Below are 121896 nucleotides of genomic sequence, written 5' to 3'. Positions count from 1 at the left end.
CCAGTGATCTTTTCTTCTTCTCATATAAATCCTGGGACAACAGCAACATTTAACAAAGGTAACGGCGCATAATTCGACTCCATTACAACTCACAAGGTTCACTGACAAAACAACTGTCTTATACTAAACATGTTTTCCCCACAAATACAACATGCTAATGTTAATAGCACAAGCCTATGGCATGTTACATTGTATAAATTAGCCTAGCGATAAGTGGAGATTTCCTCTGCTCATATGAAGCCAGGATAAATTACACACAAGACTTAAAATGCTATTTTTGTGGAGGCTTTATTGTCTTCACAATTTATTGTTCTGTCTGTGGAATCATGCTTCATAAAGTTCAAAAGTCCTTCAAATATCTAGGTATAGTGGTTTAAGCGGCACTGGTAGCGGCGTTGTATGAAGTTGCAATTAGCACCAGCCATGCCTGTGTTGTCTCGCTTTCCCAGGTGCCATAAATCCTCAGGTGCTGCTGTAAAATGAGCGCAGATAACTAAAGCTTGAGTGAATGATGCTCACATTCAAGTTTATAAGTTGCAAACTGATGTGTTCAGCTCACCGTTCACCAAAAATACTGCATGAGCATGTTCATTGAATGCACTCTTTTTGCACATTCACTGTTCCCCTGTATGTTTACACATTATTTCCCATCAAGTTCAGAGTACCAAGCAGACTATGCATAACGGCTCCTCTATATACACCAAACAAACCAGAATGTCTGTGGTGAAATTATATCATCTGACCCCATGAATACATATCAAGAAACAATGATAGAAACTAAAATAATTAAGGCCTTCAAACTGGATTTTTAAGACAGCATGTCAAACAAGACAAGGCCAAACCATAAGGAAATAGATACTGCAACTGATATTGTAATTTAGAGGTGCAAATTCTAAAAATGTAGGAATTATTCACATTTTTCCATCTCCAGTTTGCCACAGGGTGTCTGAGGCCGTGGGATAGTTGCCCTCTTGGCTCGGTTGGTAATAGAGCCTCGCTAGCTAAATGCACCAATTGAACGGTTTAAACTGTTCCAGCCTAACAGGTGCAGCAACACTGAATCTTTCATGGTCTATGAACACACAGACACTGCACTGACAAAAAGGTCTAATCAGCCATAAGTGAAAACCGCTGTGGGTGTACACTGTATGAACACAAAGCATGCACGGTCTTCTACAGAGGTGAAGATGGTGTGTCTGGTAGGCTATGTATACATAAGTTGCCTCAGACTTTTCTTGATTAATCCCTCTGAAAGCTAGTGCTCACTACTAATTTAATCCAGTTTCACATATGCATGCAGTGTCAGACAAATCCTGTTCTCTCTAAATAAAAGAAAACCTAAATCTTAAAATGTATAAAGATTTTTAATACAATGAAAGTTTAATTGTATAAAGCAGACCACAGAGGTTGACCTCAAGAGTAAACATTTTTCTTAAATACTTCCAACAATGTTGAACACAGCTCCTCATTATGCATCACATTTCTTCATCTTTCAGAGATACTGTTCATGCAATATAAAAAAAGCTTTATTTCCCATATCTGTAAGGACAACAAAATACACATTGATAGAGCAATGACACTTAAATGCAAGGATTTTTCAGAATGTTTGAATATCGTATAAAGTACAAGTATTTTTTGCAAACAACGTTAAGTTATAATGTTAACGGACAAACAAGTGGCTGTAAGGCCGTATGGCAAAAACACTTTTTAGCTCATAAAAATACACATAACATCAATACTGCATTTTAATGAAAGAAGGTTAAATATATAGTTTTCTTGATAAATAACATAGTTATAGCAAATCTCTTGATTAGGAGGAGCAGCGTAAATAAAATGCAGCCTACTTTAAAATAGAGAACCTGGCAAGAACAGGCGTGCAAAATCAGGATACAGCATAAATGTATCAATGTTATTAATGTTGTGTATGGTTGGCATGGATCAAGTCTTACATTTTGTTGTTAATTGCCAAACTTGACATCTACCATATGTAAAGATTTCTTGAGCTAACAAATTCGAACATTTTTCATCTTAACTAGGGTGTACTTTCAGTAGATCCGGTGGATCTGGGGTCACTGAACTACCTTACAATGTGCAAAAAAATGTAGAATTAAAAAAAAAAAAAAAAAAACACAATAATTTGTAGGACACATTTCTGTAAGGTGTCTGATCAGCGAGAAACCTCCTTCATGGATAACAAGCTTTAAAAGAGTGAGACATCTGTGAATCCTGTTTGAGCTGCACTGAAGTCATCACATAAAATATATATATTTCCTTTGTTTCTACAAAAATATGAGCTGCTTGCTAAGTAATAAAACTATATGAAGGAATAAACAATATAATATTATCTGTACGATACTGTGGGCAATAGTAAACAACATTTAAAAAATAATAATATAGTGATGTTGATTTTATGCAACAACCAGCAGCGAGCTTAGTCCCAATAAACTTCACAATAAAGAAAGAAATTGAGAGAATGTAATATAAAGAAAGGAAGAAAAGAAAGTGCATGTGCAGACGTTATGACTACTTTAACCCTTTGCACAGCAGGGACAATCCCTGTATGCTCAGACAGAGGACCAAAGGGAGAACTCTCGCTCCATTTCTTGTCTCCCTCCACAGCCTGTCGCCGTCCCTCCTCAGAGTCACATTCGTAGAGCTGAGCAGCCGTTCTGCCAGCTGGAAGGCCTGGTTGTCCTGCAGCAGGACCGGAAGACACTGGATGGAGACAGGGTTGCAGCTCTTCTGCAACCTGCACATCTGGTGAGATGTATATATATATAGATGTAAGTTTAAAGGGCTTAAATCTTATTTTCCTTTAAGGAATAGTCCAATATTTGGGGAATTTACGTATTCACTTTCTTTCCAAGAGAAAGATGGGAAGATTAATGCTTCTCTCATGTCTGTATGATAAATACGAAGCTACAACCAGCAGCCTGTTAGCTAGCCACGGTCCTGTTGTTGATGATTTTATCTTGTGGTGTGAAAATGCATTCCTACAACTTAACGTCACAAAAACAAAAGATATGTGCATAGATTTTAGACGATCCCCCCCTGCTCCCCAGAACAGTGTTGTCAAGGGTGAGGCTGTGGAGATTGTATCTAATTACAAATATCTAGGCACTGTGATTGACAATAATCTGAAATTTAACTGTAATACCGAAGCGCTGTGCAAGAAAGGCCAGCAGCGTCTTTTCTGTTTAAGGAAACTCGCCAGATTTCAAATTGATAAGTCCCTGATGTCGCTGTTTTACTCTGCTTTTATTGAATCTGTTCTATCCTTTTCTATTATTTGTTGGTACGGCAACCTGGGGACCAGAGAGAAAAACGCCCTTGACAGGATTGTTAAGGTGGCAAGTAAGATTGTAGGAGTGCAGTTCACCAGTCTGAATCATATTTTTACCAGGCAGGCTCTTAAAAAAGCTGTGTCCATTCAGTCCCATAGTGACCATCCTCTCAGCTCAGAATATCACCTGTTACCTTCTGGCCAACGGCTGCGAGTTCCAACTGCCACAAAAAACAGATATAAAAACTCCTTCATCACAGTTTCCATCAGAGCTTTAAACGACTCCTGTAGGAGGTAACTGCAAAGGCGTGTCTGTGAATTTAATCAAACAAATTGGATTTGGATCGTGTGTATGATTGTATGTATTGTATGTGTATTATTGTATATTTACTCTGTGGGGTGGGAGTGTTGGCTCTGACTGACAAAATGTGGAACTGACTTGATGCAGACTTTATTTACAAAGGACAGATATTGTCTAAATCTCTCATAGTTAATTACCTGTGTGGTAAATGGATTATCCATTCTGGTCTGGAAGACTGTGAAATGGATTGACAGATACTGATCACGCCTGATCTCGTTAGATCTCGGAGAGACCTAGCCTGATCCACGGGTTCTTTCTAACTGGTATGCAAATCGCACATAGCACTTTAAATCGCACTTTATGAACTCTGTCCCCCATCCCCACCCCCATGCAAAAATACTTGTCTGACTGACGTATGCTCTTAGGTTTTTATTTTATTTATCTGTGTGTTTTGTTTCTCATGCAAATGTACTTTTTGCAAAGGTACTTTCTGCAATTTGTTTATAATGCCTGTGCCTGCTGCAACCCAATTTGCCCATATTGGGACATAATAAAGTTGAAGTGAAGTGAAGTGAAGTGTTAGCTGCATTGACAAGACATCAAATAAGCGTATTTCCCAAAATGTCAAACTGTCCCTTTAAACTATTTTTGACAATGCAAAATCAAATAGTTTTGATAATTTTCTAAAATAAGTGACACTTTTTGCACTGACTCAAATTAATAACTTATACTATATTATAATATATTGTATCGTCATTCTACGGTTTGTATGATATCTTATGAAAATGCATGTACAAAAGTTTGTGCAATATCTAACGAATTAAAAACCCACAACTGGCATCGTCATGCCACAAAGGTTTTAGAAAAATGGTTGGGCTTCATCTTGTTACGTGCTTGACGTAAAGTTACTGTGCTAAGGCTTCGGAAAGTAAAGTTCCATAGGTTAGGTTTGCAAAAGAAATGTGGCGACGACGTTCCTTAAAATAACTCACAATTCACATGAATTCACACAAGACACAATCACTGGTCTCCTGGGGTAAAGTCCTGTTTGTTTGACCCATACGCCTCCCCATCCTGACTCCTGTCTTATACTAAACACTTTTCCCAAACAAATTCAACATGCTAATGTTATTAGCATAAGCCTATGGTTTTTCACATTGTATAAATTAGCTTAGCGGCCAGCAATCTTTTCCTGTTCACATATAAAACAAAGAAATACAACATGCTAACGTTATTAGCACCAGCCTATGGCATTTTACATTGTATAAATTAGCCTAAGGATGAGCTGAGATTTCCTCTGCTCGTATGAAGCCAGGATAAATCACACACAAGACTTAAAATGCTATTTTTGTGGAGGCTTTATTGTCTTCATAATTTATTGTTTATTGTTCAAAAATAGACAGGTCTGCGTCGCTGTGAGGTGTAGTTACATTTCTGGGGAGGTGCACGTCAAGCTACGGCAAGGCTCGATGTCGACGCAGAGCCTACACCATAGCTACGGCGTCGATTCAACACTGAAGTATAAATTCCGCATTATGCAGAGATTCGCTCTTAATACTGTTTCCTTCTTTACTCCCATCAGCACACTGGTCAAAGTATTGCAACCTTCTCGATTATGTGGGTAATTCATGAATTACTGGCTCATGATTATTTGGGTTTTATAAGAATTCTGGTGCATTACTTGTCGTACTGTAGGTATGTGTATGAACAGTTCCTCAGAACAGCCTGTATTACAAAATATTAATAAACATAGAGTTTCAGTTTCAGGGTGTGTGGGTTTTAGAATTGGGTCAAAATAACATGTTTGGGTTTGATTGGTGGTCTCAGTGGTTTAGGGTCGGTGCTTGACTGACTCAATACTGGGTACTACAGTTGACCCAGATTGGGTAGAAATTGACCCAGTATTTTTTTTTGTGTGTGTGTAACACTTTCAATATTTTCAATAGTGTAATGGTGTGCAGTAAATGAAACGAGCTTACTAACCAGTGTGTCGAGGGCCTCCAGAAAATCAGGTTGGCTCTCACTCAAGAGGTTCAGAGTTTCATCAGGCAGCTCTACAGAAACAACAGATATAAAACACAAACATGTTAAACTGTCGCAAACAACTTCTTGAGCACGACCTCGTTTTGCTCAAAGCACTGTTGGGGAAATGTTTACTGCCCTCCTTAGTCTAGAGTTCGCCCTCACCTTCCATGGCACTGACCAACAGGTGAGCTGCATTTAGGTGGGGAGGGATACCACTCTGGCTGTTCTCCGCCAATTGGCCCAGTATGGCTGCCAATGATTCTCTCTGACTTTCCGACAGCTCCTCCATATCGATTGTTTCACCACTGCACAAGTCCTCCAGCTAACAGAGAGGAACAGAAAAGAATGGAAAACGAAAATGTAAATGTGATTTTTTTACCTTAATATACTGTATTTAAATAAAATAAACTGGTTATGGGAGACTGTGTCCGTTTGGGAAAGTTATTTGTTACACAGTTATCCATGTGTCCCCTGTAGAGATAAGCCCAAATGGACACAAGACCACCACAAACATGTAGTGTATTAGTGTTGGGGTCATTTCAGTATGTCACTCACCAAACACTCCATATATGACAGAGCAGTTCTGTCCCGCATTATTTCTTGGAGTCTCTTGAACAAGGTATATCGAGTTGACTGGGGCAGCTCTGACAGAGGAGAGAGGTCCATCTCCTGTGATCCTGCAAGAGAACCGGAGATACTGCGTCAGATTCAAAAGTGAACCTAAAGCAGGCAACCACCAACTGAAGTCCAAATCATTTATCATCCATCAGGATGAGAACGGTCAGAAGTCTGAAGCGCTGTCATTCAATGAAGGCAGAAAAACCACAAAGATGCTGGAAAAAAAAAACCCTAAGGGATCTATGTTTGAGCACCCAGGGAACCCACTGTGTCCTGTTGCTTCGTTGAATAGATCCCTGTCGTTTGTGCTGCCCAATTCACCTGCCTTTTATCTCCATCCAGAGCGGTCATACTACATCAATGATCTATGGTAAGCTAACGATATAACTTTAGCTAGCTAGCATGTTTTTATTTGTTTTCCATAGCTACGCTGCGAATTGCTAGAGATATTATTTTTGTTGCATTGCAATTTGAATACTTACAGGTAACCTGCCTACTGGCAAGTGACAACAACTCAGAGACAGCTAGCATAATAGTTGCCAACGGTACATCATGGGATTATTTAATGAGAACTTGTTTTTCTTTCTTGAAACAATAGGCCTTGACTGAATCACACTATTTGTTTACAAAACCTTCCAGGTCATGTACATAAAATGAAACAACATCCAAATATAGCATACACTTCAACTGATTTTTGTAGGTGACTAAAATACATTTTGCTGTGGCCCCTGTCCACAGCAGTATACACCGATCAGTCAAAACATTAAAACCACTGACAGGTGAAGTGAACAACATTGATCATCTTGTTACAGTGCAATGTTCTGTTGGGAAACCCCTTGGGTCTGACATTCATGTGCATGCCACCAGACACTCTCCACCCACTTAAACACCAGTGCAGACCAGTAAACCCCCCTCATGGCAACGGCACTCCCCAGTAGCAGTGGTCCCCAAACAGGACAATGCACAATGCCACACCACAAAAACGGCTCAGGAATGGCCCGAGGAATGAAACAAAGAACTTAAGGCATCGACCTGGCCTCCAAATTCCTTGGATCCCGATCTGATCAAACATCTGTAAGATGTGCTGGTACCCCACCTCACAACCCACTGGACTCAGAAGATCTGAAGGTAACGCCCTGATGCCAGACACCAAAGGACACCCTCCAGAGGTCCTGTGTTCATTGCCTTTACAGATCAGAGCCAAGTTCTGTCCAGGGAGGACCCACCATGGATCGGGGTACCTTTGGGGTAACAGCACATTCCTCAGATGTTTAACAGGTTGGGATCTGGGGTATTTGGAGGTCAAGTCAATGCCTTGAGCTCCTTGTCCTGTCCTGGGGTTTTCTTGGTCTGCAACGGTGTTCGGGTGGGTGAAGCACGTCAAGTAGCATCCACAAGAATACCAGGACCCAAGGTTTCCCAATGGAATATTGCACTGTAACAAGATGATCAATGTTATTCGCTTCACCCACCAGTGGTTTTAATGTTTTGGCTGATCAGTGTATTGCTTAGCTTTTGTTTTCTGGTAGATTTGGTTCATCAAGGAAGCTGGCAAATCAACACAGTAGCCTACATAAAATAAGCACAGCAGAACCATCAGATGGGTAAGACCACTGGGTTTAACTGTTTATACAAAGGGATCAATTTATAAGATTAATAAGAAGTTTGAAACGGTCTACACTAGAGTCCGTATCGGTGAACTTTGGCTCTGTGTTGCCAAAGATGCATAAAACAGCCGACCCTGTCCACTGCGACTGTTCTATAAAAAGCAGTGAGTCATGACAGGCTGTGGTTTACAGTCATTTTAGAACAGCTATTGGCGTTGTTGCTCATTGATTAAATATAACCATTTGGGTTTTTTCTTTTGTCATATCTCAGTTTTCCTACCGTTAGCGAGTTCTTGTAGGCTCAACCTATTACCATAATTCTTCTTATGCATTTACAGCTACATTGTGATGATACCATTGAAATTTCTAAGTTTTAAGTTTCTATGAATGACACATTTAAACGGACCTTACTGACGTCATGACTCTGACTCACTTGAAAATTTCCACAATTTTACTCCTGTAAAAAGCCCTACTTTCCCCCCGAATCTTCTTATTCTCCAAAAGTCTGCATGATTATATTTATCACCATGTTTCTGATGCTGATCCAAATCCAGGCGCAGATTAACTGACTTCTAAACATTTTAAAATTGCACATTTAAAGGATTATGTAACCTTGGAAGGGGTGTGCCCTCTTTGACTTTGTTCCTGTTCTCACCTTCAGCTGGGATCAACTGATATGGTAGTTTACAGCTTTCTGAGAGCAGAAAGCTGACAGACGTTGGCAAAATTATAAAAGCATAAAATGGTGTACATTACTACAACTGAGATATTAATAAATCCCACTGAGCAGTATACTGAAGTACTGTTGCAGTAATTCCACGTTCATAATTATTCTAAATAGTTAACTTCTAGTTTGTGCTGCTGAGGCTGTTCAGCCCAAACATATTTCAGATCAAACAACCTGTGCAAACAAGTCATTGAATCCACAGTGCCACCTGAGGAAGAAAAGGGAACCTACTTCATTTTCATTTCACTGATGTGTTTAACTTCCTCACAGAACACAAAGAAACAGGCAGTGTCAATGATAGTTCAGTAACCGTCATGGTATTTCCCAGTGTATGAATGAATGGACACAAACCATTTTGCAGAGAACCATTGCCCATGCTGTCCACCACATCTGAGGAATCTTGAGATGTCCAGGACATGGGTGAGTCTTGCTCAATGCCTCCTATTGTGCCAGGCTGTAGACATATATCTGAAAATGTACACAATATTATAGATAATATAGTTACAGTAGAATGGACCCACAGGTGCACAAGCATATTAGTACAGACACAATCAAACCACATCAGCCTAAAAGAAGTATTTCACTGCTGGGAAGATGGCCGTTTCATAAAACCAGGCTGTTTATGCAGTAGAGAGATGCAAATACTTGGAGCTACGTGACCTGAGAAAACTGAAGAAAAGGGCTGTGGCATTTGCTTTTGCTCAAGAGGTAGAGAGTCAACAACTACCAGAATGTACTGCGCCGCACCAGACAAATAAATGCTCCCTACTGGTGGTGACATAATGCGAGTGTGAGCTGTGGCTAGTTTTGAGGCTCATGTAACCACTGTTCATACCGTGGATAGTTTTAATAGTAAACTGAAACTATAAAATGAAGCATGTTTTGCTGCCTCTTGCAGCAGCTGGAGTCAGAGAAAAACTTTATTCACTGGGCCGACTGCCGACAACTTTTAAGGTGGAATGTTTACTCGTAATGTTACTGAGTGTATGAGTTGATGATATGAATCCATCAGCGCACCTTAAATTTCACTGTGGCAACTTTGACCATTCCATTAACTTTTATATGACATACACTTTTAATCCTCACTTGCAGAAAAAAAGCATCATGGAGTGTTGTTCCTGTGGGCCCCGACACACTAAACCCCGAGCTTGCCTGAGAAGGACTAAATGCACAAAGTCGCTATTTTTAAATATCCCATGGAGAGAGACTCTCACTGCAGCCTGTTTCATTTTGTTCTGAAAATGTGCAGCCTCGTTGTGTGGACGATAAACAAGGTGCAGACTTCCATCTGTGTCACTGGTAATGAGGAAATATAGTGAGTGCTGGACGGAGCAGTGAGTGACAACAACCCCGCCCACATTTAAGAGGACTGTTTGCAATGGAAATACTAGAGTCTAGGTACCATGTCTGAAGGGTTATTTTTGGTCCCAAAGGTACCATACCGCAAGTGTTTGTTGTAAACGGGGCTCAAGAGGCTAAAAAGAGCGCACCCAAAGAGCACCTGAGCTGAATCCATCCCTTCTTACTAGTGCCATCCAGTTACACTGCACACGTGTCATACCCCATAGCTCCCATGGCGTCAAAGAACAGGGAAATGAGCAGGGAGATCTGGGCACTGGTGAGATGGAGGGAACTTTACTATACCAAGTATTCCTTTAATTGCTTACTTGTAATTGAGGATGTCTGCCTAACCGTCTGCTCTGCTTCCATTTTCCATTAAATATTTATGGTAGACATGGTGTCATTTGCTGCGTCCGCAGTAAAATCCACAGTTTGCACAATAATTAAGATGCAAGGCTACAACACATCAGTGTTTCTAGGATTTGGCTGCATTGGAGAGAATGGAGAAGTGACATTCTGATACACACATTCCTTCCTAGAAATTTGTTTTTACAACCGGTTTCAGTTTGCCTGTCTGTAACAAACAACACACACACACACACACACACACACACACACACAGAGAGAAACTCACTATAGTGTCCATTTTTTTTAATCTCCAGCTCCAGGATGCTGTATGCAACGACTGTACCGGAGGGGATCTCCAAGGAAACATCACTGTCTGACTCAATGTCGTTGTTGGTCTTCGCGCACACCTGAGAATACACACACATACACACAGGTGTAATTTCAAATCTGGTGATTTAAAGTCAGACAGACATATTTTTGCAATTACAAATCTGATATTTAAATTGCTGAACACCAAACAATAAAGAAATATAAAATCTTTCCCCCAGAATATGACACTGTTAACAATGTTAATAAAAATAACTGATTTATTTTACTAGAAATTGTCATGACACTGAAAGTGAAGCAAACTACTTAGTATGTTTTATTAAATTCCTTCATACACACACACACACACACACACACACACACACACACACACACACACACCTTAGCAGGGGTCCCAAGCATGGCCACCAGCCTGAGCATCCCCTGAAAGAGGCACTGCTCCTTTTTGGTCTGGGTGATAGAGCAGGTCTTGGTGGTGAGGATCCTCTCCTTCACCACTGCCAGCACGTCAGCTCTCTTCTCCAGCTGCCGCACCAACGGGTTCTGCATGTCCACCAGCCTGATGCGGAGAGAGAAACTTTTTTTAATCTACAATGACAACATAGTGTAAGTGTTTAGCGTTTAAGTGTGAACAGTGCAGTATATTTAAGCAACATGACACTACTGATCTGCTGCCGTTTGCACGTCACTGCTCTGAGGTGTCAGATGTCTAATGTCTTACTACATTTATAGTGCTCATCTCATCAGTAATGAATCATCATGTCATCATCCTGTCATCGTCACAATGTGCAAATAATAGAGGAATTATTTAACACCTGCTGCTGGAGTCCCGTATCAGCTTCTTCACATCGAGTTCCTCTTTCTTCAGCTTGCCAAAACATGACTGGAGCTTGGATGAGCCCTTTCCTTCCACTGCGAGGCTGACAGAGCCAGCCTCAGCGTCCAGCTTCCCAGAGAGTGTGTCTCTAAACGTCCCCTCGTAGGTCAAGAATTCTGTCTCAGACACCACTGACGACACATGTGATGTTAGCATTATGTATGAATGTGTGTGTGTGTGTGTGTATGTGTCTTACGAAAAAAGTAGCTGGCACAGAAATAAAATATTACATGTGTAATACTTGAGCAACTTCTCTCCACTACAAACAGAACGTACCGGCACGCCTACTTACCAGGACTGAGCACCTCGTCGCCTTGCAACAAGTCACTGAGAGTGAAATCTGTTGGTTGGTATTTGGGGCTCTGCCAGAACCACATGCGGTTGCGTTTGACAACCACTGCCATGGGAACCAGTTTCTTTGAGTTATTTACTCGGGACACATGGATGAGGCTTCCTTCGGGGTCAATCTGACGGATAAAGTTGGCAGTGGCTTTGGAAAACATGGCTTCAGCGGACGAGGACTGCAGACAGCTGGAAGACGAGAAGAGAGACTTTTAAAGCTTCAATTTGAGCTTATTTTGTCCACTGGAACGCAGTGAGAGCAAAGACAAGAGTACTGCTGTGCTCTTACCCAGCTACTTAACCACTAAGGGTGATTTCCAGTTGGTATTCTCCCCAGCTTTCCCCTCTAGATCGTTTATGCAAGTTTGAGGAGTCTCAGTGAAGCTAAGCAGACCCTGTGTGGGTGTTTACGAATACCATGCATGAACCCCACACAACTCTGTAATTAACAGTTGGCGGTGATGTACAAGGCAAAAAGGAAGTCCCCTGGATGTTGTTAACATATTAGTGTGACCACAAACACATGCATGTAAATAAACACACACACACCCCGGATCGCTAATTCTGCTGGCTCAGCTTTCACAGCTTAAATATTTAAAGTAATCAGGCGTGAGTGGGATTTGTGCTGTCAGGAAAGAGAGGGGAAAAGAACACAAGAAAGTCTGAGCCGTGTCCCTGTTGGTTTGAGAAATGTTACACAAGAGACTGCACCACTGGCTGGAGGACAGAAGAAGGGGCCGGTCAGGGAAATAAATATGAAACAGGGGAGTGAATCAAGAACACCACCACCTTCTCCTGCATAAGAGCAACAAAAAATCCCCTTATCACGTTTTCCCACTTCTAAGTCATTTGCTCTGAATTACTGAACCCTTGTTTAAATGTCAGTGGGGACTTTTACCTTTACCCAAACTCAAAATTTAAAGCTCAGCTATGCTTTCTCTAAATATTTTATGTTTCTTTTGTTTAGTTTGATCTGGACCAGGGAGACAAGAGGGGAAAAAGACATTAAATGTAAGATTTAAACATAGTTCACAAGGTTAAGGTGGCGAGTCACCAAGACTGGGCAATGCAGTAATGGAAAATATAACGGCTCCTTTGGCTAATCACCATAAAGCAAACAAGCAGTATCCTTTTTTTGTTAAGGAAGGTAGGCTTTTATCCACCTTTAAGCTCATGTGACGTCACACTCTTGGTCCATAGCAAGAAAAAGATTTTAAAAAATAATAATAAAAGGCAGTACAGTTTATAATAAAAACATAAACAGTTGGTAAAGCTCAGTGGTCAGTGGCCTCACAACATTCTTTCCGTTTGTTACACACAACCACACAGACACACACACACTTGACACGTGCGCCAGCGCGCGTGTGTATTTCCCGGCAGTCCACTTTTTCTCTAATGTAACCAGGCTGCAGTAGCTGAGAGGCGTGCGTGCTTGCACAGTGAGATCAGATGCGCGCGAGCCTTACGCACGCATGACTTGGATTATGACTATGAAAAAGAAATAAAGTGGGGAAAAATCACAACAAACAGACATCACTGGTTATCTCCAGTAGCCTGGACTGGGACAAAAACACAGACAAATGACTACTTATTAATAAAGGTGTCACTTACCTCAAATAGCTTCTAAACAACTCTATAAATACGGATTAAGGGTCGCACGTTTAGAGCACCGGTCCGCTCAGTTGTCACTCCTAGAACGTCACCGATGTTGCCATGCGTAAAAGCACACCAAGTTGTCCAAACGCGGATCAGAAATCCTCCTGATGTAACAGTGTCACTTTCCACAGTGTAAGGTCCCTTATAAAACCAATATAAACCGCAGGTAGGGCGGACAGCAGCAGTGTTCGGTCAGAGCTGTGGCTGAATGGTGGGAGAGAGACTGAGTACAGTTATCCACTTCACAGAGGAGGGCTTCCTCCGCCCACTCTCACTGGAGAGTTAATTATGATCACATGCACTCCGGTATGTGTGTGTGTGTGTGTGTGTGTGTGTGTGTGTGTGTGTGTGTGTGTGTGTGTTTCAGAACATGAGCAGACTTGCCCTGTTTTTAAAGTAAATTTAGTGCAGATCTGCCTCATTGATTCAGTCATACCATTTTGCATTTTGCTGCTAATGTGGTTTTTTGAAAGTAGGCCAGCAGAGGGCCTCCAACTACACCACATCCTTTCAGGAGTCACACCTTTGTAGCTTAGTGAAAGCTTTTTTTTCAGTGGCAGGTGTTGACATTTCAGTGTTAAATCTCAATTAAATGGTCAAATCTCTTTAAAAAGGAACCATGTCTGTATAAGCGTTGTTAATGGCCACAAATAATATGTGGGGGTTCAGATTTAAAGTGAAATGATGTAAGGTATGGGGTTAGAAGAACGTGTGTATGTGTGAGTGGGTGGGTGTATTTTTGGAATATGACCAGTGGTGATAAGTAGTAACTTTGTAAAAGCTGACAGGGAGTTGTCACTCAGATGTAGAGATAATGGCCCTCTGTTACCCCGAGGTATGGATGGACCCACATGCACAAACACTATAGTCACAGCCGGTTCAAGACTACTGTAACACACTGCTGAGGGTGCCGTAGCCAACGCCAATAGTGGTGGAGGAAGTATCCATAAGTTTTACTCAAGATAAAACTTTATCAGCAAAGTGTACATTAGTATCAAAAGTAATTAGCCTATGTACTTAATATTTATATTGCTGTATTATTATTAGGCTACTTGTTTATTTAAGCGGATGCTCAGGCTGTTTGCTCCGGTTGTATGTATGGGGCACCAGTGTGCAAAAAGTTTTCAAGCATGTAGGGCAGTTTATGTGGCACTGAACCATGTGTTCTGCATTTAAAAAGCACCAGATAGTGTATTGAATCATGATTTTTCTTCATTAGAACAGCACTGCATCATGTTATAGCTACCATAGGGGACTACGTACAGTACAGTTGAAATAGCATTAGTTAGCTAACACTGATGAGTAAACATTGAAATAATAGGCTAAAAGTAACTAAGAAACAGTTGAAATAGCATCAGTTAGTGAAAAGTCATTAATAAACTTTGAAATAATTGGCTGAAAGTAAATGATAAACAGTTGAAATAGCATTAGTTAGCTAAAATTGTTACTGAAGTGAGTAGTTGCAGCTGGTGGTAAATTTCACACATTATGATGCAATTACAGTCATTGTCACCTATAAGCCCCCCAGTATCAGTATGTTTTCTTATTCCAGCTCACTGATCTGATTAAATCAGTTGAAACAAAGGAGATTGTTACACTGGGTGATATCAACCTGGACTGTAATGACAGCTCATCAAAATCATTGAAAGCAACTGCAATAAAGCTTGGTCTCTATCAATTAATCAAGGAGCCTACCAGAATCATTAACACTCGCAGTTCAGTCTTTGACCTTATATTCACCAATCAATCCTCTAAAGACACAATGGCAGGAGTAATACACACCCCAATATCAGTTCACTCTCTTGATTACACTGTAACGAAAACTGATGAAGCCACATTCGCCACTTCATCTCAAAAATACCAAATTCTTAACTGTCACAAGTTAATGCTGAAATGAGAGACATTGATTGGAGCAATGAATTATCATCCAAAAACCCAGAACAAATCCTGATTTATCACAAAGTGGAATCCACTGGCAAAACATATACCTCTGCTTACAGTATGCACTCCCAACAGTCCAAACTACCATGGTTACATTATGAAATTCTGCAACTACTAAAACGGAAGACTCTCTCCCTCAATTTATATCGAACCTCAAAAACTTTAGAAAGTAAAACACAATTCAACAAATGCAGTACTGAACTGCGCAAAGCCAAGGCTGCCTACTTCAAAACACAAATCATCCAAACTGCTTCAAAATCTAAAACACTATGACAGACCCTCAAAGTCATCACTGGTGAATATGAAAAGGATAAAAATGACAACATTCAAATTTCTGTACAAGGCACCATTAATACTGAAACTGAAAAGATTACAAATGCTTTCAATGATTATTTTGTGACATCTGTTAAAGAACTAGCATCTCACTTTGATTCTTCATGATATACTACACCTGTTTCTCCTTCTACAACCCCCAGTTCTCCTTCTCTGAGGTTACACAGCATGGGATGTTTAACATTTTGAACTCCTTGAAAACCTCTTGTGCTTGTGATATTTATGGTTTTAACATGGATTTTTTAAAGATTCATGCCGACAGCCTTATGCCTCTTCTCCAACATCTGACTAATCACTGTATCAGGCTCTCTATCTTTCCCTCCAACTGGAAAACAGCTCAAATCACCCCAGTTAAGGATCCAACCCTGGATTCAAATTATAGGCCAATATCCATTCTTCCACTATTATCAAATTTAGTGGAAAAAATCCTTGACAACCAACTTAGCACTCACCTTGAAAGCAATAACCTCCTCAGTGACTTCCAGTATGGTTTCCATTCCACCTAATCAACTACCTGTCTGCTCTATTGATATTTACTGAACAAATAAAACTCACTCAACAAAGGTCATGTCACTGGAGCCATTTTTGTTGATTTCAGCAAAGCCTTTGATACATTGAATCATCAGATTCTGCTGAATAAATTTAGCTAATTTAGCTAATAAAAAAAATCCTTTCTTCTTATCTATCTAACAGGTCTCAAGTTGTTAGAATCGATAAGGTAACATCTCCCCCTCTAACTTGTAATATGGGAGTTCCACAAGGCAGCATCTTGGGCCCCTTACTTTTCCTCCTTTACATAAATGACTTTCCTAACGTGTATAAATATTCTAATTGTTGTCAGTAGACGGGGGACAGAGTGCAGGATGAATGACTGATACTGATGTTTGTCTTCATGCTGAGATAACATTACTTTCTTCACTCAGTATTGTGATGTCAGGAGGAATATTTATTTTATTGACATGTTAGATTTGTTTCCAGTAAGATATTATTGAGTGTATATAGTAACCTTGTTGTTGCAAACATGGCTGTTGCTGCCATGGACTATATAAAACTATATTCTGTGAATCTGACCAAAAAGGAAAATGTCAGAAGGTGAGGTCAATCAATCAATCAATTTCATTTATAAAGCCCAATATCACAAATCACAATTTGCCTCACAGGGCTTTACAGCATACGACATCCCTCTGTCCTTAGGACCTTTGCAGCAGATAAGGAAAAACTCCACCAAAAAAAAACTTTTTGGCCATGTGTGTGTGGAGGAGAGATGGGACAGGCAGAGAAAAAGAGAATTTGTTGAGGAGGGCCATATATTTTTATATCTATACATAGATACACACACACACACACACATATATATATATGTTTATATACAGTACAGGCCAAAAGTTTGGACACACCTTCTCATTCAATGCGTTTTCTTTATTTTCATGACTATTTACATTGTAGATTCTCACTGAAGGCATCAAAACTATGAATGAACACGTGGAGTTATGTACTTAACAAAAAAAGGTGAAATAACTGAAAACATGTTTTATATTCTAGTTTCTTCAAAATAGCCACCCTTTGCTCTGATTACTGCTTTGCACACTCTTGGCATTCTCTCCATGAGCTTCAAGAGGTAGTCACCTGAAATGGTTTTCCAACAGTCTTGAAGGAGTTCCCAGAGGTGTTTAGCACTTGTTGGCCCCTTTGCCTTCACTCTGCGGTCCAGCTCACCCCAAACCATCTCGATTGGGTTCAGGTGACTGTGGAGGCCAGGTCATCTGCCGCAGCACTCCATCACTCTCTTCTTGGTCAAATAGCCCTTACACAGCCTGGAGGTGTGTTTGGGGTCATTGTCCTGTTGAAAATAAATGATCGCCCAACTAAACGCAAACTGGATGGGATGGCATGTCGCTGCAGGATGCTGTGGTAGCCATGCTGGTTCAGTGTGCCTTCAATTTTGAATAAATCCCCAACAGTGTCACCAGCAAAACCCCACACCATCACACCTCCTCCTCCATGCTTCACAGTGGGAACCAGGCATGTGGAATCCATCCGCTCACCTTTTCTGCGCCTCACAAAGACACGGCGGTTGGAACCAAAGATCTCAAATTTGGACTCATCAGACCAAAGCACAGATTTCCACTGGTCTAATGTCCATTCCTTGTGTTTCTTGGCCCAAACAAATCTCTTCTGCTTGTTGCCTCTCCTTAGCAGTGGTTTCCTAGCAGCTATTTGACCATGAAGGCCTGATTCGCGCAGTCTCCTCTTAACAGTTGTTCTAGAGATGGGTCTGCTGCTAGAACTCTGTGTGGCATTCATCTGGTCTCTGATCTGAGCTGCTGTTAACTTGCGATTTCTGAGGCTGGTGACTCGGATGAACTTATCCTCAGAAGCAGAGGTGACTCTTGGTCTTCCTTTCCTGGGTCGGTCCTCATGTGTGCCAGTTTCCTTGTAGCGCTTGATGGTTTTTGCGACTCCACTTGGGGACACATTTAAAGTTTTTGCAATTTTCCGGACTGACTGACCTTCATTTCTTAAAGTAATGATGGCCACTCATTTTTCTTTAGTTAGCTGATTGGTTCTTGCCATAATATGAATTTTAACAGTTGTCCAATAGGGCTGTCGGCTGTGTATTAACCTGACTTCTGCACAACACAACTGATGGTCCCAACCCCATTGATAAAGCAAGAAATTCCACTAATTAACCCTGATAAGGCACACCTGTGAAGTGGAAACCATTTCAGGTGACTACCTCTTGAAGCTCATGGAGAGAATGCCAAGAGTGTGCAAAGCAGTAATCAGAGCAAAGGGTGGCTATTTTGAAGAAACTAGAATATAAAACATGTTTTCAGTTATTTCACCTTTTTTTGTTAAGTACATAACTCCACATGTGTTCATTCATAGTTTTGATGCCTTCAGTGAGAATCTACAATGTAAATAGTCATGAAAATAAAGAAAACTCATTGAATGAGAAGGTGTGTCCAAACTTTTGGCCTGTACTGTATGTAAGTAGTACAATATATGGATAATGCTTGAAACTGTTATAGACAAAACAACAAACATGTTATTTAATTTGAGGATACAGATGCGCACATATTTTCCATTCAGGCAACTTACATGACCTCATTCAAACATTCCAACAGCTTGTTGACAGATATTCAACAATTCCTGTGGACCTAGTCATTCAGTTATGATTCATATGCAGGGTGAGCAGAGTGGCTGAACCATAAGGTCAACTGCCTGACTGGCCAATGCCTCCAGTGGATCCTGATAAAAGCATGAGGAAAATTGGAAATGTTGCATGGGGAAGACAGAGAATAGATAAATTATTAAATGTGTGCCCAGACTAAACATGGACTAAACATGGGTCTGAAATCCAGGACCAACCAGACGCTGGATGAAGAGGATCCCTTACTGACAGCCAGTGACAGAAGCCCCAGCCCAGACTCCTCCCTCAGCTCTGTGGACACACATACTCCCACTGAGCTGAGGGACATTTCATATATAGAATATTTCACCCCCACTCCATCTCCTACAGCAGCACCCAGGAGAACGTCACGTCTCCTGGTGATGTCAGTTAGAGTTGGTGCAGCAGGTATGTTGATACTGTTGAATGATCACTTTTTGTTATGGAAAATGTGATTACATTGAACAAATGGAATAGTGAGTGACAGTTGGATCATGACTATTTTTGCTGCAAATCTGAACAGTCAAAGAGGTAGCTGATGGATACAAGCTCCAGTCAGCGCAAACCAAGATGGAGGAACTCACTAAGACGCTGCAGAAGTTCCAGCTTATCCATCATCAACCCAAACCACCAGCAGCCCCCAGAAGGACCCAAGCGATGGCACCTAAGGTTTCAGCGCCTCAACCAACAGCTAACAGAAGAAGACTTTGTTGTGGGACCTTGGCCGAAGCACCAAAGGTTCCAGCACCTCCATTAACATCTGCCCCACACAATAAAAAAGGAACCACATCGTGGGACAAAACTCAACAACAGAAGTGTAGAGAGAGATTTTAAAAGCATAGCTGGCAAGGACACAAGAGTCTGTTGTTCCTAAAGCAATGATTAACAAAGTTCATTCATTTTTCTCATCTAAACATAGGGAGAAGAAAATGGATGGATGTAAATCTGTCCGAGCTCTGGCACAACACCATCCAGAGATACTGCAGACCAAACTGCGTCAGGTCGCCTGGTTCTCAGGGGTATTGAAGACATTTTCCTCTTTGTTTCTGTGTCCATGTGTTGCATGTAGTTCTCATTTGTCCACTTGTGTTTGTACCTGTACTGTATACGCAGAAGTATTGACTAATGTTTTGATATATTGTCTAGGTGAATAGCCCGCGCTCTGCTGTGGCCTGTGCCGCTATAGACACACTAGCAGCGCTCCATGTTCACCTGGGAGGGCCATGGACCTCGAGGCGGAGACAACAGGCCGCGCCCTGCTGCTCCAGCTGGCACAGAAGAGCAGCGCCTTCATCCATCACCAGGGTAACCTTGTGCTGGATGCGCTGCAGCCCTAAAAGAGTAATAAGTGCTCTCCTCAACACAGGGCTCAGGTAAGAGGAGAGTTTTTGAACAGAATTTAGTAGGAAACATAAATTAAATAAAACATGGTGGTCATTCTCCACATTTTGTCCCTCTTCAGCCACCGTTGTGCTGCAGTGAGGGGGAGCACAGCACCTCCACCACCTAGCCGACATCATTGGAGAGGAACATCTGAAAAGGCCTTTGCAGAGAGTTTCAGTACTGCTGTCAGTAAGATGGCGGTGGATGCTGCTCCAGAAGTCAGGTGGGTTGCCAAGTCTTGCCTGATCGTATGGTTTGTAGGTTCTGTGAATAATGCTGTCTGCTTGTTCAATCTTGCTTAGACACTAAATTGCTTATGTGAATGTATTTCTGTACAGGTACCACAGAGAACAGATGCTCCAGGGACTTGCCCACCAGAAGGAGCTCCTGGTCCTCTGGGATAGACTCATCCCAGTGAAAGACAGACGCCCCTTGCAGAAGATCTTGCAGAAGATGAGGCCGTAGAAGATAAAGAGGACATCACATTTTGGACTGGCATGGTGGTGCAGGGGTTAGCCCTGTCACCTCACAGAAAAAAACAGTTTTGGGTAAGAACCTGCCAAAACATTTGGGCCTTTTTGTGTGGAGTTTGCATGTCCTCTCTGTGCCAATATGGGTTTTCCCGGGATGCTCTGGTTTTCCTCCCACAGTCCGAAAGATATGCCTGCTCTACCCACTGAGCCACTGGGCGCCCCATTATGACACTTGTACTTATTATTGATGTTGCTGTGCCTATCTCTCTGTCCCTCTCTGTCCCCAACCCAACCGGCAGAGGCAGATGGCCGCCCACCATAGAGTCGTGGTTCTGCTCGTGGTTTCTTCCCATTAAAGGGAAGTTTCTCCTCAGCACTGTCACACAACAGGGAAAAATAGGTGCTTGCTCTTGGTGGGAATTTGTTTGAATTGTTGGGTCTGTGTAAATTGAAAGAGTACGGTCTTGACCTGATCTATTGTCCTGAGATCAGTTTTATGATTTTGTGCTGTATAAATAAAATCGTCTCAATAAAGGGAACACTTTTTGATAATCCTTACTTTAGGAGAGAAACAAGCAAACTAAATTTGGACTTATTCTTACACATACTGAAACAAAGTGTGACACACCATATGTCTTCCAGCTATTGAACAGTTTATTATCTTCTTTGAACATGGAATATTATTGCTGTTTACCTCATTGATAAACATTTTCCACAGTCCTACGACAGTCATGACTCATAACAAGGCAGCGTACTCATTTATAACGAGAACCTCTGATCAGCTTCTGGTTTGAGTCACGAAAAAATCCTTGGGTCATGATGCTGACTGGATGGAGTCACACTTGAACAGGTTTTGACCTTTTGAAGAAGTTCACTTCCAACCCTGATCCCTTCCTCTTTTTACAGTCTGAATAAAAGTGTTTTTGCATTTGATTGTGTGAGGCACTGCAAGACAAGGCACTTTGGTGAATACTGAGATGCAACAGAACAAGAGGATATGAATCTTTAGTCTACACTGACAGTGTGTGAGAAGAAAATGTTCCCTTCAGGAGAAATGTAATGAACAACAGAAACCAAACCAGCAGAAGTTCGACAGACTCTGCTCAGTCCTGAAAGAGGAAGCAGGAAGTCCAAATAGGTTTGGGTTACCATGACATGAAGCAATTTATGTTAACCAGGTCAGGACACATGGAGGCTGCTCTCATTTCAGTTTTAAACTTCTCTCTTTATGAAAAGTTGTAGTGGAAAGGTTTGGTCAAATCCGGAGGTTACCACAACACAGGAAAGTCCATTTTACTGAAGCCAGGGTCTCTGCGTAGCTCCCAGTAGGTGTTGTTGCTCACCCATGTGTCGTTGTTAGACTTCCTGCCAACACAACACAAACACGACACAACACAAACACAACACGATGATGAGTGATACATCTTGAATGATTATCAAATTTAAATTAAGTGATGCCTGTCAAATATTCAACAACTTAAATTACTTCAAAACTTCCCAGAATAATGTTTGATATCAATATTAACTTAAATCATTCAGCAACTGTGTCATGAAAGTTGTTGTTGTTTTATTTCTATGCATTTGGCTTTTTATTTATAAGAGGAACACCGTGTTATTTCTTCTCTTTAAAGTTACATGTGCCATGTTCAGAGGATCAGCAGTGTATAAGTGTACCCATGAGAAGAAAAGATGTGTGTGGTCTGAAACTGCAATGCTGGAACATAAAAGTACTTGTTGTTATGTTTTGTGGCCACTTGAGGGCAGCAGAAGAGCAGGTCAGTGTGGGGACGCTCTTCTCTTTGCTCTGGTATCAGATGCTGTGATGGACAGGAAACCAACAGGAGGGTGTATTTAGTGTTTTATCATCTGTTGTCATGACTGTGTAAAGTTAGTTTATTTTGCTCTGTGTAAATGCAGTGGAACTCCAAAATGAAGATGTAAATGTGAAAGTTAATGTGTGTACAGAGGTCATTTAATCAACAATCATTTTGCTAATGTTGAGCATTCACAGAGGGAACTTTGTCATATTTAATAAGAATAATACTTACACGTAGAAATGTTTGTCCCACAAGTTTCCATCATCATTTCAACACTAAGCTGAGATCATAATGAATCCAGGGGACAGGGGAGAACTGTGATTTAAAGCATCTTTGATTTCTTACATGACAGACGATGTCAAAGAGGATCTCAAAGTGTTGTTACAAACAGAATGTCAGTGTTATGAGCAGCTTAGTCCTTGTGTTTGCATTAAAAAGTCTCTTTCAAAGACAGACTCTGATCACTTATCAACACTTTCTGGGGATAGTTACAGAAAAGAAACATTCTTGTGGCACTCATAAAGCATTATCAATAAAAAGCTTCCTTTAGTCTGTTTGAAAAAAAAACCTCAGTCTGTCTTTACTGGGGAGGAAGTTAAACACAAACCTTAAAAAGTTATTTGAATGAATTATCGACTTCTATGTGACATGTCCAGATGCTGGTGGTGTTTTTTTGCTCATGTTGAGTTACTGTGTGGTTGTGTACAGCTGAAAGTGTTTGCCAAGTTCAGTTGACCAATAATACTGTGCCAACAGTGCAGACACCCTCTCTGAAGCATGTAAAAGAAAGCAACGTGTCACCTCTGTCCTTCAGGGTCTTGATCCCATCCAACGGTGCAGATCAACTCCAGCCAACATACGACCCCTCGTCCCGCTCCTGTGACACAGAGACACCAACATGTTCTCGCTCTTCTTGTTGTTTGGTCTGGCTCTGGGTGCTGTGTCGTGAAGCTACAGCGTAGCAACTGTCCCATGTTCTGGTTCAACTTCAAGGGCCGCTGCTACAAGTACATCGCCACAGACATGACCTGGGTGATGCAGAGCTCCACTGTGTGTCAGAGGGAGCCAACCTGGTGTCCATCCACACTCAAGATGAAGACAGTTTTGTCAGATCCCTGATCAAGAACTTTGACCCCGCACAGGGGTATTCCTGGATTGGACTGAGTGACATTCATAAAGAAGGCAGATGGATGTGGTCTGATGGGTCTGCAGTGGACTTTGTCTTTTGGACCACAGGGGAGCCAAACAACACTAGCGGAGCTGAACACTGTGTTATAAACAACTTTGGTACAGGTCTGAAATGGAATGACCATCACTGTTCTGTTATTCATGCCTCTGTTTGTACATTTTGCATAAACTGTCCATAGCAGCTGAGACAGTAACATACGTCTGACTGAGCCTGATCACTGTTCACCTGTTGCTCTGTTGACATGAATTAGGCCTCTACAAAAAAGACAAAAATGTACACTGTTATGTGTTTACAGAAGTCACTTCATTTCTCTGCCAGAAAATTTTGAGCGTCAATCACAGATTTCTGCATTTTCTGCATCAATTTTCTACATGAATGTCTTTAGTTCTGTCAAAATAAAAGCCCTCTAGTAGTTTCAGGTTTTTAGTAGGTGGGGACAAATGCCCATGTTCTAAATATTGAGAGGGGCACAAGTCTCCTGCTCCCCCCCTCGAAATCTACGCCTATGTGTCTGTGTGTTAAATTTAGGACAACACAGGTTTAGCAGTTTGACATAATCACAAGGACACATTATTTCTTATTTTGTACATTCTCAGAGTAGATTTCCCCTTTAAAGTGAGACTATGTAACCTCTGCTGATCAGCAGCCACTGCAGTGTCTGTAGGCAGTTATGGGATAATGCTGAATACCAAACGACCATTTAGCTGTTAAGCATTCAGCTGAATAATAATTTAGCATTTAACTAAAAGGCTAAGCTACTGTAACAGTAGCACAATTAAAGAAGAGTTATAAATACAGCGAAATGACTGTTATAAAGCCACCATGAACTACTGGTCATAGACTGTTGTAGCTGCAAGACTCCTGAGTGTTGAAATGAGCAACACTTTGTTTTATTTCTACGAATTTGGCTTTGGAACACCGTGTTATTTCTTCTCTTTAAAGTTACATGTGCCATGTTCAGAGGATCAGCAGTGTATAAGTGTACCCATGAGAAGTAAAGATGTGTGTGGTCTGAAACTGCAATGCTGGAACATAAAAGTACTTGTTGTTATGTTTTGTGGCCACTTGAGGGCAGCAGAAGAGCAGGTCAGTGTGGGGACGCTCTTCTCTTTGCTCGAATGCTGTGAAAGTCCAAAATGAAGATGTAAATGTGAAAGTGTTGGGCATTCACTAAGGGAACTTTGTTATATCTAATAAGAATAATACTTGTCTTTTCCCTTCATTCTGCAATTTAATAATAACATTACAAGTATTTTTCCATGTCTGCTCCAGCCTGTGTGTATTAGATAAATATGGGAACAGTACAGGTGTACCAGCTGTTGCAGCCTCCAGTACATTGCCTATCAGCATGTGAATATTTTATTAACCACAGGTTCTGAGAGTAAAATGCAGGAAAAAACGTTTGTCCCACAAGTTTCCATCATCATTTCAACACTAAGCTGAGATCATAATGAATCCAGGGGACAGGGGAGAACTGTGATTTAAAGCATCTTTGATTTCATATATGACAGACGATGTCAAAGAGGATCTCAAAGTGTTCTTACAAACAGAATGTCAGTGTTATGAGCAGCTTAGTCCTTGTGTTTGCATTAAAAAGACTCTTTCAAAGACAGACTCTGGTCACTTATCAACACTTTCTGGGGATAGTTACAGAAAAGAAACATTCTTGTGGCACTCATAAAGCATTATCAATAAAAAGCTTCCTTTAGTTTGTTTGAAAAAACAAACAAACCTCAGTCTGTCTTTACTGGGGAGGAAGTTAAACACAAACCTTCAAAAGTTATTTGAATGAATTATTGACTTCTATGTGACATGTCCAGGTGCTGGTGGTCCTTTTTTGCTCATGTTGAGTTACTGTGTGGTTGTGTACAGCTGAAAGTGTTTGCCACGTTCAGTTGACCAATAATATTGTGCCAACAGTGCAGACACCCTCTCTGAAGCATATAAAAGAAAGCAGCGTGTCACCTCTGTCCTTCAGGGTCTTGATCCCATCCAGCGGTGCAGATCAACTCCAGCCAACATACGACCCCTCATCCCGCTCCTGTGACACAGAGACGCCAACATGCTCTCGCTCCTCTTGTTGTTTGGTCTGGCTCTGGGTGCTGTGTCTTCTCCAGATGTGAAGCTACAGCGTGGCAACTGTCCCATGTTCTGGTTCAGCTTCAACGGCCGCTGTTACAAGTACATCTCCACACGTTTCACCTGGGCTGATGCAGAGCTCCACTGTGTGTCAGAGGGAGCCAACCTGGTGTCCATCCACAGTCTGGATGAAGAGAATTTTGTCAGATCGCTGGTTTCGAACTTTGACCCTGTTCAGGGAGCAACCTGGATCGGACTCAGTGACACCCAGAGTGAAGGCAGATGGATGTGGTCTGATGGGACTGCAGTTGACTTTACCTTTTGGTATTCAGACCAGCCAAATGGTGGAGACAGCCAAAACTGTGTTCACAACAACTATGCCACACAGTGGAATGACTCTCAGTGTTCCTATGGTTTTCCCTCTGTTTGTGCAACTCGCATAAACTGTCCATAGCAACTGAGACAGTAACATATGTCTGACTGAGCCTGATCACTGTTCACCTGTTGCTCTGTTGACATGAATTAGGCCTCTACAATAAAGACACAAATGTACACTGTTATGAGTGTGCAAGTCATTTCATTAATCTTTATTTTCATGAATGTTGGACATTCACACCAGTGGCTCCAGTGGTTAGTCAAACAGAATATTTCCACACTTTTTTAATACCCTCAAAATGAACTTTAATAGTAAATATAATAACACAATATGGGCGTATTCAAACATGATGACGTTTCAGTCCACACATTTCTTTACCCTACGTCTTTGTAGATTTGCATTCCTTTCACTGTTTGGTCTGTACGTGTATGTGTGTGTGTGTGTGTGTGTGTGTGTGTGTTAAATGTGGGAACAACAGCAGTTTAGTGGTTCGATATAATCCCGAGGATACTTATCCGGTAGGATGATTATGGACATGAACGAACACCTTAAAATGTATGACAAAATAGTTTTAATTTCTGATACATCTGACCCTGCTGTGGGTTAGAGCAGCACAAAGACTTCCTGGTTCATTTCAACACCAGAAGAAATGTTTCAGCTCATCTCTCAGTTCATATTGTCGACATGAGCACTAATAATAATGTGATAAATGATTACAGCACGGAGCTTCTGTTTGTTATAAGAGAGACCACAGAAAGGCCCCTAAACTATAAAATAATACTAATAATTTAAAAAGTAAATCTACTTGCACACATCCTCTAATGACTGATCTGTAGATAAAAAGTGAAAAACTCTTTAGGTACACCTTTCCAGTTTAATTTGATTTAAGAGTTTGGGGAATTAATGCAGACTGTATCACACTGAACCAAAAGAGACTCAAATGCAGACTCAAGGACGGAATAAAGTTCAAAACAAAGTCCTTTAACTTCAGGCTAGGATCGGTACACAGATGTCAGTCACTCAAGCAAAGGTATCCAAAAACGACAGGCAAAGACAAAATCCAGAAATCCAAAAAGAGGGTCAATATCACAAGGCAAACAAACTAACAAAGAAACGGCTGAAACGCTGACTCAAAGTACAAGATGAACTGGCACAGACAAAGGGAAACACAGAGACTAAATAGGGGAGACAACAAGACACAGGTGTGACACATTAGGACAGGTAGGTAAACAAACAGGTGAGAAACACAGGACAGCAGGAAGTGAAGAGACCTGAAACGAGACAAGGTGTGAGTTTCAAAATAAAACAGGAAACACAAGACAAGAAACATGAGAATGTGACAGACTGATCACAACAGTATTACAAAGTTTAAATAACATATCCCTGAAATTACCCGAAACGAGAGGAGCAGCTTCAACGGTTACAAGTATGTCGCCACACCTTTGACCTGTGGGCTGATGCAGAGCTGGGACAGACTCACACTCAAAACACTGACGGTCATGAAAACAGTGTTCACAACTATAATAAAGATTTGAAATGGGATGACCAGCCATGTTCTCAGACATAAACGTTTGTCTGTGCATCTCGTGCAGTCTGTCTTCAGGCTCTGAGTTAGTTATGTCAGACTGTACCTTGTAACTTGCCACCTGTTGCTCCGTGTACATGCAGTGAAACTCCAAAATAAAAAAGTGTGTGAGGTGCATACAGAGGTCATTTTATTCACATTCATTTATGCGAATGTTGGGGACTCACTGCAGCAACGTGGTGGCTCAAAGGAAATGTTTTCGCATATTTTAATAACTCATTGTGCAAAGTAGAAATGTAATATTAACATAATTAACATGACAGGTTAACAGTAATGACGTGTCAGCATTTTACTTTTCACCTGTTTATATTGATTTCAGTTATTAAAGTGTTTTTCCATGTCTGCTCCAGTCTCTGTGTATTAGATAAATATGGGAACAGCACAGGTGTAACAGCTGTTGCAGCCACCAGTACACCGCCTATTCAGCATGTGAATATTTAATCATGCACATAAAACTCAACATTTACTACATGCTCACTTATGAGAATGAAATCACACTGCTGTGAGTTCAAGCAGCATAAAGTGTATATTAAGTGTATGTAACAGAGGCAGCAGGCAGGAGTGGAGCAGCAAACACTCAGATACCCTTTTAAATATTTGTCTCATTGCGGCTCTTAAGTGCAATAAGGCAGAAATGTTTGATCACATTAAAAACCTTTCTTTAGTCTGGTTCAGAAAAACCTCAGTCTGTCTTTACTGGGGAGGAAATTAAACACAAAAACCTTAAAAAGTTATTTGAATGAATTATCGACTTCTGTGTGACATGTCCAGGTGCTGGTGGTCTTGTTTTTGGCTCATGTTGAGTTACTGTGTGGTTGTGTACAGCTGAAAGTGTTTGCCAAGTTCAGTTGACCAATAATATTGTGCCAACAGTGCAGACACCCTCTCTGAAGCATGTAAAAGAAAGCAGTGTGTCACCTCTGTCCTTCAGGGTCTTGATCCCATCCAGCGGTGCAGATCAACTCCAACCAACATACGACCCCTCGTCCTGCTCCTGTGACACAGAGACGCCAACATGCTCTCGCTCCTCTTGTTGTTTGGTCTGGCTCTGGGTGCTGTGTCTTCTCCTGATGTGAAGCTACAGCGTGGCAACTGTCCCATGTTCTGGTACAGCTTCAACAGCCGCTGCTATAAGTACGTCGCCACAGACATGACCTGGGCTGATGCAGAGATCTTCTGTATGTCAGAGGGAGCCCACCTGGTGTCCATCCACAATCAAGATGAACAGAATTTTGTCAGATCCCTGATCCAGAACTTTGACCATGCTGAGGGACCAACCTGGATTGGAATCAGTGACGCCCACAAAGAAGGCACATGGATGTGGTCTGATGGGTCTGCAGTCAAGTATACCTATTGGTATACAGGCACGCCAGACAGTGGACAAACCCAAAACTGTGCTTACACCAACTGTGTCACACAATGGAATGACTATGAGTGTTCTACCTATTTTCCCTCTGTTTGTGCATTTCCTTTAACCTGTCCTTGCAACTGAGACAGTAACATACATCTGATTGAACCTGGTCACTGTTCACCTGTTTCTTTGTTGACATGCATGTGGCCTCCACAATAAAGACACAAATGTACACTATACGTGTGTGTGTGTGTGTGTGTGTGTGTGTGTGTGTGTCTGTACAGAAGTCATTTCATCTTCATGAATGTTGGACATTCACACTGGTAACTCCAGTTGCTGATCAAAAGGAATATTTCCACACCTTTATAATAATGTCAAACTAATAATTATAATAAATATAATAATAAATTAATTAGTTGATACAGTAAATATTATGACACTTGAATACACAGATTTCTATGCCCTGCAAGTTTGTGTTTGCAGTTTGTTGTGTCCACGTCTGCTCTGACTGTCCATCATCCACTGCCTGTGTGCGTGTGTGTGCGTGTGTGTGTGTGTGTGTGTGTGTTACATCTGGGAACAACACAGGCTTAATGTGTAGAAAACTACTTATCCGTAGGATTATTATATATTCATATGGACATTTATAAACTAATTTTTGATAAACGTCACTCTGCTGTGAGTGAGACCAGTAGAAGGACTTCAAAATATATTTTGATGCAAAAATCCATCAAAATATCATAAATATTATGAAACACTAATAATAAAAAAAATTAATGATTGTAGTAGCATGGAGCTGCCGAGTGGCCAAAGAAAGAATTCCCTCAAAAAACATAAAATCAATAAGCAAATAAATTAATTAATTAATACTAATACGACTAATAATAATAATAATGATGACTTTTAAGAAATACTTGAAAACATTCTCTCATGGCAGATCAATTTAAAAAAAACAACAACAAACAAACAAACAAATAAAACAAATTTAAAAAAATTTAGGTACACCTTTCCAGTTACATTTAATTCAGGAGTTTAGGGAATTTTCTCAGTAAATGATGAAAGCAAACTGCACATAATCCTCCTCTGTTACTAACTAATGCAGACTGATCACAACAGTATTACAAAGTTTAAATAATATATCGCTGAAATGACCCAAAACAAGAGGAGTAGCTTCAACGGCTACAAGTATGTTGCCACACCTTTGACCTGTGTGCTGATGCAGAGCTGGGTCAGACTGGTGGAATGCAGGAGAGCCAAGAAAACATTGACGGTCATGAAAACAGTGTTCACAACTATAATAAAGATTTGAAATGGGGTGACCAGCCATGTTCTCAGACATAAACGTTTGTCTGTGCATCTCGTGCAGTCTGTCTTCAGGCTCTGAGTTAGTTATGTCAGACTGTACCTTGTAACTTTCCACCTGTTGCTCCGTGTACATGCAGTGAAACTCTAAAATAAAAAAGTGTGTGAGGTGCATACAGAGGTCATTTTATTCACATTCATTTATGCAAATGTTGGGGACTCACTGCAGCAACGTGGTGGCTCAAAGGAAATGTTTTCGCATGTTTTAATAATTCAGTGTGCAAAGTAGAAATGTAATATTAACATAATTAACATGACAGGTTAACAGTAATGACGTGTCAGCATTTTACTTTTCACCTGTTTATATTGATTTCAGTTATTAAAGTGTTTTTCCATGTCTGCTCCAGTCTCTGTGTATTAGATAAATATGGGAACAGCACAGGCGTAACAGCTGTTGCAGCCACCAGTACACCGCCTATTCAGCATGTGAATATTTAATCATGCACATAAAACTCAACATTTACTACATGCTCACTTATGAGAGTGAAATCACACTGCTGTGAGTTCAAGCAGCATAAAGTGTATATTAAGTGTATGTAACAGAGGCAGCAGGCAGGAGTGGAGCAGCAAACACTCAGATACCCTTTTAAATATTTGTCTCATCGCGGCTCTTAAGTGCAATAAGGCAGAAATGTTTGATCAAATTAAAAACCTTTCTTTAGTCTGGTTCAAAAAAACATCAGTTTGTCTTTACTGGGGAGGAAATTAAACACAAAAACCTTTAAAAGTTATTTGAATGAATTATCAACTTCTATGTGACATGTCCAGGTGCTGGAGGTCTTGTTTTTGGCTCATGTTGAGTTACTGTGTGGTTGTGTACAGCTGAAAGTGTTTGCCAAGTTCAATTGACCAATAATATTGTGCCAACAGTGCAGACACCCTCTCTGAAGCATATAAAAGAAAGCAGCGTGTCACCTCTGTCCTTCAGGGTCTTGATCCCATCCAACGGTGCAGATCAACTCCAGCCAACATACGACCCCTCGTCCTGCTCCTGTGACACAGAGACACCAACATGCTCTCGCTCTTCTTGTTGTTTGGTCTGGCTCTGGGTGCTGTGTCTTCTCCTGATGTGAAGCTACAGCGTGGCAACTGTCCCATGTTCTGGTACAGCTTCAATGGCCGCTGCTACAAGTACATCGCCACAGACATGACCTGGGCTGATGCAGAGCTCCACTGTTTGTCAGAGAGAGCCAACCTGGTGTCCATCCACAGTCTGGATGAACATAACTTTGTCAGATCCCTGATCCAGAACTTTGACCCTTCACAGGGAAGAACCTGGTATGGCCTCAGTGACATTCACAAAGAAGGCAACTGGATGTGGTCTGACGGTTGCCCAGTGGGCTTTGTCTTTTGGTATTCGGGACAGCCAGATGGTGCATCAGGTCAAAACTGTGTTCAAACCAACGTTTTTGGATCAGCATGGAATGACATTGAATGTTCTCTCGCCTCTCCCTTTGTTTGTGCAACACGTATAAACTGCCCTTAGCAACTGAGGTGTTACATGTGAGACTGAACCTGGTCACTGTGACATGCATGAAGCCTTCACAATAAAGATGGAAATGTACACCTATATATGTGTGTATAGGAATCATTTCACTAACTTTGATTTTCAGGAATGTTGCATTCACACAGGTAAATTCAGCTGCTGAACAAAGAGAATATTTCCACTGTTTTTAATCATTTCATAATTGATATTACTAATAAATACAATTAAATCATCAGCGTACAAGCAGATTGTAAGCATTTGAATGCTTGTTTCTTTTTTAATCAGCAAGAAGCAAAACTCCTATCCATAGTGGTCATCATTACTGTATATGCTGATGCTCCTCTGACGTTATAAATCTACTTTCAGAAACATTCGATGTGGCTTATGACCTGTGAAAACGTGTTTCACATGACTATTTTGTTTTAGATCTTTAATGCATCTATTAATTTATGCACAAATCGTGCTACTTTGTGTAAAGCAGTGGCGAAAATCCCATTTCATAGTTGTGGGGGGGGATAAACAGTAAAATTTTAGAGAATAATTCCAGGGGGGGGACGAGGAAAAAAAGTTGTAGCCTGTCTTTTATACAGCATCTTTTACCGCAATTTGACACTTTAATCTTCTCTCTATCTCTCCAACGGGCAGAGTGAATGTCTATACTTATGAGAAATGGCTTAACAACTAAACATTTCCTGCAATTAAACTGGTAACTGGTTTTTAAACAGTGTGCTGTGAGATCTGCTGCTGCACACCTCACAACCGTGCGTAATAGTCGCGCATAATGACCGCTCCTCATCCGTTAGACTGCATGTCTTTCATGTTTGTCTCACTGACAGGTGGAGAGCCTACAGACAGGTACCCATTAGCTACGCTCTGTCACAACCGTGTGTAATAGTCGCGCGTAATGACCGCTCCTCGTAGGTTAAATTGCACGTTTTTCATGTTTGTCTCACTGACAGGTGGAGAGCCTACAGACAGGTAGCCATTAGCTACGAGCTGCTCCGCCACTGACTGCTCTTGTCCTGTCCTCTCCCTCTTCTTTCTCTCCTGTCCTCTCTGACTATCACTAAACTCTGAGCTTAATCATTAGCTTTTAGCTTAGCAGCACTCGTAATTGAGTAGGCTTTTGAACAATGCAGGAGAAATGTTTATATTATCAGCCTGGGCCTGGGGCTTGTTGTAACAGTAAATGGGATGTGTTGTAACTTGTGTAAGTTAAACTGTGTCTATGTGAGTGAACATCTTACCCTGCGATGCGCGATGTGGGCAGCGGGTCCAGCCACACACTGCTACTGCTGCCAAGTAGCCCCGCCCGTTGGAAAGAGTGTGGGATATACCACTACTAGGAATGGGAGGGGGGGACTAAATCTTTTAAGATTTAAATAGCACATTATTGCGCGATTATAATGAGCACCGCTTACATTGTGCTTTCAATAAATACTACTGCACTGTTCAAAAATGATTAATTGTGTCTCACATTATTCTAGGGGGGGACAGCTTTACTGAAGGGGGAGTCATGTCCCCCCTGTCCCCCCCGGGATTTCCGCCCCTGGTGTAAAGTGTCAAAAGTTATCCTGGAAAATGCAAAGATTCAGACTCCCTGCAGGAGGCAAAAGGGGGATTTGAACTCTTGATCTTGGCATTAAAAGACAACCACCTTATCACCTCTGAGAAAATCAGTTTGTCATTGCAGGTCACAGTAGGTTTTGACATGATGAATTATGAATTAAGTTAATTTAACTTATTGCATATTTGAGATTTGTCACAGGTGACTGGAAATTTTAGTTTGCAAATTAATAAAGTGGCAGAGGATACGACATGTCAACTTTTAAACTACAAGAGCTACCTAGGTATCTAGCTACCTCAGGCTCCTCCAAAGGGACAGTGTCTGCCTTATTACATGTATCTCTGGAAATAATCATCAGGATGTCACCAAATTTGTACTAGATGTTTACAGACAGCCACTGCATACAATAAAGCAAATAATTCATCAATACCATTGTCCATCTTTGAAATGTATACACATAAACACACATGAATTTCAGCCGAAAATTGAATTAATGGCTTAGGGTTATTAAAAAGCTATGTTCTACATATGCCCGCCATTATTAGTTTAAGTAAGGAGACCAATCACCAAAAAATGACATTTTTATATACTAAAGACTGTTATCTCCTCACAAAGGTTGGTTATTGACTATTCACATTACCCTTTGATGTCATCAGCCCCCAACAGGAAGTGAAGCCAGCCCTTCAAATTGACACATGCAGTGGGGGCCTGTCGGTGTAAATGTGTCAAGAGATGGACACAAACCCAAGAAAGGGCCCAAAAAACAGATCTACTATACTTTATATTATAATATATATGATAATGATCATTTCTTCATCATTCTAAAAACATTCGTTGATGATGTTGTATGTTATCTTTGAATAAAATGTTACAGTGAGTCAAATGAGTTTAACATGGTTTGAAAACTTTGACAGAATGAATTGGAAAAATCAAATATTAATCATAAATAAATAATGAATTATCTAGACATTTATATAGCCTATTGTTGTTTTTCCATTTCCACTGCTAGCAAGATGACATTTAGCCTTCTATTTATTATTCTTACTTTCGAGATTTACCTTTCTCTTTAAGATACAATTACAAAAGTAGTATTCTCCATACTATCCTAATGATATGCTTCATTGATACTTATCAGGGACACATCAGGAATTTAACAGCTAAATGTTTGATTGGTTAATTCAGTAGCATCTTTTGTTTCTATTAATGTTAGTGATGGCGAAGTGTTGTTGCTCTAACACAGCTCTAACTCACAGTCACGATGCATGATGTTGAACCACATAGGATTATAGACAGTAATGTTCATGTACACTCCAAGACTGAAGAATAATATGCAATCAGTAATAAGCAATGTAGTACCTGCACTACATGTAACACCTTTTCTAAAGGTTAATTTATAGAAGCAAAGTGGAAAAACTACTTGCAGTGGGTAGATGTTTCCAGTTTTATTGGATTGAAGAGTTACTGGGAATGAACTCAGCCTGTGATGAGAGCAACCTTCATTCCCTGGATGACACAGTGTAAATTATATATCCCTGAAATGACCCAAAACATGAGCATCAGCTTCAGTCATGGGACCAAATGTGTTTCAATGTGTTGGATATGTTACTGTGAGAGAGAGACAGAACAAAATGGGAGCAGTGAGAGGGAAGGAGAGAAGGAAGTAGAGATGCACAAGAGGCCATTTCAGTTTGAAAGACTAATTGTGGTCTTACGCAAAGCCAAACGGTTTGTGGTGGCAGTGGAGGCAGAACAGTTTTGCAGTGTGTAAACAGCTGCATTTGTCTCATCTCAGCTGATTCCAGCTGGCATGAGCTGTGACGAGAAGCGGTAAACACTCCCAGCCATGTGCTGTGTTTGTGTGTGTGGAGGAGAGGTCTGGTCAGTGGTGGTTTAGACCCGCGGTGCAGCAGTATGGTTTCCTGACGCTGCTAACCCCTATCATTTTGCAGTCATCCTGACGGGTACTTTACCCAGCAGGCCTCTGACAACTAAACAACAGTGGAGGATGAAGTAATAATGAGGGAGGTGAGACAATGACAACAGACACACTTGGTGTGATGCAGGTGGTGTGTAGTTGTCAATCTGGCATAGTGCCCTTAGAAATAGATACAATAGGTTTTCGCCAGGCTTTTGAAAATACTCATTTCAAATACCATGTGCTTGACTAAATGTTGGCTCTGAGAAGTTGCTAGGCAACCTGTGAAGACTCCTGAGCCTGGCCAAGAAGAAATATGGCACAAGGAAGCTTCAGGAACATAACTAGGAATTGTTAATATACTACTTGATGGGGTAATGGGTAAAGTGGGACACTTAAGCTTCATCTTTTTTATCTTCACATCTAGGCCTATATACTTGCATGAGTAAAAATTAACACTGAGCTCATCATAAACAAGTACCTCAAGATAGAAAAAGGTTCTGTGGCTATTAGGGGTAGATGATACCACAAAATTTGGTTTCAGTCTGATACCAAGTAATACAGGGGCAGAACACTTTCTTTTTTGTTGCAGGGAAACGCATTGTGTCATGATTTATGAGGTGAATAATCAGTCTGCTACAGCTAATGATGTCCAAGTACAGTTTAAAAATGTAACATTAACCAATGTTGAAGATCTGATTCGACTCAACCTGGATATTTCTTGCCTACTGTAAATGTCTCTGAACAGATTCTGCCAGTGAACTTTGTCTCTGCGTCAGGGGTCTGGATGCTGAAACATTTACTTCCTCTTCCTGTCTTTTCGGTTGCAGCTCCAAGTTCTCTTTCACATGTGTTTTTTTCCTCTTTCATTAAGCCGTCACTGCTGTTATGTGTCGGATTAAACCAGTCAGGGTGCACACCCTTGAGCAGACAACACAAAGCAGTGGAGAAGCAAACAGTACATGCATTAGATGTATTCACGACAACGGAACGTTGTTCTCACAGTTTTACTCTAAATAGGTACGACATAGAAGAGTGAAACAAATCTCTTTTTTGATATTAATCCTATTGATGCTAGGATTGAGCTTCAAAATGAAAATGTAGTATCTGTAGAGTTTATATTTTGGTATTGATCCACCCACCCTGACATCACTTCCAGGGGCATGGCACATCTTATTCAACAACTTTGCTGTGAACCATGATGGAAAGTAAAATGACTTGTGTTCTGGGGTGAATGTTATGGTCTTAGAAAATGATGGCTAGTTTGTAATTAATCATTTGTTATGGTATGTAATAGTGAATTAGAGTTTCTTCTAAAAAAAATTGGTTCATATTAATTTTCTTTTTTTTTTTGTGACTTTGACATTTTCACAGTTTGCCAGTATGCTGTTGTGAGCATTTATACTTGTGCGGTGGTGTGCCTCTGTCACTCTGCAGTTACACCTCCAAAACACTAGTTGGCGGCGGAGGTTTCTGTGAAGTGCTGTAAAATTTTGTTTAATAGAGACAATTTCAAACACAAGTACACAAATCGGCTTCACTATAACTCGCAGCATTCACAGACAAACACTTGTCTTTATCTGGACACATTTTCCCCACAAATACAACATGCTAACATTATTAGCACAAGCATATGGCATTTTACATTGTATAGATTAGCCTAGCAGCTAGCGGAGATTTCCTCTTCTCATATGAAACCAAGGACAACAGCAACATTTAACAAAGGTTATGTTACAATATTTGGCTCCATTACAACTCACAAGGTTCACCGACAAAACAATTGTCTCGTACTGAACACGTTTTCCAAACAAATATAACATGCTAACATTATTAGCACAAGCCTATGGCATTTTACATTGTATAAATTAGCCTAGTGACGAGCAGAGATTTCCTCTGCTCATATGAAGTCAGGATAAATCACGCAAATCACAAATGCTATTTTTGTGGAGGCTTTATTGTCTTCACAATTTATTGTTTTGTATCTGTGAAATTAAAGTAAATAAAAGTTTCCACTGAGGGAAATCAGCTTCCTGAAATAGACAGGAGGTCTGCGTCACTGCGACATGTACTGTACATTTCTGGGGAGGTGCACATCGGGCTATGGCGTAGGTTACAGCGTAGCTATGGCATCAATTCAATGCAGAAATATAAATTCCACCTTACCGGTGTTACTGGTAAAGTGGGACAGCCATTCAAGTCATTATAATGGGGAAATTGAGTTTCCTAGATTTTGGTCCTGCATAAATTAAGCTAGCTAGATATTTCAACAAGGATTTACATACTTAACCAGTGATGAACATTTTTCATACATTGCCTATAAAAAGCCCTTTTGAAGAGCCAGATGTGGTGATGACAATGTTCCTAAGAAGACTGAGAACTGGATCATGTGTATTATTGTGAGGACTGATTCCATGAGACATGTGGTGAGGAGAATGGCCTCACTGAAGACGGTCATATTTATGTGTAGACCAGTAAGCTCCCTTAGATACCTTTCCACTCTGAGCGGAATATTACAGTTTGCTGAAATAACAATAAGTAGGCTACTTTCTATGGTCACATATGGTCACAAGATATTGAACATTGTGCAAAAATATTGTAAATAACCAAATAACTGCTGAGGCACTGACAAAACTTCAGATTGCCAGGCAGGGGATGACTTAACCTGCTTCTTCAATAGCTTCTACTTTGTGGAAAATTAAGAAAAAAGTCACATGAAAGTAATGAAAGTGGGTAGCAGACGTAGAAAAACTAAGACACACACTTTTTCTTTCTTCTTTGTTTGATAACTGGATTTACGTTTTCAGAGGGAAAGAAAAATTTGAAAGGGTTGACATTTACAGGTTATTATGCAGTCGTTTCACTGGTCAGGCCCACTTGAGATCAAATCGTGCTGTATGTGGCCGCTGAACTAAAAAGGATTTGACACCTCTGGTGTAGACTAACCTACCGTACCAAAAGCAGAAATAAAATCCAGCCTGTGAAATAGTTATAAGAAGAGATGTTCATGAAGGATCATCCTTTCTAAATCTAAATCTATATGGAATAGATGAAACTCATCACAGAATACTGTGATGTGATGTTTATTGTTGTTGTTTGTATTACTATTGTGTGTTTATTTCATTAGGCCTACACTTAAATAACAATAAAATGTGTTTTAAGTGTCCCACTTTGCCAATTAAGGTGTACCACTTTGACAGTAGACTCTAGAAAAATGTGTTTTGGGGTCGATGTGTGTTTGAGGAAGAAGCATTCATCATGTCTTTAATGTTTCTTTCTTTTTTTCCGTTGTATACTATAGGGGAGCTCTTTACTTATTCAGAATAGTATCACATGAAAGGCTAAGACATTTGGATCGTAATTAAAAATGATGCAGAAGGTAAATAATCAATAAGTGTCCCACTTTACCAGTATTCATCCCATTATCTTGCTGTGGACCCTCATGAGTTGTGTCCTTAATAAAGCCTGAATTGAACTGAAGGTAGTCTACTTGAAGTAGTATCTGTAGAAATATTCATCACGCAGCAGAATAACTTTATTGATATAATGATATAATGTTGCTGACGCATTATTGTGACATTTCATAGACTAAATTATTAATTGAGAAAATCCTTAGCAGAGTAGAACTACTTTGACTACTGAGTGGATCAACACATTATGTTTTTAAAAATGTGATCACAGCCTATGTAAAATTTGTATCTGCAAAGTAACTAATAACATGTGCAATGGTGTTAGAAGTACAATAACTGCCTCTGAAATTTTGAGGAGACGGTAAAAGCACAAAATGGAATAACCTGAAGAAAGTAAAAGTACCTTAAAATTGTAATTGAGCCCTACACATGTGTTAAAAGTCTGTTGAAACTGTAAATAACACACAAACATTGTGCTATCACTCACTGTAGTGTTGCAGGGGCAGGTTCTCCTGCAGTGCCACGCCCCTGTGCCGTTTTCGCGCGAAAGATCGGACTGCACCATTGTGAGTGTGAGGGGGGCGTAGAAGAGAAACTACTCCTGAACACAGAGAGATACATCTGTACCGTAAAATATAATTGATAAAATACTTTAAAACGATTAAGTATTTAGTGGTTTATCAAAACTACAGTTACAAGACTTTATTACGGACTAATGTATAAGCCCAACAACAACAACTCCCCTACTTTTCCAACGACCGGACTTCTCCAGCGGTTAATTTTTAAACCCCCTCCTCTCAGTCCATTCATTGGTTTTCATTTTAAAATACAAAACTTTCTTTTGGACGGGGTTTTTCAGCAAAACGGAGATAAAATGACTCTCAAGTCAAAGGTAAGCGACAGAGCAGCGCGTCTAAATGTACATTTACTTTACACGTTGTGGTTTTGTGGTGAGGAAAAGTCATAACGAGTCAACATGTAACGTTACACCATTGTTACTAGCTAACGTTGTTGGCTTGTTCGGCCTGGGTCTGTTTCATTGTGGAGATGTATTCATAGCTTCCCACGAATAAGGTGATGTTAGTCCAGTTCTTTAATCCAGACATGCACAATGTTATGTCTTTAACTGAATTTGCCTTTTCGTGTCTTTGTTTTGACCTTGTTAACTAACTAGCTTAACGTTACACGTGATCTGATTCATATCAGTGATCGTGATCATCAACAGTTAAGGTGGTGCTCATAGTAAAGGAGTGCATGTTCAGTGTTTTTGGGTCCAATATGTGTCGCCCTCCTTTATGAAGGTCAGAGGTCAACACCCCTGGGGCCGGAGGGGATGGTTCAGCAGAAATCAACAAATGGGACCTGGGACATCAACTGCATTGATCCTGTTTTACACATTAGAAATGACATTCTCACTTGCATATATTTGTCAAAGATTCTGGTCCAATAATTCAGTCTTTCTCCTAAATAAAGGCAAGTACGCTGCTGTCATAAAAGGCCATGAAAGAAAAACATGCAAACACTTAACTCCAATATTATCCTTGCAGTCCTGCAGACCCCAGGCCCTGTTAACCAGATTGAGAAACATACTTTACATTGTTTTGTCAGACTGATACATCTCGACTTTCTCTTATTTTATGAGCTGCTTATAAAGATGATTTTGAACAAATGACAAGTTTCCTGATCTTAGCCCCCTGCTGTAAAATCTGGTTAAATGCAATGGATGTTATATGGTCAGTGTTTGTGATGGAGATGGTGTGGACAGTACTCTTCACACTACAACCCCCCACCTAAATCCCAAATAAATAGTCATATTTTCAAGCATAGGACACATAACACAGGTACAGTGTTTCATTATTTTGTGATATACCTACGCTGTGATGTCATTACAGACGTAACCTTTAGTAAGAAACCTGTGCTCTCATTTTAAAGCTACTCTTATTATACCTTTCACATCCACAATTCCCGCCTCCCTCCAAAGTCCCATACCCCTCCTCCTGCAACTCCACCTCCCTCCAAAGGCCTACTCCCTCCTCCTCCATTACGTCCTCATTACGTTTATGATAGGCGTAGGTGTTGGCAAGGTAATGTTAGATACACGGAAGAGTACAGCGAGTGTAATGTTACAACCAAGACAGTCAAATGCAACCCTGGAGTTTTAAAACTCAACCGGAGTCAGTTGATGAGTTTTAGAATAAGGTTACAGTGCTAACGTTAGATAGTAATGTTAACGTTACTAGTAAGTGGAAATGCACAAGGAAGATAATGTTAATGTTTCAGGGGGGGATGTTGTGTTGTGTCAGTCAGAGGCCTCCACGTGGGACAGGACGGCCAATTGGTCAGAGTTTTCTTAGAACCATATGGGAATGGTACAATTATGAGTTTTCATCTCTGGTGGAATTCACTTACATTTTAGTGTGCCATCAGCTTATTACTAGCATTTTAAACTAAACAAAGAAAAGTGAAAAATGTCCAGAAAGGTAAATGTTGCTTTAATTCGTTAACAAAAGCTGCATTTTATCAATTACGCAACATAGCTAAGGTACAACCTCTACTGATGCTGAGAGGCTTGTCCATGCTTTTGTTTCCAGTCGTCTTGACTATTGTAATTCTCTACACACTAGCCTGCCCAAAACTGCCATTGCAAAACTACAGACAATTCAGAATGCTGCTGCCAGGGTTTTAATAAAAACTAAAAAGAGACACCATATAACTCCTGTTCTGCATAACTTGCACTGGCTTCCGGTATCTTTTAGAATTGATTTTAAAATCTTTCTTTTGATTCGCTATCACCATACGTCCTTCCACGAACCTTGACATCCTCCGCAGCTGCCTTTTTATCTGTCTCTAAAGTCACTACAAAAACCTTTGCTTCTTTTAGCTGCTACACCCCAAAAATTTGGAACACCCTGCCTTTAAATATTAGACCTACTGGCTCAGTGGACAGTTTTAAACGATGACACAAACATATCTTTTTAACATAGCCTATAACTGGCAGCTATCTGTTTTTATATTCTTAATATGTTTGTATATACGTGTTTTTATTACTTGATTAATTAGTGATTGATAAAGGTATTTATTCTTCTCTTTTCTCCTTCAGTGAGAATGTTGTATAATTTTATAGTTTTATTTCTTTGCTGTTTGTCTCCGCCAACACTTTGTGCTGCATTTTGTGCATGAAAGGTGCATTCATTCATTCATTACACACCCAAATAGTGGAGGGTTACCATTTCAAAACACTTTCTACGTATTTGATTTTAAGTAGGTCAGAAGAAAAGAAAACATTGTCAAGGAAAAATGGTTTAGTGATTATTTATTTAACACACATACAGAATTGGCATCTGTCGGACCCCCAAAATGAGGAAATAAGTTCAGTGCCACTGTGAAGTGTTTGTTCCTTTTCCACTTCACTTTGTCGCTGGCCCTACCCTGCCATGACTCAGAGGTCACACAGGCCTGTAGTGATAAGGCTGTCCTTGGGTTTAGTTTGGTATCTATTGGCATAAATTCAAGAAGATAGATTTACTTCATTAAAAGCAGCCAGTCACAGCACTGGGTATCCTGGCAAGCTGCAGAGTGACACAGCTGAACTAAATTAATTTCTCCCACAGCATTCACTCAGTGAGAGTTTCCACTGATGGAAAGGTGCTCCCTCTGGTGTAAAGAATGAAAATTGATCCAGCAAATTGTCCTGTAGAGTTTTCATGGAAAAAGAGGTTCTGGTTACAGTCAGTGTTCTTTATCGAAACACATTGTGTGCATCCTTGAGCTTTAGCAAATGTTTTAAGTGCAGCATATCTTGCCATGCTTCCGCCACCTGTTGATTTGTCAAGTGGTGTGACACCAGTGGTAGGACTGTGTCACCTGTGTTCATGTGCACAAGATAAACAAAATCGAAATCCTCTCATAGAAAATGGCTTCATAGAGCTTCTAGAGGTGTCTTGTGTGATGCTGGATGTGTCTGCCAACAGGTTCCATGTTTCAAATCCAAGTTTATCACTGCTGAGCTGGCTCGCCTCTTCAGCCAGTCGGACAGTGAGGAGGAGTTTGAAGGTTTCAGCGAGGACGAGGAAGACGAGGACAGAGGATCTTTTAACAAACGTCCAAAGACCATGGTATGAAACGTTTATTGTTGGCTGTATTATCTGATGAAAATGTGCGCGTTACAGCAGCCAAGGCACCAGACTAACTGCTTTTGTCTTTCTGGTGTTCTCCAGATGGTGGACTCAGAGGAGGACAGTGACGTGGACACAGGCTTCTACTCTGATGGCGAGGAGGCTCCCCCACCAAAGAGGAAGAGTCTTTTAGTTGCCCTGAGGTGTGTGTGTGTGTGTGTATGTATATGTCATTCAATAGGTAAATATGTAAGTCTCATATATATATATATATATATATATATCTATATCTATATCTATCTATCTATCTATCTATCTATCTATATATATATATATATATATATATATATAGATATATAGATATATATATATATATATATATAGATATATCTATATCTATCTATATAGATAGATATAGATATATATATAGATATATATATATATATATATATATATATATCTATAGATATATCTATAGATATAGAGATATATATATATATATATATATATATATATAGATAGATAGATATAAATGTGAAAATGTGAATTCATAGTTGTTGCCCTTGTTTTTAACCTAGAGATGATCGCTGTTTGTCATAGGGCTGACCCGAATCCTTTGGTGCTAAGATCGTTGCCATGATAATCAATGTCCAAATCAGTATTCAAATGCTCTGTTTTTGCAAACCATAAGACATCTCAAAGAACACCACAAATTAAGAGACAAAAATCCAACAAAATTCATTGTGCGTCACCATTAATTATTAGTTATTCCTAGACAAGGACACGTAAACTTAGCGACAGGCCCAATCTACAACGAGCTCGGCAAATCACCTTAAAGCTGTAACAGCTCAGCCGTCCTGCAAAGTGTTCTGTTTTCTAATTACCATGGCTAATGTTACTGCAACCTGCATGCTAACAAAGTGGCTAAAGCCTAGTTCACATTACAAGATTTTCACCGTGATTTAGACGCTGCAGAGGATCTTGAGAGCCACCTTGGGTCGGAGGTGAGTCGGCAGATAGTCTGCCACGATGAGTCCTCATATGTGAACAAGCCTTCGAGCAAGTCGCCCCCTTGTCTGTGACTGGGACTGGATATCTGGCATGCTAGAAAACTGGAGAGGTCTGACACGACTGACAAAGAGCATCAGCCAATGAGAGGGGCGATACGTCCCACATCAGCACGCAGGAGGACGTAAGAAATGTGAGGATTCGCTTCTTTTGGGCTTGTTTCCATCGGCCCATAGCCGTTTCTCTCCCAAGATCTGGCAACACTGACAAGCCGGCAAGCAACAACAACAACGGCGACGTCCACAGGATCCCGGCGAGCGCGCTGTGTTTGGACCCAGGCCCTGGAGGCAGATCTGATTCAACACTGGGAAGAATATCCCAAGTTAAAAAACATAGTTTGGAGATGTCACTGCGTTCTCTGGGGCTCTGTTGGCGAGGGCTCGGTGGAGAAATCTTGTGGTGTGCACACAGGTTGTAACGCAGTTGAGGAGACTCCAGATGACAGAAACAGGTATGAACACTCAAAAGGTTACGATAGTCTCTGCTACGCAAAATCGGGGTAAAAAATCGTGTGAACTAGCCTTAAGTGTCACGTTATTTTAGATGTCACTGAAAGAACAACGGAAAACTTCTGTTTCAAAAAACTTCTTGTCTCTAATCCCTTCCGCTCTCAGAGCTTTGATAGATCGCCAGTATTTCTCAGTGAAGCTTCAGTACCCTAAAACTGGTATTCAGAGATGGCCCCAATATGTTTGAACACATAGATCCATGTGTGGAAGTCTGCTCTGTGTGAAGTGTGAAGCCTTTAATGCAACATGAACCTACATGATCTATCTTGAACAGGCAAAGGCTGTGAATGAATAATGACTGACGCTTCATATTGTCGCTGCCTCTTCAGCTACTCATGAGTTTAAATGGTCATGTCACATTCGATGGCTTGAAGTTAGTTGGACATAGATTCAACTTGTTGCTTTTTCCCACTATATTCATCCTGTTTGCCACATATACAAGGGTCCGGTGGAAACACAGGCCTGTTTCATGACAACTGTGTTGATTCTCTCGTGACTGAGCAGTGATCTTATTTTAATCTTGCTCTTCAGGTTCCCCGTCAAAAGACTGTCGACCCCCAAACAGGAGACGCAAGAGAAAAAGATCAAAAAGCCAGTCGAAGAAAGGCCTCCTTCACAGAGAACCAGAGGAAGGCAGAGCATGAAGCAGCAGGAGTGGGATAAGGAAGAGGAGCAGCAGGAGGAGGAAGAAGACAAAGAGGAAGTCGTATCTCTGAGCCTACGGAAGCGAGACAAGAACATCCAGGAAAACAAGGCCATGGTAATCAACCCTTAAAACCCTTTGTGTTTGCTCCATATTCTAACTGTTTGATCTGTATAGTCAAATTATATGAGTGCCTCCTCTGGAGCGTGACTCTGATCTCCTCTGCTGTCATCTTTCAGCTGGCTAAGCTTTTTGCTGATTTGAGCACCACGGCTGAACTCACTCCACCCAACACCCCTCAGGTGAGTAACTGCAGTGAGTAAAGTCATCCAAACTTCACAGGAACAAGAGTCGGATGTCATCCAGAATTCAAAGTAATAATCTGAAAAATAATAATCAAGAAAGACCACCACCTTTGGTTGCCATGTATTTAAGAAAGGCACGGTTGTCAAGGTCAGTGTGACCTTGCAACATGTTTTTGGCCATATCTCAAGAGCTTGTGCAGTTATTATGACAACATTTCACACAAATGTCTAATAGGAGACATTTTCTATCTTAAAGGTCAGAGGCCAGCTTCACTGTGACCTCATAATGTTCTGCAAAAACACTCTCTGGCCATTATTTAACACCGTAACTCAAGAACAGAAAGGGAAACATTTGGTTAGATGCTGAATTGATGACACTGATCTTGGATGTCCATCTTCAAATTGTGCTGATTGTATAGATCTTGCTGGAGGGTTGAAGATGTGTGTGATCCATTCATGTTGCAGCAATACACGAGTCTGGACATACATGGATGTAACCTGTACCTGCAACATGACTGGTTGAAATAAGCTTTGCTGTTGTGTTTCATAGAGACTGAATTTCTTTTTTACTGACATGTAAACACTGTCTTTGTTTTACTTCTGCAGAAGAAGAAGCGGACACCACAGAGAGCAATGCCACGCAAGCGCAAGTTCGAACCGGAGATGGGGTCAGAAAGGAGGAACCCGTCCCGCAAGGCTCGTCCTCGTGAAAACTTTGCAGTGGAGGAAAAGAGTGAGCCAGTCGCCCGCAGAGGCCCCAGGACTGTAGACATCAGGAGGCTGATCGAGGTAGAAGAAGTGTTTTATTAATCCCACTCGGAAATGAAATGTTTTCACTCTGCTGTTGCACACACAGGACCTATAGGCAGACAGTGTTGTTGTGGAAACATGTCAGAGTGACTGAATTGTAGATATGATTTGCAACATGCAATTCACGCTGTGTTCTGAAATGGCATGCCCTGGGTCAATAACTGTGAGCTAAAAATGACGCCTTCATGTATTTTGTGTAAAGCCTGAAGGCTCCAGGAGTTGTCACTCGCCATCTGAAACCTGCCCCATATTACTTAACTATTGTGATTGGCTCCAAAGCGGCCAGGTGGGGTGGAAATCTGTTTGAACAGGAAGGGGACCCGACATGTCTGCCAGAGCAAATAAACACGAGCTTGCAGATTTGTCTGGCTCCCAGACTGAGTAATCTGTGCACTCAGATGCCTCCAAAAACAAATTATGCATAGAAGAAAGTGCCATTATTATTATTATTATTATTATTATTATTATTATTACTAATCTGTAATCCATCTGTTGTGATTGTGCAGGTGGACGAGGAAGTCACTGAGAGCAAGACGAGGAAGAGGAGCCGCAGTAAGATCCAGTATGACGTGAGGACAGTTGATGAGATCACCAAAGAAGACCTGGACAACATAGCGTACCGCAGCAAGGACAAGATCTGGGACAAAGAGAATGTGAGTCACAGCAGGACTTCACCTGCTTCATGGTCATGGTACTGTGATGTCAGCTTTTCTGGGTTAGTGTGTTTGTTCACTATTTATTTGTGTGTGTGTGTGTGTGTGTGTGTGTGTGTGTGTGTGTGTGTGTGTGTGTGTGTGTCTTCAGGGCAGCTCGTGTCACCAGTGCAGACAGAAGACTCTGGACACCAAGACGGTGTGTCGCAGTGGTTTTTGTGTGGGGGTCAAAGGTCAGTTCTGTGGGCCGTGCCTGAAGAACCGCTACGGAGAGGACGTGCGTGATGTGCTGCTCAACCCGGTCAGTAAACATTTTATTCTTTATTTCTCTCACTTAACATAAATGCAGCGTCTGAAAAGACACCATGAGAAAAAACAAAATTCGTCGACCTTGAAGTGGCTGAACTTTAATGTCTCGAAACAATTCAACAATGCACATATAATTATACAAGGTACGACTCCATTGAAATGTGATGTCATCAACTCCTTTAACTTGTGCACTCCTGACAGTTAAGTCCTTTTTGTGTCTTACATCGTTGGCTGCTGCTTTATAATTGTCCATGTTTCTGGATGGTTCTGGTAATCCATTGTTTCTGGTCGTGGAGTGATCTAACTGTGCACACATCCCGACCACAACAAGACGGCCGCATGGTCACTCCTCCTGAACAGGGACAGCACCAGTCTGCAGCACCACTCTGTGGCCACCTCTGATTGGAAAGGCAGTGCAAAGCACCTAATAAGTGACGGCTTCTCAGCAAAGATCCTTCCTGATGAAGAATCAGAAAAATCTCAAACATGAATGTTTGTACAAATTTTAGCATAACTCAATTTCTAAAAGCAACCAAGGCAGGTGATTTGACGTATGCTTTAAGACTAAAGAGTGGAAGGACATAAAGCCTCAACATGGAACTGCATGTGTATTATTAGAGTAACAACACAGTTGGTCACCCACATTAAATTTGGGTCTTTTTTTCGTAGACATGGTCGTGCCCCATCTGCCGAGGGGTGTGTAACTGCAGCCTGTGTCGTAAGAAGGAGGGCCGCTGCGCTACTGGCATCCTGGTGGGACTGGCCCGCTACAACGGCCACGACAATGTCCATGAGTATCTGGAGAGGTAAGCCACCTCATTCTCACCGTACAGTCTAATGATACAGACCTGGATTGGACCTCCATCATTGTCAAGAAATCCAAAGCTTTTCAATTTATTATCACGAATGAGAAAGAAACACATTATTCTGACATTTAAAAAACGTTTGGCTTCTTACGCTTAAATATTACTTATACAAAATAGTTGCCTGTTCAGTTTTTGATTGACGACTAATCAATTAATCTACAAAGAAACAGAGCTCACGTTTTGTTTTGTCTCCACTGCAGCATTCAGAAGGATCTCGAGTGAAGTCCAGAGAGAAGACCAGAGAGGAAAACCTGCTCGCACAGCTAGAACCCGGAGCAGGCTCTCATCCTGCACAATACCGTAGAACTCTTTTTAACGCACATTTAGATGTCGATCAACCTTTTCTCTAACTAGAGAAACAAAAGCAAAAATTTGTTTTTTTTAAACTCTCCTCTAAACACAAGGCACATACACTGTTAATATGTTTTATATATCCTGATTTAAGGCTGCATGACATGCAGGGATGATTTTGTTTTTTAAAGTCAGTACTCAGTTTTGAGTTGTATATTTCCATTTGAATATCTCTACTGTCGATGTTCACTAAAACAAATATAAGGTTTGGTTATTTTCTGTGTTACAAATGCAAAAGGAGCCCTTTTTATATACCAACTGCTTTTTTATAAGTGAGTAATTTTTACGGCGTTGTTGGCAATCCACTGTAATTTTAATAAAGCACGGGGCATTATCTAAACAATTGGCCATGTTTTTATGTTTACATATGTATTTGTGTAGGTTATATTTGTTGGTTGTGCCACACACTACACCACAGTGTCATCTTTACCGCACATTTAGGGGAGGTGCACACATCTTTTATGCTGCGCCATAGTTGTCTATTGTATGCGTGTAGGGTGTCATTTCTCCAGGTGAGTTGGGTCAGGTCCAGGTCAGCTCATGTACTCGACCAGGCCAGTCAGCTGATCTCGTGTAATGACCAGGTGCCATTGCTGTAGGGCAGGGGGTCACAACACAGTCAGAGGTCATCCTGAGGAATCATTGGCAATGTGAGTGACAAATAGAAATACATTTTATCTCATCACCGTTGTCGTCATTATCCAGCTGTAGTTTCAGTTTTAGCGCACACACTCATGTTTGACGTGAGCATGCGTTTGACGTCGTATGACTGGTGTTTTTACGTTTTGGGGTTGATTAGGTGTTCAGATTAACACTCTAAGTGATGAAAAAATAATACAAATATCCGTCCTTGTTCTGGTACTTTCAGAGTTCATTACATTAAACTCTGTTTTTACCCTCAAAATTCCACAAAAAACGCCTGAGGGTGCAGAGGTATTGTAGATTTAGGTGTTTTTGAAGTGCTTCAAAGGAGTGACATGTCAAAGGTATGCGTAAGCTGCCTGCTACGTGATGCTTTTTGTAAACTGGCAGTCAGTGACCTGCTGGTGAACTCCCACAAGTCACACTTTGATCGTAGCTGAGTTACACTTGGAGTGTTTTGTAGAACGTGTTTTCCGAGGCACAGAGTTTATTGGCTCATTATAAAAAAGTAATCAGTCAAGGCCAGCGATGTGTTTGATCTGGTAACGCAGTCCTTTTCCTTAAGGGACCCTCTCTCTATCATTGAGTAAACTAATGACCCCTAAGTGACATAGTTTGTTCAGTTCATAACAATAGCAGAACAACTGATAAAACTGTTCAGTTAACCCGAGTAGTGAACGCAATAGCTGCAGGAATTATGTGTCAAACACAATTTGGATGACTTTTAAGCAGATTGTGAACGAGACTTCCTGATATTTTTAGGAACTTTTATACGACTCTCTGCCTGCATTATGTATTTTTATTTTCATCAATCATACATAATTAATAGGCATCTTTGCTGACACACTATTTTCCTCTTCCTGATGCTCGGCTGAAGTTTGCATCCTGGATAATAATCTAAACTCTAAAAATAACACTTTTATTATGTTTCCTTCGCAGGAATAAATGAAATGCTGAGATATAGATATATATTTTAAGTTTTCACCCCTAAAATCAAGAGCTCCTTGAGAAGCTTCTGCGACTCCGAGTGAGGATCGGTATCCCCAGACTAGGAAGTAGTGCTGTAACTGAGTGGTCACTGGTTCGATCCTTGGAGCATCAATTTGGAGTCCATTGTGATAATAATATTAATATTATATTGCGCTTTTCAAGGCACTCAAAGACATTTCACATATTCAGGGACTAAACTAAAAAACAGACAAGCAAAAGAACAAATAACAGATGAGGAGAAGAAACTGTCAGTGACTGAAAACAGCGTTGGTGAGTCTTGAGTGATTTGGGGGAAGACTTGGATGGGTTTGGGGAGTGAGTGTGATGATGGAGGAGCTCATACAGGAAGGATTTTGAAGTGGATTCTCTGGGGGATGGGGAGCCAGTGTGGATGTGGTCACGGGTGCCAGAGTGGGTGAGTGGCCGAGCAGCAGAGTTCTGGGTATACTGGAGCTTATTGAGGGTTTTTGAAGATGAGCCATAGACTGTTGCAGTCGTCCAGACGGGAGGTGATGAAGGCGTGGACGAGGGCAGAAATGGTAACTGAGAACTGTAATTGTTCCCAAATGAAGCACAGATACTCCATCACTGCTGTCACAACACAGCTGAGAGATTACCCAGTAATAAGGGGGTGGGAGGAGTCATAGGAGCTGTGTGGAGCTGTACATGTGTGTTGGAGTTTAAGTGTACCGTGTGTAGATATTGTTCAGGCTCCACTGTGTTTTCAATTTCCATCTGATTGATGCACACAAATACCAGAGCATCAGGGTGGAATTTAAGACAGTTTTAATCACTTTATTGTCAAGTGTTATGCAGGCAAAGCATCTTTTCTGCTTGAAGTTGTCCTTTTTTCTTTGTTTTTTTTAATCGACATAACACGTTTGTACAAACCAGTTTTAAAAATATCAATAAACTGGGGCCTTTGAGGCTAACCTGGCAAAAAACCCATTATCAAATGTCATGGAGACGAACAAACATCTTTTTAGAAAAAGATTTTACAAATGAGATGTCACTACAAAATATCAAAGAAAAAAAAAGTTGGTTGTCACACAAAATATTACCAAAAACATCTAAATTTGTTTGGTATCAACCTTTTTCAACTTTAAACAATAATAACTTTTTTTTTTTTTTTTTTTTTTTGCTTTCTTCTTCTTGTGTTATTTATTTTTCTCCAAAAAACACGTTATGGCGCAAAGAGAAGAAATGAACAGCAATGGTCGGACGTAGAAAAAAGAAAAAACAAGCACAAAGAGTAAAGAAGAGAGAAGCGGCACTACAGCGAAAAACTCAAACATGCTGTACACAACCTCAGAATCAACGCACACAAATACAAGTCCAGCAAAAGGCAAATAGTACAACTCAAGGATAAATAATAAATTAGCCGTACACAGCGGGGTCCTGTGTGTTAACATACTGGGAGGGGACTTTTTTAAAACAACCGATAAACTCTGTAGAATAAAATTATCTTTCAATTTAAAAAAAAAAATGTACGCACTGAACTAACACAGAGCAACACCACCAGAAAACATCTCATAATATCCACATAGCTAAATAGCCCGACCCACTCCCACCCACAGCTCCTCTCACCCACAGCTCCTCTCACTCTGTCTCACTTCACCTCTCTGTGCTGTCGTGTGCTCCTCATGTCGCCTCTCGTAATGCAGGAGAACTCCCCTCTTTCTCCACCCTGCTAACTCTGACGTCTGTACAACAGCTTGTGTTAAGGCAATTGCGGTACGTCGGTCACGTCGCACAGTTAGAGTCGGAGAGGGGTCTTCACCAGAGCACAGAGGGCAAAAAGCAACACCAGTGACGGTGCCACTGTCCAATGAAACTTGCCGTTACATCTACCAGGTGCCGTGTGGTGGTAACTGAGCGTATAAAAATTACAAGCCAACACTGGATAGACTGCAGCTATGATGTTGAAGCCACCCTGTGGTATCTGCAAAGTAACAGGCTTTGTTCAGACAACAGTGCCGCTTTCAGATGTTGTCACTAATCTTAGAGCGAACTGGCTTGTTTTATTAACAGAGAAAACTTCCCCTGACAATGTAAACATGGTTTCACTAGGATTGTCATTATAGTATTGCTTTCACTACACAAACAAAGTTGTAGAAAGCTAGATTGTTTTTCTCTATAGAAACCTTTTTTTTTTCTTCTAATGGCCACTGCGCCTCAATAGGAATGCATTATTTATAAATCTTTTTATATGTGCTTTTTTCTATTCTTTTTTTCTTTTATTTTTTTTTTAGAATTATCCCCTCTCTTCTTCAATAACAGTTTATCCGTTGACTGGTCTCGAAGGAAGCAACACCTGAATCTGATCTGAGGACTAAACCTGAACCATGAATAAAACTCAAATTAGGTAGATCCTCTCGGTGACAGTGTGGGAATACAAACACACACTCATTCATACAGGTCACATACACACACATACACACGCCATCCCAAGACTGCCCCTGCTCTATTATCACTCTGCAACAGCCCTGTACCGTGGCTGACCCTCAACACTGTCTGACAGGTATGAAACAGGAACACAACTTTGTGCATAGAGTTAGATTCTGTTGCGATTAAGAAAATGTCTCTCGATGTCACATGATTTTAGATTCAGCAGGTCCACCTGTCTTGTGCTAATCTAGTCACTACTTACATTCCTTTCCCCACTGAATGGAATTATTATAGATTCATTTCATAAATGCCAAACTAATCTTTCATATGTTTACGCTAAATTTTTGTTATTATATGTGTTAGTTATTTTTAGATTGTGATGTTTATATTTGTCCGTCTCCGTTCAACGCATGAACCCGTCTCTTTTGAGTCCCTTATCGTGAGCGAACATTTGTAAAATTATGCAAAATTAAAAGTAAAAAAAAAAAAAGAAAAGAAAAAGTAGCCACCTCTTACAGTCCCTGCAAAGACTCCCAAGAAAACAGGAAGTCAGCCTTCGGCAAAAGAAACAGGCCTATTCAAACTCCTCCTCTTCCTCCTCTTCTTCCTCCAGGTGATTAGAGGTGGTGGGCGTGGCGGGGTCAGAGTCACGTGAGAGGGTCGCCACGGCAACAATCTGAGGGGAGGCACCCAGGCCTTCGGGGGCGTCTTCCTCCATGTCATCAGTGGTGATGATTGCCACAGCCGCTCCGCCTTTCTTGTTCTGATGCGTCTTGATGTGCTTGGAAAGGTGGTCGCTGCGCATGAAGCGCTTGGAGCATTCGGGACACTCAAAACGCTTTTCTCCTGGAGGGGAGGAGACGGAGAATTAGAGATAAATAAATCAAGAAAGGACCCCGAGACCAACACAGAAAACCTTCTTTGGTTGGTGCATTCTTGGAGTCCCCTTTATGTTCAAAAATAAACACCAGCATCACTGCCCTCATACTTCAATGTCCCTTATGTTTGCATACATACAGCCAGTAGATGGCACTGGAGGGCAGAGTCAAAAGTTTCACAACAATAAACAAGGACACTGTGGAGGAGGTCGTAACAATGTACCTTTAAACGGAGGCGGTGGTCTGTGTGGACATTCTTTAAATCTTGACATGTGGACGAAGAATTCTTTTCTTCTCATTACCAATCCATTCTGTTCTGCCATTATTTACATTTCTTCATCGTCTCCTACGGTCGCATCTCTCTTGAACTACGCTACGCTGCCTCCACCATCTCTGGTGGTACTGCTCCATTACGTCTGTATCCATAAGCTTTCAGAAACATGCACAAATACGGATGACATGCACGCAGAGGACGGACAGAAAGCTCTGCCATCTTGGGCTTTGGGAAGCTGCATTTTTCACTGTTTTTTTTTTTTTTTTTTTTTTTTTAATTTATTTTATGCACTAAGATTAAAGGAGTAGTTCAGATTTTTTGTAGTGATGTTGAATGAGGTAGCCTCTTTATCCATAGTCAATGATTACCTTCAGTAGATGGCAGTTGGCACACCCCCAGTTTGGAGAAACAGGAAGGAGTACTGACATGGAAGCTGAGCAAAGTAGCTGTTCAAAAGAGTGCTCATGATGGGGGCAGCAGCAAATCGTATTTCAGCCATCTAAAGAAATCAACAACTTGAAAGTGTATACTATATTTAGAATATTTGTTAACACTTTACATGAAGGTATCTACATAAGGGTGACATGACACTGTCATGAACTTGTCATAAACATTATGTACATGTCATAAATGTTTATGACTGCTGTCAATTAGAGTCATTCGGTTTTTGTCATGACAAGATGACATTGCTTGGGTTATCTTGATTATGACAAGTTGACATTAACCAGGATGACATTACCAGAAGATGTCTCTGTATCAATCATTATGTCAACTTGTCATAAACACAAAAGAGGTGCATTTGTTGTTAATGTCAAATTGTTATGACAAAGACAACTTCTGGTAATGTCACTTTGATTAATGTCAAGTTGTCATAATCAAGACAACCCAAACAATGTCAACTTGTCATTCCAAAAACCAAATGACACTTAATGACAGCAGTCATAAACGTTTATGACATGTACATAATGTTTATGACAGGTTCATGACCGTGTCATGTCATAGTTATGACAGTGTCATGTCACTCTTATGTAGATACCTTCAAGTAAAGTGTTTCCGAATATTTTCACTGCTCTACCTAGCTATGGAGACATGAACTGAAACGTATCTATGCTCTCTTCAAAGCTACCAGACTCCACTGACAAAAACAGTAACTTTAGCTCACAGAACACAGGAGCTGCTGGTCTGCTGCTTCACCGATTGATTAGTTTGTGTTATTGTGTGACTTTGGAGCTTTTAAGGATTCACCAGTAAACAATGACAATGGTTGAATGCTGAATGATTCACGGGTCAAACAATAACACAAACAAAGTAACCAATCGAGGCAGTGGTAGATCAGCAACTCCAGTGCTCTGCATGCTTTGATGTGAGTTATGATAAATTTCAGTCCAGTTCCCCGTCAGAAAGGCCCGTCTGATGGCAGGTGTAGTGTACACTTAAACTAAAACTGATTTTTTCAGGTGGCTAAAATATGTTTTGCTGCTGCACCTGTCTGCTTCTCTAAACTCAGGGTATGCCGACCGCCCTCTACTATAGGTGATGCGCTAACTAGTACCTAATACAACCCCAAAATAGCCAGACTATCCCTTTAATTGGTTATAGCCCTACCTTGCATTCAGTACTGAATTAAAATTTGCGTAAATGCTATGACCTCCAACGTAACCACGGTGACCCACATCACCAATCTACATCTCTGTGTGCGTCTCTACCTACCTGTGTGTGTTCTCCGGTGTCTCTGCAGCTCGTCGCTCCTGGTAAACCTCTTGCCGCAGAAGATCCAGTTACAGACGAACGGCCTCTCACCGGTGTGCCAGCGCAGGTGGGCCCTCAGGTGGGACGTCTTGCCGTACACCTTCCCACAGCCCTCCATGTGGCAGATGTGCTGCTTCTTCTTCGTGGGGTCCCCACTGTTCCTACAGCACACACACGAGTTAGGAGTGAGCTCATGGTGGTGTGTGTGTTTCGTAAAAGCGTTCAGGGCTTTAAACAAATTGGATCACAGCTGGTCCGCACTGTGTCAAGAAGGGTTGTACAGTAAGCAAACTCTGTTTTATACATTTCTCTGAGTGAACCAGACTCTTAACAAAGGGACTCACTGATTATTCTGCAAAGCTGAATAAATTTGATTGTTCTCTGAATATTTCAGTGCATGTTCTCGGTGCCAGCTCCTCATTACAAAGTGAAGTGCTGGGTGGCGAGAGGTCGGATCTCTCACTTTGGGATACGAGCTACACTGAGTTCTGACCATCTGTCAAACCAGTTGTCCCACCATGACATGGCAGTTATCAAAAATGTTTGAATAATGATAAAAATGTAAACATGAGTTTGTAAGTCATGAACTTGGGCACACAATGAGAACTGTGAGTGGGGTGAAAACATGAAGAATCTGATGTTGTGAAGTGCTGAATGCAACATTATGTGTTTCTAATGCATTCATACCTTCCCTCTCCATCCCTGCAGTTTGGACAAGAGCAGGCGACACGACGAAGCCTCTTGCTCGGTGGTCCCTCCTGGTCCGAGGAACTTTGCACGGAGCCCAGCTGGTCTGGACTCATCGATGAGCCTGATGCCACGTTGCCAACAGTGACCGTCACTGGAGACGACTGAACTTTGACCCCATCCTGACCCTGTGGTTGACCTGAAAGGTGATTGAAAATGACAAAATGTGTGAACATATTCATCCAAAACAAGTCTGTGGGGTAGTCTAAGGAAAATATGACGATAGAGAACGAAAATCCAAAACGGTCTGGAGTACAGTGAGATGCACTATTTGATTGGGCCAGCAGGACATCCTGGTATAGTCCAATTTTAAATGGTTAATATATCAAGCAGTGTACCACTCAGCCCAGAGACTGAAAGTTTGAGACAGGAAATTTATTAGAGCTTCATATTTTCTCAGTAACTAACGCCTGCACACTTTGCTTTCACCACATTTTAGTTTATATTAATGAATAGATCAGTGAAGCATTAGTCACTACACATTCACACAGTTAGTCTCAGCGCAGCCTTACCCTGTAGACCAGTAATGGTGAGAGGAACACCCTGCACCTGAACCCCAGCAGTGCCCAGCCCTGCGATGCTGACCGTCTGTACCCCAGATCCCGGGTTGATCTGAGCTGCGCTGAGTGTCAGGGGAGCTCCACTCAGGGACACCAGCCCCCCGCTCCCCACTGTTGTCCCACCAGCCACCGGGGCCAGTGTCAGCTGCTGTGGCACAGCCGTCCCAAGGCCGCCCTGCAGGGAGACCCCGCCAGGCAGCTGCAGTGTCTGCCAGGTGATCTGCCCAGAGGGGGACAGGGTCGGGGTACGGATAAGGACCTGGGCTGGGTTCTGGAAGGCCTGAATGGGCTGCAGGGTTTGTCCAGGGGCCAGCTGGAGGGTCTGAATGTGCTGAGGTTGCTGCTGCCCCTGGGTTTGACCCTGACTCTGTGCCTGAGGCTGCAGCTGGATCTGCTGCACCAACTGGTGCCCCACCTGACCCACAATCACCTGCTGAATGGTTCCCGCTGTATCGGTCTGGTTCTGCAGCCCATTGGCCTGGTTCTGGCTTTGAGAGTCCGCCTCGCTGCTCTGTACTTGGGTGTCAGCTGCTCCACCCTCTGATCCAGCAGAAACCACTTGTGTCACATCAGACACGCTGTCACCTTCGGCCACTACCGTTGCGCCAGTTGATGCTGTCGCATGAGCTGCCCCAGACACTGCTGTTGTCACCAGCTGGTTGCCATTGGCAACAGAGAATGTGCCATCTGCTGATTGGATAAGCTGCACGGCCCCGCCCCCTCCAACATTATTTATCACAGGCAAAGCCAGGGTCATGCCACCGAGGTTTATGGGTACTGTGGTCATAACAGGAGTCTGGGAACCCTGCAGAGTTTGCAGCTGCAGCGGGAAAGACTGTGCGGGGCGGATCTGCAGCGGGACCGTCTGATTGGCTGTACTTGTTAGGATGGCTTGCTGGTTGGCTGGCTGGAGGATAGCCTGGGTCTGGCCTGGACTCTGTGTCTGGATGAGCTGGACCTGCTCCGGCAGAGCCCCGATGGAGGCTGTCTGAGCCGGGCTGATATGGATCTGCTGCCCATCTGCAGTCTGCAGGTGAGGGATGACCTGATACTGGACCCCGCCCCCGGCATTGGGCAGGTTCTGAACCTGGATGATCTGGAACTGCTGTTGTTGCTGATTGCCTGTAACACTATTGGTCCCACCAACTGGCTTCACCTGCCCAACAGGAAAGGAACAGTGATACAGTCAGGAGCACAAACATTGGCAGTCAACAAAAAGCATTTGCTCACACCCACTGGTTTCCCCACCTCCTTCACCTTGCGTCCCCCCGGTGAGCTGTCATTAGCCAAGGTGGTGGCCACTGTCACAGCAACAGGCTGATTGGTGTTCTCTTTGGCCATAGTAGGCGCTGCTGTGATGATCTGCCAGCCGTTCCCCGTGAACTGAGCCGGGACCAGTTCCAGCTGCTGGGGCACCAGGGCCTGACCTCCAGCGGTGTCCACCACTATCTGACCCTGAAGTTGACCCGCCTGCAGCTGAATCTGACCTGCCTGGACCTGGATCTGCTGGGCCCCCACCTGGGCCTGGGCCCCCTCCGCTCCCCCCTGTCCTCCGATCTTACTGCAGGTGGCCGCTAGCAGAGCCAACGGAGAGGGCTGCGAGGAATCCTGGAGGGTAGGAGAAAGGGCGGAGGGGTGGATGGAAGGGAGGGACAGAGAGAGGAACGGTTAAACAGGAGTGGCGAGGAAGGGAGGAGAAGCCTGTCGGGGGTTAGAGACAGATGAAAACACACAGAGAGCTCATGTACTGTACACACACAAACAAGAGAAGCACAACACCTAAGTCAATGAGCAGGTATCATTATGAACTCACACGAAAAAACAATTTGAAACAACGATGAGAAAGAGTAGAGGATCGAGGGGTGGGGAAAATATGGTGCAGAAAAAAGAAACACAAAAAGCTGAGAGAAAGAGAGAGAGCTGTCAGTGGAAGTGGGCGGTATTACAGGAAGCGAGTGGGTGGGCGTGTGAGAACCACATTTCTCTTTTCTCAGAACACTGGAGGAAAATGCCGCCTTCTCTCTCGCTCTCCTCCCTTTCAAAAGAACTAGGTCGCAGGCAAATTTTAAATGTTATACACCTCGGAAACAGCCTAGATTCTGTAACAAACACGACAGCGTGGAATAACATAATGCTTGTCATACAAGTTTTAACAACAAAAGACACACTTAAGGATAACTGCCTGGCTGAAATTAATCTCAAAGCTACATCCAACCCTGTAAAAAGCAGCTAAGAATAGAAGTTCCACAGTTGTAGAGCCACATACCAACGCTGCAGGTCTTTAAAATAAATCCACATGCAGAATTAAATCATTATGACCCTAATTCAAGCGGACAATTCAAAACTACAGTGGCTGAAGTGTGACAGCCGTATAAGCCTATTCAGGAGGCTCTGGTCTGGCTCTCAGCAGGGCTGCACAGAAGCAGGAAGTGGAATTCACCAGAGAAACGCCCCCAGAGGTGTCTGGCTGGCTGGGAGGGAGGGAGGGGAGTACATTTTTGGCCTACAGGCAAAGCAAAAGTAATGAAGTATGATAAACTCTTATTTCTTTTCCTTCTTTATTACCTGCGATCCAGAACTTTTCCCCTTTTTAGATGCTTTCCCTCCTTCAGTTCCAGATGATTCCTTCTTGGAGTCTGTCAAAAGAGAGTAAAACAGGAGGATATCTCCAGTTATGATATCATCGCATGAGTGTTTCTGAATAGTGCAAAGTCCCAGAGTGAGGTGCAGTCATGCAGACACTGAACACAATCTGATCATAATGCAGATTTGGCACAACAAAGGTGATCAATAAAAGGTAAAGGAGAAACCAGTAACCTCATCATCAATATCAAAGGCACTGGGAGCCTCCTATCTGTCAGACAGAGAGAGACAGAGGGGTGGAGACGGAGAGGGGGGAGGGTACCTACCACTCATAACGCATTAATATACCGAGAGGGAGAGGGTGTAGTTCACGGTAGAAGGCCGGCCGGGTACAGAGGCGGAGGACGGCCTATATGTTCGGCGCTGGGCCGTGGCGGATCTGCCCGTTTGACGAAACCACCCACCGGCCAGGAAGGGCGGTGCCAAGCGCAGGCACAATCAAGCAGCCACAAATAACGGAGATAACGGAGAACACAGTGACCGTCACCGGCCCCTCGGCCCCCTCGCAGCCCCGTCGTATGTCCCTTTTACCGGAAAGCCAGTCCATAAACGAGTAAATTAGCGCTTGTCAGAATAATATCCACAGAGAAGTTGGCAGTGTGTGACCGTGGAGGCCCACCCACTTCCATTTAAGCATCAGGACAACACCCTCTTCGCTGCTCCTGCCTGTCGCCGCCGTTTCCCTCGCAGCACGACGCGAGGACGCCTCGTCGCCGTCCGTCGTGCACCGAAAACAAACCGTCACCACTGTTTGTATTTTACGCGTATTCCCCTTTTTTTCGTGCACAATTGATTTTTTTAAAGGGGGAGATACGGGGAGATAGCTGTGGCTTTTGTGGGCGGACGCGCTCCTCCCACATATTCAGATTGGACGACGGGGCTCGGCGTGCGAGGGTCGAGATGGGAGTTGTATTTTGGTGAGGCCTCGCCTTCTCGAGCTCCATTGGGCGGTTGGGACTACAGCTCCCATGTTGCTCCGGCGCGTCGTCGGGTCGGAGCGCACGGTGTTAGTAGTCATGTTGGTGTGAGAGCGAGAGGGAAGGGCGGTGACTTCTGTGTTGTGGGGGGTTGGGCGAACGGGAAAGGGAGGCGTGTGTGTGCGTATGTGTATATGTGTGTGTGTGTGTTTGCACTCTGTACACTGGTGTCACAAGATGACAGCTCTGGTACAAAAGAAGAAGACAAAACAGGAACTGAGGGGTTATTTAGTCTGAAATACAGTGGAAAGCAATTTGTAAAAAGTAAATAATGTGGAAATGTTGCCTCTGTGCTGAAAAACTTTTATTTCTGTATTTGTCACTATTCAGTCCCTGTTCCACTTGTTCCTGTCTGCAGGTGTAGATCTCAGAGGGACACAGGAAACACGCCCCCCTCAATATTTAAAACATGTGCGTTGTTGCTCCCTAAAAAACATGAAAGTTAGCAGAGGACTTTTGACACGTGGACCATTAATTGTTTCAGAGAAGGTGCAAGTTGGAGCATTACATTTTAACCAGAATGCAGGAAGTTAAATGTTAGGTGCCCAAAAGTTTCTGTCTGGAGGACCCCCCACACTTCATATGCGCCCCCGAATGTTTAACCGACACCTTCGCCTTTGCCTGTATCGTTATTCAACTTTGAAGCTCATAACTTTGCCTGGTTTGGGGTTGAAACAATACACAAATTAGCCAAAAAAATTAACATCTTGTTGGGAAACCTTGGGTTCTGACATTCACGTGGCTGCCACCTGACACGCTCCATCCACCTAAACACCCGTGCAGACCAGGTACCCCCTCTCATCACAGCAGCACTCCCCAGTAGCTTTGGCCCCCCAGCAGGATAATGCGCCATGCCACACCACAAAAACTGCTCAGGAGTGGCCCGAGGAAAGTGACAGAGACCTCAAGGCACCAACCTGGCCTGCAAATTCCCCAAATCCCAGTCTGATCAAACATCTGTGGGACATGCTGGTACCCCACCTCACAACCCACAGGACCCAAACAATCTGAAGCCAATGTGTTGGTGCCAGACATTATAGGAAACCCTCCAGAGGTCCTGTGTCCATGTCTTGACAGGTCAGAGCCAAATCCAATCCAAGGAGGACCCACAATGGATCGGGGGTACCTCTGGGATACCAGCATGCCCCTCAGATTTTCAATCAGATTGGGATCTGGGGTATTTGGAGGTCAGGTTGAGGGTCTTGAGCTCTTTGTCCTGTTCCTGGGGTCATGCCTGAGCAGTTTTTGTGGTGTGGCATGGTGCAGTGCCGTCGCCATGAGGGGGTTTAGTTTGCCTGCAACAGTGTTCGGGTGGGTGGAGCACATCAGGTAGCATCCACATGAACGCCAGGACCAAAGATTTCCCAGCACAACATTGCACTGTAACAAGATGATCAATGTTACTCGCTTCACCCGCCAGTGGTTTTATTGTCTTGGCTGATCGGCGTAGACTGTACGTAATAATGGATATAGCCACTGTGCAGTCATCGGTTTGTGGACTGCTGGTTTGAAGCCTTAAGTTTGGCATTTCGGCAGTCGCCATCTTGTGACCATATTTGGACGAGAGGGTGGAGGTGTGAATGAGCGAGGGGTCAATCTCACTCACAGACTGTGGTGACAGCCTGTCACCCAAGCAGCCCTGTCCGTAAATTTGCGTAACTTTTGGCCTCGATAAAATTAAATGGTTGAGTTATTAAAAAAATTCTTCACACGTGCAGTTGACATAAATGTTGACATTAGTAATAGAGACCAAACTGTTTTATGTGCCAGGCTGTAAACATGTTTATTTCTGCTGTAAAGTTTTAACAAGGGGGCCTGTGGGGAGCGACTCTGTTTTGGAGCCAGCCTCAAGTGGCCATTTGATGAACTGCAGCTTTTGGCACTTTCACATTGGCTTCATTTTTCAGCCTCAAAGGTTGATGCTTGGTTGAAACAATCTAATTTACCAACCTTTCATTTTCACTTTTTCCCCCCAGTTATTTTTCATCTGATTTCTTTTTAAACCTTTTGATTTTACGACTTGTCTGTTCTATGTTGCAGTTTTATAACGTGGATTATGGAGAGTGCTTCATAAATAAAGATTATTACAATTAAATTCATCCCACCAAACAGAGCTACATGGTGATGTAGTAGGCCTATATGGTCCGGGGCTGCGGTTTCCCCTGCCCAGTTTGTCCTCTCCTTCAGAGAAACCCTCTCTGAGCGAGGAGTGACTTTAGCCAAGTGGAGTCAAAGCCCCGGTTCACCGAGCAGAAAACATCATTAGCGGGCATCCAACTGAGGATATGCCCTTGGCACACAAGGGAAATATTTAGGCTCATAGGCTGTCAGGCAGAGTAGTACTCTGCCACAGTGGCACTGTCTCTCTAAGATGTACCCAGTCACTTTCATATGTAGTCAGGATGATACTGAAAGCCGTTCAGTACTGATAGATTTTCTGTGAAAGGGGAGAGCGGGGCACAACCTAACACATTTTTGTTTGGGCTAAATGTTTTTAAAACAGTTTGAGATTACTTCTTTTTTTTGTTTTATTATAACAACATGCACATCCCTGCGTTTTTTTTTCTTCTTGCACTTACTTTTCACCTACAATTGCACCGAGAAGTGATGGAGGTGAAACGTGTGCTGGAAAAGTCATAGATAGATAGATATCCAAACATCTCTACATCACGAATGCAAAGATAAACACAAAGATGGATAGGCTAGTATGTGTGGATACATTTTTCTCTTTTCGTCCATGATAGATTGACGGATTGATGTATGTAGATACCTATCTCTCCATATACATCAGGGGAAGGTCAGGTATCCATGCAGGTATAAATCGATCTGTTAGCCTATCATCGGTATTCAGTGGTTTGACCGATAGATGTACGTAGATTGGGTAACCTAGAGTCAGAATATGAGAATATGCATACTTCAAAATGATGCTATGTTTTAGACAAGAAGACAGTTATTCAGATGATATATGTTTGAATTTGATGACTCACACAGACAGCTCAGTAACTGAAAAAACAAGCATGACAAAGAAATTTACGTATGTCGCCCAAAAAACACTTTTTGTCACTCTGCTGAAACATGTCCACACATTATGAAAATCTCGCGGGTCACTGTTTGGCGGTATTTGCTTTGACTCAATTCAGGGGCTGCAGCCTTGGGATAGGCTGGGCCACAAAGGATTCATCTATTGCTTCCTCCAAATGGGAAAGAAGGGTGCATTTCTCGTGCATTTGAGCCATCCTTGGTTGCACCAATATGACGCAATCAGTCTTTAAATGCAGCCTTCGAAGGCAGCAGCCCCTGAGTTAAGAGAATTGACCGGAAGCACGAAATAATCGTTCCGGTGTGACCACTTAAAAACTCAGTGTTACAATTGACCCCACGTTAGATTGTGTCCCGCACACTGATAAATATCGGACATTTGAGCTCCTCATTTGAGATTTCAACATTTTCAGGCTCGTTTATTGAACTTGATACAAAAATTATGAGATCAACATGCATCTACTTTTATGTGGATGTAACCATGCTGCAACATTCCTTATCAAGACTTCAATGGTTCACAATCTCACTTCTCATCAGAGGCCTAAAGAGAAATGACTGTATGTAACACGGCTCCTGCCACAGGCTTGATAATACACTACTTCAGTGGTTTCTTTTTGGTCATGAGGCTGCTTGAAGTCTGAGCGTGTTTTCGCAGCCAAACTACACGACACACACACACACACACACACACACACACACACACACACCTGGGGTGGCCCAGAAACATACATATACACACACATGCACTGTAATTACCGCGGAAGCCAAGTGCCTTGTTCCCGCCCCCTGGGCCACTCGGCAGGGCGTTGCTAGGCAACGAGGTCTGGTCTGAAGAAGGGTTGTTGTTTGTGTGTGATGGTGGTGATGGGAGGGTGGTGTGGTGGAGAGAAGGCTATCTATCGACTATTCCAGATAACTGTGACACACATAAGGGGGAACATTTCTATCAGTCAGTGCTGTGAGACTTTATTATAATGAGGAGTGTGTTCACAACAACATTAATCCTCAGTAAAGTCACTTTAGCCTTCAGTGATCATCCTCACAACAAAAGTCTTTATGGCCTTTTTTTCAAAATGTAAGATTAAGTTTTAGACCAGCAATAGATGAAAACAAAAAATAATAATAAAAACAGCCAATATCATACAATGTAAGGAAAGTGACAAAGTGGCTCCAGCTGCTGCCACTAGATGGCGCCATATACCAGATTGGGCTTCATTGTTATTACAGTGATATTTTACACTCTATATCTCCACTTTTTTGTAGAAGTATTCAAATCTTTATTATGTTAAAGTAGGAATACACTATGTAAAAACACTGCAACAAGTAAAAGTTCTAGTAGGGTGAAGTCATGATTTGAGACATCAGGTAAAATGGGACTAATAAAGTTTTACATCCTGGGCTCTTCAACTATAAACAGATTGTCACCAAACATGTCATTGCATGTTAATACAAATGATTTTTACATAATAAATGATAATAAAAAACTTTATTTGTATGGCACTTTTCAAAATGCAGTTCCAAAGTGCTTTTGTCTTGTCTCTTGGAGTTATTTAAAAGTCTGGCAGCCGAGTTTTTGAACGAGCTGGAGACGAGAAGTGGCCTTTTGGCTGAGCCCTGAGTACAGCGAATGACAGTAGTCCAGATGTGTTGAGATAAAAGCATGAATGAGTTTTTCAAGATCTGCTTGAGTTGCACGATTTGGGTTATTTGTGGAAACAGAGCTCAGAGTCAGAGATGACACCCAGATTGCGGCAGAATGCTTTACATTGGAGGATAGGCTCCCAAGGTTCTTCTTTGAGTCAGGTTTGGGGGTCCAGAAAAGGACCTCGTACGTGAAACAATCATTCATGATAGTATGGGCACACCACAACAAAAATCCACAGGTCACAGAGCTGGCAAGGTCAGCCATGTGGCATGGTGATAAGAGTGCTGCATCTAAAACAATAAAGGTATAACATCAGAAATGGTTGTAGGACATTGAATTTTATTCAGTGTTTGACTTATAATCAAAATCTTTCACAATACACTTTAGTTTTTATGGAAAAGGGTTGTGATTGAACATCGTGCATTCAGATGAAAATAAGATAAACCTAAAATGGGACACTTTCCTGAAGTGAAACCAGAATGTTTTCAGCCATCATTACTACACACACACACACACACACACACGTCACCAAAGAAACAGGCAGCAAAAGAACAGGGAAAGCATGGCAGAAAAGTTAGACATTCTTTTTTAATGAATAGCCACAGGTTATATTAATGATTTAATGAATTAATGACTGTGAACTGATTAAGAGATTTAACACAAACAAACATTACTGTTCCATTATATCTTACCAGCTGTCCCATTTTATCTGAACGTGTCATCCGAGTAAAGTCAGGGTTCCCAATGTGTTTTAAGCTCCTTTGTTTCTACATTAATTTACTTAGCAGGATGTTTTCTTTACAGAGATGTAGCGGAGAACCATAACGGGTTCTAAAAGTAACACTGGAGGTCGTCTTCAGAGTTAAAGGTGGTTTTCTCGGTCATCTACCAAAGTGTCCCAATTACCCGGCCCAGGAGCAACAAAATATACTTCAATATTCAAGGTAAAAGTACTCTTTTATTATGTGCTTCATATTATTGCATTATTACTGTCGCATTAACATTGAAACTCATCAAGGTGGAGCTATTTCAGTAATGCATCATATTTTATAGGTTTTATATGTTAAAGGAATACTTCACTCACAGAATGACCACTTGTATATCAGTTCGTCATACCTCATTAACTTGTATTTGTGAAGGTTTTTTTTTCGCACGCTGCCACAGAAAACTGTAGATATAGCCTACTGATTCATTGATCGAAGGAGCATGGGTACAAATACAAAAATACAAAATCACACATAACTACTTGAGTTACTGTGGTCAATTTGCAACTTTCCAAAGAAAATAATATTCAGATGAAAGTGCCATAACTCTGTTTGCACTCTGAGAGGAACTAAGTTGCTTCCCTCTTCCTTTTTCTATTCAGCCGTACTACTATGGTGTGTGTGTGTGTGTGTGTGTGTGTGTGTGTGTGTGTGTGTGTGTGTGTGTGTGTGTGTGTGTGACCAGAGGGTGAGGCTCGGGGCCCTTTCTTGATGGTTCCCTTTATGAATTTGACACAAAGGGCACAGCAGAGACAAGGTTTCCAAGAAACAACAATAAGGTTTATTAAATATGTGAACTAAAAACAAGATGTAAAAAAACAATATTTGTCGGCAACCATAAAAACTTATGTGACAGTCCTAAGTGAAGCCAAAACCCAAACATACAAAAATAAATTGTGCCTGTTTAAGCAAAGAACTATAAGTTGGGGGGAGGGTTGCTGACAAAGAGAAATACACATTAAAATTAAACACTGTATAACCATGACATTAGAACAGAAAGTTCAAAGCAGCATCATGTCCATGAAAGCAAAAATAAACGTACAGTACATATTTCCTTTGACTTCAGTGCAGCCCGTTACAGTAGGTTTGGAAACACATTGATGACAAAACTACTGAGCAACCACAAAACAGCAACTACAACCTAGTGTGGAAACAAGTTTGGGGTCAAGATTGGAGGATGTGCATGAAGAGATAAGCACAGAGCAAATGAAGCCAGAGCTGTGAGTGTTTCAGATGTTTTGAGCCCAGCATGAGTAGATTCTGTCAAGCAGCAGGGTTCACTTTATATCTTTAAAGCTGTGAACTCTCTCTGTCTTTTACATGCAAACTCCAACTGAGCAGAGCAAAATGCCTTTGATTTGACTGCAAAAGTTAAGTGTCATCCTGATATGTTAAGCACCCAGAATCAGCTGGAATACAGCTAACGAGTGGGAGCAGAAACTGAACCTGTAAATGAGCTTATGTGTGTGTGTGTCTGCATGTTCGCAATCTTGACATGAAAACTGATCAAAGCTGGAATTTGTTTTGTGCCCGGTTAATAAACTCAAATCAAAGTGAAAACAGTGCTGCCTCTCGGAGTGACCGAGCATCCTCTCGAACACCTCTGATGGATTCGATATGCATCTTGGAGGTGACTGCGTTGTCCACCTCACTTCCAGCAGTGATGTGAGCATGAAACACCAGGGCGTGTGCATGCACAGGAATGTAAAGTTGAAATGGTGCACCTACGCATGATGTTGGGAAGTGTGAGTCAGTGTACGCTGTTACTTTTTTTTTTCGTGATATCCCCAAGCTTTGTGCAGTCGTGTGTGTAGGCGTGTGTTTGTCACACGGGCCCTCGGCGTCAGGATGTCTCCCTCTCCTAAAGGTTAAGTTGTAAAGACAAAAAGATTTATGACTTCTACCATGAGCTAATCTTTTGGCAGATGCCTATGTTGCTCATACAGTCTGTGTGTGTGTGTGTGTGTGTGTGTAGACCTGGAGAACTTGTTGAAGGGTGATAACAGACATGTTTCACATAACTTTCCTCTAACAAGCTACAAGTTGTGATAGATAGATAGATAGATAGATAGATAGTCATTCTGTACTCATCCTGAAGTGTTGATAAATGTGAATGACAACAGGTGATGTCACTGTTTTGTCACTGCACTTCCTCCTGGTATTACACACAAGCTCACATTTTTGGGTGATTCGCAAACTGTACCTGTAAATCTAAATTGTTCCTGTCTATGAAGTATGAGCGCAGTAACCTTAGGAGATGTACCCTTGCGTGATGAAAGTTGTTTTTTTTTTTATTGTTATTACTGGAAACATGACACATCAGATTACACTTAACTGGACTGGCATGAAGCTCTGTAAAAGTTGGCAGCGTCTCCCTTTAATGATAGCTGACTGATTGATGCTTCCTGGTGTCTGTATCAAGTGGAAAACAACCGGTGTGTCTCAGTGGGCATGGTGCCAGTTCAAGGTGTGGGTGGGACATGTGTTTAACCCACACCTTTGTTAAGGAGATTGTTTTCCTCTCTGTGGTTGGATGTTTTATTTGACCTTTTCTTTAGCATACACGCTACAGTATTATGTCACGTGTGTCTGTTGTTTATGTTTTGAAAAGCCAGCGTTGGAAAACATTGACTTTTTTAAATGTGAAGCTGCTTTATTGTGTGTTTTTACCAGTTTAAATCACCTGGTCCGTTTGTTCTGGAGAGAAAGAAACCTCTGAGTATAATTTCCCTCCTGGTAAAAACCTTGGAACGTGAGGACCCTATTGGAAATCTAACAGCTTGGGCCCTCTTAAGGTTTTTTTCTTGTTAAAGTGGTTTACTTATATGAGCAGCCTCCATGCGGTTCCATTAACGACCATTTCACGATACAGCCACCACAGCAGGTCCAATAAATGCATTTGTCGGACAAAAAAAATAAGCCGCTATAACCCACCTGTGAAGCACAATTTTATTCCACGGATCAATACTACGACAACAAAAACAGTGGTGACACAGTTCTGATCTATATCCAGTGACATATTTATTCCAAACACATTACTAAACTGCTTACAGGCACCACACACTGTTATAAATATACAGAAATGATAAATAAATGGTTCCTATGTTGTCTTAAGGGGAAAAAACAGCCTCTCTTATCAGTTTTAATACACAGTTAGCTCCTACATGGACATTTCTGTTTGTGCTGATTTGTTTTTCACTCATAATCACACATGCAGTACATTGTTTTACCCTCTTTTTTGATAATTCAGCTCTTGGAATTCTAACTGGGAGAAGTTTCAGCTGGTTACAATTGATTCTTACCATTTGATGCCACTAAATCCCCCTAAATCTCACACACTGCTCCTTTAAGTAAAATGAGCATCATACTAAAAAGCGGATGGTGCAGAGTGGCATGGTGGCGCAGTGGTTAACACTGTCACCCCACAGCAAGAGGGCTCCTGGTTAGGAGTTTGCATGTTCTCCCCATGTCAGTGTGGAACGGTAGTCTGTCTCTGTGTGTCAGCCCTGTGATAGTCTGGTGACCTGTCCAGGGTGTACCCTGCCTCTCGCCCAGTGTCAGCTGGGATAGGCTATGGGATAGGATAGCAAGTGATGTTTGATTGAGTTTGTTGCCTTCCTCCCTTTAAACAGCAACACATACAAATTTAAACAGGGTGTCGAACCGAAATGAGGGAGCGCTTTTGCTCATCCAGACTGTCCGACACTGTAATTAACACAACAAGTTATGAAAATTGTTTTTGAGACATCAGATGCTGGTTGTCACACCCTCTTTGATTTTATGTCTCTGATGGAAACATGTTTATTAACAGTCCATGGTTGGAAACGTTACCAGAGTCAGATAAGGCTGCCGGAGTGTGTGTGTGTGTGTGTCTGTGAAAGTAAATAACAATTCCCCTGTGATTTTGTATTAGTGTGTGTGCATGTGTGTAGGTGTGTCAGCAAAATAAAATTTGACAGATTCTGTCAGTTCCCTAAACATTGGTCAGATATGGTTTAATTGTCTGGAATAACAATCCTTTAATGCTTTAGAATAAATGTGTCTGGTTCAGTGTGTGTGTGTGTGTGTGTGTGTGTGTGTGTGTGTGTGTGTGTGTAAGGGGCGTGCCAGTCTGAACTCAGAAGTGTTTCTGAAGGAATTCTTTTGCAATTACCCGGAACACCAGAGTGCAGAGCGGAATGTTAACCACGGTTGTCATAGTAGCCAACAGAGAAGCGGCCAATCAGTGGCCGGATGGCAACGCATCACAGAGGCTGAGCATCAACTCCGACTCAAAATAAAACTCTTGAAGGCCTCCAAAGAAGAAAATCGTACAACTCGTCACATCTGAAATCCAAACACTCAAAAGATCCTGTTCAACAGATCCATGCAGCGAGGACAGTCTGAAGGCCTGTGTGCTGTTAGGTCGTCTCTGTGAACTGTGCGCTGTGTGTATTGTATTCAGATAAGAAGTTCTTTTTTCTGCCTCTAACTTTAATGTCTTGCAGTGAGATAATTAATGAGTGAATCAGGGCTCTCTGCAGGGGAGGGCAGTTTTAATTGGAAATGGAAGTTAACTAAAACCATTTCGGTTTTTCTGTGATTGCTGAATTTTAATAACCTTATGAATATGAGCTCACGTTTCTAAAAAAGGCCTTTTTGAAAACCAAAAAGCAAAGAATGGCACTTGCACTTGCAAGGGCATATATTTAAGCCCCTTTTACACTGCCCGATTTTCCGTGAATGTTAGGCTGTTTTGCTGGCAAGCTGCGAGTGTTTAGACACACAGAGCCGGATTGGTGAGTTGATCAGAGGTGCCCAAGGGAACCTTTTTGGTTTAAAAGACCGAGGTGGCCTTCCGCCACAGGAGGAGCTGTTGATGACTTGTGGGAGGAGCTGTTGATGATGCCGCACGTGCGACCCACTGGTGGTGGATAAACAGGAAACAGCTGATAGCAGGAATGAGCAGCTGGTAGCAAGAGGGAAACGCAAACTTGACAGACACTGTAAAGATGAGCAACTGGGGAGACAAGGAATTGCGCGCCCTCCTTGTCCTCGCAAACGAAGAGGCCATTAACCGTCAGATGACGGGGACGGTGAAGAACGGGCCGACTTACGAGAGAATCGGCGAAGGACTGACCAGCCGCGGCTTCCCTCCCACGTCACTGTTTACGTCACACGCTGAGCTACACGTTTTGTTACTTGCTCACGCCCCCCCATTGCCCAGAAAAAGGCGCATTCTGTTTGAACAAAAGTAGGTAGGCGGCATTTTGCGGCACTCCGATTTTGCTTTTATTCTGCCAATGCTGAAAGAAGACTGATTGGGCTTTCCTGCAAATGTGCACAATTCCTACCTAAAAAGGGCTTTAGTTTCGACACCAGGGGCTGGGGAGACGACACATGGAATGTGGAGTTGAGGGGTCATCTGCCAGCAGAGTTTGAGCATCAAACACTTAATTTTGTGCTTTCTTGGGAATTTTTATGCACCTGTTTGCAGAGGTGGGACCAAGTCACTATTTTGCAAATCATAGTAAGTCTCAAGTCTTTGCACTCGAGTAACAAGTTGAGACTGACAGGTCCCAAGTCAAATCCCAAGTCCTAAACTTTGAGTTTCAAGTCCTAAACAAGTCCAACACATTCTCACTCATCACATACTGACAGTTGGTCATGGACTTTCCATGTCCAGATATGACGTACAAGGTATCCTGGGTACGTTGGTTGTTGACTTTCTGGGACACCGTGTCAAGTTCTGCCTGTTACATGCATTGTCTGTTTTCACAGGAAATTTAGCTTTTACATACAGTCTCTTTCAAAGTGAACGCACTATGTCAGTACAACAATGCGAATTGACGTTTTTTTTCGCCCAACAACTAACACACGTGGTTAGGTATAGGAAAAAAAGAGCAGGGTTTGACCTATAATCTTACAGGACGTGAACATCATGTTCCCAGGTTGAAGTTGGTGTTTGTTGGACCCATCCAAAACCCCTCTCACCTACCCTTTTTGGACTTTCTGCCGAACACTGTTAAACTATAACGGCGACCGGCCGCGTGTCATGCTGATGTTAAAGGACGGCTTTTTTCGTCGGTGTCTGATGTTGCAAGTCACTGCCCAAGCACAGGATTTCGACGACTTTTGGAGTGAGACTCGGCTCACAAGTCATAACGCTTTTCTGCAAATGTAACGTCACTTCAACAACACCGTAATAATGTATTAAAAATCAGATGTTAACCTCCTTAATCCTTAACTTAAAATCTTCTTCACTTGTACCTTCATGTATGTATGAGTGCATATAGTACTGGTACACACTACAGTAAATTACACCGTATGTTGAGGACATTTTTTGTTGACATGTTATGGTCTAAACCATGAATCAGTAAGTAAGAGATGCTTTGGCAGATTCATCAATGTTAAAAGTAGCAGTTAGCTGTAGCCCTGCCATTTAAACATTTTTTACATTCAAGGTACAAACATGACGCTGATGACATCTACAGTTAGTCATCAGTGCGAAATATTTAACAGATGTCTTTGAATGACATATTTAGGTCACTTATGTGCTGAACTGCTGTTTTCTCTTGTGTGCGTGCAAACATGACTCAAAAGACTTTAAATTCTGACTGTTTACTGCTCTGTCTGCAGCTTTGTTCTAATAACAACAGTGAGACCAAGAGCTGAATGTAATTACAAGTCCTGTGATTCAGAGGACACCTTCAAAGACTGAGTCTGAATGAGCAGAATGTGCAGAATGTGTATGCTGGTGACCACTTCAGGTATTTACCATTTGCACTTTTCTGCGCTTTTGCTTTTTACACATCTGTGTGTTCACACTGCAGCTCAGGTACCTTCACAGATGACACTGGAGATGTTACATGTGCACCAAGAGAGGGGAAGAGTCAAGCTACGGTCAGCCTCCAGAGGTATACGACCCCAGAGGTTCAAAGGTCACGACGAAAAGCTCCCGAGGACAGGAGATGAGATGCTCTAAGATGTAACATCATTATGGGAGAGATAGGAGCAAAAACTTGAACTAAGACTGAACTCTGAGTTAAACTGTGACCCCATAAATCACATGCTGAGCTGAAGTCTTAAATGTAGTTGAAAATGGAGGAGGTAAAATGCATATTAACGGAATTGGAGGTTGCAAAAACAAATTTCAACCAGACAACTGTATTCTGCACGACTAACAAGACTCCCAGTGATGGGTTTTATAGTTCAAGAGACTGAAACCTTCTCTCTGTGTTAATGAGAGGGGCGGGTGTTATTGAGAAATGCATTGAAAAGGAAATGTGCTCCCTATTATCTCACCATTACAACTCCACTCTCCAAATGCAGCGGAACTCAAAGATGCAGAATTAAGCTGAATTGAAAGACTATTAAAGAGGACCGGACCCATGCTGTGCTTTCAGACAGTGAGCAAGCATGTGTTTAAACAGTCTCTTTGAAGCCAAATGTGAAATGATTAAGTCCGCTTAGAAGTCTGTGTGGCTCTTCGGTGTGTGTTTGTGTGCGTGGACCTCTTTGAAGATGGTACTCTTGTACGAGTTCAGGAAGACCTTTACAGCGGTGCTAAGTGGAGGGTGCAGCACACCATAAAGATCCAAGATAAGTGTGTAAAAGTGTGTGTGTAGTTCAGTGCAGGACCTGACATGACTTGCGGGCCCGGTAGAGCTGACGCCAACCCCTTGTTTCTGGCTGTCTGTGTATGTCCTGAATGACAGCCCAGAGGCAGTGCATGTGTGTGCGGTTAGGTGGGAAAAGAAGCGTTTCATGTTTGACGGGAACCATCAATAAAACAGCAACCATGAAATCACCTCAAAACCACCTGAACTTGGTTCGAGAATGTGTGTTAGAGTGTGTATGTGAGACAGAAAGAATGAGAGCAATGGAGAGACTGGAAGAGAGAAGAGGATGTGTGTTGAGCAACGTTCTTTTCTCTCATCTGTATCATCCTCCCTTCCCGATTAATGATGACCACGTTAAGCAGATTTTTTTTGTGTGTGTTTGTGTGTGCAAAGATGGTGGTAGTGTAAGAAGGTGTTCAATTTAAGCTGCCGTGATCGTGCGCGCATTTTCAGCCAAATCTGAGGGTGTTTTGCATTTCTTTGTGGAATAAATTAACAATTTGTTGCACGGCAATTAGCATGAAAAAGCAAGCGGCTTTTTTCCAGTCAATTTAACATCAAGCCATCTCTCAGTGCTTTTCTTAACCCCCTCTCTTCTCCTGCTCCCTCACCCCCCAAATTTTATGGCAGGCATTGTGGCGAGGTGAAGCGCAATGAGTGGGAGGAGAACTAGTTAACCAGGAACATAGCATGAATAGTGTGTGTGTGTGTGTGTGTGTGTGTGTGTTTGCATCTATCTGCATGCATTTGTATGTGTGTGTCGGGGTGTAACTGCATGGGTCTGTGCTGAAAAGTGCTTTGGTCCACACAGAATAAGTCATGGTAACCCTATTCTCACATCCCACATTAAAAAGTAAGTACACATGGCCGTCAAGAGGGCACTTTTTGAGCCCACATGAACTGAGAACATCTAAACCCTCCAAAATGTCTGAATATTGTGATTCTTTTTGCATTCTGAAATCATGTGCGCAGGTTAAAAGTCTTTTTAAATTGTAATTATTTGCTTGTGACATGTTGTTTGAGACAAGACAAGACAAACTTTATTGATCCCACACAGGAAACCGAAGTGTCAGAGCAGCAGGAGTATATATACAGCACTAATAAACATTTCAAATTGAAGCACTTCAGTGCACTTAAAGGTCCAGCGTGGAAGATTTAAGGGGGTTAAGTGGTATCTAGCAGTGAAGATTGCAGATTGCAACCTGCTGAAACTTCATCTGGGTAAAATTCCTTTGGTGTTCTTTGTTCAGGAGATTTTTACCCGCTCCCTTTGTTGGTACAAACAGCTCATTCTACGGTAACAAAAACACAAAAATTCTTATTTTCAGATGATCATACACTAAAGAAAACATACTTATTGTATTATATTACATTTCTGCCAATATATTTCTCTAAATCCTACACACTGGGCCTTGAAGCACTCGAGTTTGTGGGTCCGTCCCAATACTCACACTTCCCCTCAATATTCGTCCTAGCCCTTGTTTTTGCGCGTTCCCGCAAAGGGCTACGGTGTCCCAAACTTTAGGGAAGTGCTTTTCAGCCCTTAAAATCTTAATTTGAAGGGCTGTGCAATACACACTTATGAACCCATCTCAACTGAGGGGAAGACTGAATTTCCAAGGATGCATTGCAAAATTATCCAGCCAGACGAGTTCTCCAGGAAAATGGCAGCCTCCATGAGAAAGCCATCGCACAATTGTAAGTACTATTTTCGCAAATAAGCATGCAAAAATTCAAAAATATGTCGGAATGTGTTTCTGCATATGCATTGTTATCTGTAAGCGTTGAGTTAGAATATGAATGCTTGAAAATTGCTAATTCATGATGTAGCCGACATGAATATCTCCAGAGCTCTCTGTGAAGCCATCGATGCTAAAGCCTACGTCGACGATACACATGACGTAGGGTTAGGGTTAGGGTCTGTTATGCTAATTTGCATGAAGTGGCGTCCCAATTCGTAGGTAAAATTCCCTTCCCCACAACACAACCCCTTCATTGTTGGGGGGAATCTATCTGGCAAGTATGAAACCAAAGGGTAAGGTAAAGGGAAGAGAATTGGGATTGGCCCAGTAAGTGTCACTTGAAGTATAAGAACTTAAAGGAGTTAATTTGTCGGGGTTTGCATGTTCTTCCCAGAACTTACATTTAATCGAGTAAATTAAGTTTCCTACTAATATAACGTATTGTTATATTGTAGGTGCAAACATGTTGATACTGTTGAATCAAAGTCTTTGCCAAAAATTAAACAACATGCTTTTGTTGCAGAGCTCAATGTTCTGGTGTCAACGTCCTGCACTTTGTACGCCCGCCATCTTCCCCAACTACCTCCGTGAGAAGCTTACATAGTACATATCTGTAGTGTTGAAAAGAAAAGTTGTCACAATATCATATAACTAATTTCTAGGAGACAGGGTTGCCTTTCCATTTGTGACGCTGCCTCCTCTTTCTCCTCCTTGATTTTTGGTGTTATTCTTTCAGTCCCTTACATAACTACGTTGTTACTCTCCCTGTGCTTAGTCTAAATCATTCTAGACCTATTTACTCTGAAACGTCTAGCATAAGCGATAGCCTCTGTTGCTGCAATTAAAGATTAGTCACTGACATTTCTGCTGAAGTGGAAACACTAAGAAGACTTGAACTATTGTTTGAAACGCCAATTGACCTCTACATGCTGAAATCAGTTAAAGTTTAAACTGTGAAAGTAGTTGAAATTGTTGTTGAAGTGGGAGCACTGGAAGTTAATTGTGTGTGTGCACTTAAAGCAGCTGAAGTGTCAGTTCACATGTATGTATTGATCGCAGTTGATTATGTTAATAGCTTTGTTAGATTGTCAGCTGGAACAACAAGAAACAGCTGAAGGGATTTCCAGTGGTCTCGGCTTACTTGGGTGGATGTTTTTTGGAATATCTTGAATGCTTTTGCCAGAGACCTCATTTCCCAAATCCCTGCAACAGAGAGGGTGATTAAAATAGTATAATTTCCCTTTAAAAATCACTCTTAGACACACAGACGCACATATAAATCCACGCACAGTTGGCTGTCATGGCTGGTTGTCCTCGGGGTAGCCAAGGGAGAAGCGACCCCACAAACAGGTCTTCTGGTGGGAATGAGGGAGTCTACTCAATCACTACTTGCCGCAGACAGACAGATGGACTGCTGGCCAGTGAAACACACAAGCACACACACACACACACACACACCTCGAAGATGACCTAGACCCCCCACGCTGAGGTAGCAGTGATCAGATGCATCAAGTCCATCCATCAACTCTGAAAGTGAAAAATGACATCTGGAAGTGTATGATTATGCTCCTGGGCTTCTACACATCAATCAACGCACACACACACACACACACACATTCGACCACACATTAAACACAGAGCAGACGCAGAACTTGAAAAATGAACAAGAGTAAATTAATCTCCTTGTCTGAGAGGTGTGTGTCTGTGTGTGTGTTGGTGAAGAGCAAGAGGGATGAACAGTGTTATTGGTGAAGAGAACAGAGATCACGGTCAGAGCAGGATTTAATCAAGGAGAGAGTGAGAACAAGTTTGTGTGTGTGTGTGTGTGTGAGTGAGAGTGGGGAGGTTTATCCCAGTGCTCTTCAGCGGTTGATGTTGAGGAACATCACAAGCTTCAGCGGAGGAAAAAGAAAAATCTTACACAAGCTTTAAAAGAGATTAGAGAAATCAAAACATGTGTGACACGCGTGGAATCACCAGCCTTTCTGTTCTTATGTCTTCATCTCCCGCTCCTCATCCTCCTCTCCCTCTCACCACCCTTCCTCCCTGGTGTGTGTGAAACACAGCGCTATCGGAGTGTGTGTAATTCAGAAATGGTGATGTGTATGTTGGATTTGACCCAATTTGTGTGTCAGAGCCAGCTGTGGCAAATAGACCATAATAACAGACTTTAAATGCCACATCCGCTCCTACTGATCATGTTAACCCCCACAACTGTCACCGCATGCTACATAAAAAGTGCCACGGGTTCCTCGGTTCATCTACGTAGCACACGAGGACTCATGTAGGTTCAAAGTAAAATGCCCTTTTTTCCAAGTAACGCAAAGAACTGAGGAGTTAACTTTCAAAGTGGGATGTTCATTTTGACAAACAACCATTTCCTCATTATATAACCATTCACCATCTGTCAGTTTTCAGTAACCTAGCCTGTAGCGTTGCCGATTTCCCACCCTAATAACCTTGGATAGCTACCTCCAAAAATGCACAACAATAAAGCTATAGTTTGACATTTTGGAAAACACTATTAGGTTTCTTGCCGAGAGTTAGATGAGAAGATTGTTGCCATTCTCATATGTAAAGCTAAAGCTAGCAGTCGGTTAGTTTAGCTTAGCATAACCACAGTTTGCATTTTAAATTTCTCCTAGCTATTTGGGATTTGTAGGACCTGGTAAGGATAAAAAACTAAACACTGTCAACAACAGTAAAGTCCCTATATCTTCAAACGAGATGATAACAAAGTCTCAATGTCCTTCAACAAGCTAATGATAAATTCCTTATGCTAATTAATAGCGTCTTAGCTTGTTACCGTTACTAACATTGGTAAAATTTGTATATCACACTACAAACATTATTAATCATAAATAAACACGTTTCAACCATAAAATATGATCAGGTTTTGGACCTTGTCCACTTTTGTGTCAAGATCATCCACAGACTGACTTGGCAGAGATGGCTGCCATCTTTCTATTATCTTAGATGTAAATATTGCATGTTTCTTTCAAATAAAAAAAAAAGAAAAACCAAAAAAAAATGAGTCAATGGAATTTCTTGGAATAATGAAAAAATACTGGCAATCATGTCCGCCTGGCACAAACCACATGTTTTGGACAACTGTGAAGTGACAGAATGTCCCACCATCATGGTTCTTATATTGCCAGATTCCAGAGAGTCTCCCCTCTTCATATATGGCAGAATATGTCTTCTTCCAACTTGCTATGGTGAGATACATGACAAAATGTAAGAATTTAGGCACACAGATTTGTTTTTTTCCATTGATATAAAAATTAATATAAAATACAGGTGCAAAGAAGAACATGGAATGATGGCAAATCTGGATAGCCCAGATTGTCCTGAAACCCCCCAAGATATAGCATGTGTATGTAACCTTTATAATGACTGTGATATGAGCTTTAAAGTAAAGGCAGTAAAAATACCCCAAAAAAAGGCCTTGGCTTGGGCCCAAAGTGTTAACAGGTTAGAGCAGCCACACTGCCAACATGAGCACCATTGCACAAGTATTCTCCTGCTCGCCCTTTTTTTCCACAAAAATGTGAGGATTTGTACACCTTATGACCCAAAAAGCAGAATGTGGACAAAATGTTATGAAAAAAAGTTCCAAAGGGTGTTTTATTGTCAAAAATGAATAGTGATCTTGGCACGTGTCCATGATGAAGCTGGACAGGCAGCAGAGAGACAAACGGGCAGGCTGGCTGAGATCTGTAGCTGGATGAAACCTGAGACACGGGCAAAAGCATGAGTCAGCAGGAGTGAAAACTCCTGAACTTTTTAGTTGTGTTACATGCAAACAAAGTGCAGTACCTTGACACCAGTCCTTTGGGTTCACATCCAGACTCTTGTCTTTAGGTTGAGGCAACAAGAGCACTTTGGTTAAAGTTGGAGAAAGGTTGCTGTTTCAGATTAGTTGTATATAAATGTAACTTCTAGGAGACAGGGTTACATGATAATTTTATGGTAATAGAATTTTAGTGCAGATTGATTTGCCTCAAATACAACGCAACAGTAAAACAACTTGACAGAAAACTTTGTTTCAAGAACACTGAATTTCGAATTTTACAGAATGAATGGAAACAGGCTGTGTGGGAAAGTATATAAAAAGAAATACATTCACATTTCTTAAACAAAACAATACAAATGGTTGGCTGTAATGAAACATGTCAAAATATCATGAAAACCCTGCTGTGGCCTTTAAATGTGTTTTTGTTGCCGTGCAGATCTGTCGCCACGAAAATGTTGGCTGTGGCTAGCTGACGGTAAAACACCAAGAGAGCCGGTAAGAGAGGAAAACAAGGAGCACAAGGTGAGTAGAAGGAGCACGAGGGAGATGAATGTGCAGAAACTTGGGATGTAAACTGATCTCTGGGTGTCAAGTGAAAAATGAAATTAGAGGTTGACAGGAGGTGAGAAATCTGGATTTTAGCAGTGGACTTCAATATTTTTAAGTCACATACTGCTATTGAATTACACAATGTCACACTCACCACCTTACCAAAGATTTCTGTTATTAGATTTGCTCAAATACAGAACTTTGATCTGCACTGGAGTCTTGCTAGCATCTACGTCAGCATCTAGGTCATGGATAAAAGTGTGATATTCCTCCTTTTGGTGGCGACTTCATGGCAGCTGCAGGTTAAGAGGAAAAGGAGATAACACACTGACTAAGAAGCAGCTACAGTAAGTCACAGTAACAGTCCAGCATGAGTGGATAAAAGCTATCGATCTGCAATCAACACACACACACACACACACATTGAAACGTCTGAGATAAAGCCACCTCACAAACGTCAACAGCATCTGAGGAAATCAATGAGGACTCCTCCTTCAGAAGCATCTCATTAATATGTTGGCGCATGAAACAGCCCCTTGGCATTAATCAGCAACTTTATTGTCAGTAGTTAACAGAGACAAGACGAAAAGTTGATGGAGGAGCAGAGAAACTCATAACGCAAGCAGCTTCAGTAAAGATACCACTTTACAGCACGAGTGTGTGTGTGTGTGTGAGAGAGAGAGAGAGAGAGAGAGAGCGCTTTTCATCCACTCCAGTTACTAATCACAGTCTCATTCTCTCTCACCCTGCATAATTCTCCCCCTCGCCTTTATAAATCTTTCCTCCCTCTCCACCTCTTCCTCTCTTTCTGAGGGCAGAGACAGCAGATGTGTTGGCAGCTTAAATGACCTCTGTGATGTATGACTTAACAAACCCTAGGCATCCATCAACCCTAACCTAAGTGTGTGTGTGTGTGTGTGTGTGTGAGTGGGGTAGGGGGGGACAAAGAGAGAGAGAGAGATGCTACTCATAAAGTACAATTTCAATTCACCTTCAGCACAAACTTGTGCCTAACGAACACACAGTGGAAGCCTCTCCTCACCCATGAATCCATCCTGTTCCACCTCATTTCATGAGTGAGCATGTCTGCTGGTGTATGTAGATGTGCTGTATACATGAATGTGAATGAAGTGCTTCAACAGAGTAATTACATTGGCCAGGATTCCCTCAGTGTGCTGCATGGATATAGACTGATGAGAGATGACCTTTCTGACCCCTGCATATGTGTGTGTGTGTGTGCAGTTAAGCTTGACTTGCAAGACAGCATGCACAAAATGCACACAGCAAAGAAAGCAAGAGTTAATGTGTGTTTGCATGAGAGAAAGAGGAGTTTCAGGTGCTTATTGATCCTGTGTTGTAGGTGCAGATGAAATGGGATCTTGTAAATCGCTTTTTTGTGAAAGTTTTCATCACGGCAACCTGAACACGTTTTCCCTGCTCTGCTGCTACAGTCGTCCATCAGCCCCGCGATGACAGACGGCGGACGTGCCCTCTCCACGCACGTAATTACAGGAAGCCGAGGAGGAGCCGCTCCAGGCACATCCTGGCACACGGCTCACCTGGATAACTTTTTCCTCTCGCAATTTGTTTTAGGGATTTGAGTTTAAAGGGCATCAAAAGACAAATTCAAGTCAGTCTGTCAGAGATATACTCACGTGCTTTCCTCTCGTACTTTTTGTACTCAGGGTGTGTTTTACGGTTTCTAAAGTTTTGTTTCAGCCTACAAAAGTAAATGAACACTGTCAGCGTGAGATTTTAACAAAGAACTGCGTGTAGTTTGACAACATGATGCTATTAATCTATTCATTCATTCATTTCAGTGCAGTTTATTTTTTACAGTATTGTCTCTAAGGTACATTTTATCATGAATTTCCCGCAGTCCTAAACTTTACGTTTTAAGTTGTAAACAAATCATAAATGCTTTTTTAAACATGCTTTTTTAAACATAATGTTTAAAACAAGTTTGTTCAAAAGTTATTTAGCTGTTAAGATAACGTTAGCTAAGCATTAGCTCGCTAAATATTCAGCCCAGTTCAGACGACGAAACTGTTTTAGAACGTTGCAGAGAAAAGTTGCAGCGGTGTGAACTGGCCGTCTGAGCTCGACTCATGCCGGCTGATGATGTCACCTGCAACTCTGCTGGTCAAATCGCTGGCGTCTGGTTTTAGTACGTTACCCTCGCCACCTGTTTCAACAGCCAATGAGCATGTAGTGAAGTCTGCTGGTCAAGTCAAAATGACCGCAGACCGCATTGTGGTGTATATCTTATGAATACAGTCCACCTGACACTTGTTTTGTTTCTGTTTTCGCCATTTCATCACGACTACAAATGCAGCTGCAGCCACTATCTCACTCTCACTATCCTCATTCATATTTTAAGGAGCTACATAAGCTACAAAATAAACCTGAAAAACTGGTAATCAGAACAGAAGCACAGAGAGTTGTTGCATAGCGATGATACACCATCTTATCTAGTTGCATTGGTATGAACCAGCAGGTTTTTAGAACGGAAGCAAGTCGTTGCCTGTTTCAACTCGTCCCGTCGCAGATCTTTGGTCTGAACTTATTGTTCTTTGTGCAACTTCAAATTTCCAAACAAAGACAGAAGTTGTTGTGTCTCCGTCTGTTATTTTCTACCTGCACATGCGCATACTGCAATTCATTGTTGTTGTCCACCTTACAGTTTTTGTATGCAAATTAAATTAGCTTCTGTTTCATTTAAACATTAGTACTTCATAGTTCTCCCGTGCAACTGGATCAGATGCTGTCAGATTGGTTCTAACGAAGTGAATTTGGGGAATCAGGTGTCGACTAGCTGGGAATACATAGTTGATTCTGGAAATGAAGGGAAATAATTTGATCCATAGCACACTATCTAAATAACATATTTCTAATCTTTGGGCTTGGGGTAAGGTATCAAGTATTTTCAAGTTAAAAGGCTCAAGTCAGTCACTGGTATTAAAGTCCAACCAAGTGGTGTTGCAAGTGTTTTTTTTATTTAGTCAAGCTGACTCCTAAGTCATCAAATTTATTATTTGAGTGCAACTCTAGTCCAAGTCATGTTTCTACTCCAATCATTTGAGGCTTCACAATATTCAATATTATTAACAACAGAATAATAACAGGAGAAATGAGAATGCAGTAAGTAACTACTAAGAGGGAGCACCAAGTGGTTATTGTCGTCACAAATGCACCACAGGACTTTACACAATCTGGAACCTGTTTGCTTTTTTCTCTCTCATACACAAATTGACTGGCTAACCCCCTGGTTGTGATGAATATTTTTTGTGTCATGTTTAGCAGCTTGTCTTTTGACTCTCTGATTCTCCTACTAATTGTCTCAGCAGGGCAGCTGACCAAGATGGCCGCCCTGCCCTCTGGATAACTGTGACTATACCCCGCCAACAAAAGAGAAGTTGAGGAAAACACCAAGGAGAAATAAAATACTTCACCCATCCCTCTCCCCGAGAGGTGCCAGATCTTTATTTCACTCTTTTCTCTCTGCTTTTTCTGTCTCAGTGCCCACAAAGTGATTGGAAAGCACACGACAATCTTTTTTTGTCGACGTTCGATGGCGCGAGATAATGTGGTCATTATCATCGCCAAAGGAACAGGTTGAGGCTCAGACAGGGTTTCACTGGGGGCCTTTAAAGCACACACACACACATGCAAGCACACACACTTTCAGTGTGGGAAAAGAATGCATTTAAAAGAGGGACAGCTGTTTGGGTGGCTCGTGAGGATGGCAAGATGGCCTACTGTAAACTCCACCTGTGCATAGAGCCGTGCCTCAGGCTGTGGGGGAAAACCAGGACCAATGTGGGAGCCTGTGATTTTGTCCGGTCTGTTATCAGTGTCTCCCAAAATGACACCTAAATAGATCCATGATAGACCACCATTTTATTGTGTGTGTGTTTTTTTAAATAAGGAATTCTCATAAATGATTAAAAAAAAACTTTAGAAAAATCCTAAAACTCAAAAAAATGTTGTAACGACTAACAACCAGTCTAAGCTAAATTTTTGTCTTCGCAACTGTGTGTTGAACATGTAACCAGAACAAAAATGGAATTGTTCCTGTTGCCATGGTTACCATTGATATGAGAAATAAAACCACAAGAGTTTTCACGAGTTTTCCCGTCTGACTTCATTCTCTACCTACATTAGTAAACTGCTGGTTATAAAATAAACTCAGCAACATACCTTAAAATATGTATTTAGACATTAGGGCTGAGAATGTGTTACTGATTTACCGTACTTCCTTTACATCATATAAAAAAATGAATGCCGGAAGTTATTTCTTTTACTCCTACTTTATATTACTATTACTGAAGTCTGCTGCTAAATTCAGCTTCATGTTTCACTCACAGTTTTTAATAAATCAGAAGTTAAAAAAAACGTGTAAACGTTAACGTCGTTAATGCAGACGAGCGGAGGGTTAACTGGGAAACATCACATTTATTCACTTTACATTGAGCTACAGTTAATACTGAATTATGTTAAATGTTTGATGAATGTGTTAGTGTCTCTTAATAAGTCATCAGAAATCATAAATCATCTTTAGAAGGAGCAGATGTTACCTTAAGCTAGTTCGGGCCATGTTAAAGTTAACAATATTTTAACAGAGCAAGGCGAGCTAATTGCTAGCATGCTCGGTTGAAAAGTTTTGAGATGGCTGTCAGAGATGGCAGAGGTATGATCACATAATCCTGTTTGAGCTTTAACAGGTGGTGTGTTCCACATTTTATTTCCCATTTCTTCTTTGCTCGGAAAGAAGAATAGTGTAAACAAACTGTTACCATTGGAAATCACCAGTTTCAGTTCAACGCCGGAAGATGCCCCCATAATTCACGCAACGTATCATGGGGGCTAGGAGTAAGGTGGATGTGCCTGTTTGACCTACTGAAATCATTATTATAAGTTAGTTTACATCCAATAATTGGTATCAGTTGGTATTTGAACTGTGCAGTTTCTGCTCCTTAGATGCATCGTCAACACCTCGTAATGACGTTTACTTCATTGTGCAACAAAAGCATGTGGTTAGGTTACGGAAAAAAAACATTAGGGTTCGGCTCAGTTTTCATATGAGAGGTGAACACCAGGACTTCGGGTGAAAGTCATTTGTTTGTTGGACCCATCCAATTCCTTAACTGTGACAGGAGACTTTAAATGAGAAATGAATTCATCAGCGTTCATAATTCGACGACCTTCTGGGAGAATCAGTTGACTCATCAGAAATAGGTTTCTGTCAAACCAGTTCTTTCGAAAAATAGTCTTATGGCATTTACAAAAATGCCATGGCCGCTTTCAAAGCCCACAGATTTAGATAGAAAATCATGATAATCCCTTTACAAAATTACAGACTACCTGCACAGAGAGCTCTGTTTAAAAGAGTGGGGGAAATGGTGCCAGAGTGTGAAATGTATTGCATCTGTATGTGACACATTAGAGGTGCATCTGTATGCTTTGTGTTAGCCACTAAACATAATGTAGAATAATCTACATGACCTACTCATCTTTACACATTTCAAAAAATATCTCTGAAAACATTTTTAAACAACAGACCATGTGAAGCTCTCTGATGGAGTGAACTATTTGTCTTTGCATAGCATCACCAAAATTAATCTTGCACACTATCAATCACCCAGGGTAAACGCTGGCTTGGTGTGTGTGTCTGTGTGTGTGTGTGTGTGTGTGTGTGTGTGTGTGTGTGTGTGTGTGTTGGGGGGGTTTGAGTGGATGAGGAATGTGATTAACTTTTCCATCTATGTGTGTCCGGCTGACTTCATTCGGGCTGGTGATAGAACAAGAGAGATGAAGAAAGGGCAGGGAAGCAGTTAATACCAAACAAATGAAGGAAATGGATTAAATCCTTCTGTTTTATTAAATTTGAAATTCAAATGAAATGCTCCTTCTGTGGTTTTGCTCCTCCTAAGAAGCTGAAGATCATTCTGGGTTTATTTCCAGTGTGTGCGTCATCACACTGGTTGACCATCCATGGTTTAAGAATAGGATTACCTCTTTACCTGTTTGCATTCAAGTGATAGAAGTTTCCCCTCACAGCTTGAGTCTGAGCTTTAAATCATCTATAAAACTGAGGTAAACACAGGAAGAGGTGTTTTTCTTCTTCTTTTTTTTTTGAAAGACAACATTTGTTTTGGGTTGAATGAGATGAAATTGCAGAGGCAGCGGTGGTGTCCTCCCCTCCCTGCCCCAGGGCTGACGAGATACGCCCCAGGGACAGGATGGGATGAACCGGGCCTGCCTCTCATTCATCAGCCTCTCCATCTGCATGGTGTCACAACGTCAGTAGAAAAAAAACATCAGGTTGTATAGAAACAAAGCCTCTCCTGTCTGAAACATTCAAAACCTTGGAGTGACAAACTTTAAACACACTTGTCTAAACTGTCAAGACGTCTCTTTACCTGGAGAGTGATGTTGCTTTTTGTTTTTAGGTCAAATTGTCAATATATACACTCAAATTTTACACATCTTAAATTCAATCGATTAGCCGGTTCCCCATCTGTTACCAAAACCATTACTTATTTTAATGCACATTTATTTATTCATTGTCAAACACAGCTGAGTATAATGCATTGTTGTGACATTTTTATAGACCTATATGCCAGTGTAGGAACAAACCACTCATCACTTTAATTACTGCCACTTGGTCAGTTTCAGATTTGAAGATGCATAATTGTTGTGTATGGTGTGTGTTGTCCTGTGTGCCAAAGACAGTTTTCCATTTTATGTAAATCTAATGGACGATAAAGTGATCTGGATCTCACCAAAGTGTCTTGCATTTTGCCCACTTTGCCTGGTTATAATGGAGCATTTTTAGCTCTGTAAATAAGTAAAGAATTGACCATTTCTAATAAAACTGAATCACACAAGTGATGACACATGTAGGCTACACGATGAGTCAAACACCTGTTTATAAAAGTAAGAGTGTGGTGTGTGTGAAGGATGTGTTGTGGTCAAACAGCTCCACAGGATTCATTGTCTTCTCTGACTTCATATTTTCTCCTACTTGTTGCACTTTGCAGCCGCGAGACCTCACTTTTCAAATTTACGACGTCCTCGAGCGCAAACGCTCAGTCAGACAGTGCGAGCCGCTCCCTGATTGGTCCTCCGGCTCTCAGCGGCACTTCAAAGACACGAAGAAGCTACAACTACTGAAGCAGTGAGAGAGGACACACGGACTCATCACATCCAGTCACCGCGAGCGCTCACACACACAGATACACACACTCAGAGGACGATATCTCAGCACAGACCATGGCTGCTACACTGCTCGGGGTGAGTTTATATTTCTATGTATTTTCTTAAACATCTTAATAATCCCAAAAGTCGATAAAATATTTGTTTTATATAGTTATAATATCTTTAAAACGCTCAGTCTGTGTTGCGTTCAAGGCACACGGTTAACCAAAGTTACTTAACTCCTGTTGTGTCGCTGACATAGCCAGTGATATTCATAATACTGTGCATTTGATAATATGTTTACTCTTTATTAACAGCGGTTGTTTTCTCTTGTTGGCTTTCTGACCTGTTGTTTTCACTGATCATGTCAGTTCGTCGAGCTGTGCGTAAAAGCGTGTTTAATTGAAAGGCACATTATCCATTTAGATTTTAGAAACTCTCAGTGTTACGCGATTGATCTAATGACGATACAGTGTGGCACAGACGACCACTTTATTTGTTATTCATGGTATGAAAAAGTTTACCTGCTGTAGCGTCGGTGTGGCTGGCTGACAAAACACTCGGAGACGTTCCTCCATTGTCTTCGACTGATCCAAGTCACACGCACGCTGTTTGCAAAACGTCAGCCAGGTCACGTTATTAATTTACATGACTTAATTTAATCCATGAGGCCCACATTTTTGCGCAGATCGCGTACCAACACTAGTTTAGGCTACATTTTGTGCGTCTTTACGCACAGCATGTGTGGCAAAGTGACAGGCCTAAATGTCTGTGTGTTCCCAACAGGAGGAGCCCCGGCTCGGCAGCGCTCCGCTGGCAATGCTGGCCGCCACCTGCAGCAGAATCGGTGAGCCCAGCCCCTCGTGCTCCCCTGCTCTTTCCGATGGAGCCCCCGGACTGGTGAAGGGCTTTCACCCGTGGAAGAGAGGCGCTCCGGGGACCGGCAGCCTTGGTGCCAGCTTCACATCTCTCGGTGTTCCCTCTGGAACCTCCAGGAGTAACGGGACCGGACTGGCAGAGACCTCCAGCGCTTTCTCAGTGACCTCTGCCAACTCTCCTTTTGGAAATGATTTTTCGATGTACCAGACTTCTGTGCCATCAGACAACAGTGTTCCCGATCCTGCGCACGCACAGCGGTCTGTGTTTCTGACCAAGTTCCCCTCCTCGGTAGAGGGCATAACGGGGATCTATCCGAGGATGCACGCACATCCATATGAGTCGTGGTTTAAGCCAGTGGGAGACGTCAGTAACGGGTCCACTGCTTGGTGGGACATGGGGACCGGCTGGGTGGACACACAGAGCCCGGCCGGGTTGCCTTCTCATCTGAGCGGCTACAGCACTGACTACAACCCGGCCTTCGGCCCCGGTGCCTCTCAGCACCTGCTTCCCGCCACACAGCACCTGTTTGACGGCTTCAGGCCACCTGTCCAGGCTCCCTACACAGAGTCTACAACGACGGGTGCACCTGCGCTGACAGGAACCACCGTCGTTTCTCTACCATCTTCCCGCTCCTCATCACGGCGGTACTCCGGCAGGGCCACGTGCGACTGCCCGAACTGTCAGGAGGCGGAGAGCCTCGGCCAGGGGGGCACGAGCCCGCGGCGGAGGGGCTTACACAGCTGCCACATCCCTGGTTGTGGTAAAGTCTACGGCAAGACCTCTCACCTGAAGGCCCACCTGCGCTGGCACACCGGAGAGAGGCCGTTTGTCTGCAACTGGCTCTTCTGCGGGAAACGCTTCACGCGCTCCGACGAGCTCCAGCGGCATTTACGCACGCACACCGGGGAGAAGAGATTCGAGTGCTCCATTTGCCACAAACGGTTCATGCGCTCCGACCACCTCAGCAAGCACGTGAGGACGCACAGCGCGGAGGGCTCGGAGGATGGCGCGGAACCAGGACTCGCTAAAGGGAGCAGCGACACGGACAACAGCCTCTCCGGTAGCCCGAGCCAGTCACCCGGGGTGCACGTGCGTGAGACTGTCCAAACCACGGAGGGACAGGGTGCGGTGGAATAATTTACAAAGCTAAACACGAACAAAGCAACACGTGGAGTGTTTTCTTGGACACTTAAAAACTGAAATGGCACTTTATGATGAACCTCAGCTGTGGATGAACACTGTGTCTTTACCTCAAATGTTATTTGTAGCCTTCTTTAAAAAATAAATTTTTACTCTACAGTTTTATCAGACTTGTGTTATTTGAAGACAAGTTATATGCGCGTAATTTATTATCTTCAAACTCTACTGTTTGTTCAGCATTAAACAAGTTGCCTGTCAGATTAATATCTGGGTTATTTCTGACATAATCACTCTAATTTTTATTTAAGGTTAATATATCCCATTTTAGATGATTTCAAAACACGCTTGGATGAAAGACTAAATTTTTATGATTCATCTCTGCTTGTAAGTCATGGATATAAATGGTTATCAATAAAGAGGACACTTTTTTGAATATATTTCCTTCCTTGTTAGGCCTGTGATTTAGCCTTAGCATTTTTTGTACATTATTTATTACTTCTTTTTTGGGAATTACAAATATAAAACAGTCTATTTCCTTATATCTTATATCTATCTATCTATCTATTTCAAACTAGCAAAAAATAAATAAAATAGATACGATTTAAGTGCTGCTAGAATTAGTCACACTGTAAACGAGACAAGTTTAATAATTTAAAGTATTTTTAAAATTCACTTCTTGGATTTGATCAATTGATTTTTGATGTAGGCTTAGCTGTACATTGTATTAGACATGCGCAATTAAATCAATTATATTTGAACTTGAAGTAATGTTTTAGTTCAGTTGGGGCCTTTTACAGCGAGCTTGTGAGAATAAAATCAGCCACAACATGGTATTGAAATGATGTCAGTTCTGCCTTGTTCTGTTGACAAAGAGTGGTACAGATACTTTATCAAACACTGTATGTTACACTTTCTGTAACGTTCTCTTGCCTCAGTGGAAGTCATCTCAGTTGCCTTAGTGTGCATCTCCACCTAGTGTTCAGTTTATATAGCCACTCTTTTTTGGAGCACACAGGTTGGTCACACCATGCTTTTCCCTTTCTGTTAGTTATTTGCCTGATCTGCTTAAAACCACACATTAGCCTGACCTAAAAACATTGAGCTCATAGTTAAAAATACAGCTTGCAAATGAGACACTATCTTTTGCTTTTTGTTAAACTTTTCACCACACTAACTTGACTTGGGCCACATTTTCTTTCAAAATATTTCAAATACAACCTTTAGAGGAAAAAAGAACTCAAGATATGATAAAAAAAAAAAAATCTTGCACATTTTATTGTGATGAAAACATTCACGCTACGCAACTAATCACATTAATAGACAGCAAAACTACACAGGAAAGTGCTGTTGTTACTCCGAACTCAGTGTCCGGTCAGATGAGATGATTATAACCTTATTGCTGCATTACTCTCGTGGTTAGAGATAGAGACCGCTCTTCATAAACACAAACAGTACTTACTACCTGTAACCCAAGTAGCCTAATCATAAAATAGTACAATTAACATAAATAAAAAGGAAAAAAAATCACAATAAATAATAATTAGTGTTCCTGACTTACAGTAACAGAGAGCAGCTATTGCTGTAAACAACAATGTGTTAAATAAAACTCAAAAAGGAACAGGATTGGGCGAGCGCAAGTCTTACAAGATGCAACTGGCACTCTGGATCTAGAGGATCTAGTGCATGAGGGGTGTAAGTCCTCCTCTGATCTCACTGATCCCAGTGCCTTCAGAGCAGATTTGTACCTCTGCTCAGGAGTTAGTCTCGGAGTCTAAACGCATCAGTAATGGCTCTGGGATGATCAGTAGATGCATGCAGACACAGTTCTTTGCTCTCTGTCTGTTATAGAGGCTACACATGCAGGCGTTTGATGATGCAGTTGCCATTACTTGCCAGTATGTCGCTTTTTTAAAAATAAGATTTTCCAATCCATAGTTATTCCAGTGTTGTGGATTTGTTACATTAGCTTCAAATGCACTTAATGCGTAGATAGGTGACTTCTAATGCCCAACATGTAGGAGACTAATCATTTCAAACCCACAATCGCAGCTCTCCTGCCCCAGAGATCCCACAGTCTTCAGTAGTATAATGCAAAAACAATTGTTCTAGTGCAAGTCTAATCAGATCGTCAACGACTGACAATCACATGAAACTATACTCTCACTGATCATGATTAAAAAAAAATGTCATAAGGTAACACTAATTTGCAGTTGATCGGTTAACAAAAACAAAATGCAACAAAGAAACAAGAAGTATGCCGCACATGACTAAACATCTAAATAAATCAAGAACACAAAAAAAGGCATACAGAGTCAATGGTGTGCTTTGTGGATTAAATCCCAAGGCAGTACAGCTGAGGTCAGTAATGTGTTGACAGTATTATTGGAGGAGAAAATGTCGTACCTCAAGCTGGCCACAAGGGGGCAGAATAAGACAGGGAGATGGTTCAGTTGGAGCATTGAAGTGTTGGAGTACCTCATGATCACATAAACCCAAAACATGTAGTGTTTTTACTATAAAATCATAAATAGAAAGCCTAAATAGAGCAAAAATGCATCTACCCGCACCACATGCACTCTCCTTATCTCTCTTTCTCACACACACCCGCTCACACACACACTCATAAGTTAGAGCAGTGATTGCCGCATGGCTAAAAAGTGAAGAACGACCACCCTTTACCCTGCGGAAGAAGCTGCTACAGAGGAAAAAGAGGTGGGGGGACATGTGCTCTTCCTTTCGTCTTCCAGGATACTGGCCACTTCAGTCACACAGTTGATGAGAGCTTGGTCAGTTCGTTTAACCAATGGGATCCCATGGAGGTTTCATAGTTTAGTTATTCGTTATCTGCGTCTCCACATGCAGCTGGTTGAAGTTTCATGAAGGTTTAGAGGCAGAAAAGAAGCCTTTAGTTGAATCTCCCTCTGTGTTAATATCCGTCTGACCTTTGACCTTTGCCTAGCACTGCCAGGCGTCGCTGAGGTTCATCTTGGAAACCTGGATGTGCATCTCAACGGGCCGGTCAGGTGGACGGTCCCTCCTGTAGGTGACTGTCTTCTCATTGGTTGTTGGGATGTACGACAGGTCCTGAAGGGTGAGAGGAATATGCAGTCAGCAAAAGCGACACACACACATTGCATATTATATTAAATCTAATTACATTAAAAACTGAAGTTATCCATCTGTACAGCTTTTTTATAAAAAAAAATGGAGGCCCAGAGTTTGCATGTTCTCCCTGTATCAGTGTGGGTTTTCTCCAGGTACTCCAGCTTCCTCCCACAGTCCAAAGACATGCAGGTTAACTGGTGACTCTGAACTGTCCGTGGGTGTGAATGTGAGTGTGAATGGTTGTCTGTCTCTATGTGTCAGCCCTGTGATAGTCTCTCACCCAGTGTCAGCTGGGATAGGCTCCAGCTCCCCCGCGACCCCAAAGAGGATAAGCAGTTGCGAAAATGGATGGATGGATAAAAGGAAAGTCATTGTATTTGAGATTTAATTAAAAATCCTTCAAAGGTTATGTGAAAATGTCAAAGGATTCCTGTTCAGGATTACGCTAATTATGACCATGATCAAGTCCATGTGGTTTTTCTGTAGAGTTTTTGAGAAATTTAAAGGGGCAGTCAACTCAAATGACATTAAAAATTAAAATTTCCTCACTTTAAGTCATAATATCCCCCTCTGATTTTATGCAGTTTGTTCTAAGTTTGCATGTTGTGTATAATATAACAGGTTATGCTTTAAATGATGTTGGTGTATCTTGGTTTAAAATATTGCTCCATGTGCCCCCTTTAAACCTGGAGCACCTGCCCCGCTAAAGGTCTCTGCACAGCCCTCATTAAAGCTCTGTTTTCACTGTCTACTTTTCGGTCTTTGAAACACACCATGTGAAACTACTTTTCTCCGACTCTCTCCTTTATCCAACTGTCTCATCTGTCCTGTGTGAGTGTCTCTGCTCCCTCGCTCAAGTTGTAATGCACAGATCTGATTGGCTAAGTACCATCACATGAGGTGATTTAACACATGCAAATGGTTGGTGAGTTTCCTGGTCAGTAAAACAACGCTACAAATTCTGTGCTGGTTATAAGTTTGGGTCTGGAGAGGACAGCATGTGGGTCAGCACCCAGGAGATGCACAGGGATGGCAGGTTAACAAGGGCAATGCATTTTGGGTATTTTGCTGTGTTGTTATCCAAGTGACTAGTACATTGACTTTAATAGTGGCCTGTTAAAATCAGGAGCTCCCTTTGGGTGGATTTCATAAATATTCAACCTAAAATGCAGAGAGTGACCATTTGTTGAGGGAGTATGTGCAGCTTTCCAACACTTGCAAAACTCCCAGCTAACGTAAATAAGAACAAGATCCCCCTGAGAGTATAACGTTACGCCTGCAACATCAGCAGGGAATTGTGCTCCATTTAAGAATTTAAGAATGGCACAGTCATTTGTGCCATTAAGATGATCTGCAGTGAACGATGAACAATAAATGAGGGGTTCCAAATACTTTCACACCACTTTGGGCACACATGTCTCCAGAACCAGAACCCAGAACCCCCCCCCGCTTCATCGCTGTTCATCGCTTCCTTCTTCTCAAAGGTGCTGTACATCATTGTAAGGTCACAAATCTGGACACTGTAGATGGCGAGCTGGGAGTTGAGAGGAAATGTAAAATACAGCTGTACCTCAAAACAGCAGACTCAAATTTCTCACTCTTGGTTTCAGCGGACAGTACACATGAACAAAAATATCCTGCACTGAGGGGTCCCTGATGCTTCTGAGGCCAGGCTTCAGGGACACTTTAGCCTTTCCCCCAATTAAAACCCTGCTGACCGCCTCAAGCGTACTTGACTTTTGAGATCTAACCTTTCCAGTGCAGTGATAGCCTCTGTCCTCCGCAGCGCCCTCTGGTGACAAGCCTCTCTTCTGTAGCAGCAGCCGGGACACAGCCACCACCACCAGCCCGCACAGCACTGTCAGGGCACACACGCTCAGGAATGTTCCTACCAGTCGGCTGCTGCTGGCACACTCTGTGGACATGGACATAAGGTTTCACTGTGGAGAACTGGGGCAGGGTGCCTTTCACTGTGGCGGGAAAAAAGTTCACACTCACAAGTTTCGCCTCTAAAATGAAGTGGAGAAGAAGTAGTAAGAAGCATAAAATGGAAACACTCATGTAAAATACAAATACCTCAGTAAATATACTTAGCTACTCTCCATACAAACACACATACACACACACACACACACACACACACACACACACACACAGCTCGGTCGGTGGCAGCTGTGCCAGTGGTGCTGCACTGAATAGTCAGCTGGCTGTGTATCTGCTGGGGAGCATGTGTGGATGACGGGCTCATCGCTCATAACAAAGAGCCCAAAGAGTGCTCTGACATTTTGTAACAGAGTTTCCATGGAGACCTGGCTCCTGCTGCACCCGGGAGGAGTAGGCGTGAGCCGGAAGAGACTGTCCCGTTGGGTGGAGGGGTGAGGGGAACAGGGGGGAGGTGGAGGGGGGGGGGGACGCACAATGAACGGTGCTGTTCCAAAAATCGGGAAGGCGGGGTTGAACTGTAACACTTGGATGTGCGGTAATGTGTGAGCGTGTAACCCAGGGCATGTTTGAGTTAGTGGGCTTTAAATCGTGTGTGTGTGTGTGCGTATGTGTGTGTGTGTGGCCATGAGAAGGTGAGCTGGGAACCGAGGGGAAATGTAAAAAACAGCTGTAACACTGACAGCAGGCTTGCTGACTCAAACACACCAGGGTGTAGTAGTGAAGCAATAGTAGCAACGGAAGTGACCTCAAATAAAGACTTGTATGTATGTGTGTGTGTGTATGTGTGTGTGTGTGTGTGTGTGTGTGTGTGTGTGTGTGTGTGTGTACATCATACCTGGTCTTCTGCTTATGTGAAGCTGCGTCTGACCCGACTGCGAGCTTGTTTGAAAGCGATAGCGACAGCCGTCATTACTGATGTACATACACTGGATCCACATCTCCTCTGCTTGGCCTGAAAATAGAGAGACGTGAGTTGAAGTGAGTTGTTATTCAGTCCAGACACGTTAAGCTTCGGACCCTGGTGAAAATCCTCCTGGATTACTTAAAACAAAGGAATGTGAGAGGCATTACAAGAGAGCTGCTGTGTTTTACAGCTCTTCAGCTTTCATGTTAAAGCTGTACCGATCAATATTTCTATACCACTGTTACAATGACTCAAATCAGTGTGTGTAATGTGAAAGGTGTCGCTGGAAGTGACAAATCTATAAACTTGTCCCCCAACTCTGCACTTTACCTCAGCTCTACTGCACATTGTTGCTGCTTTTAACAAGAGATGTGGATTCGAGTCACACGAATGGACTTGAGTCAGACTAAATTTGATACTTTGGGCTCAACAAAATCAAAAAAAGACTCACCAATGACTCAAGACCTCACTTGGACTTGAGCCTTTTGATCTGATACTTGATACCTCCCCCCAAGCCCAGAGATTAACGTTACTTAAAAAGTGTGTCATGAACCAATTTTCTTCCCTTGATTTTTGAAACAATGAACATTAACGCTATTCAGTCCCAACCAGTCGACAAATAGTTTCCCAAATCCACTTTGTGTGAACCTATAGCATCCGAACAATCTGCAGGAGAGAACCATGAAAAAATGATACCAAAGATAATTTTGCTCGCATAGAAATACTATGAGGTGGTCAGCAAAAAACGAATTGTAGAAAGCAAAATGTCCCAAACACAGAAAATAAGAAGAAAATTATAGCTGCTGCGCAGCGATGGGTCGGGTCCGGGCATTTTTAGGCAATTCTGAGCAACGAGCAGAAGAATTGGAAGACATTTAGGAATTTAGCAACACAATCTGCCTTTTGCATCAGCTGAAGCTTGAACTCACAACCTCTGAGACTAAGAATCAATTTCTATCTCACTGAGCTAATTAGTCAGTGACAATTCATGTGTAGCTTCACAGATTGACTAAGCCAGACGTGCAGGTTTAGCAGCTGTCCATGCATGGAAAAGCAGATTCCAAACCACTGTAAAAAATTCAGTTATCAAAACAAAAATCTGAAAATACACATATTGCATCTAGACAGCATGGAGATGTTGGTGATGATGAGTGAATGAGTGATTTGCTCCATAAGTGAAAAACTGATGTTTAAAATTGCCATTTTTACATTGACTCCAATTGTTCACATTAGAGCAAAATTCAAAATGCTGTCAAAAATTCAGTTTTTGAGATAAAATTCTGAAATTTGCCACACATCATCTACCATGACTCTAGAATTTTGTCATTTTTTTCATGAACATTGAAGATTTATTTAGCAAGAATTTGCATGTATATGTTTACAGTACCATTTACAGTCAAACATTTTGATGCACTGTAGGCTCAATTTTTTGATAAATCAGGACAGTCTGGAGATGCTCTGTATCAAGTTTGGTGTCAATTGAGCAAAAATTGTGGGAGGAGATAGGTTTACAAAGTTTTACAGTTTTTGAAAAAAAAAAAACAGAGTGATGAACTTAATTTTTAATAGGTTTAAATGTACAAAAGTTTCTTCAGTATTGGGGCTACAGTTTGATGAAAGTTGTGAAGTTGTAGCACGTATGGTTGATTTGTTATGAATTTTCAAAGTTTTGAACTTTAGACGCTTGCTGTAGCGCCACCATCAGGACTATTAGCTTGAGTTTACAGCTGAGGATATGTGGCATGAGACTGGACCTTTGTGCAAAGTTTGGTGAGTTTTCACCCATGGGAAGTATGATTTCCTCGGAAGAATAAAGAAGAAGAAGAAGAAGAAGAAGAAGAAGAAGAAGAAGAAGAATACCTAGGATTACAATAGTGTCCTGGCAGTTTAGCTGCCCGGACCCTAAATACTGGCAGAGGGCAGGGTCTCTGCAGATAAATACACCACCACACACTTCCAGTGAGTCATACGTGATGATTGAGAGGGATTATTTCAGCATTTCTGCAGTTTATACTTTGCTTTTTAGGTCCTGACAGTCCTGCATGGTGTATCGTTAAATTCTGAGTCAAATGGTAAACAGGAAGCCCAATCTTTTTTACAAGAAGCCCAGACATTGAATTAAACCCAGCTTTACCTAATACGTCGTCCATGTAGCCCACCAATGGAGCACAGGTGTTGTTGCAGACTCCTGCCTCTTTCTGTGTGAGACCGTGAGAAAGGTGGCAGTCGACACACTTCCTGAAAGAGAGAGGACAACAGTGTCAGCCTCAGCTACGAATAGTTCTGTAACAGCTCCCATCATGCTTTGTGGTAGCAAACAGAAACTGACAAGTACCAGTATGATTGGCAGGTGCTTTGGCAAGCAGGACATCTCTCACAGAAGTCTCCAGATTGTCGGGGGTCGTCACACACACACTGGCCACACACACATCTGCCCCGCCCGCTGCAAAGCAAGCCGTTGGCGGATTGGCAGGTTGCTGTGGAGACGGGACAAGCACAGCTATCACCCATCCAGTCATCCTCGCACACACACTCACCTGACACACACACACCACGCCCTGAGAGGAACAGACAGACATGGGAGGAAAGAGTGTTTTAGAGACAAATAAAATAAAATAATAGTAGACTGTTGCTTTTTGATATCTCTGTGTTCCTCCCTTACCTCCACACAGCAGTCCCCCTTCATACGGGCAGGAGAAGTCATCTATCTCGCAGTATTTCCCATATACAGTCCCAAGCCTGGTTTCATCACACACACACCTCCCACACTCACACACTCCCCGGCCACTGCAGTCCACATCAGACCCATCTGCTCTGCAGTTGCGGTTTGAATCTCCATCTGAGTCCTTAATTAGTCCATGCGCTGGCGTCTGCTCCTGACTGGAGCTCTCCTGTGCTCCTTCGCATGGTGACTGGTCTTCGTCATTGCAGCGCCCCGTGGGTCCACAATTGCAGCGGCATTTGGAGTGGATCCTTACAACGGTCGATTCATTGTAACCCAAAGGTCGAACCAACACTGTGACATCTTCATCTTTGCCGTCGTCAGGACAAGAGCGCATGCCGATGGTGATATTGAAGTAGACCTTCATGGGAGGACAAAAAGACAATCATCACTTCAGTGCAGACTGAAATATCTCAACAACTACTGGATGGATTGCCATTAAATTTGATACAGACATTCATAGTGCCCAAAGGATAAGTTCTAGTAACTTTTGTGATCCCCTGACTATTTTCTCTAATGCCATCAAGTCAAACTTTTAATTTGTCCAGTTCTTTGGTTTATCAAATCTCTGCAAAACTACTCACTTTCCAATCAGCCTCAACTAGTCTACTTTCCAGACTTGTTACAAAGCTCAAGGACCTGGGACTAAACACCTGACTGTGCACATGGATCCTTGACCTCCTGACAGACGGAGCCCAGGTGGTGAGAGTGGGCGGACACACCTCTTCTATCCTCATTCTTAACACCGGAGCACCCCAGGGCTGCATTGTGAGCCCCCTGATGTGTGGTGGGCCTGATCTCAGATAACAATGAAAAGGCCTACCTGAAGAAAGTAGAGGACTTTACCCACTGGTGTCAGGACGACAACCTACTCCTGAATGTTAGTAAGACTAAGGAGATGATACAGGGACGGAACAACACCACCTTTAATATCAATGGGCCCTCGGCATAAAGGGTGGACAGGTTCCAGTACCTTGGTGTCTACATCATCGAGGGCCTGGCCTCGGCATTGCATACTGACTCAGTGGTGAGAAAGGCAAAGCAGAGACGGACTCACTTCAGACGCTTGAGGAAATCCTGGGTGTCCCTTCAAATATTGAGGAATATCTACCCCTGTGCCATCGAGAGTGTCCTGACAGGGAACACCACTGCCTGGTGCATGAATGCAAAGCAAGTAGAGCAAGGTCTAAAGGACGCTCTACTCTGCCGAAATAATTTATACCAGATGTGGAAGAATAAAGCTAGGTGAATCATCAAGGACCCCCACCACCTGGATAATGCCTTTTCCTCCCCGCTGAGATTGAGAAGAAGGTACTTGATACACCAGGGGGACACATTAGGGAGAGCTTCTATCCTCAGGCCACGAGTACACTAAATGAGGACACTGCCTAAGACTAAAACTTGTTTCTGTGGTTTTCCCTGATAGAAAGAGCAGAGGATGACAAATATTCATGGAAGGCAGGACAGGTTTAAAAGCACACCAACAAAACAGATTCACGACTGACTAACTCACAAATATTTCTCTCTCATGTATCCGCTGTTGCTTCACAGATCCCACACAGTTCCAGAGAATTACAGCAGAGTAAACATGTATTTCCCCCCATGAAAGTCCTGCTGTGATTCTCGAAAAGAATAACACAAAATGAGCCACCACTCATTGCATAATTATGCCAATCTCTGATAAGACTTAAATACTTCCAGGTCACTTATCCAACATAAGTAACTGAATTCTAAGTGCGATTCTTAATGTGAATAATTATTCTGCTCATGTGGGCAGAAAATTGTGCACGCCGAAGCTTTGAATTTACGCCCAGGCCTTTCACTTGATTTTTATCGCCTTTCTGGTAAATGTGGGTACTTTCCATAATTCACTTTAATCCACCCATGGATTAAAAGGCTGAACTTTAGTCTATGTGCACAATGGAGTAACTATGGAGCAGTGATTAAGCATCTTGGTGTTTGACTGAGTTAAGAGCCCCAGAAGGTTACGGAGGAGATGAGTCTCATCAGCAGTTTAGGGAGTGAACAGAAAGACAATTTCCAAATGTACTGAAAATGTTATAATTTGTACCAAAGCGGGGGTTTCTTTAGTCGTTACAGTTGAGCATTTCTGGACAGTAACCTCTTGTACAACCATAACTACTGCAGCAGAGCTCCTCTGCAGAAGTGGTGCAGACTTATTTTTTCACATCGTGAATAAATGGAACAGGTATGAGAGCCATGGAAGTCCAGTGACCTATTTCTAAATATAAATGTCCTATTTGTTGGCATAAAGCCTCTCATATTGAGCAAGGTAAGGATTTTAGGACGCATAGGTCATGGAATCCCTGTGAAATGTTTTCCTGTTAAACACAGTCTGTAATCCGCTCAACTCGGATTATTTGCCAAATCTTTAGCTCAGTGATGTTTGTGTGTGAGCGTGTTTGTATGTGTCACGGTAATCCAATACACCCAATAAATGTCCTGTGACACTGCTGGCAGCTTAAATGAAAGATTGCTGTGTAAATATGAGTAACATTAAGCCAAAGTTTTGCACAGTGTGTGCTTTGATACTGTTGTGTATAAACAACTTAGACAAATTATTTTTTCAGCGTCTTGACCTAGGTGGTCGTCTTTGTCGCCAGTGGCATGATCCACCACTGTGTACTGAAGGAATGCTTGTGTAATTACCGTCTGATCTGGCTGCACCCCCGTGCAGCTCTGGTCCTTCACAGTGGATCCATCAGGACAGAGAGGAGTTACAGACACCCAGTACCTGCTGACTGCCTTGTCCTCCACTGACACTGACACTGACACCTCCGACAACAACCTCTGAAGAAGCGAGGGCAGAGACAGAGAGAAATGGCAACATTAACTTCACTGCCTGATAGCAACAAATCCAATGCATTATGCTGCTTTTAAGGGAATGTGGGTTGCGATAAAAGAGAGTGGGACGAGCAGCGACAGTTTAAAAATTTAATGAATATAATCTGCGTGAGGGAAAAGTAATGAGGCGAGAGCGTGAAAGAGAGAGAGAAAGGGAGAAGTGTGATTAATCAAAGTTGTCACATGTCCCCAGAAAGCCCTCCTTTCTTTCTTTCTGTTTGAAATATGGGGGGGGGGGGGACCAGGAGGTGGGGCCAAAAATAGCATCTTTGTATTCGTCCATGATTAGGACACATGGTTTTCCGTGGGGATCTGATAGCTACTATAAAGCCAGCTTCTGTTCAGGCTCTGTTGCTTGTGTATGCATGTGTGTGTGTGTGTGTGTGCGTGTGTGTGTCTGCACGTAGGCATGGCTGTGCACCCAGATCTGTGGATTCGGCAGATTCTCCAGGCAAACAATGGAGCGCTGTGCCTGAGGCAAGATTATAGCCTAAACTGCTTCCAACTGAACAAACCCCTAGTCTTTCTCTCTCTCTCTCTCTCTCTCTCACACACACACTCACTCACACACACACACACACACACACACGCACTTACCCCTCCTTAACCTCATGTTCTTATCCATGTTTTTCTGTTTGATTACACCTTCAGCGACCCAAAACATCTCCAATCATCTCCAACTTAATTAAGGTTTAAAATAAAAGTGTCACTCCCCTGGACTCTGTGCAGTCAAACCTAATTCTCCTGGGCCTTTTGTTTCCCCCAAACAGGAATGTGCTATGAGCTGAGTTCATGTTGCCTCAGCAGATCAGTGGACCAATGCCTCAACACATCTGAACCGATACTGCGTGGGCTCATGAATTCAGCTCATGCTGTGCTGCTGCTCTCTTCTCCCTAACCTTTCACTTGTCCCCATCCTTCTCTTTGTACTCTGAAGGATGAATAATATACTGAGGATAAAAACGAGAAAGAAGTTGCAGAGGAAGTGAGTGAGTGCTCTGTACCTTGTAGGCGTCCACCACCAGCTCTATAAGGTTCGGAGCTTGGAAGAGGCCTAATTTTCCCAGGTGGGAGCCAGGCAGTAATCGTACCAACTCCTAGAGAAGCAAAGGGAGATGAAGGTAAAGACATTATACTCCCTTATGGAAGCCTCTCGACCCTAAAAACGATGTTGTTGTGGACACTTGTGTGGGGGTGATTACCTCGTACCACTGGTACTGCTGCTTCTCCACAGCAAAGATGGAGTAAATATGGTTTTCAAGCAGCTTATCAGACAACTGACCCAAACTAGGGTGGTCCTGAAAGGGAGACAAACAACAGGCTTTATACAAAAAAGTATTTTCTCAGGAATGCACTCCCTTTTTCCCCCTAATGTACCGTATCAAATTTAAGCCCACTATTCCTGATATACTGTAATTTGTCTACAAACTTGCATCTACATGGCCCATGATTCAACTGCACCCCATGTAGCAGAGTGTACACAGTCCATAGCTGTAAAGGAATACTTTACCCCCCAAATGATCGCTTGCTTATCATTTACTCACCTCGTGTTGTGTTGAATTTGTAAAGATCACTTTGTTTTTCTCGCATGCCTCCAGTGAACGGAGAATCCAAAAATTCTTCTTGATGAATTCAAGTCATACTCGCATCAGTCGTATGCTCAGCACTTCCCAAGCAGACAGCCCTGTGCGACAAGGAACTGAACTAAAAGTAAAACTTAACTTTACTCTTTTCAAAGCTAGACTCCATTGACAAAAACAGAACCTTGCTGAACATGTTAGATGCTGGTCTACCACTGCCTCCATCAGTTAGTTTGTGTTATTGTAGTTCGGGATTCACCAAAGTAAACACTAAATTACTGTTTTTGTCAATGGAGTCTGGCTTTGAAGAGACAAATTTCCCTTTTAACTTGTTTCCCCCATCGAAAACGGCTGTGTGTTTGGGAGCAACTGAGTTTACGACTGGAAAAATGCGACACGGATTACTGCACATGTTCTCTGAGAGTTTGTAAACTAATGTTTTGATATAGTTTTGCTGTTGTTAAACATGGACCCCAGTGACTTCAACTCATCAAGAGTTTTCTCCATTTTTGGATTCTTTATTCACCATGGAGGCTTGTGGGGAAAAACAACATTTTCTCCACAAAGTCAACATAACATGGGCTGAAAAACTGATACACAGATTATCATTTGGGGGGTGACGTATTCCTTTAAAGGAATAGTTTGACATTTTGGGAAATAAGCTTATTTAATTTTCTTGGCAGGCATTAGATGAGAAGATCACTACGACTCTACTGTACTACTACTGTACATTGAATATGCAGCTATTGCCAGCAGCAGCTTAGCTTAGCACAAAGGCTGGAAAACACTTGGCTATATGCAAAGGTAACAAAATCTGTATATCTATATTGTTTTGTCCCATTTTTAATACTCTGTAAGACTCATTTTATCTGCACACTCCATATGTATGTGACACCAAGTGAGCTTTAAGATGCATTAAACACCCAGTTAAACTGTTCAGCTCTTATAAGCCAAGCTTCCTCCTCCTCTTACCATCTTCGTGCTCCCTGTGTAGACATTGTTTTCCAGGTGACACAGTCCATCGTGCGGCGTCACAATCCCCGCCAGTCGGCTATCCAAGGCAAGGTGAGACGGCTGATCGGTCATCAGGAGCAGCAGACGCTTGGCCTGTGGTCGCCAACCCACGGATCTCTAGAAGAGAGACGGAGAAGAATCAGGACATTGTGTAATGTGTGTAAATCATGTGTATTCTGTTTCCATAGAGTAGTTTTATAGATTCTCTCATTTCTATCCCCATTAGTCAACTGCATTCACACAGACTGATGTGGAAAATATGTGCATGCTTTATATTTTTTTTTACACATGTGGTAAGAAACTGCAAATTCAAACATTTTACTCATCTGACCTACATTAGCTCCCGTGGTGATCAGCTCCGTCTGTTATGCCCAATTAAAGGAAATGCAGCAGAAATTCCGCCACCAGTCACAGACGCTGCCTCTTTATGTCTGTGACTTGTCATACGCAGTGTGAGAAAAATGGGTCTATGTGAGTGTGTGTGTACACATGTGTGTATTTAAGGAAACCCAGTGAGTTTATAAGTAGGCCTGACATAATGGAGAGTCTATTTCTAGAGCAATGACCACCGTGGTGTTTCCCTGCAGGGTGGTTACTCAGGGGCCCCCTGCGTGCTGTGACTCACGGCCCTCCTGCAGCCATAGCATAAGCAACTCTGTGTGTGTGTGTGTCTGCCATACCCCAGCTGTGGTGTCATTACTTAGTGGGATTCCAGTGGTGATATCCAGTGCTGAGTCAGAGTGCCACTATTCTCCCAGGATAAACGCCCCTTTCACCACCATGCAGGCTTACTACCAAATTTGGGGTTATGCCTCATTTTCTTAACGTATTCAAAACATTGAAAATGACCCGCCTTAAAAAACATGCCGCTAACTCCCTTTCTGTTTGTTGCACACACAAGCCTGGCTTTCAGTATCTGTGCATACACACTTGGCAGACGGCAGCTTGCAGCATAGCATCCAGTCCTCCCTCAGGTGTGTCCATGTTTCCAGAGATTCGCTGGCGTTTTATCACACGCGTGAACTCGCTCATGTTTCCAGTCATGCTCAGGACGTGGTGGAAGCCGTGGGCCGGGCGACAGCGGATCTCATAATCACTGGTGAGAGACGGAGATGGTCCAGAAAGTTTTTTTTTTAAATTGCAACATCCAAAGCTGCAGATCTCAGGACAAATCAAAATGCTACATCTGTTGTTTCCGTCTCCCAGCACAGCTCATCATCACAACAATGTTGCCCCACAGCAACTGATGAATCTCTCTCTGAGTCACACAAAATTGGGAGCAACTAATGGGAACAGCTTGCTCGCATGTATTTTTAAATAATCATCACTCTTCCGGTCTCATTAAAAGAAAAAAAGTTCGCAGATGAACATAACAAGGCAAACTTTTAAGGTTTTAAAGATCTATTTTATTCATACTAATAAAAAAAAAATCACAAAATGAGCTATGCTGTGAGGACTATCCCTGCTTTTTCAGCAATCAATAAGCCAACCAACAGATTGTGCATCTTACCTGCAGGGGTTGTTGATCTTGGAGGGGTGGACATTGATGTAAGGGGACACAGGTTTGTCAACAAACGAGCCGAAACCCAGCCAAAGGTCCGAGGAGTGCTCTGTCATACGAAGAGACAGCGCTACGCCCACTGTCTTCAACTGGACCACAGAGAAAATGCAGAGGGAGGTGGATGACGTTTGGGAAATCAGAGGGCGGATAAAGGATGGTAGGAGGGAGAAACAGAAACGGTGAAAAGGTAGAGGGTGAGACAGAATGAGATGACAACTTTTTAATTAATCCTTAAAGAGATTGCTCACTTGAGTAAATTAGATTGAGCTCTAAAATTTCTACACTTGATATCTGCCAATGATGATATCTGTTATCTGAGCTGGGCTTGTTTGTTTCCAACCACCATAATAACAGTGTAGGAGGTTGTGAGGATTCAGAATTTAAACCTTTTAAAAATACACTCTTTCCAAAAAGGTGCTGTACGCAACATTCAGAGCATTATAAAGCAGCAAACAACTAGTGCTGTGTAAAGATACAGTGGAGTCATGGTGTCCGGAGCAGAGAATGAAGTCATTCTCTCTGTTCTTTGTTGTGATAGACAGTCCAGCTGCGCGTGCACGTTAGTGCATGTGAGTCCCTGTGCGTGTGTGTGTGTGTGTGTGTGTGTGTGTCCCACTGACTTGCTTATCACCGTTGCTTTGAACTGTGCTCATACAGCCATTACGGGTGATTACCGCTAAAAACAGCAACAGTGTCTTCGCAAAACGCCCGCCCTCTAGTCCCTCCACATGTTAACACCCTTGTCAACACTGCTCGCACTGTTGGCACCATAAGCTGTCACCTCCATGTTAAGAGCCACGTGCAGACGACGCCAGCTCAGACACTGACTCACAGACATGCTCTGGGTGTCGTGTACAGGTCGTTTGAGAAAAATAAGTGAAATGCTTCGGCACTGAGAAACACGACGGACACTTACATGATCAAGGTTTTCCTGCATAGACGCCGACACATCAACCAGGTAGTACAGGTCCACAGGGTAACGCTCAAGCTGCTTCACAGCCACTACGACGCTAGCCTCTGCACCTAGGAACACACACACACACACATACACACAATAAAATCATTCATTTTGAACCAAGGTTATTAAAGTTAGAGATAGAATAAACAGGAAATGTCTTTAGTTTAATCTGTGTTAATTTGGTTTTATCTGTCAACACAACAACCACAATGGGGCATTGGTATGTTTGTTTATTGAAACTGTGGTCTCTACATGACTGTGAGTCACCTGTCCTCACAAATAGTTGTGTTTATGTTTTAAAACCTGTTCTGAACTTCTTAAATTTTGCCCCTGAAAAGTACCTGAAACAGAAATAATAATAAATAAGCAACACTAATACCGAAACTCATCAAAACTAAACTAAAACTAAACATTTTAGACAACAAAATGGGTGGCCACCCTGGAAACTAAACCGAAAGCAAAAATTATAAACAAAATGAAAATAAAAACTATAATAACTCTGTTTTAAACTTTACCTCAGCTGCCTGATCACACACTACAATGATACGGATACACCATTTTATACTTGACTTAAAGCTGCATTCACGGCACAAATCCAGAGATGCCCTTCATCTACCTGGTCTGAGGGTGACGCTGATGTCTCGTGGGGACACTTGAGTGCTGCTGACCGTCGTGTTGACCTCCACCTTGATCTCTGACTGTTCCATGAACTCCGGTCCACAGCCTCTTCTGAGCAGCTTCACTGGCAGGTCGCAGCGCTGGTTCGGCCCGGCCCCATCCAGAAAGTCCTAGAGGTCACACAAGGTCAAGAAGGGAAGTGGTGAGTTTAGACATCTCATAAGCCCCGATGATATCATATTGTGTAAAATTCAGAGAACAACACAAAAAACCAAACAAGACCCAGGAAGAAAAGCTGCCAGACAGTTGTGAAGATAATACAACTAAGCCGTCTTTAAAGATTTTATCACGATAATCGCATCTCGGGAATGAGAACAAGCGACACAAACAAGTAGGTCAAGTAGAATACCACATTATCCTCCATGAACCCACAGGCAAGATGCACTGCTGCTACCAAATATATGACCATCATGAATGTATACTCTGTCAGATGCATCCCTTTGAGTCACTGTGAATCAAGATTTCAAGGTCAAAAGAATCAATTTCTACTCACACATGCAGGAGTACGAACACTCCAGAGTGCAAGGTTTGAAATGCATGAGCTCTTTCGCCCTCTTCATTTTCTGATCTCACTGCACAGCACAGTGTGAAAGACCTTTATTTCACACGTTGAAACTGACGCCACAATGACTCACCTTGGTTTCATTTTTCGTTTCTGTCGCTTTCATGATGTTTGTATTGATCTGTGACGTAGTTACACTGACTTCAGAGCCATTACCATATCATTATGTAATTCTGAAGTGAGTCATCAGTTTAGCGAATCAGGAAGAAGTGTCCTGCTTGTGTCCACATCTAATCTGTCCGTATCTGATTACAGAGGAAAGGAGGGTGAGATAAAAGCAGCAGCTCTGATGGATAGAACCATAGAAGATTTCTGTAAATCTTGCTGTGATTAACCTCTTCGCTGCCTAATAGCTACTTGCTACGGCACAACAGCATCACGCATTGCAGCTTTGGGGTGGATTAGTGACCTTTGGTACCTCTGTCTGTGAGAAACTCGCTCAACAACACAGTGACTAACACTGGAAAAATACAACTACGCCATTAAATGTGTGTGTTTACAGCATGTCATGGGCCTGATTGGTATGAGTGTGACATAATCAAGTGGATAGGGAATGAAACAGTGCAACTGATAGAGATTACTACTACTTCTGAAGCAGAAATAGCACAAGAGCAGAGCAGCAAACACTCTGCAACGAAAGCTGAAACTACAGCTAAATATGTGACCATGTAACTTGAAAGCTTTATTTATGGCTGTCTCTGTGGCTATAATTTGGGACTCTGAATACCAGAAAGTTTCACAGCGACTTCCCCGGACTTTCCTCACAGAGTTTGCCCCTTCGCCTGATGCCGAATGTCAATGGCAAAATGTGAGCATGCATAATTACAAGCACTGTACCTGCTTACTTGTCAGTGCTTTTCCAATCATGGATCTGTGACGTCGTGTGTGTAGGTGGTTGCTGTGTGAATGCTTTCCGGCCCTACTTAATGATGTCAGTTAAGGTTAGGGCTCACAGGATGGGAAAGCACCTGAAGTCTGTAAACACACACATGTTGACAATCTGGTCTAGACAGTGCAGTGTGTGTGTGTGTGTGTGTGTGTTGTGACTGGTGTGCCACTTGGAGGCTTTACAGCTTCCCAAAGCTGATTCAGGGTGGGCTCTTTACGAGACACGCTGACACCCAGAGAGCAGATACAGACAAACACACAGGCAGATGCACACATTGAAACAAATGCAGTGATATGTGTGAGCGCCCAGACTAAACACATGGATAGAAAGTGGCTTTGTCCCTGAGAAAGCACGCGAGGAGACATTCACACACACAAAGACACACTCACACAGGTCATAGGGCGGGCCACTGAGCCCGAACACACACATTATATTCGCATCCGTGGATGGCATCACAGCTTTGGTGTTTGTCATCTGAGGAATGCTGCTGAATGTCTGCCACGTTCTCTCTTTTTCTGTCTCAAACCCACACTTTGTATACACATTCCTACCTCCTTGAAGCACCAGGCACACTGTGGCCCACGTCTGAGACACTCTGTACAAGAAGTGACACTAGGAGACCAACACACACTGTCACCTGCAGAGAGAGAGAGAGAGATGGGGAAAGAGGTAGAAAGGGAGACAGAAACGGGATGTAAAGAGAAGAGTTTGCGATTAGCATATGAAAGAATGTGTGTGTCAACACTCATTAGCCATGCAGCCGAGCCCCTGTGGATATTTAGACATCTCATGCACACTTTTGATGATGGAAGCACCACTTAGCATCGCATATGAGGCTATTCAGCGAGCATCAGCCAGCCGTGTAGTGGGAAAACGGCCTGGAGTGTGGGAACAGGTGCTTGAGTCGTTGGAGTGGTGCAATGGATCATTTCCCACACCCCCACACACACATATGCAAACACATGAACAGACAGGACTAACTAATCATGAGTCACTCTGTGAATGCAACATGCACACAATTAATGGAAGGACACTGTGACAAATCGCTCATGCAAGATACTTTTATGCAACCTTAGCAGAAAAATTACAGCATGACGTAGACACTGAGGACTTTATACAGTGCAACACAAAATGAACCTTGAGCTCCCCGTGGTGCGATTAATGATTCATTGAAGTGATCTATCTGGTGAAATTCAATTTTCCAGAGCAATTTCAGTGAGCTACAGGGTTGGAATGTAGGACAGAGAAAATGCTGCAGGTCCCAGCATCCCTAACAGCCCACTAACAAGCAGTGTTGACCCAATTAACACTCCTGGCCTCTGGCAAACATCAAAATAGGTGAAGCGTTTAAGTTGCAATTATAACTGATCAATACATGCTGAAACAAGAGGTTGATGTGGTGCGGGCTACTCCAGTGGGTCCCCTTGTTGTGGGTTTGGAGGTTTCCCTTCAAAAAAATGAATAGTTTGTTACTCCCCTGCTTTAATGTGTGTTAAATGAGACAGTTTATAAGCTTGATTGCTTTGTTCAAAGGTAGGTAGTCTGCCTAAAACTTGCCACAATGACAGTGGAAATATAAAATGCGTCTTTAAGGGGATGAGGAGTCCTTTAAATGAAACATTTGGGAAACCATCGACCCCCTGCAGAGAGCGCAGCAAGGCAGCTGATGTTGCGCAGTGATGTCTCGACACTGATACATGATGTCGGCTAATTGCTGGATGATGTAATTGGCCCTAATGAGCCTCCACTCACCGGCACTGGAGGCTTCTGCGCAGACAGCGACCACCACGCAGCAGAGCAGGAGACACAGAGGGACGCTGCCGTATGCGCGGAGCCAGGAAGTCATATTATCCTGTCCACACCGGGAGGGCGACCTGAGCGAAGCAGCGAGGGAGGGGGGCCACAGGAGCAGACGCTGTACAGCTTACTGGAGATGAACCGGGCTAGACCGGGCACCCAGCGTCCGCCGCCGCACGAACAATAGCCGGGAGTGCCGGACCGAGCCGCGGGGCATTGTCGTTCACCCAATAACCTACTAATCCCGGAGAGGTATTCACATCCCCCGGGTTAAATCAGCTTACAAGCGCGCTCCCTCGTGGACCACGAGTGGAGGTGAAGCAATCGGTGGAGTGCGGCGACAGCGGCTGCGGCGCAAGTCCCTCCATCCAGCCGCAGGTGTGCGCGACGTGTCCCCGCGTGCTTCCACTATGGACCTCACAGCTCTCGCAGCTGCTGGTGAAGTCTCATCCCGGGACAGAGCGGAGTTACACACACACGAGTACCAGCGCAGCTTTCAACCGGTGCGCACCAACATGCTGACTGAACATCCCACGCGCAAGCCAGGAGAGTGACCGTGTTTTAACGCTGTACTGACTAAGGCAGGCGGTGCCATGGCAACGACGCCCTGTCCTCGATGTATCAGAAAGAGAGAGAGAGAGAGGGGGAGAGTTAAGGAGGGAGGGAAGAGAGACAAATAAGGAGAGAGAGAGGAAGAGAGACATGAAGTGCTTACTACAAGGAGTTGTGGTGGGGTGCATTCCAAGTGAACCGTGGCCTTGAATTGAACACTGATGTTTATATTGCTCCATCAGGGAGCCATTTAACACTGAGGGCTCCTGTGTGTGTGGGGACCCAAAATGTGCATGGATAGATGATGGGGTAGAGGAGTGGGGAGGGGAGGTGGGGGTCAATAAAACCAGAGCTCTTGCAGAGGGGTTCACAAGCTGGTGCTAAGGAGGAGGAAGGGGGGGCTGAGTCCATTGTGCACAGATTCCAATGACATGGAGTAACCTCGCCTCGCCGGCTGCTCCGCTGAGCAGGAGCCAAAGACTTACTAAACAACTCAACATTTTAAGCTGGAGGAAAACACAGCCGCAGAAGGACAAAAGATACAATGGTCTACCATCTTTGGCATGATCCTGAGCTTGTCTCCGGTAGACGTCTGCTAGATAAAGTGGATATGTTTTGCTTGGCACACGGCCTAAACTGTGATTGTGAGAGTGCCAGCCAATGCACAGCAGTAAGCTCACCCAGCACACTCACACAAGTCCCATATCTACTCTGTTTGACCCCGTCTGTCACTCAGGAGCCTGGGCCCGAGCCAGCTTTGCCTCTCCTCTCATTCATTCACATAATTTGTCAAACGGGAATTTCGGAGGGGGAGTGCCAACACCTCCCCATCCATGCCCCATTAGTAGTCACTCTCAATTATGGTAATGATGCAAACACACACCACACTGTTTTTTAAGTGTGTGAAACATCTCTGAAATCCAGAATCCAAGCCCCTCCACTCCCCTTCCTACCCAGGGCCGAGTCTCTCCTCTGTGGGCTCCAATGGCAGGAAGGGTTGGGGGGTCTTCTGAGGTCAAAATATGGATCTGCTCTCAGCTGAGCAAACTTGATAATGGACTCTAGTGTAAACACTCCCTCGACCGTGTCAATACTGGTCAACATCAGCATCGTAATGTCATCATTGTAAAGCCGACAAAAAAACACTCTTTCTCTCTATCATTCCTCCCCCACCTTTTTAACCTCCCTGCCCTCCCCCCACCGCCTCTTCTCTTTTTCTCCCCGTGGTGTGTTTGTGTTAGCAGTCGGCTGGGCTTTCCATCACGCTAGTCTGGTCTCATCACCCTCCAACCACACACACACACACAATCATAGATCACGTCCACTTTCGCACCACAACTCCCCCTCCAACACCTGCACAGCTTTCTTTCTGAATCAGTCACCAGGTCGCACTGATTCTACTCACCGAGGTATCTCCCACACTTTCCTGTCTGCCACACATTCTTTGGCTCAGTTGTTGTGAGGATAAAGTAGGGGTCAAAAGTGATCCAAGTGGGGATCCCCATGCACAAAGCCAAACCCACTACCACAAGTGCACAAAGTGAGTGACTCGGGGGAAAAAAGACATTTGACATTTACTGTTGGGAACCAAACAACTGCACTGTTGTGAATGACTTAGCATTTCTCTCTCCTGTAAAGAAGTGTTGTGATTAAGTTAAAAAAAGCATCTGTCAGATTTCCCCTCTATATGTCAAGATCTGGCATTTAGTGGAGTGAATTCCCCCTCAGCAAAGTATTTCCATCCCACACAAACAGAACATTTACACACACACACACACACACACACTGTTTGTTCTTGTTTGTTTTCAATCAAGTGGTTTAAGTTTAGAGTGCTTCTGTCAAAACTGCACATCAGCAATGAGGTAATAGAGATTTAAATTTGGCTACTGATATTATTCAGACTCTACTCACCCACACAGACAGACGCATTTCACTTTGTGCTATTTTTGGACTTTCATGTCACAGAGGAACCTCCTATGTTCCTGTTTTTTTTTTGCGCATGCGAGAATTCATGCATTTCTACTAATTTAAATGGAAACTCTACGTAGAACTGAAATTGTTGAGGTGATTGCATAGACCTCAGTTGTTTGTGCAGACAGTCACATTGTCTGGTCCGAGGCCTCGTGTTTCTGTTGTAACCACTTCACTATTCTGAATGTCATTGTGGGAACAATCTGCAGGTTGTTGTATGAACTACATCCCAATTGCTTGACGACAGGAATTCCCAGTGATGTGATGAGCTGTTTTTGATCCTTATTCTCCAAAAAATGTAATAGATAACCGTTTCTACTCTATGTTAACAGATTTGGTCCAAATTCTGAGTGACAGTATGGATTCAGGACAATTTACCTCAAAATCAAATCAAATCAAAAATACATATTTTTCCTCTTACCTGTAGTGCTGTTTATCAGTCTAGACTGTTCTGGTGAGAGATGTCTGATTTCTCTTGAATATAATGGAACTAGATGGCACTCAGCTTGTGGTGCTCAAAGTACCACAAAATACACCTGAAAACTCAACAGCAGTGTGTCTTCTCAGAAATGATGAACTGGCTACTGAAGATGATCCACAGACCTTGTTGTGGGCAGTTTCATGTAGGAACTATTTTCTTTCTTCTGAACTACACCCACCAGTCATGTTGTGCCACCGCACAGGAGGAAACATACCTCTACTGCCAGCTCACCTAGCACCGCTGAGCTAGCTGTCATTACAGCTCAGCCAGCTGTCACGAGCACGAGCCTCTCGTCTGTGAGTAGATGCACACTTCCTTCAGTGCAGTGATACAGTTGGTGGGTGTAGTTCAAGAGAAAGAAAATAGTTCCTACTTGAGACTACTTGGACCTAACTAGGTCATAATTTTTAAAGAAGCAACACATTCTAACTCCCAACTTGTCAAATGCCAACATGGCCCTACACGCCAAAATATAATGCTCTATGTACGCCTTCAGGGTGAGTTTAGAATAGTCAGGGCAACCCGGTCTCACTCCGAAGCTGTCGAAATCTGGCGCTTGGGCAGTGACTTGCATTGTCAGACACCAATGAAAAAAAACTTTAACGTTGGCATGATATGCAGCCGGTCACCGTTACAGTTTAACAGTACCCAGTAGCATCAGGGGGAAGCACAGCAGGACAAGAACGGAAGTTAAGGCGGCGAAAGTCCAAGTAGGGTGGGTGGGAGGTTTGGTGGATAGGTCCAACAAACGGCAACTTTCACCCAGGAGAGCGGTGTTTGCATCCTGTAAGATTATAAAGCCAAACCCTGTTCTTTATTCTTAAATGATGAAATAAAAAGTCAATTTGCGTTGTTGTGCTGACATAGTGCTTTTATTTTGAAGAGACTGTATGTAAATGGTAAATTTCCTGTGAAAATGGAAGTGTATTTTGAAGGAAGACAATGCATGTAACAGGCAGAACTTGACACAGCGTCCCAGAACGTCAACAACCAATGTACCCAGGGTACCTTTCACATCGTATGGACGTGGACGTGGAAGGTCTATGACCAAATGTCGATATGTGATGAGGTTGACACATTGTGTCTTTTCTAAATAAAATTCCCTTTTCACTGATAATTTGTTTCTGCCTGTTAAATACATTCAGTTTCTTTTCAAAATTAACTAACGACGTAGGTAAAAGACTTTGCTTTTGGGTTTACTTTCTTAGGTTTAGGCAACAACAGTATGTGGGAAGTTGAGGCAATAAAAGCATGAGGTTACGTTTAGAGAAAACAATATGGTTTGGCTTAAAATAAGTACATTTGCTACTAACATTATGTAATGTACCTCACATGACATACGTCACTAGCGTAGTATGCTACACATACTAGCACATTACTTTTGGTTTTACATGGGGCACAAACGGCAGTCTCCCAAGTGAAAGTCCAGAGTTTGTATTTGGCAACACCAAAGCAATCTAGATTCATAAACAGTATTACAGGTAAGAGAGAAAAATGTATTTTTAATTTGGGGATAAACTGTCCCTTTAAAGACGGGACCAAAAATAGACTTTAATTTAAAAAAAGCCGACCCGAGCACTGTAGTTTTTAGCTATCGTTACCTAAATGGGAGTGAATAGCGAATTTTGTGGGGGTTTTCAACAACAGATTAGAGGTGCAAGTTAGCATTTATAGTACCAGAATGCTGTATACTTGGGTAGCTTAAACTGAACTACAATGCCTATATCTATCATAATCAGTGTGGTAGCTGATGTGTTGGTGTACTACTAGTTAGACTGGTGGGTTACCAAGGAGTGGTGGGTATACTTTCCTTTATATTCCAGTGGTAGGTGGACATACAGTACAAATGGCCAGAAAAATGTACACACGTATACCCTGCACTACACCACTGATCATGACGAAGGTACGGTGTCAGAACTCTTTACATCTAGCTGTGGGTTTTTGTTTTGGTGGAGACATCTACAGTGATAATAATCTCCTCTGCGTTCCATATAAAGTGAATGTGCTCATTGTTAAACATGTTGTGTAGCTATGCTGTTTCTTGTGTGTATTGGGAAATAAATGTGCATCTGTTCTTCATGAATAATGTATTTGTTGACCTTGGGCACAGAATGGTGAGTCTACAGAAAACCATAGATGAGGAGAGCGAATGTAAAAAATACTGCAAGGTCCTCCTTTTGCAAAGAACTTTTCAAGACAGAGAGATGTATTTTGTAATTATATAAACAATGAAAGCATTAATTAATGCCATCCGTTAACCTATGGCACAGGTTTTTATTCGCATTAAAATGTGACAGCTAAACAGAAAATGTTTGATGACCAGCCTGAGAACAATTCATCATGGGGTGTATAACTCATTAACTCAATCTTCACTCACAGTCGTTCCAAAAAAGAAAAGAAAGAAAATCCAGCTAAAATTATGAGCTGGTTCAAAATCCTTGAACATGAGGCTACTACCTAAACTGAAAGATCTCTGTGCACTGACCCCAGTTCTCTCTCAGCCTCGAGTTTTTATGCTTACTGAAAAACATCCGGTCATTGTAGCAGCAGTAGTGTCAATGAAAGCAACAATGACTTTATGTTGTAACCTCTTTTTAAGCGTTATCTCTAAATATCAACACAAAATGTCAGCGATACTTTGATACAATCTTTATTAAAAAAAAAAAATCCCCCGCCCTCTCATACCAGTGGTACTGTTTGCACAAGTGTTTTTCCATATTCAGACCACAGTGCCCATAAACCCTGAATCTTAGTGTTGCAAAAATGTTAATGCAACTTCCCCCTTGGCTTTGCTGAAACATGTCAGAGTCTGTGCTTTACATAGAAATTTAATTTGTTTCACTGCCTGTCATCATGAGGAGACACCTCATGATGACAGGCCCTTGCAGAACAATAATGTATGTATAAAAATATAACTTTAAGATGTGTGAATTAACACGTACATGTGAGAGTGGGAACAAACAGCATCAAATAGCTCCTCTGTGGTTTCATGGTTGGAATAATGGCATGCACTTGACTTTCCGAAAACATCCGCTTGCTGCATCCTGGACATAACCAAGGAAACCCCGTGGTTCTTATCATGTCAGCGCTGACATTTACGTTGACCATCCGTGGTCTTGTGGTCATGCATACACGCACAGATACATGCAGACACCTACGCTGCACTCAACCACCAGCCAGACTGTCAGCACATAGCGGACAATCCAAGACCACAGTGACCCGTGTTTTTTGTTTGTTTTTACGGCCTTTTGTTCCAAGAAATTCAACTGTCACTCAGTTGTCGAACAGATGACTCAATTCTCTAAAAGATATGATAAAATTAGTAAGAAAACTACGAGACATATCAGGTATGCAGTAAAACCTCAACAAAAACAACAACAACCTCATTTGAGCCTGAAACTTCACTCTTAAAGGAAAAGTTCAACATTTTAGGAAATATGCTTCGATCTGAGGATTGATACCACACACCAAAATATTCTCATACAATAGTTTGTATGATGTCTGTCAAATTTATGCCGGTTCAGTCAGGTTTTGGAAAATAATCAAGGTTGGGCGTGACGTGACATAACGTACGTTGATAACAATGGTGACTTTTGGTTTCACACAGGACATGAACTCTGAAGCCTGCGCTACAAAGTCTGTTCAACTTGCCCCAGATATCTTTTCGTTATCTGGCTTCACTAACCCTAACATTGGCTGTCTGGATAACCTGTATCACGAAGCTGGTTATCATCTAGTTCAGTCTTCTCTGGGTTTTCCGCAGCAGGATTCTGGAGTCCCTGGACCCTGGACCTTTTGCATGGATGATGAGTGCTCTAACCACTACAGTAGAGGTAGCTTATTTTATATGTTATGAGATGAAACGGTGACACTACTGAATTACTGTGGGAATGTTTGATTCATGAGTTGGTAAAAAGTTATTAGTGTGAAATATGAACAATAGCCTGTAATTGTCAGAAGATGTAGAAACATAATGTCAGAATATTATATTATTATATATGGAATTGATATTGAGTCAGTATTTTGGGGTATTTAGTTGGATGATGACGAAACTGCTCTGAATATGTCACATAAAACACTTTAAAGTGATGCCAGACTGTTTCTGCTGCTGAAGGGTGAAAAAGTAGCCTGGTTAATGATCAATGACATTTATCTTACCAAAATGTTGCATTCATAATAACGGGAGCCAGTTCACAGTGTGTGGATTATCTTTCTAATTGTTGTATTTTTTCTAGTTCTCATCACGCAGGTGTCCCATGTTATTTTAAGATGCAGTGAATCAGAGTGTAAAAATATCAACTCTGTCAGCTGTCACTGCGGAGGAAAATAAACTTTGCATAAGTGAAAATGCAGCTAAAATTATATGTTTATTTTAGTAAACAATCTCTCTGTTTGGAAGAAGCTCTGTTTTAAAACCAGCGAAAAGAGATCTCTGCAACAATTCAATGATTCCACTGACCTATACAGCCTACTCTTTTTACCTGTCACCCCAGACTTTTATCCATGGATATTTTTTAGTGATCTTTAGTGATCTGATTGGTCAGTGGTCGAGGTACTGACAGGTTGTAATCCGATACTCTGAACACAACTGCTCTGAAGCAGGTTAGCTGTTCAGCATAAATTTACATGGTGAGTCTAAAAAGTGAGCCAGCTGTGTGGCACTGAAAACCCAGAGGCAACTTTGACGTTATCTCGCTAACTTCAAATTGTGCTTTGTAGTTGGCCCTCTGGTGTCCTTGGTCAAAGTCCTGTGTTTGTTTGACACGTGTACCACTCCAGCCACCTCATAACGCAGACTTTGTAGTTCGTTATTATGTCCATGATGGATGTCTGCCTGCAGTGCGTAGGTCACATGAGTACAGCCTCCTGGCTCATGATAACGGGGGTTATATACAAACCATAATGCCTTAGGTTTGTATGAGCGTGAACAGTGATTGAGAACAGCCTGTGCTCTTTTGTCTAAATGCTAACTTAGTTTAGCACAAAGACTGGAAGCAGGTGGAAACAGCTAGCTTGGCTCTGTCCACAGGTAACAAAATCTGCCTATCAACAGCTCTAAAGCCCATTAATGAAAACTTTTTGCTTCTTTAATCTGTCCAAAAATCAAAGCGTGAGATGTGAAATTGACGCTTTACAGCCAGTTATGTGCCAGTGGTTCAGACCAGTTGCTACGTCACTAGCAGAGACTCCAGGAAGTGGCCGGTCCTTTGAACCTTGGAAGTCTCTTATGGTGTTTTTGGACCAAATTGTACTGGGGACTCCCTAAGAGGAAGTGTCCTCTGACAACTACATACCTTCAAAGGCTTTTTTCTAGTTGTGTTTGCACCATCAAGAGAAACACTGAAGTGACGTAAGCTGGCCAGTGGTTGGTATAGCAACAATACCTTTGCTTTGACGAGTGAAAACTGCGTTGATTTTCTCTTGCTGCATATATGCTCAGTAAAGGACTTCACTGTTGGTCGATTTGTCCATGTTGTCTTCAATTTTTTCCCTTTTGAGCTGTTGTTTGTGTTGTCTGTTTTTTACACAGCTAATGCATTTGTAAAAACAAAACAAAATGGCGGTTGCTGCCCTGGTTATGTTTGACCGATCACTATACACTTGTGTCACTCAAGATTCACTCAAGGTTCCTCCTGCTGGGAAAGTACCTACTCTAAAACAGGAGCTTAAAAAGTCCTTGAAGTTTTGTTCTAAGAACTGTTACCAATACCAGTTCTTATAGTACTGACAAAAAAGGGTTTTTTTTAGGGACTATTCTTTGAATGATACAAATGTTCTGAAATTTACGTCTGGAGTCAACCTATGACCTGAGCCACTGGTTGAGCTGCCAGAACACCTTGCCACAGTCTTTGAGTCACAAGACATCAACTCCTACCACCAACCATTCAACACCTTAAAATCTTTGCTGACTGGGAAAAGGTCAGAGGTCATTGATCAGGAATCTGTGTCCAGAGAAAGATCAAGGCAGATATTCACATCCGAGACCAAAGACCATATTTGAACAGAGATAGAAATTACAGTCTAATGATCACATGCTGTAATGTGACTGTAGTTCCATATCTCATGTGGAGACAACTGAGCAAACTGATGAAGACCATGAGATGCAGTTGAAAGGTCTGGGAAAAGCTAGTAACCCTCAATTAAAGGGTAGTTTTTTTCTCTGCATTGACAAAGCTTCAGATCAGAGGGCATTATGCAGCTGTTCTCATGGGCTCCTTGTAAAGATTAACCTGAACTTCATGTGTAAAATCAGCGGAGTGCCCTTTCAGATTGCTTGTGGAAAAAACAAAACATCTTCCCAGTGTTATGACCAAGTTAAAGGATAACTTCGGTATTTTTCAACCTGGACTCTATTTCCCCATGTGTATGTGTGCGTATGATTCATAGGTACAACTCGTTCTAAAATTGGTTCAGTATTGAGGGAGGTGGATGCAGCCGGCAGCCGCGAAACAAGCTAAAACGGTAACAGGGGCAAATACGTCCCGTATAAGTTTGCACATTAAAAGTGCTTTTTATTGCCACGGACCGGTTCAGATCGCCAGTACTATCTCTGTAGATAGCATACTAAGCGTTTCCCTTACCCTTCACTTTCTCTGGGCTGTGATGTCATCTCGCGAGAGCTTTGCTTGTTGCCGGAAGAAAACAGAGGAGCCATGCTGAGCGCCGCTCAGAGTGGCGCTGGTTGTCGCGGAGTACAGTTGAGAGTTTAACTGCATCGATTGAAAACAATGGTTCGTGTTTGTGCTTATCCGAATTGCAGGAACGGGATGTCGCGGAACACCCTGTACCGCTTTCATAGCTGCCTTTGTCGGATGGCGAGATGCTGAAGTTGTGGCTAGTTGTGCTACAAATGGATGTTAACACTCCTGTCCAGACACTGACGCCTTGCAGACCATCGGGTCTGCAGTGCTCACTTCTCCCAAGATGACTACTGCCAGCCGAGGAAGAGAAGACATCCAATCCCGAAACACCTCTTCCTCAAGAAAACGGCTGTCCCACAAGTAGAGAGAGCTACAGACACAGTGGGGGTAATGTTATATAAACAATGTTCAAAACGCTTAGTATGCTATTTACAGAGATAACACTGGCGATCTGAATCGGTCAGTGGCGATAAAAAGCACTTTTAATGTGCAAACTTATACGGGACGCATTTGCCCCTGTTACCGTTTTAGCTTGTTTCGCAGCTGCCGGCTGCATCCGCCTCCCTCAATACTGAACCAATTTTAGAACGAGTTGTACCTATGAATCATACGCACACATACACATGGGGAAATAGGGCCCAGGTTGAAAAATACCGAAGTTATCCTTTAATGCTTCCAAAACTTGATTTTTGCCTTTTTTAACAAAAGCTCTTATGAGTTTACTGTAGTCAGTTCACAGTGCAAACAAGACAACATTCAGCTAAAACACATCGTCTCTGCACTCCTACCATTGAAACCATGTAGGAGGGCCACCTGTGACGGGAATCTTCATGGCACATTTCAGAAACACTCACTCACTTGTCCTTGAAATGTGAAAGTGAAACACAAGAAGAGACTGCCTGAAGAGCCTGGTTATCTATTCTCCTCATTATGCCCTTTTCTGCTCACCAGGGAGTCTTGGAGAGTCCCTGATTTTCTCACCCACATCCTGGGTGCCAGCTGCTGTGCACTTTGCAACTGTAATTCTATCAAGGCCAACAGAGCTGCTCTGTGGCTCAGTGCCAACCTCGCCATGAAAATGAAAGAGAGAGCAAGAGGGAGGGAGGGGGAAAGGTCACTGGCATCAAGGACTTTCAGCCACAGGGTCTAAATTGAGGGGAATAACACATTTTGAACTGCAGGGCTCCAGCAGGGAGGAGTAACAATGATACACCATACTGTGGTTCAGTGTGCAGTCCAGTCCACACATACACACCCACGCTCACCACTGGCTCCTCTGAATCTCCACCCAGCTTATATTTCCCTGACACAACGGTGCGGTGGATGATGTGAAGTGGCCCAGAAACCATGTGGATACAGGCTCTGGTTTCCAGGTAATACACCCACTATCAGTGAAGCAAAAGTTTTGCTGCAGATGACTAATTAGGCCTCAATGTGGCCATTGTGTCCAGTTCTTACTCTGGGCCAGGAAGCACTGACTTGTTTTCCCCGAGGGCAACACAATAACAGATAAGACCTGCAGGAATGAGTGGTTTCAGAATATTATGGTAATTTGGATGCAAGCAAAATTCTCTAATGTTAACAGACAAAAATCCCGTCCTGCTCAGATGGATAATTTGAATCAAAGGGCCAGGGGAGAAGTTTTCAGTTTGTTGGCTACTCTTTATGAATGTCCCCACATTTCTATTTGTCCTGAAGAGACAAAGACAAACACTTGGAAAGCAGTGATGGTAGGAGACGGGTCCAACTTTTTTGTGGTCTTGTTAAAGATGGAAGTGGACAAAACCTCAAGTGGTCTGTAACAAACTAGCCATATCTGTACAGACAGGAGCAGTATGAAAGCAATGTGTAACAGAAGATGACTGGGTCACAATCATCTGATTACCATCTGCATCAATTTTCTGCTTCACTTCCCAGAACTTTTCCTCCTTCCTTCCCAGCAAGCGATACCAGTTCCTTCACATGGCAGTCATCTGAAACCAAGGACAGTCAGAGTATCAACAAAGATTTCAAACAGACAGTTTCACTTTTTTTTTTTTAGAAACAATTTAGCTGCCAAGTGACTTTTTTAATGACACAGGTAGTAAGTTCAAAAGTATCACACAGAACCAAAAGAGACTCAAATGCAGACTCAGGAATGGAACAAAGTTCAAAACAAGGTCCTTTAATTTCAGGCTAGGTTCGGTACACAGATGTCAGTCACCCAAGCAAAGGTATCCAAAAACAACAGGCAAAGACAAATCCAGACATCCTAAAAGAGGGACAATATCACAAGGCAAACAAACTAACAAAGAAACATCTGGACCGCTGACTCAAAGTACAAGACAAACTGGCACAGACAAAGGGAAACACAGAGACTAAATAGGAGAGACAACAAGACACAGGTGTGACACATTAGGACAGGTGCAGGTAATCAAACAGGCGGGAAACACAGGGGAGCAGGAAGTGAAGAGACCTGAGACGAGACAAGACGTGAGTTTCAAAATAAAACAGGAAACACAAGACAAGAAAAGAAGAATGAGACCTTAAGCATCCATTTCTGGCTGATTATAAAATGTTTTCAGATTGCATAGTTCAGTTGGAAAATGTGATGAAGTGCCCCTCCAATAGAGAAAGGAGGAAATGGTCTCTAAGTGATCTTCGAGTGGAGAAAACATGATGAAGTGCCCTCTAGGGTGGTCTTAAAATCGAGAAAACATGGTGCAGTGCTGTAGGCTACCATGCTAGAAAGCCTTCGCCCTGGCGTCCCACCGCCTGCAGCTGGTGCCCTTCTTATTTTTTCACCCCGGCCCCTCAGACAGCCTGAGTCCGTCACTGAACAGGAACGCAGCCTCGGCCCACAGAAATCTGTATTTGATTTACTTTGGTTTAGTTGGTCTTCATATTAAGCCTCCTTTACTGCTCTTTCAACTGTGCTAATCTCCTTATGTGATGTTAATTAATGGCACTAAG

The 121896-nt window shown here is 42.4% G+C and overlaps 7 protein-coding genes and 1 pseudogene across 8 annotated transcripts; 5 read left to right on the top strand and 3 right to left on the bottom strand.

Annotated features, from left to right (window-relative positions):
- Nucleotides 1-1345: 1345 nt before the first annotated feature.
- Nucleotides 1346-13690, bottom strand: LOC125905386 (gasdermin-E-like). Its single transcript, XM_049603310.1, has 10 exons — nt 13408-13690; nt 11747-11985; nt 11393-11585; nt 10959-11136; nt 10537-10657; nt 8913-9029; nt 6165-6286; nt 5772-5931; nt 5568-5638; nt 1346-2757 (listed from the first exon to the last, which is right to left on the bottom strand). Exons 2-10 carry the CDS (start codon nt 11955-11957, stop codon nt 2524-2526), a joined length of 1407 nt encoding a protein of 468 aa, XP_049459267.1. The 5' UTR covers nt 11958-11985; nt 13408-13690; the 3' UTR covers nt 1346-2523.
- Nucleotides 13691-25747: 12057 nt separating this feature from the next.
- On the top strand, nt 25748-26399 carry LOC125905392 (lactose-binding lectin l-2-like; annotated as a pseudogene).
- Nucleotides 26400-28739: 2340 nt separating this feature from the next.
- Nucleotides 28740-29388, top strand: LOC125905393 (lactose-binding lectin l-2-like). Its single transcript, XM_049603316.1, has one exon. It carries the CDS (start codon nt 28816-28818, stop codon nt 29290-29292), a length of 477 nt encoding a protein of 158 aa, XP_049459273.1. The 5' UTR covers nt 28740-28815; the 3' UTR covers nt 29293-29388.
- A 2064-nt stretch (nt 29389-31452) lies between these two features.
- LOC125905394 (galactose-specific lectin nattectin-like) lies at nt 31453-32083 on the top strand. Its single transcript, XM_049603317.1, has one exon. The coding sequence runs from the start codon at nt 31526-31528 to the stop codon at nt 31997-31999; it is 474 nt and encodes a 157-aa protein (XP_049459274.1). The 5' UTR covers nt 31453-31525; the 3' UTR covers nt 32000-32083.
- Nucleotides 32084-39545: 7462 nt separating this feature from the next.
- On the top strand, nt 39546-48841 carry cdca7b (cell division cycle associated 7b). The gene is made up of 10 exons (XM_049603312.1): nt 39546-39780; nt 42860-43003; nt 43106-43206; nt 45112-45340; nt 45463-45525; nt 46135-46317; nt 46845-46991; nt 47143-47292; nt 47970-48106; nt 48367-48841. Exons 1-10 carry the CDS (start codon nt 39604-39606, stop codon nt 48386-48388), a joined length of 1353 nt encoding a protein of 450 aa, XP_049459269.1. The 5' UTR covers nt 39546-39603; the 3' UTR covers nt 48389-48841.
- A 2077-nt stretch (nt 48842-50918) lies between these two features.
- Nucleotides 50919-60300, bottom strand: sp4 (sp4 transcription factor). Of its 2 annotated transcripts, none has more exons than XM_049603309.1 (7): nt 59655-60300; nt 59311-59381; nt 58003-58353; nt 56698-57901; nt 56126-56324; nt 55400-55599; nt 50919-53383 (listed from the first exon to the last, which is right to left on the bottom strand). In XM_049603309.1, exons 1-7 carry the CDS (start codon nt 59659-59661, stop codon nt 53112-53114), a joined length of 2304 nt encoding a protein of 767 aa, XP_049459266.1. In that variant the 5' UTR covers nt 59662-60300; the 3' UTR covers nt 50919-53111. The 2 variants fall into 2 exon arrangements, with proteins under 2 accessions (XP_049459266.1, XP_049459265.1); XM_049603308.1 differs by having other exon boundaries at nt 57994-58353; nt 59655-60299.
- A 26373-nt stretch (nt 60301-86673) lies between these two features.
- sp8a (sp8 transcription factor a) lies at nt 86674-89136 on the top strand. Its single transcript, XM_049603313.1, has 2 exons — nt 86674-86797; nt 87488-89136. The coding sequence occupies exons 1-2, from the start codon at nt 86777-86779 to the stop codon at nt 88715-88717; spliced, it is 1251 nt and encodes a 416-aa protein (XP_049459270.1). The 5' UTR covers nt 86674-86776; the 3' UTR covers nt 88718-89136.
- Nucleotides 89137-89978: 842 nt separating this feature from the next.
- Nucleotides 89979-109863, bottom strand: itgb8 (integrin, beta 8). The gene is made up of 16 exons (XM_049603307.1): nt 109255-109863; nt 108054-108139; nt 105990-106161; nt 105332-105438; nt 104365-104504; nt 103785-103950; nt 102813-102971; nt 101463-101558; nt 101265-101357; nt 100066-100206; nt 97336-97756; nt 97009-97231; nt 96808-96911; nt 94605-94721; nt 93577-93740; nt 89979-91804 (listed from the first exon to the last, which is right to left on the bottom strand). The coding sequence occupies exons 1-16, from the start codon at nt 109346-109348 to the stop codon at nt 91676-91678; spliced, it is 2412 nt and encodes an 803-aa protein (XP_049459264.1). The 5' UTR covers nt 109349-109863; the 3' UTR covers nt 89979-91675.
- Nucleotides 109864-121896: the final 12033 nt, after the last annotated feature.

The sequence above is a fragment of the Epinephelus fuscoguttatus genome, linkage group LG17, assembly GCF_011397635.1.
Source record: "Epinephelus fuscoguttatus linkage group LG17, E.fuscoguttatus.final_Chr_v1".
Taxonomy (NCBI): domain Eukaryota; kingdom Metazoa; phylum Chordata; class Actinopteri; order Perciformes; family Serranidae; genus Epinephelus; species Epinephelus fuscoguttatus.
This window is presented reverse-complemented; position numbering and strand designations above follow the sequence as displayed.

What these genes read in the sequence shown, in the direction of transcription:
- LOC125905394 (XM_049603317.1), top strand. Translation starts at nt 31,526, where the DNA reads ATGCTCTCGCTCTTCTTGTTGTTTGGTCTGGCTCTGGGTGCTGTGTCT.
- LOC125905393 (XM_049603316.1), top strand. Translation starts at nt 28,816, where the DNA reads ATGCTCTCGCTCCTCTTGTTGTTTGGTCTGGCTCTGGGTGCTGTGTCT.
- sp4 (XM_049603308.1), bottom strand. An exon ending in CACCATTACTGGTCTACAGG is followed by an intron (nt 56,325 to 56,697) that starts GTAAGGCTGCGC and finishes ATCACCTTTCAG; the next exon opens with GTCAACCACAGGGTCAGGAT. An exon ending in TGCAGGGATGGAGAGGGAAG is followed by an intron (nt 55,600 to 56,125) that starts GTATGAATGCAT and finishes TGTGTGCTGTAG; the next exon opens with GAACAGTGGGGACCCCACGA.
- sp8a (XM_049603313.1), top strand. Translation starts at nt 86,777, where the DNA reads ATGGCTGCTACACTGCTCGGG. An exon ending in TGGCTGCTACACTGCTCGGG is followed by an intron (nt 86,798 to 87,487) that starts GTGAGTTTATAT and finishes TGTTCCCAACAG; the next exon opens with GAGGAGCCCCGGCTCGGCAG.
- LOC125905386 (XM_049603310.1), bottom strand. Translation starts at nt 11,957, where the DNA reads ATGTTTTCCAAAGCCACTGCCAACTTTATCCGTCAGATTGACCCCGAA. An exon ending in TGCTTGGGACCCCTGCTAAG is followed by an intron (nt 10,658 to 10,958) that starts GTGTGTGTGTGT and finishes GTGTATTCTCAG; the next exon opens with GTGTGCGCGAAGACCAACAA. An exon ending in CAATGGTTCTCTGCAAAATG is followed by an intron (nt 6,287 to 8,912) that starts GTTTGTGTCCAT and finishes GTTCTCTTGCAG; the next exon opens with GATCACAGGAGATGGACCTC.
- itgb8 (XM_049603307.1), bottom strand. Translation starts at nt 109,348, where the DNA reads ATGACTTCCTGGCTCCGCGCATACGGCAGCGTCCCTCTGTGTCTCCTG. An exon ending in AAGATCAACAACCCCTGCAG is followed by an intron (nt 103,951 to 104,364) that starts GTAAGATGCACA and finishes GTCTCTCACCAG; the next exon opens with TGATTATGAGATCCGCTGTC. An exon ending in GGGTGCAGCCAGATCAGACG is followed by an intron (nt 97,757 to 100,065) that starts GTAATTACACAA and finishes CCTCCCATGAAG; the next exon opens with GTCTACTTCAATATCACCAT.
- cdca7b (XM_049603312.1), top strand. Translation starts at nt 39,604, where the DNA reads ATGTATAAGCCCAACAACAACAACTCCCCTACTTTTCCAACGACCGGA. An exon ending in ACAAACGTCCAAAGACCATG is followed by an intron (nt 43,004 to 43,105) that starts GTATGAAACGTT and finishes GGTGTTCTCCAG; the next exon opens with ATGGTGGACTCAGAGGAGGA. An exon ending in GTCCATGAGTATCTGGAGAG is followed by an intron (nt 48,107 to 48,366) that starts GTAAGCCACCTC and finishes TCTCCACTGCAG; the next exon opens with CATTCAGAAGGATCTCGAGT.